Here is a 144,179-nt window from a genome sequence, read left to right on the forward strand (position 1 = left end):
TGTTTTATTTTGCTTGGTGACTTACTTTGTTCTCTCTGTTATTACTTGAAAGCACTTAAATCCTACTTTTTATAGTTTATAAAATCACTTTTGTGAGTAAATTGTTGGGGACACTGGTGCATGGCCGCTAGGTAACTCGAGGGAATGGAAGACCACGAGTGTCAATGAAGCCCCCTCGCACTAGGCCCAAGTGTCCTTGGGCCCCCACCCCCCCTCCTGGAGGCACTTGTAGCAGCTATGCGTACTAGGCCCAAGTGTCCTTGGCCCCCCTGCCTGGAGGCGCTCACAGCAGTTATGCTGAGGATCTGCAACAATATGTCAGAGTCAGACTGCCTGAAACTAAACAAGGCCAAACAGGGCAGATATGGAAGAAAAATGCTGAATAACAGCAGCTTTATGTATACTTTAACAAATGATACAAAAAAGAAGGGAACTAGCTGGTAACTGGATTGGCTAGCTATATGGATACTTAGGGCAGCTTGCTATTGGATAAGTATGCTGAAGAAAGGATGTATAAAAGCCTGTGTAACTTCCTGCTCTGTGTGCAGGATTTGAGATTCTATTCTCCCTGTACCTTGTTTGCAGCTGCAAATAAACTTTTCTGCTTCTCCACCCCGTTGTGATTATTGGGTGACGCACACCAGGTAACGAGCCCCTGCTGTTGTTTTGCCTCTTGGCACTGGGTGCCGGCAACAAAGTGATTAATACCTGGGGGAGCAAACAGCTGTGCATATCTCTCTATCAGTGATATGGAGGTCGAACAATTTACGAATTTACCCTGTATAAGCTTTATACAGAGTAAAACGGATTTATTTGGGGTTTGGATCCTAATGGGGTCTGGGTGCCGGAGACAGGTAACTTGCTGAACTGTTTTTAAAGTCTGCAGCTTTGGAGGCATAGCCCAGAACCTGAGTCTGTGTTGCAGCAGCCTAGCATATCTGGCTCAACAAAGCAGGGTTCTGGAGTCCCAAGCTGGCAGGGAAAATGGGCTCAGAGGTCATTTCAGCACATCAGGTGACAGTCCTAAGGTGATCTCTGTGACCAAACCCGTCACAAGCCCCTAAAAAGGGCTCTGTCAGGTTTCGTTCAAGATTAAGGGATCTAAATGGCTTGATTTGCCCCATTTGTGCCAAAGAATACATTTCCTTCTAACACAACACAACAATACTAATCAGCTGGGGTCACTTGAGATGGATTAGATTACAAAAGGGTAGGATCCCATTCCCATGGCAGGCATTAGTATCCACTGACTCTAAGGATGAAGTGAGCTGTAGCTCACGAAAGCTTATGCTCAAATAAATTGGTTAGTCTCTAAGGTGCCACAAGTCCTCCTTTTCTTTTTGCGAATACAGACTAACACGGCTGTTACTCTGAAATCTAAGGCTACTGTTATGCCATCACCTGCCTGAATCCCTTCTCCACCTGCATCCTTGCTTCTTTCCCCCTCCCACCACAGACGCACAACTAAAACTACAGTTCCCAGCCTGCAGCGCTATTCATTCCCGAGCGGCCCTTGAGTTCCCAGCCTGCAATGCGACACGGGGATCCGTAGTCCAATGGGAGCAGCAGGGGGCGGGTCTATGCAAATATCGCCGGCAGTCGGTCACCTCGCGGGCGGCGCTTCTGTTTCCGCGTTGAGGCGCCGCGGGATTCAGGGACATGGCCAGGCCGGGAATCTGACGTTAACCTGAGCGTCACCTCAGCCACCGGCGCGCGAGAGAAGATGGCGTCCATGCTGCTGAAGAGCTGCAGCCGGCGGGTCTGCTGCCTCCCCAGGCCGCTGCACAGGGAGCCCAAGTGGGGTAAGGCTCGGGCCGGGGCTGGGCAGGCGCCGCAGCGCTGGGCTCCGGCTCGCCAGCGACTGTGGGACTCGAGCCGCCGGCTCCCGAGTCCCCAGCCTGGGCCCTGGTGCGAGGGGCACTGGGGCCGGGCGGGGCCCTGCGGCTGGGGGAGCTGGCTACGGGCCTGACCGTTCAGGGGACAGTGATTACGGGGCGGGCGGGAGCGTGGGGCGAGGCTGCCTCCCTTCCCTGCTTCCCGAGGTCACCGGGTGTCATCTGAGCAGCCCTGCGCTCACGTGGGCGACGCGCGTTGGGCGCCCGCGCTTGGTGGTCTCATCCTGCCTCTCGATCTCCAGCGGCGGGGAGCTCCTGTCGGTGGCCCGGGGCGGCGTCCTCCCTCCACGCGTCTCCTGGGCCCGTGGCTCCTTTATTTCTCTTCGCTGAAGCCTTGGGGTGCTCCTGGGCTGGCAAGTCGTCAGTGCTTTGCTTTATCGCTAGCTCTTGTGGCTGGAACCTCCCAGAAGTTTTTTCCTGTGTATAAACTACTTAGTTCCTGCTGTGCTTTGTCATCCGCTGTATTTGGCCTTTGAGTTAAAGTGCCATGGGCTTTAGTTTTCAAGGCGTTCTTTTTTTCAAATAAAGTGGGTTCTTTGTCTAAGCTACATATCCTGAAAGTAAATAAAAACCTAACTGACTCCTTGCAAGTAGCAAATCAGCCTTAAAATTGAGTACAATGAAATCCGATGTGCTTATTTTGTTCTAAGAATTTGGCGACTGACTGAGGTTTACCAAATGAGGTATCCAAATGTTTGTGAAACAGTCAATAACTTGTGACAGGTTAGTTCAGGGGGGTGGGCAAACTTTTTGGTCCAAGGGCTACATCTGGGTATAAAAATTGTATGGTGGGCCCTGGATGCTCACAGAATTGAAGGTTGGGTGCAGGAGGGGGTGAGGGCTCTGGTTGGGCATGTGGGCTCTGGGGTGGGGCCAGAAATGAGAAGTTCAGGTATGGGAGGGGGCTCCAGGCTGGGACACAGGGGTGTGTGTGAGAGAGCTCCAGCTGGGGATATGGGCTCCGGGTGGGGCTGGGGATGGGCACTTTGGGGTGCAGGAGGGTGCTCCGGGCTGGGACCGAGAGGTTCAGAGGGTGGAAGGGGGCTCTGGGCTGAGGCAGGGAGTTGGGGGTAAGGGGCTCAGGGGTGCAGGCTCCAGGCAGCACTTCAAGCAGCTTCCGGAAGCAGCGGCATGTCCCTCCTACATGGAAGCGTGGTTGCCAATTGCACGCTGCCCCATCTGCAGGTGCCACACCCACAGATCCCAGCAGCAATGGTATGTCACCCTATAGCTCCTACGTGGAGGCGCGACACCAGCCATGCGGCTCTGCATGCTGTCCAATCCGCAGGTGCTGCCTCTGCAGCTCCCATTGGCCGCGGGTCCTGGCCAATGGGAGCTGTGAGGGATGGCGCTTGGGGTGGGGGCAGTGTGCGGAGAGCCCCCTGGCTGCCCCTATGCCTAGGAGCTGGAGGGGGGGGGGGACATGCCACTGCTTCCGGGAGCCATGTGACAATCCCCCGACCCTGCTCCCCGGCTGGAGTGCTGGAGCGGGGCAAGCGCCTGATCCCGCTCCCTGGTGGTAGCTTGAGGGCTGGACTAAAAGGCTTCACAGGTTGGACGCAGCCTGCGAGCCGTAGTTTTCCCACCCATGGGTTAGTTGCTTTTAACTGCAAAAAAGATTTGGTTTAATATTTGTGAAAAGGGCTAGCATCCGATGAAGTGAGCTGTAGCTCACGAAAGCTCATGCTCAAATAAATTGGTTAGTCTCTAAGGTGCCACAAGTACTCCTTTTTGCGAATACAGACTAACACGGCTGTTACTCTGAAACTTGATAGCTGTAGAAGCTTCAGTATTCTAGCCACAGGACATATAACAGTTGTGCAAGATTTGTTGCAATGCTTTACCAATGACCTTCAGTCTTGAGCTGGAGGAATCAGTCACCATGAATGAAGGTTAAATGGCTTTACCAATTCAATTCATGACCTTTGCTGAAGTTGCCAGTAAAGCTGCCACTTGTGATGGACGCTTTCTTTAATGTGGCATACTGGCCAACAACAGCCATCTGATATAGTGATCTCTTATAATTACTGGTCTTTGCTCAGATACTGAAGTAAAGGACGTGATATAAAAACTAAGATAGATTTGGGCTGAATTTGAACTTGTTGACATGGACAAAAGGTTGGATTTTATTACCATTACTTTGTGCCATTCAGTCCTTCCTACAGCATTCTAAATCTTCAGAATACAGGAAATATGTTTAATCTGTAAACTAAATTACAGAAGGGTAAATGGGCATACCACTAGCTTCTGTGGCATAGCAATATTTTCTCACAATGCTAACTGATTAGAATATTTCATGTTGGATGAGTTTTGATGTAAAAATTGCTTTAATAACACAGTTTGGCATAACTTAAAAACTCTTCAGGTATTCTGTAGGTGCCATATACGCTCATAGATTAAGGCCAGGAAGGGGCCACTGTGATCATCTAATCTGACCTCCTATATAACACAGTCCATAGAACGTCCTCAAAATAAATCCTAGGGCAGATCTTTTAGAGAAACATCTGGTCTTAATTTAAAATTTTTAGTGATGGGGAATCTACTATGAGCCTTGGCAAATTGTTCCAATGGTTAATTGCTCTCTCTCTGTTAACAAATTACATCTTATTTCCAGAATGAATATGTTCAGCTTCCAGCCTTTGGGTCATGTTATACCTTGCTCTGCTTGATTGAAGAACCCATTAGTAAATATTTATCCCCCATATAGATGATTATAGACTGTAATCAGGTCACCCCTTTACCTTCTCTTTGTTAAGCTTGAGCTGCCTGAGTTCATCGCTATAACACAGGCTTGCTAATCCTTAATCATTCTCTGAACACTCTCCAATATATCAACCTCTTTCTTGAGTTGTGGGCACCAGCCTTGGACACAGTATTCTGACATCAGTTACATCAGTGCCCATCAAAGGTAAAGTAACCTGCCTACTCCTACTCAATAATTCCTCTATTTATGCATGAAAGGATCTTGTTAGCTCTGTCGGCCACAGCATCACATTGGGAGCTCATGTTCAGCTGATTATCCACCAGGACCCCCAAATCTTTTTCAGAGTCACTGCTTTCCAGTGTAGAGTCCCTCATCTGCATTCTTTGTTCCTAGATATATACATTTCCATTTAGCTGTATTAAAATGCATTCTGTTTGCTTATGCCTAGTTTACCAAGTGATCCAGATCACTCTGAATCAATGACCTGTCCTCTTTATTTACCATTCGCTCATTTTTTTGTGTCATCTGCAAGCTTTCAGTGATGATTTTCTATTCTAGGTCATTGATAAAGGTGTTAAGTAGCATGTGGCCACAAACTGATCCCTGCAGGTTTTAACTGGAAACACACCCACTTGAAGATTACATGTTCACAGTTACATTTTGAGGCCTATTAGTTAGCCAGTTTTTAATCCATTTAATGTGTGCCAGATTAATTTTATATTCTAATTTTTTAATCAAAATGTGTGATGCCAAGTCAAATACCTTACAGACGCCTAAAAGTATATTACATCAACACTGTTACATTTATCAACTAAAATTGTAAATTCATTTAAAAAAATTAGTTTGACAGGATGTGTTTTTTATAAACCCATGTTGAATTGCATTAATTACATTACCCTCCTTTAGTTCTTTATTAATCAAGTCCTGTATCAGCAGCTTGGATTGATGTCAGGCTGACAGGCCTATAATTACTCAGGTCATCCTGTTTACCCTTTTTCAAATCTGGCAGATCATTAACTTTCTTCCCGTCTTCTGGAACTTCTGAAGTGCTCCAAGATTTATTCAAAATCAACAGTCCAGCAAGCTCCTCTGCCAGGTCTTTTAAAACTTAGATGAAAGTTATCTGGACCAGCTGATTTAAAAGGGGAACAGGGACACAGGCAGGCTCTATTCCATGTCCCCCTTCCCAGTTGTGATGCCGCAAACACTCTGTGGTATCACAGCTGGGAACAGAACACTGGGGAACAGACTCTATTGGCACATAGATATAAGCCTGACTGATGCTAAGGGCTATGGAATATGCTTACTTGGAAACTAACCCCAATAAACATTGCATTGTTTGCACTTTGGACTTCTGGTCTTTTGCTGCTTGCTGTCTGCGAGACAAGAACCAGGGAAGTGTGAAGGTGGAGGGAAAGCCCTCTAACACTTAGCTACTGGAGCTGGTCAGTGTTTAGGGAGAGGAGGCTGAGCTGGGACCCAGGATACCCTGTAAAAAGTCATTGGCAAGTGTGCACGCTCCCACAGTTTTTGCTCAAAAAAGGGCCTTTTTCCACTTTAAATGGCAAGTGTAGACATTGCCTAAGCCTTATTAAAGTCAAGATATACCACGTCTACCCTGTCTCCCCCCCACCCACCCCCAAGGCTTGTTACCCTGTCAAAGAAAGTTATCAGGTTGGTTTGACATAATTTGTTCTTGACAAATCCATGCTGTTACTTATCACCTTATCTTCTAGGTGTTTGCAAATTGATTGCTTAATTATTTGTTCCATTATTTCTCCGGGTACTGATGTTAAGCTGACTGGTTTGTAATTCCCCGGTTTGCCCTTATTTCCCTTTTTATGTATTGGCACTATATTTGCCCTTTCGCAGTCCTCTGGAATCTCTCCCGTCTTCCTCAACTTTTTGAAGATAATCGCTAATGGCTCAGTTATCTTCAGTCAGCTTTTTGAGTATTCTAGGAAGTATTTCATCAGACCCTGGTGACTTGAAGACATCTAACTTGTCTAAATAATTTTTAACTACTTCTTTCCCTATTTTAGCCTCCCTTTCTTTTATTTGGTTATATATTAATTTTTTACAGCTGCCTTCACTTTCCCTTTAAACCAGCAGACCCTTCTTCCTCAATTGTGGGGTTATGGCTTCTTGTAAGCTGTTGTTAAATGATTCTTAATTATCAGTCACAGTTTTCTGACTAAATTCTTCCTCCCTGCTGATTTATTTTATTATTGTTTCATGTGCTCCTTCAGCTGGAACATACCTCTGTTGTTAACCCATTGTTTCATGACAGAAATCCATTTATAATAGTTTTGTTTTATCTTCGATCCACTTTAATCTTAGTTCATCTTGTTCATTCAGCAAGTAAGTAGTTTAAGTGCTTCTTAGAATCTTAAGTATTCTTCCAGTAAAGATCAAGGCTTTAAGTACCACAGACTTACACTTTTGGAGTTATTATTTTCATGATAGACATTTTTCAGTTGAATTTTAAAAACAAATACATAGTATGTAAGTTCTTCTGTATCTGAAGCCTTTTTTAGGGTGTGTAAATTTTAAAAGGTTTCATGTCAAGGTTCCTTCCCTGCTCTGAACTCTAGGGTACAGATGAGGGGACCTGCATGAAAAACCCCCTAAGCTTATTTTTACCAGCTTAGGTTAAAACTTCCCCAAGGTACAAACTATTTTACCTTCCCTGAACTTTATTGCTGCCACCACCAAGTGTCTAACAGATATAACCAGGAGGGAGCCCACTTGGAAACGTCTTTCCCCCCCAAAATCCCACCAAGCCCTACACCCCCTTTCCTGGGGAAGGCTTGATAAAAGTCCTCACCAATTTGCATAGGTGAACACAGACTAAGAGACTAAGGTGCCACAAGTACTCCTTTTCTTTTTGTGGATACAGACTAACACAGCTGCTACTCTGAAACTTTTTGTAAATTTTAAAAGTAATCCTATCATTCTTATTACTCGTTTTACAGTAGGGGAAAATTGTTTGTCTACAGCTCTTATCCAAATGGATGCTTTTCTTGCTTCCTAAACAGGTAATCCTGGTTAAGGTTTTCTAAAGGGGCAGTGCGAAGTACTTTAAGCTGCAGATGTTCTCTTCGCAAATATCCCAATTATATTTATATGGGTGGTTTTTAATGCCCTGGCAACGAGGAGCATGAATCTTCTTTTTTCCTTTCTCTTGGCCTAGATTTGGCTAGTTCTCATGCGTTGCACATTGCTCCAGGTCTGAAGTTGCACATGAGAAGGGACTCTTCAGATATAGACACACTTCCAAAAGTTAAAATGAATATAAATTAATAGTGTTGTATAACCTTTTAAACAACCTACATTTTTGGCCTAACGTGCTGTACCTGACGAGAGTCATTTCTAAAGTAACAATTGGCCTTTTAAAATAATTTAGTTCATTATTAACATTATGGGTGAATTGTCTTCCTAAATTTCAATCTGTTTGCAAATTATTTGTTTTGTTGTTGTTGTTTTTTTTCAGGTAACTTGGGAGACCGTGCTTGTCTCAGTTGTGTGTCTCTGAGGTTGATAAACCATACGTAAGTAACTGTAAACATGACAATTATTTTTCTAGTCTTTTAAAACGCTGCCAAGCTATCCTAAAAGCTTTAATACATCATAATGGAACATAGTTACCAGTCTGCTGGACAAGGTACACAATTACTAGCCACAACCCATATTATAGAGCCACAAAGTGAGGCCCAAGAATAGTACCTTAGTCATATGCCTATTATGTTACTTTTGAGAATATGAATATGTGACATAGTTTCTTTTTCTCCCAATCCATCCTCCTTGTCTTATGCCAATGCAATAAACAAGCACTGTTTTTGTGAAAGCAATAAAAAGTGAATTCACTTCTGATGATCAATTGCAAGTGACACCACTGGAAGTGGAAACTCTCCTTCATAACACTGCTGGTCCACACTCCACTATCGCATACACATATGTAAATGTTGGTCTCAGTTGGTTTTGAGCAATAGTTGATAGGGCCCTACCAAATTCACTGCCCTGAAAAACGCGTCACGGACCATGAAATCTGGTCTTTTGTGTGCTTTTACCCTATGCTGTACAGATTTCATGGGGGAGACCAGCATTTCTCAAACTGGGGGTCCTGACCCAAAAGGGAGTTGCAGGGGGGGTCACAAGGTTATTTCAGGGGGGTTGTGATATTGCCACCCTTCCTTCTGCACTGCCTTCAGAGCTGGGTGGCCGGACAGTGGCAGGTGTTGACTGACGGCCAAGCTCTGCAAGCAGCAGCGCAGAAGTGAGGGTGGCAGTACCATACCAGGCCATCTTTACTTGTGTGCTGCTGCTGGTGATGGTTCTGCCTTCAGAGCTGGGCTCCCGGCCAGCAGCTGCCACTCTCCAGCTGCCCAATTCTGAAGGCAGCACTGCCGCTAGCAGCAGCACAGAAGTAAGGGTAGCAGTACTGCAACCCCCCTCCCCCGCCCAAATAACCTTGCGACCCCCTGCCGCCACAAGTCCTCTTTGGGTCAGAACCCCTACACCTACAACACCGTGAAAATTCAGATTTAAATAGATGAAATTATAAAACTTGTGATTTTTAAAATTTTATGACCATGTAATTGACCAAAATGGACTGTGAATTTGGTAGGTCCCTATTGATAGTTAAAGGGCAAGCACAGTTCACTTTAGCCCCACATTCAATAGACCAAGACTATATGTAACCTGTGTTACGGTCTTGGCTGAATCCTTCAAGTGGATGGTCATTATTGCACTCAACCTTTTGGGTCCTGTGCACTTCCCAAGCCTGCTGGTTCTGGGCAGAATCCAGTCACTGTTCATAAATCAGGGCTTCTAAGGTACACGACTAGGTGAAGACCTCTTGTCTTGCGCCCTTCTGTACGATGTGGGACTCCACGGGCCAACTGTCTTAGGCCCAAAAACCAATGCTGAGTTCTCCCAAATCTTCCCAGTCACTTAGGCTCCCCAGAGTTCCACCTCATTGATTTATAGTTTAACCCCTCAGGGATCATGTGATATGTAATGCAAGGAACACAGGCTTTGCACAGGAGTTTCTTAGCCACAATAACTTTTACTCTTAATGCATATAAGAGTTACATATGTTTAGGAAAAACAACAAAGCCTATACACTGTGTCCCCTAAATCTGAGCTCACCCCTTCCTGTGAGTCCTAAGCCTCTGAAAAATGTTGGAGGGTGGGCCCTCTCCTGTAGTCCTTTTGTTGTCTAGTAATGGACAGCCAGTGAGAGTGAAGGAGGCTAGAGCAGTTCTTGCCCTTAGGTAAGATTTCTGCCCCCTCTGTCAAGTAACCCACCAATCAGCTGCAGAACTCCAATCAGGTGGCTGGCTTGGAAATTCCAGCCCCTTGGATCCAAACTAGGAAAATCCAATTCACTCCAGCCCACTCCTATCTGTAGTAAAGCCATTGTCTTGGGGTAAAAAGAAAAGGAGCTACAGCTCACGAAAGCTTATGCTCAAATAAACTGGTTAGTCTCTAAGTTGCCACAAGTCCTCCTTTTCTTTTTGCAAATACAGACTAACACAGCTGCTATTCTGAAACCTGTCTTGGGGTAGACCCCCTTAATTGGAACACAGTCACAGTAAACATGTCTTGTGTTCTGGGAGGTATCAAGAATTAAAAGAAGCTGCCCTGGGTCTGTCCTTGACAACTTTAGAAAGCTGTAATTACATGTTCAAAATGTAGGTCATATTCTTCAGTAAGGTGGCTATCAGTGGAAGGTCACAAATTTTATATTTTTATACATACATACACCAATCTGTCACACCCTCATCCTTCAGTTCCTCTCTATCCATCTGCCCAAGCTGTCATAAAGCCAGTGTCTTCCTGTCTGTCATTTATGTAAATAATTGTAACCAGTTCATAAGTAATGTGTAATATACTCGAGTTTTAATTTTTTTAGGGGTTTTTTTGGGTGTTACCCAAGATGGTAGATCCGTCTAGGAAAAGAAGATTTGAAATGTTCCGAAAAAAAGTACTTGCCTGCAAGGCCTCTCCCAAAAAGGACCAGAAGGATGGAAAGACTTGAGTCTAGTAATGCACCAGTCTAGGAGAGCTTCTGTTTCAAAATAACACTACTCTTCCCAACCATTAGTAAGGCTGCAAGTCTGTCACGGAGGTTGCAGAAGTCATGGATTCCATGACTTTCTGTGACCTTCATGATTTCGGCGGCCAGTGTGGCTGATTCCTGGGCAGCTAGCTTTGGGGACCGCTGGAGCCCCAGAGGCAGTCAGCCACTGCCACTGGAGCAGGGGCCAACTGTCAGCCCCAGGAGCCCCCCAGAGCCGCACCATAGGATCAGCTAAGGTTTAGTCGGGGTATTTATAGTAAAAGTCATGGACAGGTCACTGGCAGTGAATTTTTGTTTAGTGTCTGTGACCTGACCATCACTTTTACTAAAAATACTCTTGACTAAATCTTAATCTTAATCATGAGTAGTGTTGGCACAAAGTCGTCATCTGTGCTAATATCAGATGGTAAATAACCCCTTTCAGTCTGGTTTTTTGTAAATAGTGGCTCTTAAGGAAATACTGAACTGCATTCCACCAATTCACAATATCAGTTTTTTGGATGGTGCCAGTGGTTGACCACACAGTAAGAAAGTGGTACTCTGACAAGGATTACATCAACAGACCTTGGCAGGACACTGACATTGTCCTGGTTTGATTGGTCCTGGGTGCTGGTTTGATTGGTCGATCAAAATTTCCACAAATTTCACCCTTTGAACGGTTTGGTAGAGAGTGTGTTGGGGGATCTTAAAGTCACTGGTGTGAACTCTGATCATCCTCACGATCACTTGGATACAGTCAGGTAAAATTTTCTGCAGTGCAGTTGCTCCCCGTCTCTGGCACTATATGGATGCATCCTATATATTATGGAAACTAGAGCTCTGGATTAAGCTGTACCATCACTGAATCTGTAGGGTTCATAGTTCCTGCTGGTCAGTGGGAGGTCATTATAAGAAACCTGCTAGCAGTGGGGCTCTGAAACAATGTCCTGAAAGAGAAAAAGGAGTTATTTGCAAACAGTAGCTCTTGTTTTTTTGAGTGTATTGTCTCTGCAGTGCCACTCTGATCCTTTCTTCTTCCCTCTGCTTATGCACCAAACTAAATAGGGTTTCCACAAAGAGAGGAGAGTCTGGTATTATATGTTTGGCTTTTTGAATGTAGGGTTTCAGGGAAATTCATGCACCTCCTAACTTCAAAGTGTTCTACAAATGTAATTCTAACATTTAATTTCCTATTGTATGGGAGTCTTTTCCATGCCTCTATTTTCTTGGTCCTTTTTGGAATACAAGACCACTTGTATTCCTGCTATACTTTTTGAGATGAGGTACCCAAAATTGAACATAGTATTTAAGGTGAGGGTTACAATCTAATTAGATAATGGTGTTTAAATTTGCTCACTTTTTTTGACCACTCCTGGGCACTGATCAGATATCTCCACGGAGCTGTCCATAATAACACTAATGTCTGAGTGCTTAATTTAGAATTGGTCAAATGTGGATTAATAGTTCAAATGTTCCTTTAAATGCGTGTTACCTTGCACTTTTCTACATTAAATTTCATCTGCCATCATGTTGCCAAGTTTTATTAGGTCCTTTCTCAGCTTGATTAAATTTAGTCATCAGCATATTTTACTTGCTTGGCTTTTCTATTCCTATACTAGATCATAAATAAATACATTAACATCAGACAGATACATACAACATACAGATCCTTTGAACAACTCACTATAAGCCAGTTTCCACATTGAAAATAGACCACTTAGTTTTACTCTTTTCCTGTATCAACAAATGTATAATCTGTGTTAGAACTACTCCTTGGGAAATTCTGCACCAAAAAATTAAACATTCTACCCATAATATTTTAAAATTCTGCATACGAGTTTCAGTTATTTTGGTAATATATTTCAAAATACCTGTCAAGAAGTATGTCTGTAACAATACAGAATAAAATAAATAAAAAATTATTTATAAAAAAAAAAAAAAAATTCCCACAGGAGTAGAGAGTTAAAGAAACCCCTATGACAGCCCAGTTCCGGTTTCTCTGTTATGCTTTTGTTGGGCGCCTCAATCTGGGTGTGTCACACATGCCAGCTGGAAACATCTTGGGAGAAGACTCTACCCGTCCGGTCTCAGACACCATCACCCCAACTCCACCAGAGCTGAGCTGCGGGACACCCACACCTCCCCCTCCATCCCAAACACCTGTACCTCCTACTCCCCAGGGCCAGTCTGTGGGGCTTCTCCCAGCCCAGACACTTGCACCCACTATCCTCCAGAGCTGAGCTGCAGGATGCCCCCACAGTCTAGACACTTGCACGCTCCCTGAGCCCAATCATGGAAACCCCCTCAACCCAGACACCTGTACCCCCCCCTCCAGAGCCCAGCCGTTTGGTGCCCCCCAGCCCAGGCAGCTGCATCCTCTGAAGAGCTTAGCCATGGGGCGCTCCCCTAGAGCCCAGGCACCTGCATCCCCTACCCTGTAGCCCAGCTAGGGGGTACCCCCCAGAGCCCTGGGATCTAGAGAGACAAACAGCCTGTGATGCTGGGTCCCAGGTTTGTACGGAGTTTCTTGCACACCACCTCCTTCCTTCAGGATGTGCTGGGAACCACATCTGCTTGGAACCCTCCAGCTCTCTTTCCCACCCCCACCAGCAGTGTCCTGTATTTGTGAGCTGGAGAGTCAGGCTCCGCTGGATCCAGTGGCCCCTAGTGGCAGCCAGCATCTCCATAGCACTAATTCTGCAGGGAAAAATAAAATTCTGCACGGAACATTAGTTGTGCAGTGGCACAGAATTCCCCCAGGAGTATAGAATATCTCACTTTGTCGCTGTTTAGTTTCTATCCCTCATTAGACCCACATTTACCTTTTCCATACAGGGACCTGGGGTTCCCATTTAACTAATTCCATAAAAATGCTACCTTGCAAGTGATGCTAGGTAGTTATTTTTGTTTAAAAATTACACAGGATTAATTTATTTAACTTCCCATAATTTTATTTTTTGTATCTTAAATAGCCTTTGACATCTTGTGATTAAGTACTTATCTCTTATCTTCTCTGTAGAAAAGCTGTGCTGAAGAGAGAACTTTCAGTTACAAAGAATAGCACCAAAAGGTTACCATTAACCTCTTTTTCCCACACGCGTTACAAACAAATCTTCAAATGTCACTGTGCATTAGATTTTGGTTAGTTTTAATTATATGGGAAGTTTGAGGGGTTTGTTATTTTGTTACTGAGATCACTAAGGACAAAAGTGTGGTTTGACACAAGTCTTACAGGACCCATTTTAAAAACTAATTTTAACTGGTGAACTAATAGATTTAATTATAAATTTTCAGAAAACTCATTCTGTATTCAGAGTAAGTGGTGCTATCTTTGGGAGGATATGCTTATTCTTCAAGAATAACGCGGTGGCTGAATTTCCTGCTTTAAATTTAAAACTCAACTTAGCCTTAACTGTAGAAAACTGCAAATGACTCTTCCATAATAAAATATTAAATCATAGTGTAGGACAGTGGTTATACTAAACAATTTTGAAAACATTTTCATATGCTAATAATGGGCAGGGGTGGGCTTGAAGAAGTTGTCTTGGGGAGTACTATATCCTGGGCACCATCACAGCATAGATTTGTCATGATCTGTTATCCTGAGCTATGATGGTTATCAACTGCCTTTCGGGGATTCCATCACCAGTATAGTTCATAACATACCAAGTTAAAGTACAGTTCTACACTTCAAAAAAAAAAAAAAAAAAAGCACTACAGGAATCCCTGATTGCATTTAGAGAGTGGTTTTAATTTTGTACATGTAATGAGGACTTTTGGAACAATGCCTTTATGTTCATTTTCAGAATACATTTAATTCCTCTTTCAGAAAGGAATCAAAAGGGGTTAATGAAATAGGAGTCTGTTGTCCTATACAGACCATCGATAAGATTGAGCTTGCAGTTTTAGCAGACCAAATATCTGCTGGAGAAAGAATGTTAGAGGTAAAGAGATGATAAAGGGGTAAATTTTAAGTAGGTTTATCTGATACTAATTTCCTTTCTCCCCCTTAACCCTACCTAGCAGCTTGTACTTTGTCTTTGTGTGCCATCCACAGAGTATAGGAGATATGAAATGCTTTAGATAAGTTACTTCTCACTGATTTCTAGTTTTACGTCTGCACTTAGCTTTCTAACCTAAATTGAAAGCATTCTGGTCACTGTTTTTTCTCACGTTTGAAATTTTGAAACAGTCTTTTTCCTCCCTTGAAAGTAGTTTACAGGAAAAGAACCTATAAGTAAGTTACAACGTTGTGTATATAATCACGGTTTTCAAGTGATAGTGACATACACTTTTTGATCTTCATAAATGTGATTTTAAACATATAGTAGAACTTCCTCCTTTAGCACATATTGTTGGATCTCTTAAATGCCTTTTTCTTTCTTCCTTAAAGGAATGTACACTTCAAATATTGCACTAGTGTCCACCCTGTTTACCTTTACTCCAAGAAAGATCAGTACAGTTGTTTGACTAAAGGACCTGAAAAAATGTACTTTAAAGTTGTGAGCTCTCCTGTCTCATGGACTCCGCTTGCAAGTTTGGGCATTTTGGGGCCCCAATATCTTCCAGTACGATGGTGGCATTCTTCACATCCCCGAAATGATGACTCCATGGTGGAAAAGTCACTGAAGTCTTTAAAGGATAAAAACAAGAAGATGGAAGAAGGAGGCCCTGTATATAGTCCAACAGTAGAGGTTGTTAAAAAATCTCTTGGACAGAAGATTGCGGATGAGGTGAAGCACTATTATCATGGCTTTCGATTGTTATGGATTGACACAAAAATTGCTGCAAGAATGCTCTGGCGAATACTTCATGGCAACGTTTTGTCTCGCCGGGAACGGAGGCAGGTAATGAGTACATGTAGTCTGTTCTATTTACTATTGAGTGATTAGACTCCTTGCCTGGGTTAAATTGAGTGGGTTCCTTGTCTTTTTTTTTTTTTCTTTGTATTTAGAATCAATAAGGTTACCTCTAGCATCCTTAGTTAAGGGAACTTTATCCAGTATCTGATGCAGCCAATTGAAAAAAAGACTGAGGTTTATTCATATCACATAAACAGTATCTATATTTATGTATATGTTAATTTATTTTAGTGAGTCTCCCAAACTTAGGGCTACGGAGCTAAACTGGCGCAGTTGCAATTGATGCAGTGGCACTGATTTAGCGGGTCTAGTGAAGACGCACTCAATTGATGGGAAAAGTACTGTATCATATATCAAAAATGAACATGATACAGAAGCTGTTCTATTCAATAGTTGTCTTGTTATATCAATTTTTTAATGCACTTGTGCAACGTACAGTAAACATTTCTTCTGACAAAAGGGACATCTTTTATTAGTCAGTTGTCAAAATATAATTTTTCAGGTTTTTTTTATGTACAAAAAATAATTATGCAATACTGGGGACCAATTGCTTACCAGAAGTTGTTTGAAAACCAAGCTATTTGAACTATTATAGTAGATGCTTTGAGTGTAAAATGGATAAATGCATATTTTATTTGTTCCTAAACAAAATAGACTAATTTGAAAACACTTAGAACCACTTGTGGGAGCTATGATTCAAACCAGAATAAATCTTAACACAATTTAGAGGTTGATGTTAAGAATGTTTCCCATTTTGCTTGGATTTGAAGGTATGTTCTTGACTCTGAATTTAAACCAGGCTTGTAGCTTTGATTTATTTTCTTAAAACTGTTTTTAGTACAATGACTAAAAATGGACAGGTTCTTGGTATGTAGCCTAAAAGGAGATGATTTAACTAAATTGTAGTTTTTCACCCCAGATGGGACCTGAACCCGCAATCTCTGACTTAGAAAGCCATTGCCTTATCCATCGGGCCCCTGGGGCCCAGTTGTTATGTTGTGTGACTCAGAACATATAGTAGTACATTCTCAGACATACAGAACGTAGAAAACTTTTGTGTCAAATAATACATTGAATGTCCTTAAATGATCTTGTTTTGATTTTCTTCAAAGTAAAAAAGTGCATTAAGTTTTTTTGTTTGTTTTTAAATCAAAGCTGTCTCTTTATGACAATACAGAGCCTACAGGAGGGCAGTGTTATACTATACCTGAACAGGGGAGGCAGGTAGACTGAGAGTGTATTTGGTATAATGTCCTTTTAAATATTTTGTCAGATCAGTGAAGCAGCTAAATAGTCTTGACATCGTGTGCTTCAACTCACTTAAGAAATATCTGAAATAATTTTTTAGGCTGTAGGCACATGTGTAGGTAAGTCACGTATTACAGTACTGGATATGTGTTAGAAATCCAAGAGGAATTCTATCTTTTCAGTTTTTGGCTTCCCATGTACAAATCTATGAAGGTTTATAGGTGTTGTTTTTTGTTTTCAAGAACTTGTGAAAGTTGATCAAAGAAAAACTAATCCTATTTGTAAAGATCATGTGTTCAGTGAGGGGCACTAGTGATTTTGTGAATTACTGGTTGACAATGAGTTGTTTCTTTAGTTTTAAAAAGTTTCCCATAAAACCCTGAACCAAAGATTTATATATTAAATTGACCAAGGGTCTTCAACTTGTACTAAAAGAATACTTAAAAAGTCTTAAAGGGGTGAATTCAGCTTAAAGTCTTGCCTGCTGTTGGCACAAAAAACAGGTAAGATTACTACAACTGGAAGAGATTAGAGAAGAAAAATATTTTAGTTCATTTAGTTACAATACTGGACCCTCGCTAGAACGCACATCTATATAACGTGAATTCAGATATAATGCGGTCACGGCCATGGATCCCAAATCTAAGTACTGTACAGTACAATTTTTTTGAGTAAAGCTGCGATAAATAGACTGCTGAGTGCTCTCCTGTCGACTCTAGTACCCACCAGAACAAGGAGCACAAGCACGGTCGACAGGAGAGCGTCAGCTATTCACATAGCTGAAGTTGCGTATCTTAGATGGACCCCAAGCGGTAGAGTAGACAAGCCCTAAGACGATTGCTGTAGGCCTAGAATGCCATACAAATGTAATGTAATAAAAATTTACAGGTACAGTATTTATCTTTAGAAAGATGTCAAAATGTCTGGGAAAAGGAAGGCTTACTCGGTGCAGGAGAAATTGGATGCTGTTGAATGACTTAAGAATGGCGAAACCCAGGCAAAGATTAGCTGCGATATTGGCATTAACGAGTTCACCTTTCGTGGATGGCTAAAGAATGCTGACAAGCTTGGAACTTACATTCAGAACCTGAATGAAGATCATGGCCTTCAAAGAAAATGAACCCGTTTAGCGAATGATGTCGATCTTGATTCTGCGTGGTACACGTGGTTTGTGCAAGAACAGCAGAAAGGCATTCCAATCTCTGGTCCGCTTATAGCCATGCAAGTGGAAAAATTTGACCGGGAACTTAATGGCGAATTCAGCAATTTTTAAGGCGAGTTCAGGTTGGCTATGGCTATTTCAGAAAAGACACGAAATCTCTCAGATTGCACTTTTGGGAGAAAAACGCTCTGCTGATGCCGACGCTGCGCAATCGTACCCTGCGAAGCTGAGGGAAATTTTATAGGCAGAGGGTTACTCAGAGGAACAGGTTTACAATGCAGACGAAACAGTAATTTATTATAAAATGTTGCCTGATAAAACCTGGCTGTCAGAACAGATGAACGTAAAAAAGAAGGATACAAACAGGCAAAAGATCGCCTTACTTTACTGTTTTGTGTGAATGCAACAGGCAAGCATAAATTAAAACCATTGTGCATTGGAAAGTCTCGCAAGTCTGAGTGCTTTCATCACATAAATGTGAATTGCTTACCGTTTTCATACAAGAACTCCAAATATTCCTGGATGACCAGAGAGAATTTTGAACAATCTTTCTTCACCGAATTTATCCCTTCTGTGCGAAAGCATTTCCGGGCAAAACACTTAGAAGAAAAGGCCATTCTTTTGCTAGACAACTGTCCAGCACATCCTCCGGCCGAAAGACTCGGAACCCTGATGGTAAAATATGGGTTGAATACTTACATAAAAACACGACTTTCAAAATCCAGCCGCTTGATCAAGGTGTTATCACCATTTTTAAGCAGCACTATTGACTGAACTTGGTACAACAAATGATAGAAAACGAGTTGTCTGTCACCGATTTTCTGAAGAAGTTGACTATAAAAGACTTTGTCTACATTGGTTGCAATTCCTGGAATTTATTACACGCTGAAACGATAAACCGCTGTTGGATGGTGGGACTGAGAGTTGTTTGGCCACCCGCTCCTGGAAGAAAATGAAGAAAGCAGATCACAGTCTGATGAGGAATACAACTTTGAGGGATTTACAGAGGAGGAAGTTGGAAGAACAGACATGGAGTGGATGCAGGAGCTGTGCCAGCAACTGTTTGGGCTCGGAGTGACTTTTCTGCCACAAAATATCGAGTCCTGGATAAGAGGCGACAATGAAGCAGAAGAATTTTGTCCCGTTGCTGAAAGTCTAACGGATGACCAAATCCTTCAGGCAGTACGATCAAACAACATTCCGGAAGTTGAAGAATTGGCCTTCGCCGTGGAAGAAGAGGAAGAGGACATCGTTCCAACGTCCACTGCGACCATAGCCAGCTTAGAGACTGCTTTGAGATGGTTTGAGATGCAAGATGTTGAGCCTATAAAAATTATGCAGCTAAGTAGTCTTTTGCAGTTTGCTAAGCGGAAGTGGCACAGCAGCAAAAAGCAAAAGCAACTCACCGACTTTTTTAAGAAAACTAGACTAGTTTATTGTAATGTCTACTTTAAACCTCTAATAAAGCAACACTTTTTTTTTCTCGTTTGTTTCCTTCAAGTAGGGGTTTATTTTCTAAGGTTTTCTATACTTTATGGATGTGACATTTACTGTATACAGTAATTTCATTTTAATGCGGTCCCCGCTATAACGTGGTACTTGGCATGGATCCCAAATCCCTCATTCTAGTGAGGGTCTGGTGTAATAGTACCTAGCTCTTATACAGTGCTTTTCATCCATAGAACTGAAAGCACTTTACAAAGGAATTCAGTATAATTATCCCCACTTTACAGAAGGGGGAACTCAGAAAGGGAGGTGATTTGCCCAAGGTCATCCAGAAAGCTGGGTCAGAACCAGAGATGGAACCCAAGTCTCTTGAGTCCTATTCTACTGCTCTGTCCACTAGGGCACATTGACAATGTTCTGTCATTACTTCCATTGTGTAGTCTAGTTAGTTAGTTAGTTTTCTCTATTTGTATGTGAGTCTTTCCTACAACAAAAAGAGTGAAAGGCATTTTTTTTAAATAGGGAAGTGTAAATCACAAAAATTGGTAGGCAGAAGGGGGCTGCAGCTCCGGGTACCTCTAGTATCTACTACTTTAACTCATTTTTTGAAATCAACTAGGTTGTGGAGATGATGCCTCTGAAGTTTTGTAATTTAAACTGTTATCTAGTTTGCATGTTTTACCACACTGGTGAATTGCATACATTTTTTTTCTTAGAGAGTTAAGGGCACAACTCTGAAGGTGCTCAGTGCTTCTCAAGGTTAGGCCCTTAAATGCCTGATAGAATGAAGTTCACTTTAGTGCAGAGTGCCCGCACAAATGGGGTGGATCCATGCTCCAATTATGCAGCACCTTTAAGGAGCTTTCTGCAAGGTTGTAAGTTTCATCCAGTAATGAATTACTTGCTTTGAAGTAGAACTTTATTTTAAACTTTAACTGTAATTTTCTATTGGTATTTAAGAAAATGTTTAAATGATGGGATGGATGGTCTACAGAGGCAAGAATTAATCACTTGTGATGCTAAATCTTCAAAGAAAATAAATCATACATTTTAATTGAAAGAGCACTTTGAAAACTTCCAAGCTATCATTTTAATTTGAACACTGCTTTTACTTTTCAATCAATAAGTTGGATTTCAATTTATGTTGGTGCTTCTGAATCTTTAGAGAGACGTTTTCCCCAAAAACAAATAGGAGAATATAGAAGGAGGGCTTGCATGGAGGTAAAAATAGAGAATTGTCTTGGTAGCTGGAGTTAGGTGTGAGGAGGAGAAACCACAAAGAACAACAATGGAGAACAAAAGTATTAAAAATACACAAATTGATATACACATTCTACATTGACCGTCTAGGTTATAGAATCTGTCTTATTCCAGCACAAATGATGATTATTTTTATTATTATTTTTAATTTCACATTATATTGAAGGAAATACTAGAATCGTAGATAGAATTCTGGCCTTTTCTGACTTCAGGGCTGACCCCAAGACATTTTATTATAACACTTTGTCGCCCAGTAATGGTCCAGGCAGGTGTCAAGCAAAAATAATGGCACGTTCTGGTTGGTGGGTTATAACGTTTTATACGTAGATAGCTTGTAATTAGTCATTATGTACCATCTTCCTCGTGATTTTTTCCTGTGGAACTAAATTTTTTTTAAAGAGAAATTTATTTTATATCACTTGGCTGCCACAGAGGTCGGCTGGGGTGTCCTTTCTTCTTTTTAGCAGGTGGCAAATAATTGCAATCTGCTCTTTCTCTGGTTGTCTTTCCTCTTTCCCTTTCCCTTTGCAAGTGTGTACATGCCATTACTTCCTATAGGCTCTCATTTTCTTATCTCACCAAGAGTAGCAGAGTTAAAGCACCTCTAGAAAAGTTGTTTCACACGAGTTTTGTATTTATTGCTATACAAAGAAAAAGCAGATTAAAATTTTGGTAGTGATTTTGATTTATGTGATACATTGATGTTTTAACTAAGATTGCAAAATAGAGGTATTAAATTATTAAAAACCATGACGCTCTAGCACTTAATCCAAAAAGTGAAACAAGTCTAGGAATAGGTCTTCTTAACTTTTTACTGGTTCTCACATTGGTGGCATGTGGCTAACGTATAAAAATAATGAACAGAGGAGGAGTGTAGTACTCCTGAAGATGAACTTGGAATGCTCTGCAATCAGGATAGCAGTATATTTTAGATCTTTTATTTAAAAAAAAATAGATCAAATGAAATAAAACGGTCTTGATAGCAGCTTTCAATTCCTGGAAAAAGGAAACCTGTTTATTCAGTGAGAAAATTAAAAACCTTTTTTAAAATTCAGTGCATTAAGATTGTTGGGGAAGAAAGTAGGGCTTTAATTACTTTCACATGCAATGGTTGAGAAGCTGTAAAAACAAAATTAACTCTTTGAGAACTGGCATAATTAAAAGACCCCAGTTGAGTAATGCAGACACATTCTTTAGCACCCCAAGAGTAATCTGCCTAAAGGTACTGATTAACTTGTATTAATTTTCCCTTTATCAGCCTGCATGACAGAATCAGTGAGTGGAACACTTCTTATAGCAGTTCAGTTGACAGCAAGTAGTTGAGGGGTTTTGGGGCGATGCGGGGGCCTTGAGAAAATAGTAATAAGGAATCTTGGGGAAAAAATGAGTTTATTCTTAAAGCAAGAATAAAACACAGCTGGCTATATTCAGAGTCTTCATTGTCTAAACTGCATACACTACCATGATTACATGCATGTTTGGTAATCTTGTGCAAAATATGAAAATAACCTCATTTTCACATGTAGTTGCTGTAATTGCATGCTTTTTTTTTGTAGCTAGTTTTAAAAAAATCAGTAGAGCCCTGCAAATCTGCAGCTATCCACTTAATATCTGCAGACCATGTTTGTGGATCATGGATTGGATGCAGATACAAATTTTGTATCCGTGCAGAGCTCTAAAAATCAGGCTCTTGATGAGGATACTAAAATGTTTTAAATCCATGGTATAATCCATCTTTGCTAGATTAACAAAAATAAATTCTATATTGTGATAGTTTCCATATATGCATAATATTAGTGCGTACTCATTGTTTTTATCTGTACATCTAAAACTATTCACAAAGTTGGGTATTGTCATTACCTCTGTTCAACAGATAGAGGGGAAACTGAGTGACAAAAGTTGTAACTTCAGTTAACGTGGTAGAACTAGAACCCAGCTGTCTTAAATCCTGTATCCTATTCATAGGACCACACTGCTTCTGACATGTTAAAATGTGCAAATCAGGACAGAAAGTTAGAAGCACTGCTGTTGAAAGACTGGTCTTGTCTTTAGGTAGCTTGTACAGGATCTGACTGAGAATATGTTGTTCCTAAGTGCTGTTGTCTAGCCGTGATTGAACTGTGCTGCTTGCAGTGGATTGGTGATCTGGTGCATTGCCATGTTTTTTCCTTGTCTAAGCTTTTATCTAAAGTGTACTTCTCTCACATGAAAGGCCTTGTTTCACACAGGTTTTTGTACTGCTGTAAGTTACATTTTCACACCGACACAGTGTGTTTGTAGTTTACTCCAGGGGGAATTCTGCACCAAAAAAATAAAAAATTCTGCTCACAATATTTTAAAATTCTGCATATTTTTTTGTCAAAATAATGCAATATACTCAAGTTGGTTTAAATAAATTACCAAAATAATTGAAACTCCATACAGTGGATGGAGAAAGGGAGTGGGGAGCATGGGAGAAAATCACCAAACCCTCTCTGTCTAATAGTAATGTAGCTAGTATTGATCCTTTACTTCTAGTTATTAGTCAACAAATATATGCAGGGATATGCTCAGTGTTACATCATAGGCAATTGAAGAGCAAGAGAGGGCTGGGGACTCAAACTCATAATTTCTACTGGCTACTGGCCATCTCCAAAAAGGTCAGTAGCAAACAGCTCATGGAGCACATTTTGATAGGAAATCTTTTCATTCCAAAAATTTAAACCAGTTCTAACCCCTAAAGCACCATAAGCATTTCTAAGGTTATATTGTCCTTTACAGTAAGACTCCTTTACACCACTCTGGCAATGTAAAGGAGCCTTAAAATTTTTATATCTGTTTTGTACTCCTTGGGGAATTCATGAAGAACAATGGGAACAATTCAAGCAGGCAGGCTGCTACATTTGGCTCTGCCTGAGGGAACAGAGCCTGTCCTACACCTACCTCTTCAGAAACACCCCAAAGCCCTTCCCCTCCACACCGAGCGTGCCACAATAGACTGCCCAGTCCCCCTCTCTTCCCCTGCCAGTGGTGATTTACATATCTACCAGCTGCTCTGGGTATCCAAACTGACCTGCCTGAACTGCCGGGGCGGGGGCATGACCGCTCTTGTGGCTTCCCTTTTCTTCCTGGTCAGAAGACATTTTTCTGCGGGGAAGCAAATAAATCTGCAGGGGCTGTGAATTCTGCACATGCACAATGACACAGAATTCCCCCAGGAATAGTAGTTGGATTGCTACACTGGTGTAAAAAACTTCAGTGTAGAAAAGGCCTGATTTACAAAAAGGCACTTTTGCAGTTTTAAAATACAGCTTTGTCTTTTCATTATATGGAGCTAGAGACAGTGAAGGAATGCCAACTAGAAATATGCTTTGTGGTACATTAGATGGTTAGATTACTGCATTTCAGCAAAATACTTAACTTCTGGATGACCAATTATCATAAGATTAGAACCAAGGGACAATCAACTCTTTTCACATACTTTCTTTAAAACTTATTCACCCCTTTTAATGCAGCTTTTCTTATTTCTTTAAAACATTTATCTTAAAATCTAGTGTGATTCTGATTAATATAAAATTTCAGGTTGGTCAAACAGGTTTCAAAATCTCGCTGCCAGATTATACAAAACTCACTGTTGGATTTTTTTTTTTTTTTTAAAGTAAACATTTTATGTAACCTTAAACCTCTTGACAGTCTCTGGTGAAATCTTATCTTCACACCAACTGACAAATTAGTTATATTTCTGCCTCCCCTTTCCTTCCTTTCTGGAAGCAATTATGAACAGATATCCAAGTAACCTGACCACATTAAGAGCAATAGTAACATGGCTAGGGCAATCAAACTATTGCTCGTGTAAAACTGTCAAAATCCTGCTTTTGTAGAAGCTAGTGAACTTAATCATGTGTGGAGATCAGTTGGGCCAAACCACAGTATAATTAGCACAAATTCTCCATTGTTATACTTGGACTTAGGATAGGAGATTTGGATTTCACCTTAAACAAACGTAGATGTATACGTACAAAGAGATTTTAATGAGTTATAAGCATAAATTTTGAGTTTTGCATTCTTTTAAAGAGAATAAAGGAAATAATTCCATATGTACTGTATCTGCATTTTCAATTCTCTCTAAGTATTTTCCTGTACTTACTTAGAACTTCTAAAGCTTTGCAGTGTTCATTAACCTTCCATTTTGGGAATTAATAAGTCACTTTTGATCCTGCAAACAGTAGATCAAAACTTTCAAATTTGGATGTTTAAAATTTTCTGGCTCCTGAATAAAAATGGTCTAACTTTTACGTGTTGCTGAGCACGTGCTGCTTCCAAAAGGATCTCACAGTTGAAATTTCAGTCAGATCTAGGAGAACTTTTGCAAGTATAACTATAATGGTATACTATACCAGCAAAGCGCTCCTAGTGTGGACGCAGATTATACCAGTGTCATAAATATAAAGGGAAGGGTAACCACCTTTCTGTATACAGTGCTATAAAATGCTTTCTGGCCAGAGGCAACATCCTGTTACCTGTAAAGGGGTTAAGAAGCTCAGCTAACCTGGCTGGCACCTGACCCAAAAGACCAATAAGGGGACAAGATACTTTCAAATCTGGGCGGGGGAGGCTTTGTTTGTGCTCTTTGTTTACGTGGTTGTTCTCTCTTGGGACTGAGAGAGGCCAGACAGAAATCCATCTTCTCCAACCCATCCTAATCCAAGTCTCCAATTTTGCAACCAGTATAGGTAAGACAGGCAAGGCGGATTAGTTTATCTTTTGTTTTATGTGAATTTTCCCTGTGTTAAGAGGGAGGTTTATTCCTGTTTTCTGTAACTTTAAGGTTTTGCCCAGAGGGGGATCCTCTGTGTTTTGAATCTGAATACCCTGTAAAGTATTTTCCATCCTGATTTTACAGAGATGATTTTTACCTTTCTTTTTTTTTAAATAAAATCCTTCTTTTAAGAACCTGACTGATTTTTCCATTGTTCCAAGATCCAGTGGTTTGGATTTTTGATTTTTGTAACCAATTGGTTAGGATATTATTCTCAAGCCTCCCTAGGAAAGGGGGTTTGTAGGGCCTGGGGGGATATTTTGGGGGGAAGACGTCTCCAAGTGGTCTCTTTCCCTGTTCTTTGTTTAAAACGCTTGGTGGTGGCAGCATACTGTTCAAGGACAAGGCAAAGTTTGTACCTTGGGGAAGTTTTTAACCTAAGCTGGTAAGAATAAAGTTAGGGGGTCTTTCATGCAGGTCCCCACATCTGTACCCTAGAGTTCAGAATGGGGAAGGAACCCTGACAACCAGCCAAACTGCACTTTAGCTCTATAACTTGTTCCAAGACACCTTGCTCCTCCATCCACAACAAAACAACTGGTATAGGCAATAGCACGGTTTTCCCAGTGTCTGCTCTGGGGACTTTTGCTGGCACAGCTGTTTTGGTCAGAGACCATACCTTGTCATGCTGCTGACAAGCATAGCTGTAGTTATCTATGAAGTCAGTAGTGTAGACCTGGCCTTCAACTTTTAATTGTAGATTTAGAAACTGACCTACATTGCCAAGTACCTGGATTGCTTAGTCAGTTGTTTTTCATTGAGGTATATACTTCCTGTTCAAGGTATAGTTCCAGACTCCAGAGAAATATTTTTCACATTGCGGTAACAATAAGTAAATACAAAGATTTTGCGGATCCTGGTGGTCTGGATTTGGCCCACGGTCCGACTACCCCTGGCTTACATGATAAAACTGGTACAAGCCTATCAACATTAGGGCCAAAGCAAAAGCTTTCACTCCCTAATGTAATTTAAATTAACACGCATGCAGCTAGTGCACAAAGGACTTGTGTGTATGTATACTACGTAATGCTCTGTTAGTTAAAAGTTGGGGGGGACATATTCTTTTCAGGTAGTTCAAGATTCTGGCATGAAGGCATCGGCCTGATTTGGAGAATTACACTTCATTTCCTTCCACTCCAGAAGAGCTATGGTTCATTTACAACAGTTGTGCGCATTACAATGAAATTAAATATATATCACAATTATAATGAGGTGAGGAAAAATGACTTCATTTGTTCTTGGTTACTCAGTCTCCAGTACATCATGCATGTAAGCAGAGGAGCGGAAGCAGAAATAGAAATGAATAAAAAGGGAAATTTAAAGCTGCTTTGAGGACCAGCAATCACCATCTCCTGTGTTCAGGTGCTTTCTAGGGTTTAAGTGAGATATTTAACAATCCTATTGAGACACAGTGAGGCTCATTATGTGCTTTGGAAATACTTTCACCAGTTTTCGGTACTGTAGAAATACTGGCACTGAACTGAAGTGTGTGGTAGCTTACAGAAAAAAGAAACCTATTATTATTTTATTGTGATTGCATTTATATAGATATTTAAGTCAAGCACATTAGTCTAAATGTCTTAACCATTCAGCAGTTGGCAGAAGGGCATTGAGCATGTCCATTGAGCAAGGAGAGTCATGAAGGCCCCACTTATTTGCAACACATTTGATACTGTGTCTGAAGCATTTGAGCTTTGCCCACAGGTGCTGTACTGTTGGATCTTTCACAAGATGTACATTCGCTATATTTGAAGCTTGCTCGTGACCTGGTATACTATCGAGAGGTGACACTGAGGTTGTTTTAAAGGAATTGTTCAAACAGGGTGCCTTGAACTAAGACAGTAGACTGGTGAAATAGACATATCTTTTAACTGGAGTAGTTGCAGCGTATCTTGCACCTTAAGGCTTGTTGCCTGGTGTCAGAAAGGGCAGTGTTGGACAGGACTGGCAGCTAGGTCAAGTTGGTCTCATGGTACCAGTTATTTCACATTGTTAGATCGCTGCGCAGGTACAAAATTTGTATCTGTATCCGATCTGCAAAAATGGTCTACAAATATTTATATCTGTAGATATAAAGTGGATATCGGCAGATTTGCAGGGCTCTATGACCAGCTCCACGGGTCACCATGCATCAGTCCTGCAGGGTTGTACGAAGTGCTCCCTTCCACCCCCAGCTCTCCAGAGACCTCCTGCCCCAGCATATCTCCGTCCTCGCTCCGGGCAAGGAGGCTACAATCCTGGGCCCTCGTGTGCAGCGCTGCCCTCCAAGTGGGGAACTCAAACACACCTGCACAGCCGCCGCAGCTCTAACACACACAGACACAACAAGGACAGACAGTGGTGACAACTACACTCCTCTCAGTGCCTGCCATTGCTGCCCACTAGTTTAAAGTACACCACCACCTCTTTCAAAAAGGCACATTGTTCACTATGCAGGAGCAAACTGTCGTGCTCCTTTATGGGAGTTGTAGTTTACCTCCTCCGTCTGAGCAGTCTGGGGTCTACAATTCCCAGAATGCCAGGCGGCCTGTTGCCATATATTGCAGCCTACTGCTGCATGGTTCAGAGGGCCGAGCTGGAGCTTGTTGGCTGGGTGACAACCGCTCTGTTTGAGTGAGTGTGTACTGCGATCAGAGCTCCATCCCTGCCTCCTCCCTCTCACATCTTTTCACCTCCTGGGACCCTCATATCTGCTGTTGGAGCCAGAGCATTTGTCTTGCCCCCATTCTGTCTGTTACAGTGTCACCCTGATTTCTATGGGGAGATCATTAGAGCCCTGCATGGGCCGTACTTTGGAGCAACTCAACTCATCTCATCATATTTTGTAGTTCCTGAGAATTTGAAATATCTTCATAGAACACACACGTTTGCTGGTTTAAATTGTAATATGTCTGTATTAAGCATTCTTTTGTTTTTAATGTTGCTGTGTAAAATTTTGTTCTTGTCTATTAATGCCTCTCATTTTTCTCCCAGTTCCTTAGGATATGTGCTGATCTCTTTCGCCTGGTTCCTTTCCTAGTCTTCGTCGTCGTCCCGTTCATGGAGTTTCTGCTTCCAGTAGCCCTTAAGCTGTTCCCTAGTATGCTTCCTTCAACGTTTGAGACAAAATCTAAGAAGGTAACCACAGCATAGACTTGGAATCAGTCAAATATTTAACAAGAACTAAACTATACTTGAAATTTTAACTTGCTCCTTGTTGAAACTTCATAAGCGAAAGCCTTGATTTGTTTCTTGATAGCAGGGTGCTAACATTTTCCTGGGTTACAAATTGCTAACTGTTTAACCAAAAAAAAGGAGTACTTGTGGCACCTTAGAGACTAACCAATTTATTTGAGCATAAGCTTTCGTGAGCTAGCATCCGATGAAGTGACCTGTAGCTCACGAAAGCTTATGCTCAAATAAATTGGTTAGTCTCTAAGGTGCCACAAGTACTCCTTTTCTTTTTGCGAATACAGACTAACACAGCTGCTACTCTGAAACCTGTTTAACAAAACAGTTTTAATAGTTTATTCCTGTTTAACCTGGCTGGGATATACGATTCTGGCTAGGAGGATGCTATCAATTTTAAAAGTTCTAACATAGTTCTAATGAAAGTGTGCTCAGTGCTTTAGACATTGGATTCGGTTTTAACAATTTACAAAACTTTCTGTTATGTCAGAAGTTGATAAAATTGTATTCCCAGACAAACCTATTTAAAGATGTAGGTAAGCTTGAGAGTAAATATCAGTAATATAAGGGTGATAATTCTTTTAATGGATAGTTACTTAAAAAAAATAAAATAAAATTGAACTTGTGAGAAAATGCAGCCTTCAACTGTACTGAAATTCATGGTTAAAGGTCACCTCCTCTTCTGCATACCTCCAGGATGCTGAAGAAAAGATGTTGATCTTCCCTTTTTTTTCAGGGTATGGCAGAAAAATCATTTTTTTTAATGGAAAGAGTTGCAACACTAAGGAGTGGTGGCTCTTACCTAAATATCATATGCAGAGGAGAGTAGGTTGGCTTGTTCCACTGAATAAAACCCTTGGTTTATTAAATTCAGACTGAATTACATGGCACTAACATGACATAAAATAGATAGATTTTTAAGGCCAGAAAGGGATCTTTGTGATCTAGTCTGACCTCCTGCATAATCCAGGTCACAGGACTTCCCTGAACTAATTTCTGTTTCATGCCGAACAGCTGTAGTTAAATTAAAGTATATCTTTTAGAAAAAACATCCAATCTTGATTTTAAAATTTCCTGTGATTGAGAATCCACCCCTTGGTAGGTTGTTCCAATGGTTAATTAATCTCACTATTAAATAATAAAAGTAAAATGCCTCTTATTTCTAGCTAGAATGTCTAGCTTCAATTTCTAGCAGTTGGATCTTGCTCTATCTTTTTCTGCTAGACTGAAGACCCCTCTATCAGATTTCTGTTCTCCATTATGATGAAGTCATTTCTTAACCATCTCTTTGATACGCTAAATAGATTGAGCATTGTAAGTCTCTCGCTGTAAGGTATGTCTTCTAGTCCTGTAATCATTTTCATGGCTCTCCTGTGAACCCTGTCCAATTTTCCAACATTCTTCTTGAATTGTGGACACCAGAACTGGACGTAGTGTTCCTGTTCATTAGTGCCAAATACAGAGGTAAAATAACTTCCCTACTCAATTTTCACCAGTTTTTACATGCAAGGTTCACATTAACCCTTTTGGCCACAGCGTTGCAGGGGGAGCTTAGTGTTCAGCTGATTTATCTGCGACCCTCAAGTCTCTTTTAGACACACTGCTTTCCAGCATAGTCTTTTCCGTCCCGTAAATATAACCTGTATTCTGTGTTCATAGATGTTTGACCTTACATTTGGCCATATTAAAATTCTTGTTGATTACTTGCGCTCAGCTACCAAGTTATGCCGGTACGTCTGTCTCAGTGATCTGTCCTCTTTATTATTTACCATTCCCTCAATCTTTGTGTCATCTGCCAACTTTATCAGTAATTTTGTTTTCTTCTAAATCATTGATAAAAATATTAAATATTATAGGGCCAAAAAGATCCCTTGGGATCCCACTTGAAACTCATCTACTCAGTGATTCCCTGTTTACAGTTACATTTGGAGGCCTGTCTGTTAGCCAGTTTTAATCCATTTAATGTGTGCCATGTTAACTTTCTATTGTTCTAGTTTCTTAATCAAAATGTTATGTAGTAGAGTCAAATGCCTTACAGAAGTCTAAGTATATTACATTAACACTACTACCTTTATCAGCCAAACTTGTAGTTTCAAAGAAACATGCCAAGTTAGTTTAATATTCCCATTTTCCATCAACCCATGTTGATTGGTATTATATTCCAGGACTCTTATTAATAAAAAAAATTTAAAAAGTATTAACAATTCCAGTATTTTGCCTGGGGTTGCTGAAAGGCCTATAATTACCAGGCTAATCTCTTTCATCCCTGTAAAAATATTAGCAGAACATCAACTTTTTTTTTTTTTTTTTTTTAAGTTCTCTGGAACTTTTTCATAGATATTAAGGTCAGAAGGGACCATTATGATCATCTAGTCTGACCTCCTGCACAATGCAGGCCACAGAATCTCACCCACCCACTCCTGCGAAAAACCTCTCACCTATATCTGAGCTATTGAAGTCCTCAAATCGTGGTTTAAAGACTTCAAGGAGCAGAGAATCCTCCTGCAAGTGACCCGTGCCCCATGCTACAGAGGAAGGCGAAAAACATCCAGGGCCTCTTCCAATCTGCCCTGGAGGAAAATTCCTTCCCGACCCCAAATATGGTGATCAGCTGAACCCTGAGCACTTCCCCAATTTTCCAAGATTTGTTAAACATCAACTTTAATGGTCCAGAGTGCTCCTTTGATAGCTCTTTTAAAACTCTTGGATGCAAGTTTTATGGACCTGCTTATTTAAAAACACTTTTTAGTGGCTTCTGTTTAACATCCTTCCTTAGTTACTGTTGGAATGGAAAGTATTTACTCTTACAATGATGATATATTATCTGGCCAACTACAGAATAGAAATATTTATTAATCACGTCTGCCTTTTCTGCATCATTACTGGAAAATCGACCGCTTTCATTTAGTAATGAACCAATACAGTTGTTAGGGCTCATTTTTTCTCTGATACACTTAAACATAAACAAAAACCCCACAACAAAGAGCTCCAGGTGGCAGCCCTCTATCCTCCCCCCATCTCCCTTTGGTTGTCCTTAACTCTGTTAGTCATAGATTTATTTGTGGTCTTTTGCTTCCCTTATCTATTTCCTAAATTTTTTATTTTCTCATTTATATTGATTGATATGAACTTTTCCTTTATTCCATTTGTTTTATTTTTATATCTGTATATTGTACTTTTCCCACTTAGCTAAGCTGGGTTTTTTTAATCATTGTAGTCTTCTTTCTCAGTTGGGAGATTGCAGCCTTTGGGGCTTCTAGTAAAAAGTTCTTAAATGGGTATTCCATTATCATTCACATTTTTCTTTTAAAATTTTCTCCTAGTTGATCTGACCATAATTTTCAGCTTTTTGAAATTTTTGCTTTGAAAGTGCTAAGTATACATTTTACTGCTTAAAAGAAAAGGAGTACTTGTGGCACCTTAGAGACTAACCAATTTATTTGAGCATGAGCTTTCGTGAGCTACAGTTAGTCTCTAAGGTGCCACAAGTACTCCTTTTCTTTTTGCGAATACAGACTAACACGGCTGTTACTCTGAAACCTGTCATTTTACTGGTTGGGACTTTACATTTATTATGTGCAAACAGAATAATCAAGTCAGGAGCACTTTTGCCTAAGCAACCACTAACTTTTAGTTCTGTGATCAGTTCCTCTTTAGCTGTCAAGGTGAGATCTAATATAAAATTCAGATTACCCTGTGTTGGATGCAAACCTTTTTGAGTTATAGATAACTTTAAGAAATTTCAAGAACATTTTAGTACTGGCAGCCTGAGACGTCCAGTTTGTCACTCAGATTGAAGATCTCCTGGATCACATAAGTGCTTTAGGAGCTGGTCATACTGTTCGCTCCTGTAATTCGGTGGTCTGTAGCAGACACAAACTAGTACTCCATCTTGTGGTTGTCTGTTAGACCATGGATCCATAGCATTCAAGATAATTTACTTCCTAGTTAGTGACTCCGAAACAGGTAATGCCATTTTTAACAGAGTGCCACTCTCCCTCCTCCCTTTTGCCTAGTCAGTCCTTCCTAAACAAGTTATAGATGGAAAATAAATGGCAACTGATCAAATGCTGTGGTGTAATGACATCTAACATACTCTAGTATTGGAAAAACCTCTGGAGCCTCATCCAGAGAGAGGTTTACAGGTGGGGGGAAGGGAGTCTCGATGGGTAGAATTGTGGAAAGGACATCTTAAAGCAAACATGCTCTTGTTTTTTATAGGAGGAGAGATTGAAGAAAGAATTGAGAGTGAAACTTGAAGTGGCAAAATTTCTTCAAGACACTATTGAGGAGATGGCCTTAAAAAACAAAGTAGCCAAAGGAAATGTTACTAAAGATTTTTCTACCTTCTTTCAAAAGGTAAAAATATAACCTTGTACTCTGTTCACATAAAAAGTGATTAGCTTGATATTTTTATCTTACTAAGCAATAGACGGTGACGAAGAAAACTAAGCTTGTGGCATAATTTGTTGCTACTTATACCATGGTCAGCTGACTTTACTCATTATGTTGGGCTTAAGTGAATTGTGCGTGACTATGCTGAGCAAAAGGTGCGCAGAAGTTTTGTTTTTCCAGTTACAATTTATTGTGCTGAGAGCTCACTTCAGTATCCCAAGTGGCACTTTCACTTAATTCAGTGCATTTCCATTTTAATTCTCAAATGTTGAATGCATAGTAGCTTCCATATTATTGTACACGGTGGCTAGCACAGGGACATGGAATATGAAAAGTGAGAGAAAAATGTAAATTCTGTTCTGGTCAGCTGGTTAGAAATTACTTAATTGTAGCCAGATAAACCTTTAAAGTTTGAGATAGTAGAGAAATCAGTGCAGACCTACTGGCTTTTGCCAGCCTACTTAGTTGTAGTCTATGCTAGAAAAGGTTTGCCAGTATAGCTATATGCTGTCATAAGTGCTTTTGCTAATATAGCTTATGCTGGTTCCCTGAATGAAGTAAGCTATACTAGTGAAAGCTTTTATTTTGCCAGCATAACTGCCTACGTGGGGCTCTTGCTGGTGTAGAAACGTTATAAAAAAACACACCCCTGACTGATATAGTAATTACTGTACAGACAAAAGAATTGGCCTTTAGAGTACACTCTTTTTTTTTTTTTTTTTTAGAGCAAATGGTCTGGTTCTAGACTGCCTGACCCATTGGGTTTACTAATATATGCAGCATTTATTTATTTCTGTTTTGGCAGTGCTCAGAGTCCCCAAGCAGGCATTAGGCCCCCTTTGTGTTTGGCACTCTTCAAACAAATTTTGACAGTCCCTGCCCCCAAAGAGTTCACGAACTAGTTAATATGCAACAGATGAATAAACAGACAAATGACAGGCAGGATAGTGGGATAATAACAGTAGAGACAGCTGTGATTACATACCTTAATAGTCACAGTGGAAAGGAAGGATGATTCAGTATATGTGGTAAAGCCTGGGACTTGGGAGATTGGTGTTCAGTTCCCTGCTCTTCTGACAAAGACTTCCTCTATGACCTTGGACAAGTCATTAAATCTGTCTGCCTCAATTCTCCATGGGTAAAATGATGCTTCCTTACCTCACATGGGTGTCGTGCGGATAAATACATTAGAGATTGTGAGACACTCAAATACTAAGTTGATGGAGCCATCTGAGTACCTTAACTAATGATGTCAGTAGTCACTAACCTAACCGGTGCCAGGCAGTAGTGACTTAGTCTTTTACTCTATAAAACTACTGTACAAGCACTATCATTGCAACACCCATGAGCTAAGAAAGAATTCCTGGTTTGTCTGTCAGGGTGCAGGGGGGATACAAGACTCAGAAAGATTAAGTGACTTGTGAAGGCCCTGCAAAAGATTGAGTGCAGAGCTGCAATTAGAACTCTGGAATTACTGGTTTCCATCCCCGAGCTCCATATGCTAGACCACACTGCCTCCGTGATTTAAGGAAACACATGCACTTTTATCAAACAGATGATATCATTTTCATGTACATAATTGATTTGTAGGAGGATTAATGGGGGGAAGGGGAGCATTATTAAACAGCATTAAAGTAATTTAATGAGGTGCTAGTAAAAGATAAATGCATACCAAAGATATTTTAGATCAGTTCTGTAAATTTTAAACTTAAAAATACTTTTCTCTTCCTGTTGGTATTCCAATTAAAATTAATAACACAATGTCTTGCTCATGTACACACCTCTATACTAATGGAACACTCAGATTGTGATGGGAAGCTGAGGTACGGAACTTGCATTTTTAAGGATAAAACATGCTATATATCTTTTGGCACTACTTGGTTTGTTTATGATGCGCCCCATACTAAAGGGACATTGTCTGATCAAATTTGCCCTGAAATTTAAAGCTTTATAGAACCTAATGTCAGTAGAAATGTTTCTGTGATTTTAAAAAAGGGGGTGGGAACTGTCTTGAATTAACATTCCCCTTTAATGTTTTGCAACGTGCAAGAGACTGCCAGGGACACTGATTAGAAATGGAGTATAAACAAAAGTGAAACTGACTTTTTTTTTCCATTATCCCATCTCGGAGAAATGCAAAAAGTTAAGTATAGGTGGGGTTTTTTTTGTTTTGTGTTATAAAATTCTTTTGGTACTAATGGCCTCTGTAGCCTAGGATGTTTCATCAACTCTTTTCACCTAGTAATGTTTTGAGCCCTGGCTGAAAGAGAGAGACTAAATTTGTAGGTGTGAAAGATGGGGGGCTGGAGGGGAGCTCCCACCAGTGAAGTCTAGGGGCTGCATTCTGAGAAATTTCAGCTCCTCTGTCATGCTAACTTTGGTTGGGGTTATATGTGCATGCAGCAGTTTCTTCTGGGATTCTGTCCCTAGACCAGGGGCACGCGAACTTTTTGGCCTGAAGGCCGTATCAGGTTACTGAAATTGTATGGAGGCATAGCCCGGCCCTTATCCAAATCCCCCACTCCCCCCCTCACCCCCTGAGGGCTCTCCCCCCCACCCCCCCAAGATTCCTGCTGTCAGTCCCCTGACCGCCCCTGGACCCCCCGCCCCTAACTGGCCCCTGCCACCACATCCAACCCCCACCTCCCCTTCCTGACCCCCCTCCCCCATCCAACCCCTCCTCTCCTTCCTGACTGCCCCCCGTAGTTTGCCCACCTCTGCCCTAGACCTTGCTTGGGTGCTCCACAGTCCATAGCCTCTGGGTAGCAGGTTTATGTTAAATTTGTAGATCCTTTAGCTGCAGAAGGGAGGACACTTGCCTTTTTTCCTTGCTTTCGTCAACCAGAGCCTCTTGACTGCTGCAAGGGTGAAAGTCTGATACTCTTTCCTTCTGCCAGAGCATTTTGACTGTCATAAGGTGGGGTGAGGGATCAGGAAGGAAAAAATCAGAGGCAGGACGACCGAGCAGAAGGGCTGCTGCTACTTTGAGTAGTATCCCTATGGATGCTGCACTGTAGGTGTGGCAGCGCCTCCTGTCCTTGGGATTGGAGATCACTGGGCTGCATATGCGCTCCTCCCTGTCTCGTGCTGTGGGCGGCATCTGTATATGTTCTGTCCTGTCCAAGTGCCTTTGGTCTGGGACAGAATCCAGAGCAGAACCTTTCTACCTCAACGTTTAGAGACTCTCCTTAACTTACCTTACATTCGTAGTGATTAGCAGTTTTCTGTTAATCCTCCCCCCAACCCCAAAATAAAATATTTTCGTTACTCTGCCTTCCCGTTACCTTATGCTTTCCCTGTTTCCTGCTCTCCCCCTCGGGACTGTGCTGGGACCTCCCAGGTACAAGAGGTGCCTCTCTTGTCGAGAGGCCTTTCCCATGAGTGACAGTCACTCACAGTGCATCTGCTGCCTCAGTGAGGTCCACATCGCACAGAAGTGCACCCACTGCACCATCTTGACCACCTGGGCCCAAAAGGACCATGGACTCAGACTAAATATTCTCCTCATAGAGCATTCTCTATGGCCAGTTTCAGACCCTCACCCTGCTACCTCTCTGGCATGGATCTCACCCCTGGCTTAGTCATCGTCCAACCCCTGCGTGCTGCAGTCTTCCAAGACAGGAAGACACTCTTAACAGGAAGAAACAGACTACTGCATCGCCTGGTAAGGAACCACCTCAGAGAAGCCATTTCCTGCGAGGTCAGTAGCCTCACTATCTTGGGGTCAGACTTAGCTTCCATGACCATCTAGATACTTCTGGTACTGGAGCTAAACAGAAGTCCAAGGACCCTAAATGGGCAGCACCAGGCGGCAGACATCCTGTCTCTCAGGACCGAGCAGCACAGTGCAAGAGTTTCCGAAATGGTACCGAGTGCCTCATCCAAGACAACTTCATGTGTTTAATCCCTGACAGCTGTTTCAGCACTGACCAAATCCTTGGCATCAGGCAAGATCTTGGTACCAAATAAGCCATCTGTACCATATGTTGGCCACTTGAGGGAATGCATTCTGCCCTTGCCACCAATAGCTCCTTCACTTTCCAAACAACCACCGGTGCTGATGATGCTTGCCTGCTCCACAGCAGTTCAGATATCCAAGGGACCTGATCTTCTTTGATATGCCTGAGTCTCTGCTTCTCAGTAGAGAGCTCCCTATAGCCCACGTTTTCGCTTGAAGTCACAACACTACTCCACTTCACCACTGAGAACTGCACCACTCTTGTGCCTACCTTTAAGATGCTGGGGGGAGGGATAGTTCAGTGGTTTGAGCATTGGCCTGCTAAACCCAGGGTTGTGAGTTCAATCCTTGAGGGGGCCATTTAGGGATCTGGGGCAAAAATTGGGGATTGGTCCTGCTTTGAGCAGGGGTTGGACTAGATGACCTCCTGAGGTCCCTTCCAACCCTGATATTCTATGATTCTATGAATCCACCCTTTCCCAGCAAGGAAGAAGAGGAAGAGAACGAAGAATACTCCGTTCTACCCACATATCCAGAACACACATGCAGACAATCAGCTGCTGGTCTGTGTTATCTGGAACCCAGAACCGAACCAGGGCCCTGGTACAGACGTCCATGGATGCAACCCACATGCCAGTTCTTCCACGTTGGCCCTTCTGGGACCCATGGGCTATGTACAGGGCACAGTTTCCCAAACCGTCCATAAAGCAGAGCCAGAAACGCACTATCAGCATCCTCATCCATCTCTCAACCACCTGATGTCGGCTCAGTAATGATGGAGGAACAGCAGAAGGAAGCTCCACTTCTCCTCCTCTTCCCCTGATGAGGCCATCGTGCTACCACTTCCTATGTCTGCAGGCAATTTCAGACACTTTCAAGAACTATTCCGCAGAATCAGAGCATCTCTCTCGATCCTGCTGGAGAGGTCAAAGAGCAACAACACAAGCTGCTCGATTATCCTACACACCTCCACATGGACAAGGATAGTCCTCCCTATTAATGAGGCCCTCTTGGACACTGCCAAGGTCTGGCAGACCCCAGCATCCATCCCGCCAGCCTGCAGGTGAATGGACAAAAAATACTATGTTCCTGATAAGGACTTAGAATTTTTTTTCCCCCGTTCTACTCCAAACTCCCTGGTCATCAATGCAGTACACCAGAAGGGACACCAATACCACCCCAAGGACTGGAAGCGACTAGACTTGTTCAGTCGCAAAGTATATATTCTGCGACACTCCAGTTCCATGTCGCCAATTACGAAGCTCTTATGGCCAAATACAATCATATGAACTACAGTAGAACTTCAGAGTTACGAACACTTTGGGAATGGAGGTTGTCAGTGCTTTGAAATGTTCATAACTCTGTACAAAGCACAGTTCAGGCTCCAGATCCAGCAGCTGACATTCCAGGCCAGGCTTCAGCAGCAGCTGAGCTCCCTCCTCAGCTCTGGAAGCTTTCTTGCAGGCAGCTTCTTTCCCTTGGTTGGACTGAGTTTTCAAGCTTGTCCCACGCCCGAGGTGGGGTAAAAGTGGCTCCAACCCCAGTGCTGCTTCTGCTCTACTGGCTCTGGCTGCCTTGGGCTGGCAGCCCCAGCATCTTCATATCTTAGCTGTAAGTGACTACCCCACGCATGGGGGTGGGGTGGGGACAGGCAGCCCAGATGTGCCTACCTTTAAGATGCAATACAGGTACAGTACTGTATTTGGTCTTTTTTTATATATTTTTGGTCTCTACTGCTGCATGATTGGTTACTTCTGGTATCACGTGTTGTCCGGTTGACCAGTCAGTCTGTAACTCTGGTGTTTGTATCTTTAAGGTTCTACTGTATTCTAAAATACGGGAATTCTATCAACATTTGCCATATCAGATGAAAAGAAGGAGCAATTCCAGGCACTCATGTCTGAAGGACACCTTCTCACCTACATGGCACTACAAGCCTCCCTGGCTTCTGCAGACACAGCTGCCCACTCCATCGCAACAGCTGTGCTAATGAAACAAGAATCATGGCTTCACCTCTCCGTATTCCCTAAAGAGTTGCAGACCATGGTTGAGGATCTACCCATTGAGGGTTCCAAACTATTTGCTGAGCCCACTGATGAATCCCTACATTCTCCAAAGGACTCTAGAATGACTCCACTCTCTTGGCACATATACACCAGTGCCGATGAGACATCGGGGAAATATCGGTATACCCCAAGATCCCAACCTCCACCTTTCACTCCTCACTGTCATATGGAACGCAACAAAGACGACAGAGATCCCATCCAAAGTGCAGACAGACGCCGCCTTAGTGGGCTACTTCTCGTGCATCTTCATCGAAACAACAATTTTGAAGGTTTGGTTGGCTCCAAGAAGCCTCCGCCCATTCCAGTTGCTGCAGCCATCTTTAACAACTTGCCGGTTTGGTGATCGTTTAGTCCCCTTTTATCCATCATGACGGCAAACCACTTCAGAGAAGTTTCAGAGTAGCAGCTGTGTTAGTCTGTATCCGCAAAAAGAAAAGGAGGACTTGTGGCACCTTGGAGACTAACGAATTTATTTGAGCATAAGCTTTCGTGAGCTACAGCTCACTTCATCGGATGCATGCAGTAGAAAATACAGTGGGGAGATTTTACATACACAGAAAACATGAAACAATGGGTATTACCATACACACTGTAACGAGACTGCTCAGGTAAGGTGAGCTATTACCGGCAGGGGGGAGGGAGAAAAAGGAAAAAGGAAAAAAAACAAAAACAAAAAAAAAAAACCTTTTGTAGTGATGATCAAGGTGGGTTCTGGAAATAATCAATAATCCTATACCTCCCTCCCAGCGCTCTCCACGTCTCTCTTCAGGGACCCCTCTCACAAACACCTTTTATGAGAAGAAATAAATCGCCTTCTGCAACTGGGAGCCATAGAATTGGTCCCATCCCAACACAGAGGGAAAGGTTTTTATTCCCACTATTTTCTGATCCAAAAGAAATCCAGCAGGTGGAGACCAATCTAGACTTGCGAAACCTCCACAAGTTTATCAAACTGCAATTCTTTAAGATGGTCACACTATCAACCATTATCCCAGCACTGGAACAGGGGGACTGGTTCACAGCCCTCGACCTCCAAGATGCGTATTTTCACATCACTATACACCCTGCTCACAGATGATTCCTCAGATTCATCTGGGGACCCATCGTTACCCATACAGGGTACTACTCTTTGGGCTCTCTACAGCCCCTCGAGTATTCTCCAAAGTCTTTGTGGTTGTGGCAGCCTACCTGTGCACACAAGGCATTGTGATATTCCCATACTTAGACTACTGTCTCCTCAAGGCTCCCTCCAAACCCTAGGCAGTTCACGCCATATGAAAGTTGATGCACCTTTTCTCGAACCTCGGCCTTCAAATAAACATACAAAAATCGACATTTACTGGTACAACGTCTGGAGTTTATTGGGGAACATCTGGATGCGATACAGGCCAGAGCCTGCCTTCCAGCTCACAGATTTCTACAATAGTCAACTTCGTATCCACTGTGAGAACCAGGATGTGCTTCCAACTACTTGACCATATGGCAGCAGCCAGGTTTGTGGTAAAACATGCCAGGTTGCGTTACCCAGAGCTGTGGGCTGAAAGAACCCCGGGTAACTTTTACTCTGTGCGAGGTGGTGTCAGGAAATAAATCAGGGGAGACAGGGCTGTCCGACCGATAAATGGCTGGCACAAACAGGACAACGCGAGTGCTTTCACTTAAAGCTAAACTTTACCTAGTCTCAAGCACTTGCACACATCCGCAACAGGTTAGTAAAACACCCCCAACCCTCGATAATTACCGAAGCTGAGTGTGGCTTTCGAGTGGCATGGCGGCTGCCAGTGGGGAACACAAGATGTATCCAGAGGGAGAGTCCAGTCCTGAAGAGTCCCACTACCTCAAACTTTTCCCCCTTATTATACATTAGTAATAGAATGACATGTCCCTTAAAGAAAACTAGTTAAGCAAGCAGTTCCAATGGGCAAGCAAGAGGCTCCTTCTGATTATTGATTAACGTGGTGTGGGTTTTTCCAGAGTTTGCAGCCTTGAGGCCCCAATAGACACTCCTGGGGCACATCCTGCTCTTCTAAAATGCATGTATCAGCAACTTCAACACAATTCTTATCAGGAAGGACGCGGGTCAAGTTGCCCTTTCTGTGGCACTCAAAACCCCCTCCCCTCCTGCCTTGGTCAAGCTGAGTTTGCTACATGGACACTTTACAGCCTGCTGACTTGGCTACTTTTAGCAATAAACCATAGTGGTTTCAGGCACTGTACTGGTTTGCTGACATCTCCCCGTACAGTTGTACATATGCTGTCTGCAGGCGTGACTACACATGGTGTATATACCTCACAGAAACCATCTTCACAAACTCTTATCCATGCCTGTCAAGATCAAGGACTCACTACACTGATGGACACAACCCCAAAACGTCTGTATGGGGTCCCTTTTCTCCAACCAGCACAGTCCCTGATTCTAACAACCAGTGCCTCCCTAAGTGGCTGGGGAGCATGTCTTATGACCCACACAATGCAAGGAATGTAGTCCTCCGCAGAATCCTTCATGCATATCAATCTTGTAGAACTGCGAGCGGTTCACAATGGGTGCCGACATTTCCTACCCCTGATCAGAAATCGGACCATAAAAGTAACGACCAACGATATCACCTGTATGTTCTACATCAACAGACAAGGCGGAACAAGATCCCACTCCCTGTGCTCAGAAGCACTGAAATAGTGGAACTAGTGTATTCAATATGACATCAACATTTCGGCCACATATCTTCCTGGACACCAGAACACCGTGGCAGACTCCCCTAGCAGACGATATCTCAAGACCACGAGTGGGGACTAGAGATAAGAGTCCTTCAGCACATATACAGCCACTGGGAATTTCCCCACATAGATATCTTTTTGCCACAGTAGTGAATGCCAAATGTTCTCACGAGTGGGTCTAGGCCATGGCTCTCTGGGAGATGCTTTCCTTATTATGTGGGATGCCCCACTATTCTACACCTTTTCACTACTTGTTCAAGGTACTTCATATAATACAGGTGGAATGAGCCAGAGTCATCCTCATAGCCCCAACATGGCCACGACAAATTTGGTATCCTTACCTCCTATAAATGACAGTATGTTTTCTGATCACCTTGCAGTTGATTCTGTACCTCCTCTCTCAGGATTGGGCTGGAGGATTCGGCCCACATCTGTCTCCTTCATTTGAAGGCATGGCTCCTTCCTGGTTTTGGGATTCAGAAATGACCTGTTCAGAGACAGCAAAAGAGGTTCTCTTAAATAGTAGACATGACATGACTTGCCATACTTACCTCCAAAAATGGGAAAGATTCAGATCCTGGTGCATATCCAATCATGTCTCAGCAATGAACACCCTGTTACCACTCATTCTAGATTATAGGCCTGACCTTTTAAGATCTAGACTGTCTACAAGCTCCCTTCGTACGTACTTCACTGATCTCCCAGCATTCCAGCCCGAGATAGATGGCTATTCCGTATTCACCCACCCGCTCGTGAAGAGAGTCTTTAAAGGTCTTTTGAACTTTTACCCTCATGTACAGGATTCCAACCTCACCTTGAGCTGTCTCACCAGACCACTGTTTGAGCCCATGGCAATGTGCTCCTACATTATTTCCATGAAAACAGTACTTCTCATAGCATTTCTGCCTGACCAATAGGAGAAATGGGGGCTGTCTTGGCATATCCCCATACACACTTTTTCATAAGGACAGGGTCACATTACGCATGCATCCAAAACACCTACCCAAGGTGCTGTCGTCCTTCCATTTGACCCAACCTGTCCACCTTCCCTGCTTCTTCCCAAAGCCACATACCAACCAACTTGAAGCGACACTACACACCTTGGACGTTAGGTGAGCAGTAGCCTTTTACCTTGATAGAATGAAAATTTCAGATGATTGTCACACTTATTCCTCTCAACTGCCAAACAACTGAAGGGAGTAGCTGTATCCAAACAATGCCTTTTCATGCATCCACCTGGAACTTGAGTGTATTCCACTCGCTCTCTCCACCTCGATTGCCTTTCTCAACCATGTGCTGGTCCTTGACATTTGCAAAGCGACCACCTGCAGTTACCCATGCCGCAGTTTCAGATGCCCTTACTGGATGCCACTCTGAAGCCCCAGCCTTCCTTGTAGGAGCACTGGTCTTACAGTTACCTACCGTGGAGCATCCATAGGGATAGTACTCAAAGAAGAAGAGGTTACTCCTCATGTGCAGTACCTAATGTCTTCAAGATGTGTGTCCCTATTGGTGCTACTTGCCCTCCTCCCCTCTGCTTTGGAGCTGAAAGATAAGCTCTGTGATAGAGAAGGCACTGAAGGCAGTTGGGCCAGACAGCGCAATATATTGATTTCTTCCCCTTCCCCCCACCCAGTGCGAGATGGGGAGGAGCACATATCTGGCCCAATGGGCACTGCTACTGAAGATCTCCGATACCCGGTGCAGGAGGCACTGCTGCACCTACAGTGGAGCACCCATAGGGACCCTACTCGAAGAAGTAGTAGCCCTTCTGCTCTGTCCTCCTGCCATGTTTTTGGTTGGGTTTTTTTTTGTTCTCCTTCCTGCTTCCTCACCCCGTCTTATGAGAGTCAGACTATTCTGACAGAAGAACAGAGTATCAGACTGTCACCCTTGCAGCAGTCAAGAGGCTCTGGTTGAGGAAGGCAAGGGAAAAAAGCAACGCTCCTCCCTTCTTGCAAATAAAGAATCTACAAATTTAACATAAACCTACTACCCAGAGGTTTCAGAGTAACAGCCGTGTTAGTCTGTATTTGCAAAAAGAAAAGGAGTACTTGTGGCACCTTAGAGACTAACCAATTTATTTGAGCATGAGCTTTCGTGAGCTACAGCTCATGCTCAAATAAATTGGTTAGTCTCTAAGGTGCCACAAGTACTCCTTTTCTTTTTACCCAGAAGTTATGAACCATGGCACACCCAAGCAAGGTCTAGGGACAGAATCCTGGAAGAAATGTCAGCATGCACATATACCTCCACATCTTGAAGAACATCAGTTACTGCATATGGTGAGTAACCTTCTCTTCTCATCCTTTAAATTTTTTCCCTTGTAAATAAGTTCAATGTCTTCCTCTGCTCCTGGACATAACTTTTTTGAGTAGCAGGAAATTGGCATGACTTTTGGCAGTTTCCCTGTGCTCCCAAGATTCTGAACAGGAATAATGAAACTGAGTTGCCTAATTTCTTTGGTGCTTCTTGGCAGACTTATGAGCAGCAGAAGAGGTACTGGAACTTTGTCTGCAGATACAGGAAGAATACCACTGCATTGATTCACAGTGGGAAGGTTAACGTTGCAACCATAAAAGCTAGTAGCAATTTAAAATATGGTTAACTTCTTCAGAAATTGACATAGGTCCCCATATTCACTAGGGATATTTTCTTACTTCTCTGTGATGATGGGTAAGAGAATTTTTCAAGGCTTGCCATGTGTGTGTGTTTGCGCTTGCGCACTGTCACACTACAACTTAAATCATTTGCAATATGAGACAAACTTCATATCACATTCACTTTCCTTACATCATACAGTGCAGATACCAAAATAATAAAAGGCTAGACTGCTTTCCTTCTTTTTTTTCTTTTTTTTAATCCAAATATTTTAGGTGTTTCGTTAGTGGTATACTTATCTTTCTCGGAGCCACTGATTAAAGCCCTACGTGATGTGTGATTTGGGAGTTCCCGAATCTTTTAATGCATTTGTGAACTGGGAAAGCTACTTCTGCACCCTCAACAGATTTTGGAAGTGTCAAAAATATCAAGAGAAGGGTAAACACCTTTAAATCCCTCCTGGCCAGAGGAAAAACCCTTTCACCTATAAAGGGTTAACCTCGTTGTCACCTGACCAAAATGACCAATGAGGAGACAAGATACTTTCAAAGCTGGAGGGGGGGGAAACAAAGGGTCTCTTGTCTGTGTGGTGCTTTTGCTGGGACCAGAGCAGGAATGCAGGTTAGAACTCCTGTAAAGGGCTAATAAGCAATCTAGCTAGATATGTGTTAGATTCTGTTTTGTTTAAATGGCTGATAAAATAAGTTGTGCTGAATGGGATGTATATTCCTGTTTTTGTGTCTTTTTGTAACTTAAGGTTTTGCCTAGAGGGATTCTCTGTTTTTAATCTGATTACTCGGTAAGGTATTTACCATCCTGATTTTACAGAGGTGATTCTTTTACTTTTTTTTAATTAAAATTCTCTTTTTAAGAACCTGATTGCTTTTTCATTGTTCGTAAGATCCAAGGGTTTGGGTCTGTGTTCACCTATGCAGATTGGTGAGGATTTTTATCAAGCCTTCCCCAGGAAAGGGGGTGTAGTGCTTGGGGGAATTTTGTGGGGGAGACATTTCCAAGTGGACACTTCCCCTGTTCTTTGTGTAACACTTTGGTGGTGACAGCATTTAACCTAAGCTGGTAAGAATAAGCTTAGGGGGTCTTTCATGTAGGTCCCCACATCAGTACCCTAGAGTTCAGAGTGGGGAAGGAACCTTGACAGGAAGCAACGGACTATAGTTTTTTCTTTGCCTTTGACAGATATGATGATCATAAAAATGGGTGAAATTCAAACTAAAACAGAAGAGAAAATACTATTATAAAGATCCCTTTTGCAGGCTACTGTAGTGGATCAGTGTTCCTAATTTCTGCAGAAGCTAATGTAGCAGAGCAGAAGGGCACTCTTAAATTGTAAAATGCATCTTCTCATTTCACCTCTCTCTCTCCAATTTATAGTCTCTTCAACATAGGGACACTCCTGAGGTTGATGCTTTCATAGCCTTCCTTACCTTCCAAATTTCTGTGTTCTCTGGTTAATAAAAGTTCATCTGATGACTGGAAAACTATCAGCCTCCCAGAGGACGAACAAATTCCCAGATTTCCAGCTAGATGATTCAATGACAAAACTTCATAGTGCAGGTTTTGTTTAGGTGTCTGAATATACATGAGATGCTAGCTCAAATAATATTTGTCAGGCAGAGTAGGATTTCCAATACTCTAGTGAAGACGTAGCCTTAATTAAGTACTATGATGGAATGATCAGGGTTCTAAATAAAACGGAATCATTAACCCGTAAGGTTCTTTGAACTCCATATCACTGGTAGTGTATTAAACGATGGATGATGTATAATTTTTAAATTTTAAAAAAGTGCAACTTATATGAAGATGAATCTTCAGCCATGGCATGTTGTGTTCTTGGGAGCAAGTTTAAAAAAAATTGAGAAATCCTCTTGTTTCTCTAAATAATTATTCCAGTTTCTGAATTAAATTACTTTCAGCTGCCATTAGACGTTATAGTATATAGTTGTAAAGTGATGTTAATCATTTAATAGACAGTGCCTTTTCATCCAGAAGGATTCCAGGTGGTTTTCAAATTAGTGTTAGTACACAGGAATAGTGTCACTTGGAAGTACAGACTCCTCTGCTGTAGAATATGGTAACAGTATATAGCAATATTACAAACTAGGTAATATTGTAGGTAAGGACAGGAAGTGAAATGTAATGTCATATCCGTTTGCAACTGTAAGGAGAATTTAGATAATTACCCAAATTAGCATTTGACGAGGATACCGGAGATGAAAACCTATCAGGTGCAAAAAATGCTGTTGCATCTTTAATAATCATAAATGAGGATTTCTGTTGTACCTCCAACAGCACAGCACTCCTTAACATTCTTTTATAATGGCTCCATACCTAATCAAAGAGAGCAGTTGTTATCACCATTTCCTGTAGCATATGGGTTTTTCCTGCAGATGCCATGTTCAAGTCCTGATTAGGCTTGACTCTGCTTAGCTCATGAGATCTGTGTAGGTCACCACTCAAGATATAGCTACAGTACAACCAGTAAATATGCTTATGTATTCCTAGATAATCAGTGCTGCACTGTATCAGAGCACTTAATTTATTTGTATACCAACCCATTCAGATTACACAATGCAGACTGTTCTGTTGACAACCTTTTATTTGCTGTGAAAGACAAAAGACCCTGTCTCTGAATACACAATGTGAAAACATTATGATTAATCGGAATTGGAACAAAATATTGTAGTTAAGAACTGTACAGTACTTATTGTTAAAAGCGATATTTATCCAGTAAATTTGCTTTGAGAGAATTTTTTTTTTATTTTCTTAGATCCGAGAGACTGGTGAAAGACCTAGTAATGAGGAGATCTTACGGTTCTCTAAACTGTTTGAAGATGAGCTTACACTGGACAATCTTACTAGGCCTCAGCTGGTGGCTCTCTGTAAACTGTTGGAACTTCAGTCAATCGGGACAAATAACTTTCTGCGCTTCCAGCTGATTATGAGGTTGAGGTCCATGAAAGCAGATGACAAAGTAAGTCATTTTAGTCATGCTTTGATTAAAAAAAAAAAAAAAAAAAAAAAGTTTATCTGTTCCAATGCTATAATTAAGCTTGGCAGAATTTAATTTTTATATTTATATTTCTGGTGGATATTATCAATTTTATTTTAAAGCTTTTTAAAATTTTTTGTAGAATTAAAATTTCACAGTTGTGGGAAATTATAGGGGAGGAAGACAGTCATTATTTAGTAACATGTTGAGATTCAAAAAGTAATAACTTTTTATAATCTTTAACATAAAATGTCAACATGTCAAAACATATATAGTAAATATCCTTAATCAAACTTTAATAAGTTTTAAGCAGTATATTTCTTTCTTTGCCTATCTGTACATTTTAAAAATGATTATTGATGGAAATACTGGTTTGTGTGTATGGTGAAATCAGTGTTTACCAACATTTACGGATAAAAATCTAATCTTCTCAAGTGTAGCTGAAACCTAGAAACAAAACATTTGTATATATCTGCTTATTTTTGTTTCTTAGCTTTATTAATACTAATTGTATACTTCAGCAAAAACGCTGAAGCCTTAAAATTAGGTGAGCTTCCTCAATTTAGGAAAGAACTGCTGGCCCTTTAAAAATAAGGCAAAAAAGTATAGCATTGGTACTGGAAACATTCGGTTAGTGCGCTAATCTTAATTGAGAGTGGATTTCAGATTTGGTGTGGTCACAGGAAGATGGATTTGATGGTTTCATTGTGTCTTTCGCTAGCCATTTGTGCTCATTTTCCTCACTACACACTTTACCATGACTGGCAGCCTCTCTGTCCAGGAGGGCTAGAACTGAAATGTTTCATGTTAGTTCTGAATATATTAGGTCTGATTACATTGACAAAACTGTTTTGGAGAAGCTTGCATAATGTATGCCTGCACAAACAATATTGTTAATTGAACACTTTTCATAAGTGCCAAAATCCAGTAGCTTTGATTTGTTCTGAAAAGCCACTCGTGTTTGAAGGAAAACTTACTTTTCAATTATGGAAGTTTTGGGAAGGCAAGTCCTGTTTTATGAAGGACTTCTAGAGACAGATAAATATTAGTCAGTGAAAAATACTACAGTTTTCTGATTAATAAATTCATCAATACGGGCAGTACAGCTCTGAATCATCTCCTATAACTACAGCTCATTAACCCACCTCTCCAGTTCTTAAAATCTGCCAAATAGGGATCCATTGAGGTAAGGGGTAAGCATGGATTTGATAGGACTATCCATTTGGAAAGTTCAGCTATATGTAAATTAACACTAGGTTATTTCCTTTACATTCACAATACCATTTTAATCTTTTGATTTCTGTATGTTCCCCCATTAATCTGTGCTTTTATCTACCATTCATGACAATAGGAGTAGCTCCTTAGAATGAAAGAAAAAATATTTTTATAAGTTTAAACGTCATGTCATAGAAATGATTTAAAATATTTACCAAGAAAACCCAAAAACCCATGCAGCTCTGGAACTTTTAAAACAATTAATTCTGCTTGAAATGTGCAACATAAATGTTGTCTAACTCTCTCTTTCCAAATATTGCGGCTCTCTATTTTTTATTATCACAGCAGCCCCTAGTGGTCATTCTAAACATCTATGTGCTTATTGTTTTCCTGTTAACATTTTTACATGTTCATTACATGTGACGTGTTTATTTTACATCTTGTATAGCTGATTGCGGAGGAAGGAGTTGACAGTCTGACTGTTAAAGAACTGCAGGCAGCATGTAGAGCAAGAGGTATGAGAGCTCTTGGCGTAACAGAAGAACGACTAAAGGAACAACTTAAACAGGTATATGTCCAGTAAGATCACTTCAGTACTTGTTTAATCATAAAATAGTAATACTGTTCTGTGTAGGCATATTATGTAGATGAACAATATGGGTATTGGCCTTTACTGAACCTGTTACTATTTTCTGAGGTATAAAGTAATATACATTAATCAGACTAAAATTATAGAGCTTTCATAAATTGTGAGTTGGGTCTAATCAGATAGTTCTAAAGTTGATGTACACCTGATCCACCTTTTGTCACTTTTTGATCCCATGTATATCTTTTGTTTAAAAGAACGCAGCTCTGGCATTTATTGTACATAGCGGCTTTCATCTAAAGATCTCAGTTCTGTTGGGAATACATTAGTAACGGTAAAAGGTAGAGTATAAAATACACACACACAAAAGTATAAATTATATTTTATCTAGAGAATAAGTAGTAACTTTCAATTTGCTGTGAAATGCCTATTTTTCTGTGTGATAAAATATAACTGTATAGGTATATCTATTGAATTACAGTGGCTAGAGCTGCACCTGGACCAACAAATCCCCACTTCATTGCTTATTTTATCCAGAGCTATGTATCTTCCGGATACACTTTCACCAGCTGATCAGCTCAAAACAACACTTCAGACACTACCAGAGAGTGTGGTATGTATTACTTTATATAACCAGGACACTATCTTTCAACAAAAACTGGTTTCTCTAAAAACTGGCATTCTCTGTATATATACGTACTAATCACGTTATTAGTGTTAAGTGTTAGCTTTGTATTGGCCCTGGGTAAAAAGTGTAGCCACTGTGATGTACTTAAATGAAAAATGTATTCGTTTGCTTAGCTGGATGACTGGCTGACCAAAACCAGCTACAGCATTTGAAAATTTTGTATGCACTACTGCAGGTCAGAGTGACTAGGCAGCAGTTGGAAGACTTTTATTATGCATAGTCATGGGGAAAGCCTAACTGTCCTTAACAGGAGGCTCTGAGCCACCTTGAAAGCACACACAGAAAGTTGGCATGTACTGAAGGGCTGACCAAAGAATGATCCTCAAGTCAAAATGTGTCCTGCTGCACACTCATTTTTAATCCACAGGCATAACAGGCAAAAAACCATAGGTCTAAGCTTGCAGTACTACGTCTTAGTATGAGGTAAAGAACATAGTGAGCAAGACAAAGATCTTAAGGTCTGTAGCTTTTGCAGGCTCCACTGCCATGTTAAAGATGGGTACAGTGAGGGTGGCTGCAGTCTGAGTTATGCAGATTGTGACCCCCTGACTCCTGCAAGCTCCTGTGCAACGCACAGTTGGGCAAAGTATAAATTTCTCTATCTGCAAATTCAAGTTTCTCTGCTGGTCTCCAGTTGAAAATAAATAAGAGGCAGCCTGGCTGTCTATTCTTTCTTCTTCCATTTAAGAGCAACATATTGGGTGAGCCTAACTGAAATATATCTCTGATGTCCAAAATCCTGGAGTAAGCAGGAGAAACTAAAATTTGCCTGCTCTACTGCTTTGTAGAGGGAGAGAGAGTCTGTCCAACTCTTCATTAGTGAAGCATTTTAAGAGCATGCTGTATCTGAAGTCTTGCATTAGAAATTAGTCATGGGAGATCAGCATGATTCTCAAAACACACTAATTCCTCTTTGGAATCATCATTACTTGGCTCAGTTATAATTAAGCTTTCTGACAAGTATCTTGGGAGTAACTTTTTTCTCACAGATTTCTTGAGACACAACGTTTTAATCTTCTCCAGATTTGGAGAATAATCTTATCCCAAATCCCTGAAGGTTGCGTTTGGTTTCATTTTAATTATCTTGCCAATATTTTCTCTTGCTCCCTACTCATGGTGACAATTTGTTCCATAAACAAGACCTTAAAAGTCCCCAGGCTTTGAGATAGATATTTAGTAAAGTCTGATCTACACTACCAAGTTATGTTGACCAGAGTCTTGTTATGAATTTAGTTTTGCATGTATCCACACCTGAATTTGTTTCCCATAGGCACCCCATTACATTGACACAATAATATCACCTCCCCAAATAAAACAGGGCCAAAGTCAACCTACTTTATCACTATAGTGCTAGTGTAGACCTGTGTAAACCTTAACAATCCTTCATCAGCTGTCCTACAGTGCCCCTGTCCCCATTATTGTAGCTGCTCCAGTCACAATTTTGAATTCAGTTGTCTGGGGGGGTCACAGATATTGGAAGCCTGATCTGTCTCATCCGGTCTCTTTCAGTAGAAGGTTCTCATTTGAAAGTACAGGCAGTCCTCGATTTTACGATGTTCGCCTTAAGACGAACGGCACTTACGACCTTTCTGAATTGACACCCTGATTCAACTTACGACTGTTGGTTTCGACTTTATGGTGCTCGGTCCCGTAATGGAGTGGATTGCGGTTCCGAGTTACAACGTTTCAACTTAGGACTCAATTTTCAGGAACCATTTGTGTCATAAGTCCGAGGACTGGCTGTAATGTTAAAGCCATTTCATTTTCAGGGTATGCTGACAGTGGTAGCTATCATTCTGTCAGTTGACCATTACATCTTTAAGGCAGCCACACAGAACCTATTACGTATCTTTCCAAACACAATTACCTAAACACCACATAGTTCTTGTACTGATTCACATTCATCTACCTCTTTTCCCTGATTGATTGGGTTAATTTTATAAAAATTAAGCTATTCAAGGTTTTAAGTCAACTAGTAAAGACTGATACAGTATTTATTAAAGACTACATATTTATTTTTAACAGACTTGTAGGTGCTGTTTCAAAGATGTGATTATAGAAATATTTGTTCAGTTACAGCTTTTACTACATTGTTCCCACTGTGTTAGCAATGCTAGTCTTAACCATCTGTCAGGTTTCAGAGTAACAGCCGTGTTAGTCTGTATTCGCAAAAAGAAAAGGAGTACTTGTGGCACCGTAGAGACTAACCAATTTATTTGAGCATGAGCTTTCGTGAGCTACATCCGATGAAGTGAGCTGTAGCTCACGAAAGCTCATGCTCAAATAAATTGGTTAGTCTCTAAGGTGCCACAAGTACTCCTTTTCTTTTAACCATCTGTGTGTCTCACAACCATCTTTGTGTTGCTTCTGCACTGTCCCCTATTCATGGAACTGCCTGTCTTTAAATCCCTTTTAAAAGACTCCTTTCTTCACAGCTACAGACTAGGGACCGAATGGCTAGGCAGCAGTTCTGCGGAAAAGGACCTAGGGGTGACAGTGGACGAGAAGCTGGATATGAGTCAGCAGTGTGCCCTTGTTGCCAAGAAGGCCAATGGCATTTTGGGATGTATAAGTAGGGGCATAGCGAGCAGATCGAGGGACGTGATCGTCCCCCTCTATTCGACATTGGTGAGGCCTCATCTGGAGTACTGTGTCCAGTTTTGGGCCCCACACTACAAGAAGGATGTGGATAAATTGGAAAGAGTCCAGCGAAGGGCAACAAAAATGATTAGGGGTCTGGAACACATGACTTATGAGGAGAGGCTGAGGGAACTGGGATTGTTTAGTCTGCAGAAGAGAAGAATGAGGGGGGATTTGATAGCTGCTTTCAACTACCTGAGAGGTGGTTCCAGAGAGGATGGTTCTAGACTATTCTCAGTGGTGGAAGAGGACAGGACAAGGAGTAACGGTCTCAAGTTGCAGTGGGGGAGGTTTAGGTTGGATATTAGGAAAAACTTTTTCACTAGGAGGGTGGGGAAACACTGGAATGCGTTGCCTAGGGAGGTGGTGGAATCTCCTTCCTTAGAAGTTTTTAAGGTCAGGCTTGACAAAGCCCGGGCTGGGATGATTTAATTGGGGATGGATCCTGCTTTTGAGCAGGGGGTTGGACTAGATGACCTCCTGAGGTCCCTTCCAACCCTGATATTCTATGATTCCATGATACCACAAGAAATAGGCAAAATTTCAGGACAGCTGGGGGGAGGGGGGGCAGACCAGTGTAGTTAATAGTCAAAATTAGCTTTTATTTATACTCCTATTGTATGTATTTATCTTCCTCACCCTTCTGATGTTGCTTTTGACTTAGATTGTAAGCTCTTCAGTGTAGGGACTGCATCTTCCCATGTGTATGGTCTACCATGTTGGGGGAGATTACTGAGGTAAAAGTTAATCTAAAAATATGCTCTGCCAAACATGTCTTTTCTGAAGGAATGGGTTTTCAAAACTTCTTTACAATTTTGTCCTGAGAAAGATTCATATAGGGGACAGGAGAAAGGAATGACTTGCACAGCTGCTTAGTGATTTGAGAGAATGAAAAACTTTAACAATATCAAAGTAGAAAGGCTCTGTAGGTTTCTCAAAATAAACAGAATTCTCTCTGTGGACTGCACTAGTAGTATAATTTTTATTTGTTTGGCAGTGTGTTCATTGAAGTGTTAAGACCTCTGAATTCAAAATGTAGCAGTTTGTTCATATGTCATCCTTCCAATCTGTTTAGGCCAAAGAGGCTCAAGTCAAAGCAGCAGAAGTTGAGGGTGAAAAAGTAGATAATAAAGCTAAGCTGGAAGCAACCCTTCAGGAAGAAGAAGCCATTAGAAAAGAAAATCAAGAAAAAGAGATGGAAAGAATGTCTGAAGCTGCTGAGAAAGCCAAAGAAATCCTTCAGGTTGCAGCAAGGGTAAGTGCAACTTCCAGCTGTTGAGAATTAAGTGCATCAGTAGCATGAACACTTAGCCCATTGTGGACTCCATTGTGTTTCTTTTGGAATTTATAGTGCCTCTATTCTGGGTTTTGTCTGTAATCAAAAAGACTTCAAAATCCACATTTGGAAGATGTGGGGCATCTTAAAACATAGGAGGCAGAGGAAAAAGAACTATAGAGAACAATCCTGCAATTCAGGGGATTGACTAGATGACCTAAAATGTCATTTCCATCTGTTACGTTTGATTCTGTTACTCAAGGCAACAGGAGATATTTTTGTTTCTTTAAACAGTTTCCAAATTTTTCTAACCTAAAATATTCTTTTCAGTTGGATTTGCTAATATTTAACATTAAAAAAAGTGAATATACTTGCTATAACAGTGTTTGGCTTACTTGTCTATGGAAACTGAATGTTATTGTTGAATCAAGCCGTATCTTAAAAGGCATATTTTTATTAATATTTTCATGAAATGGGCTTACACATTGTAATTGAAATTAGTCAATCTGTAACTGGCAGAGATGTTCAGACTGCTTTTGTAGAGTCATGGAACCTGTATCTAATTAAGGAGATGATTCTGAAAACAAAGAAACATGATGCTGTTCTGTATTAATGAATGTCTTTTTGAATGTGGTTTTGAAATTCAGAAAGAGATGGAGTCTGCAGTGGATCTTGAAGCAGCTGCTGCACATGTAAAGAAAAGCCAGATAGCTGTGGATACTGAACATGAACTGGCTAGTGTGGATTTGACACTGCATTCAGAGACCTTGAAAGATACAGCACCAGTGTTAGAAGGCATTAAGGTAAATTTTGGAATCAAAGACCGGTTTTAAAACCATGTTTGAAAAGTGTAAGCTGATCCAGTATAAAAATATCACTGTCTTTAGAGGCAACTGAATTTCCTCAACACAGTTCAGTGAGTTTGAGGAAAATCTTAGCAGACTTGCTTATTTTAGCTATCTTACCTCCTGAAGAGAAATCTGTCTAGACCCAAACCCTTAGATTGCCTGCATACAAGGCCTAGGACAAAGAGAACTGCTAAGCCTGTCCACAATCTTAAAATGTTTCCATTTTGTGCAGCTGATATTCCTAGTTCTGAGGTTGTTTGCTGTGGCTTTAGAAGTTTTAGACCACTGCACTTCCATTTTTACTGTTTATTGTTTATATAATACCATTGGACAGGAGTATATGTATAGCAGTTTGCAAAACAAGATAAAAATGGGTTTCTTTCCTGAAGAGCATAGTCAGAAGATGGAAGAATTACTAACTTCTAGAATTAGGATGATGGTTTAGGAGACTTCTTTGTTACAGTGATGTATGTATAGCTTCAGGAACTCAATTTTGTTTTTTTCTGTATGTAGACTGGGTAACTGAGAGCAAGAATATGGCCCCTTGTCTCTATCATGGTGTAATTCCTAGTGTTCTAATATTTTGTATTGGAATCTTTTACATGTACAACAAACTCATTAATACAGGAATCAGCTGTGAACTAAGTTTTGACCCAGTCGGGTTTCCTTACAGGCTGCAGGAAGAATAGAGCACTTTAAAATGTTACTAGCTTTACACAGCTGCCAAACAGTATCTTAAGCTAAAAGGAAGAATGCCGGGATCATTATAAACTCACTTCTTTCAGTGGGGCAAGCAGCTTCTGTTGGCAGGATTCAGTGCGATTATTGAACTTACCACCTTTCATTTAGGTGTCGGTCTAGTGATTTAGGGAGCTTGTCCAAATCAACTCTATTGAAATTCACCCAAGGCCAGAGGCTTATTTGAATTTGCCAGAATCTTTTTGAAGTGTCCCTCTCTCCACTCTTAAATCTTGTTCTCTAGCTTGGCTTCTTTTAAATTGCTACTTTGGACTCCATTTGTGGATCCCTTAAGTTTTAAAAATGTCCCTGGGGAACTGAATGTTTTTTTTTTTTTTTTTGTTCCCAGCATTGTTTGACCATACTCGGTATTTTCCTATTTTTATAAGCTTTTCCTTTTTACTTTAACAGCTCAGTTTTCTAAAGAGATGAGTCTCATCATTGCATCCCTTGGCGAAGAATCAATTGTAGCAAAACCTTTTACCTTGAGTAGCTGTGCACTTCTGATACTACTTGTGATCAGGTTTCAGAATAGCAGCCGTGTTAGTCTGTATCCGCAAAAAGAAAAGGAGTACTTGTGGCACCTTGATGCATCCAATGAAGTGAGCTGTAGCTCACGAAAGCTTATGCTCAAATAGATTTGTTAGTCTCTAAGATGTCACAAGTACTCCTTTTCTTTTTACTTGTGATCAGTTCACCTGGATGTGGCAAAGGAATTGTCAAGATGAAGGGAAAACATTCTCAGGGTGTCCATTTTATTGTTTAGCTACTTAACACAAGATTTGAATAGCTAAATTATAGTGTTATAAAATGACGGGTGTGGGGGTTAGATGATGGTTGGTTCACTGTCCCCCAACATGCACAGGCCATAAGCCTAGGCATAAGTGCTTTGCTGGATCTTGGGCCTAATATACATATATTATGTTAAGAGAAGAATTTTACAAGCTTCTGAAAATCCATACTGTTTCGTGGAGGGAACTGAATTCATAAAGAGGAAAATGGAACCTTCTCAATCATGAATAACAATGCTGTATTTTGTTTATTACATTATTATAATCTGAAAATATTGGAAATATACTACCGAGTGGTTTTTGTGGACCCCATCAATGGCACCTGTACTGTGATCTTGAAAACTGACCTGCTAGGACACTGATTCATGCACAGTAGACTAACCTCACTATCATACAACAAAATGGTGAACTCGGCGCTCTCATTTCAGAGAACTCTCTAAAAAGATAACTGTTACAACCCCAAAAACCTAGAATATAATTATAATTTTTTTAAAGGAGTTGTAGGGGGAAAGTTATGAATTGATCAATACACACACAAACAACTAGTTTATCCGTTTTTTTTTATCTTGTTCAGTGGTTGTCAGATTTGCCCTGTGGAAAATCTTGTTTGAAAATGTGACTGTGCTCTTGGCTTCAGGCATTTTGTCACAATTAAGGAAACTTTTCTATAAACTCTTTTCCTAAAAGCAATACAAATGTCACTTTCTAGACTATATATTCTCTATAGTTTGTACTCTTCCTCCTCCCCCCGCCAATACTTGTTGTTTTGAGGAATTCTTCATGAGCAGTTCTCTGAATAGTGTTCTACATTTTCTAGCTTGTCTGATGTTTAACATTTTGAGAAATAAATTATTCACAGTAGTAGTTTTTGTGCATGTTTGTGTGCCTTTTCTAATTCAGTTTAGACTAGCATAGAGCATCTGCTTCATATATTAGTTTGAATGAACACTAACTTAATGCAACAACTTACATTACTAGTTACTATTCTCTTACATGCTGCAAAGTTTGAAAAGTGGCAGTGGTACCTATGTATTAAGGTTAGGAACATGTTTTACATTTCTAATGTTAGAAATTGAATTATTTAGCTGATTAAGGATCTATTAATGCTTTGTGTTTTGCTGTAGAAAATCAAATATTTTATGATGCTCAGTTTGGGTTTTCTACTATTTGTGGAAGTGTTTTCTGGAGTAAAATAACGTATATGGGCTTTTCCCACTTAGTCACGCACCTTAAATTTAACTTCTAGTTGAATTTCTCTTAGTTTTTTTGGTTAATTATTGTAAAATTTACTGTTGTTCAGGAGATGTGATGATCAGATTTCTCTGGACACCAGTGCTCCTACAGATCAACATCACTGCTAACTTTTTAAATGAATATTTTAAATTGCCTTTTTAGGTAATCATCACTGCCTTAGTTAAATGAAAATAAGTAAGGTTGTATTAATAGCAGGATAACTCCAACAAAGAAATTATATAGTCACTTTTTTTGTGGGGCAAAAACTTACTGTTTTAGACGAGTAATGAGTAATTTTAGATACTTTCTGAAACAACTTTCTTTTAAACTGATTGCTTTAACCCATTAAATAGAAGATGCATGGATGAGTTTGTGCTAATTGACTGTCATTTTGTCTTAGCTCTGAGACTTTTCTTTATTATTATGTTATAAATTTTAGAAACTACATTGAAAATGTGTAGGGAGATTGATGCTACCTGTAAATTAAGAGGTTTCAGAGTAGCAGCTGTGTTAGTCTGTATCTGCAAAAAGAAAAGGAGGACTTGTGGCACCTTAGAGACTAACAAATTTATTTGAGCATAAGCTTTCGTGAGCTGCAGCTCACCTCATTGGATGCCTTCATCCGATGAAGTGAGCTGTAGCTCACGAAAGCTTATGCTCAAATAAATTTGTTAGTCTCTAAGGAGCCACAAGTTCTCCTTTTCTTTTTGTAAATTAAGAGAATGCCAGAACCTCAGTTTTGACACGAAGAAGGTTCTCACTGTTTGTGAGCTGATCTCTGGTTATTTGATGTGTGAGTGAGTGAGAGAAAGACGCTCTTTGATATGATTCATGCAGTAAATGAGATATAAAATCAGGTACACAAGCATTGAAAACCCAGTACTGGTTGGTGTCTAAACAATCATAGAATATGAGGACCTCAGGAAGTCATCTAGTCCAACCCCCTGCTCAAAGCAGGACCAATCCGCAATTTTTGCCCCAGATCCCTAAATGTCCCCCTCAAGGATTGAACTCACAACCCTGGGTTTAGCAGGGCAATGCTCAAACCACTGAGCTATCCCTCCCCCCCCAAGTTAGGTGTATGTAGAACTCAGGTCTGCAACTATTACTTATCCTTCCTTACTCTTAGAATCATAGAATATCAGGGTTGGAAGGGACCTCAGGAGGTCATCTAGTCCAACCCGCTGCTCAAAGCAGGACCAATCCCCAATTTTTGCCCCAGATCCCTAAATGTCCCCCTCAAGGATTGAACTCACAAACCTGGGTTTAGCAGGCCAATGCTCAAAGCACTGAGCTGTCCCTCCCCGCAATGTGAATGTACAATGTGAATGTACACTGGTATACTTGATTTGTGGAATACTGAAAGTTCTTTCAAAATCTTGTGCAAACATGACTTTTCCAAAATAAACACACACAGTTAATAAAGAAGCATATTTCACTGTCAGAAATGGAATAAGGTGTTAAATGGACTAGCAAAAGAGACTTTGATATGTTAATGGTTGATGGCTTGCCTACCCCCCCACACACACTCTTTAAGTACCACTTGTTAAGTTGGGAATTGCAGCTATGGTGATCTGACAAAAAAGCAAAGCTTCTAGCCTGATTTTCTTGCAGATTTTTTCAGGAGAAAATGTTGATTCCTCATGCTACTGCTCAGCAAGTACATTCACCAAGAAGGGTCAGAGCTATCATTTAATTATTGGGAGAGTACATTATGATCTGTGCTCAGTGTTCATTTATCAGTGAACTGGGAAAGGATAGGTGATGAAGTGAACAGGCACTTTCCCATGAAGCAATTGGGTGAAATGCTTTTCTCATAAGATGGGCAATTAGAGCTAAATGTCACAAATAATTATAGCACTTTACAGTCTGTGCTACTTTTGTAGGCTAAAATGGTATTTATACAATTTTTTTCTAATGGATTAATGCAAATGTGTTTGCTTATGTCTTTGTCTTTATTTTAATTTCCTGGCTTCAGCTAAAGAGATTACTAGCCTTTCTTAGTTCTGTTTGTTTGTGACGAGCCATTTTTCAAGTCTAGCTTCTGGTGTTCTCATTTTGGGATAGTTGAAGGTTAGGATTTTTTACTTTTAAGTATTCGGTGTTTAAAAAGACACCAGTTTATAAGTCAGACAACTGTCTTGAAATGTGTTATCTGCTAATTTTACAAGTATTACCAAAGATTACTATAAATGTAAAGAGCTTAGAGGAGGAAGGAACTTTTTTTTTCAATTGATATGTGAATTTCAGAACTTTTCATAGTCAGTTTCATTCTTTCTTCTGTCAGTCATTTCCTCTGTTTGTGTTCTTTCACACAGCAACAGGTAGGAGAGAAACACTTTTTAAACAGTGGGGAAATATGGCTGTGAAAATCACAGAAATTGCCTGAGGGGCTAAAAGACAATTATAGTAACAAAAACTATCTTTAATTCACTTTTTAAAAATGAGTAGATTGATTGTTCTAATATACGTAACATCCATGCACCAATCTCAAAATATCAGTCTATGTATTTTACCTGCTCTGAAACCTAAAAGAATATAGACTCTCACTGTGTCAGTTTTTTTCTGAAAGAAACCACAAATGTGTCCTATGCTCATTTGGATACTTCACTTTTTAGGGTGAGGAAATAACCAAGGAGGAGATTGACATGCTGAGTGATGCTTGCACAAAACTGAAGGAAAAGAAGAAATTGTTAACAAAAGAAAAGGAGGAGCTTGAGGAGCTAAAGGATGATGTTCAGGAATATAGTGAGGTAAAGAATGGGGTGTAGAAGGACTATTTATATGCTTGCTCTGTCCATACATATTCTTAGAAAAACTAACCTTAAACGATAACAATTTTTGTGTGCTGAGATAACCCAAATTGGAAATTGTTGGAGAAGCCTACTTGCTCAGTTATTGTGTGGTACACTGTCATGCAGGAATGTCAGATCCTCAGCTTGTGTAAGTTGTTGAAGTTCAGCTGAAGTCAATGGAACTATGACAGTTTACATCAGCTGAGGATCTGGCCTCTGGTCTTAACTCCATGCTCACTGGGCTGACTGTGCTTTAGAGGCAGCTTGATATGAGAGGGGAATGGAGTGCCTCTTAGAATCAATGGAGAACAATTTCTTAAATCTGTAAAGTGGTGTTGGTGCTGGCTGAAAGAAGTCCGGGTCCAGTTGTACGACACTGGAAGGATGTGGGGTTGAAATCCTAGGATGGATGCAAAGGTTTTTAATTGGGAGGAGGGGAACAGTTGAGGATTCTTAGGACTATGTAAGGGACATGTAGAACTAGCCACAATGTTCATTTAATATCTAAAATTAACCTTCATTTTTAATCTCTAAATTTCACTGTTCCCATGTGTCTGATAATAGCAATAACTGCTTCCTCTCCTGATACAACCTTTTCGATTTGCATATGACTCCTGCTTTTCTGTTAGACATTACTGTATTTGTTGTTGCAAATTTATCTTCTCATTAATGCTTTTTTGCTTGAACATCTCCTCTAGGATTTGCAAGAGATAAAGGAGCTATCTAAAACAGGACAAGAGGATGTGGTGGAAGAGTCTAAGGCAAGCAAGAGGTTGACCAAAAGGGTGAACCGAATGATTGGACAGATTGACAAAATTATTAATGAATTAGAGACAGACCAAAAGGTGGTGGATGGACAGTTTGACAGTGGTGCTAGCCCACCTATTGGGTAAGTGAATGATGGCAACACACTTCCTTTTCAAAAAACTCATTCACTGCCATCAATCTGTGTGGTAGGCTGAAACATGAATTCTTGCCTTAGGTTGGTTTGGAAAAAAATTAATTAATACTTTTGTTTCAAAAGTTTGACGTTCAGTTTAATTCTGAAAAGTGACTGCAAAAATAGCATTGTGGGCTTCAATCTCAGTGTCTCGGTGATCTCCATCTCAAATCTGGTTAATATACAAATAAAAAGATGGGTTTCTCCCCAAACTCTGAGTCCTGCAAATTCAGTCTGAGCTTTGAGTCAGGATGGGTTCTTTGGGACCTTGCCTTCTTGTGCTTGACATCGGTAGTAAAGGTTCTGCAGGCCGAATCATGTCCTCAGTTACATTTGTGCAGAATACGTCAACATTTTATCTTGGCGCGCTTTCTGACTTCCAAACAAATTCCATAAAGGTTTTATTATGCAGATGTGCTACAAAATTCAAACCTCAGACACTCATGCAGTTCTGATTTCAGTGGGAGTCTCTCTTCTTGCCCCTCCCCCACCTTCAAAACTAAGGAACACCACAGCTCTCTCAGATTAATGTTGCAGTCAGGCTGCAGAATCAAGTTTCAGGCCTCATTCTGCTGCTTGGTGTAGAAATATAAAAGAGAGTCTGTACCCCAAACAGTTTATAGTCTAAGGATGAGTATTCCCTTTTTTATTAAGTCTTCACTCAGTTCCTAGCTTAATGTAAATTATTTCAAGTGCTATCGTAAGATTAAGACAAACATGATTAAAGGTAGTTGTAGGGAAAAACAGCTGATGACCAGTCTTAGCTGACAAAGAATGGCCTATATATTTTAATCTGGGCTTGCTGAATGTTTGTGGCCTCAAGTTACTTTTACCATTTGAGTCTGGTCACTGCAATGACGTCCATAGCCTCAGGATTGTCATGGCATCGGCAAAAATCCAGGAATTTTTAATGATGGTCCAGGGAAACATCCTCCCCCTTCTGAAAAATCAGTCTGTGGCCAAAAACCTGAGGTTAGGCAGATATGGAGTTAAAACCGTAGTAATAAAAACCACTTATCTTAAAGGATTGTTGATTTCATCATCTTCTGCATCTCTGTGTGACCTCGGTTGGAAGGTGTAAATTAGGGCTGTCAATTAATTGCAGTTAACTCGTGCGATTAACTAAAAAAATTAATCATGATTAATCACAGTTTTAATCGCACTGTTAAACAATAGAATACCAATTTAAATTAAATATTTTGGGATGTTTTCCTACATTTTCAAATATATTGATTTCAGTTACAACACAGAATACTAAGTGCTCACATGTTGTTTTTGATTAAAAATATTTGCACTGTAAAAATGAGAAACAAAAGAGACAGTATTTTTTCAGTTCACCTCGTAAAAGTACCGTAGTGCAATCTCTTATTGTGAAAGTATAACTTGCAAATGTAGATCTTTTGTTTGTTTGTTACATAACTGCACTCAAAAACAAAACAGTGCAAAACTTTAGAGCCTACAATTCCACTCAGTCTTACTTCTTGTTCAGCCAATCGCTAAGACAAACAAGTTTGTTTACTGAGGCAGGGTAGTGCTCCCTGAATGAATAGGACAAAGGTCTTTAGGTGCTGAGGAGCACACACACTTTACCAAACGTATTTCAGTTGTCAGTGGCTTCTTGTATTTGTGCAAATCAGCATGTGGAAACCGTAAGAGTGAATATGTCTGGAGGATAAAGACCTATCTAAAGAACTCTAATAACTGATAAATAATTCACTTCTGCTTTTTTGTTTTCAGTTCTTGATTAGGTTATAAACTTTTTGTTCAATATAAAATACAATTACATGTCCTTTACTATCCTTTCCTCTTCCTTCTTTACTTCTTTGTAGTAACTGTTTGCTGTATACAGGTTGTGTTTCCCCTTTAGGGAGAATCTCATCAGTATCAGCGAGCTTATTAGTGTGATGAAACAAATCCAGAAGTTTCCAGAGAACAAACTGAATAGGATTGCTGAGGCATTAGATGAAAACCAGGACGGCAAGATTGATATAGATGATGTTGCCAAGGTGAGTCTGCAGAGTAGTTTAATAAAATAAAAACAGTATTACACACTTACAGAACTGCTGAGTTAGGCTACATTTTACAATTTTCACTTAATTTCATATTGTTTTCTTTGCCCAGATCTTTATTTTGATCCTGCTGTGATTTAGAATATCTGAAGGATAGATCACTCTTTTGTGTTTGTGTTTTTAATTCATACTACCCACTGCTAAATTAATGGAGACTTTTTACCACTGGTTTGGGGGATGTGTTCATGATTTGCCCCATATCCAGCATTCACCTCTTCATCCTTAAACCAAAAGGTTCACTTTCCTAGTAAAAACCACATCTGTAGCTCTAACCCTCCCCTCCACAGATGAGCATATAATCTGGGATGCCTTTTGGTGGTACTCCCCATCTCTCCTACTATCCAGCCAACTTGACAGCTTGTTTTTTAATTAAAGCATTATGCTAGATATTTATAAATTAACTAAGTTTATGCACAATGCTTTGGCATATGAAAATACAGTTTAAAATAGTATTTGAGGAGGCAATTGGGAAGGGGGTAGCAAGGGAGGAAATATTTGTTCCCTTCTCTTAAGAAAAGTGCTGTGAGATTTTTAATGACTACAAACCATTAAGGCTGGTATTAGCCAAAATTTTTCCCTACTATATCAGAATACTAAACCATACGAACATATGAGAGATGCTTCATTGTGCCCTGCATTTCTTAAGCCTAGGGCACAATGACAGTCGTCCTGAGAAGGGAGCTGTTTGTCTCTGAAGCTCCTCTGCTGTTGAGCTACAGAATCTCTTCAGTTTTGAAACTTTAATCCTGTGGAGTTTAGGAGTTGTGTAGCAACAGAATTTCACAAAAAGGAAAAGGAGGACTTGTGGCACCTGAGAGACTAACAAATTTTTTTGAGCATAAGCTTTCGTGAGCTACAGCTCACTTCATCAGATGCATTCAGTGGAAAATACAGTGGGGAGATTTATATACACAGAGAACATGAAACAATGGGTGTTACCATACACACTGTAACGAGAGTTATCAGGTAAGGTGAGCTATTACCTGCAGGAGAGCAGCGCCGGGAGGGGGGCGCGGGCGACGACCTTTTGTAGTGATAATCAAGGTGGGCCATTTCCAGCAGTTGACAAGAACGTCTGAGGAACAGTAGGGGAGGAAATAGTTTTACTTTGTGTAATGACCCATCCACTCCCAATCTTTATTCAAGCCTAAATTAATTGTATCCAGTTTGCAAATTAATTCTAATTCAGCAGTCTCTCATTGGAGTCTGTTTTTGAAGTTTTTTTTGTTGAAGAATCGCCACTTTTAGGTCTGTAATCAAATGACCAAAGAGACTGAAGTGTAGAATACAGTGGGGTGTATATAAATCTCCCCACTGTATTTTCCACTGAATGCATCCGATGAAGTGAGCTGTAGCTCACGAAAGCTTATGCTCAAAAAAATTTGTTAGTCTCTAAGGTGCCACAAGTACTCCTTTTCTTTTTGCGGATACAGACTAACCGGCTAACAGACTAACAGGCTGCTACTCTGAAACAGAATTTCAGGGACCCCAATAGTCTGAACCCTCCCATGTTTCTTTTAGATGCACATCATGCCCGCTTCCCATTTAGTGCACTTTGGATATTCTGGGTTGTGCTGTAAATACTGTCCATTTCCTCTCCTTCTAGCTGTCGTGTTCCATTTTTTTTTCTCCCTTCCCACAGTTTTCCTGGCCCTCCCCTGTTTTCCTTTCTGTTACTTCAGTGGTGTGGAAGCAGCTCTAGGGATGTACTGAAACCCTTGTTAAACATTTAGATTGGTTCATTTGAAAGTCATTTTTCTGCTTTACACAAGTGATGACTTATAATAGCAGTGAATATAGTAAGAGCAGACTAGAAAATACAATATCTGGTCTGCTGAATCAAATTTTTTCCTTTTTTCCTCTTTAGTAAAAGTCCACTTCTTTTAGGCCTTCAGTTTTTAAAAAAAAATCCTTTCACAGCGGCTCTGAGCTGTTGTTGCATTCAACTACATTTATCAAGTTAAATAAAGACTAAAAGCTGAATCCTTTTCCTGATGTAATTCCATTAACTTCAGAGACTTAGGTGGTTATACGAGAGATGAAGTTATCCTTAAATCTCTGTGGACTGAAATCACCATTGTGGACTTTTATAGTATTTTATACAGGGATAATTAACTTTCTTCCTTTGTCTTCAAAAAGATTGAAAACCCTTTTAATTTTTTTTTAATTAAATGTGATTTTTTGCTCTGCATTTGGTTTACCTGGGCTTTAGGATCGTATGTTTATTCATAGTGTTTATCTATGATAATACTAATTTTTTATATGTCAAATTTTATTTTTAAAAAAGCTACTTCAGAAAAACTACAGATCCTGAAATGAGCTATTTTTCTGTTTTTTAAAAAAATCAAACTAGTGAGGGTTTTTTAAAATGCTATTGTCTCATCATTTTCTCATGCTTTCAGGTGATTAAAACTTTTAATTAGTAATTTATTTTAAAACCTAATATTCTTTTTAACTTGATAATGTTCTTTGATTTTACTCAAGAGGAAGATGATTTTACTCAAGAGGAAGATGTTAAGTGTATTAAAACACATCTGTGACATATATGGTAGTATTTGAGACACCATCATTATTTGAGTCTGTTTGAGACAACTATATTTTAGCTGTTGGTAAATGTTGATTTTACAGTGGTGATCACTCTTGTAGGATACAACCTGCTTTTAAATTTTGGTAAAAGCAAGTCCACATAAAGCAGAAGTGTCACACTCATTTAGCAGACAAAAGCTGAATTTAACTTATGGTCTGTGGGCCAGGGTATAAATTTAGGACTATGTACTATCTTCAGTCCATGGCAGATTTTCCACTTCCTTTCATTTGGAGGTCTGCACTAAGATCAAGTGCAGAAAGTGGCCTTTTTGTACTAATGAATATCGGGTCTGCTTTACCACTGCATTATAGGTTCACACCAGTATAATTCCACTGGTTTACAGCTAATAACACAATAGTAAATCAGGTCCTTAGTTATGAACATTTTGTATTATTTGCTCAGAACTTTATTGTTGCATTGAGCATCATTCAGTGCGGGAAAAAAGTCAGCTTTAGAGAAACCAGTATTTCTGCCCTTCATTTCTCTTCCTGCTTGTTCCTCCTGTTCTTCTATCTTAATTTCTTTTTCTCCAGCAACTTTCAGTTCCCACCCCCCCGTGTCCTTCAGTTCCAGCCACTAAAATGAATAGCAGTGTAATATTTCATGCTGATTTTAAATGTTGTCATTATTGGAATTTGAGCAAATACCTCAATGAGATAATGTGCGATGGAAGAGTTCAAACCTGAATCATCTTTTTAGGCTGCCTGCAGCCTTAGGAAGACACTACTGCATGAGGTTTACACTCAGTTCATGTTTGGAAGGCTTTCTTCACAATCAGTAAGGCCTACTAATATTTTAAAAAATGAAAATTCAGAATCTGAATGTCATGTGGCCTGCCCACATAGTTATACCAAGCAGCCTCGATGCCTAACGCCCCTGCTCTAAGGGTCAGATTCACTCTAGGTTTATTTAGTGTAGAGAATGCAATCTGTTGTAGCTTAAGCACCTTGAGGGACAAGCTTTTGTGCATCTGGTCCTTAATGTCTGCATGCATGTCCATAGCAAAAAGAACTTGACAAGGACAGTTCATTAGGAACTGAGCTTAGATCTCCAACCACTTTACATGAGTCATCAAAAAGCCACTGGATTTTATAATTTTTAAAAATATTGCAAAACTGGATTTTAGTATACGATCACATGCAACCAGTGGAATAACTCTATTTTGCTTAGACCTATGAGAGAGAGCTATTTGTCTACTAATTAGATTTAGGGTGTCAGAATACTTCACCTATGTAAAAATTAATGTTTTTGTGGATTTCCTTTTTTATGTTCATGTAGGTGGTAGAATTAATTGACAAAGAAGACATTGATATCTCTACAAGTCAGGTTGCTGAGATTATGGCACTGCTTCAGAAAGAAGAGAAACTGGAAGAAAAAGAGAAGGCAAAAGAAAAGGTTGAGAAAGAAGCTGTGGAAGTAAATAATTAAACTTCAGAATCTGAAGTAAAGTCCAATTTAACCAATACAGCTTATCTTCCAGTGTACTAAAGCCTGTATATATATCAGTTGAGATTCTGTGATGATGAAAAATGTTAATGCTTTGTCTGTTAAATGAGTTTGCTAGTGGCAAATCAAAGGTATATTTTGTGGAATATGGAATCAAATAATTTCTATTATCAAGCAAGTGATTTTACCATCATTCATAAAGATGAAAACCTTATGATTCTTTAAGAGCATGTTCTTCGCTTTGGAATCGTGTATTTGCAGTCATCACTGTGGTGTAGTGAATCACGAAACTTGATAGTTTCCAAAACATTAGTATAAATAGTGTATCTATCATGGAATAACATGTGTGAATGTCATTTATTTCCTTGCATCATGTAAACATCTGATCAGCAACCGTTAAACAAGGTCCAACATTGTTCTTCCGCTTCCTCCTTGAGCTTTTTGCGTAGTTTAATATAAATTTTTCCTTTCATCAAAATATTTCATTTTCCCTTGACACTACTGAAGGGGCTGTGGCATCAATAGTAAGTGTTTAGATTATTTAATTTTTTTCTGAGCTTCATATCCGTCCGCTAAACTGTTGCTTTACTAATACAGAATGTGGCATACTCTGATCTCTTGTGTTAAATCAGCTGTTTTATCTGTCACTTTTTTTATGAAAGAGAAATTCAGTAGAACTGAAACCTCCAATGAAGAATGATTTTTATGAGTGCCTTAAGCTTATTGTGATTGAAAAGTGGGAGTGGTTACTTCTAAGGCAGTTCTCATAATTCCATATGAATTATTAAAGCATTGGGGAAACAGGAACCTTTAACATACTTTCAGAATGTGTTCTGACACATAAATGGGAGAGTGCATATTTAAATACAGTAGCTAAAGTAATTGGAAGGGGAAAATGCCAATGGTGGTATTTTACATATATTTTTAAAAATTGCAGTTATAACAAAATGTTCGTTCTCATCTACCTGAATCCTGTATACAACATAACAGGCTTTCTTACCTCTTGATTTTTCATCTCAGGTATGAAATCACTAACCACGTGACAGTCAGAAAACATTATATAAATCTGTTCATCTCATGGCTGGCCTTACTGCAATGTTACCAAATATCTGGTATAAACAATGTTTTGAGTACATGGTTTGCTTTCTGGTTAACTGGTTCTTTTATTCAGTTTCTTCTCTAATTAAGTAATAAATTAATATTCGCAACTAGTGGATCTGGATTTACAACTCCATGTCTTTTTTTAAAAACTGAAGATTTAAAGCACAAATATTGACAATTTTAGTGTATTAATTTATTTTCTGATCAGTCTAAATTTCCCCTTGTTTCTTAAATTTCAGATTTAATTTGCCAAGGAATACTAATATTATGACTTTCACCAGTGTTCTTTTCATTTTGCATCCAGTAGGTCATAGTCTCAAATTTTTGTAATTATCATATTTATACATGTTAAACCTGCAACTAGAATGCTGTACATGGAGGAGAATGGAGTCTGTACCTTTTTTTCTATAGTAAAAATTATGTAATATTTCAAAAGTTTTGACTCCCAAACACATTTCAGTGTAATTCTTTATTTTTTTGTGTTAAATCTGAATTAGAATGACAAAAATGTTTATAGAGACATGGGATCGATATGGCTACAACTACACTGTAAACTAAAATGTTTATAGAAACTCCAAGTTAGTGGAAAAGAATATAGTTTGGGCATTCTTACTTGCATGGTGGATCATTATATTTATTGAATTGCTTCTTGTACATTTTGCTGTGGCAATGTACAGTTTGTTAGCTAATCTTAGAAGCAGGGTAAAAATGTTTAGTTCACAGCTGTAGAACATTTTTAAGTCTGTAAACTATGCAGTTTGTAAAGAAAGATGCTTACAGTGGGTAATGTGACTGATTCTCCTGAGAAGCACTGTAATTGCATCTTACTGAGTAAACTGTATTCCACCTGTGGACAGGTTGAAATTACAAAGTATTATGATCTTTGCGATTCTTTTACTGTATTTTTTTTAATGGATGGGCATATCTGCTTTCCTTTAAGTAAGGGTGAGGTATAGATTCCGGCATGAAGTCAGTTTCAAGATGTGTATTTATAATTTGACTATAACCTTTAAGGCTAAAACTTGCCCAGTATTCCATACCGTGGGCTGTACTTACCAAGGCATTGAGACATTTTGTCCCTGGTAAGTTTGGTTGTGTCTTTTGTTCATTTGAAATATTAGGTAGAGTGAATGAGAAAGGCTCTCTAAAGTAGGTGATAGATGTTTTTAAACAACATCCTTATTAAATGCATTCTGATACATTTATGGCTAAACGTTTTTCCTCTTGGACTCACCTGAAAACTGATATATTGAGATACTTGAATCAGTTAATTTAAAAGCACTGATTTCAATAACCAATGTCAGTTTCCCCTGTCATCTAAAGAGTTTTAAATAAATCATGTATAAATCAGCAATAGCTAAATGTGTTAATTTATTTTGAAAAATATTGGACATCCAAGGTACGTGGCTTAGAATTCTTAATGGCGAGCGTTATCTGCCATTTTATATAGTAAGTGGGCAAATCCATGACTAGCTAGACTTACTGCATGTTCTGCAGGTCTCAAAAATGTTGGCACGCTTCAGTTAATCACCAAGGGCCCCAAATGCAAAACCCTTCCTTAGGTAGTTTTATGGAAGTCTTTTAAACTACACAGGTTAATGGGGGTGGGGGTTTGGCAGGACTGGGCTTCAAATCAAGAGCTTTACTGCCTCTTATCTAGACCAAAAGAATAAATAAAATACTTCAGAAGGGATTGATGACTTTTAGATGTACAATAGCTGGTCATAGAACTTGCTCCTCTATGAACTATTTAATCAGGAGGTCTACATATTTTGTTTAAATTTATTGAAAGGTTTTATGATATTTGAATGAGCTTATGAGTTACACAAGCTGATCCTTCAAACTCAGTTAGGCAAGCAGTAAGATCATTGTTATATCTGTTTCAAGTTCAGGTAATGGTCTGATTTGATAAACAATTTAGCGGGGAAATTACATATGAATCTTTATTACTTATGGCTTACCAAAAAATTCCAGTTTGACAACAGAGTTAGTGAAATAGAGCAAAGTAGTATGTCCTTTATCTTCTGCCTATGACATAATTAGGTACTTTTCTAACTTAGTCATATTTCATCAGTTAAACAGTTCTTTCCAGCTCATGTTTTTTTCAAATACCCACTTTCACTCAGCTCTTCATCAGCAATCACATGCAATTGTTAAATCTGTCTGCCAGCTCGGTACCAGAAGGTTAATTTTATGGAGCACTTGTCATCTTTAAAAGATACTAATATTAACTGTTTTTCTGTTTGAGTGCCACATCTAACTTTTAGTGATGGTAATGGGAGTTTTTCCATTGAGTTCAGTAGGAATTGGATCAGACCTGAAAAAGGCAGTTTTTCTTTTTTTTGCCTCATTTGTTTTGATGTGTACATTGCACCCTACCAAAAAGCATTAAAGAAATTCATAAAGCTCTATAAACTTGAACTAATATCTTAAAAGAGTATTTGAAATAATTGGCCGGGGGGGGGGGAGGTTAGAAAGAAAAGCAAGATCTTAAATGCGGACAGGGATACATGAATAACTTTCAATTACAAACCAGTAGTCTGAAAGCTTTTTGATTCCCAAGACCTGAGTTTTTGAGATTCATTGTTTTTCTTGTGAGAATAGATGACCTCATTAATTCCTGAAGTGTGCAGGGAGCTGCATTCATGTAGGAGAAACACAGAACATTAAACTTGGGTCTTGGCAGATAAATGCTTTTCAAATATCTTTGCTTAGAATGTATAGCTAGGGTCTCCGATCCTGCAAAAAGAAATGTGTGGGCAGACCTATGCCTCTGTACAGAGCTGTGTTGATTTCATTGGGGCTGCATGCAGGCATGGATCTCTTTGCCTTAAATGGTAGGCTTTGTGAAAGGGACTGGCTCTTCTGATTTGTGCAGTTTGGAATACTACATGTATAGAATCATAGAATATCAGGGTTGGAAGGGACCCCAGAAGGTCATCTAGTCCAACCCCCTGCTCGAAGCAGGACCAATTCCCAGTTAAATCATCCCAGCCAGGGCTTTGTCAAGCCTGACCTTAAAAACCTCTAAGGAAGGAGATTCTACCACCTCCCTAGGTAACGCATTCCAGTGTTTCACCACCTGAGTTTTTTTTCTTGTAATTTATATATATCTAAACGTGTGCTGCTAGTGACTTAAGCTTTTAGATTTTTTTAGTATATATTTTTTAAAGCATTTGTTTACTTTGAACTTGAGATTTATTTCAAATTATGCAGTATATTTTTAATTTTAAAGAAATCCCATATTTAATTCTACTTTTTTGAGATTTGTTGTTGCAGTTTAAGGAGTTCAGCCCATTTTATAACACTATATAAAGGTAACTTACTCTCTGTGCTCTGAGCATACTGGTCCTAAACTTGCCACAGTACAATATAAATTTTTTGGGGGAAGTTTATTAGAATGTGTAATGTCTTCAGTTTTAATAAACTTGTAATATTTTTACACCAGGGATGTTGCTTCTTTTTATGACTTGACTCTTATTTATTGCTGCTTAGATGAGTTACCAGCCACAGGTTTGATAAATGGCGGATCCAGGATTACAACTACAGGATGACAGAGGGCAGATAAAGTACTAAGGTCTAAAATACTGGTTCTTCAAGTGCTTGTTCATGTCCATTCCATATTAGGTGTGCATGCTCTGCGTGCGCTGTTTCCGGAGATTTTCCCCCCAGTGGTATCCATAGGGCCGGCTATAGCACCCCCTGGAGGCCCACGCTCGTGCGCCGGTATAAGGGGTGCCGCCTACCCTGCGCCTGTCCAGTTCCCTCTTACTCCCATGACGGTTGCTGGAAAAGCCTTCTCTCTTGCTTCAGCAAGCCTTCTACCAGTGGTTTGTTTTGTTGATACATTGCTGTAAAGAGATAATTATAGTTGTTAGTTAGTTCCCTTAAGGGATGTTGCTCCCAAGACGGACTGGAGCATGCCAGGTCTCCAGGTTTCAAGCCATGTGCTGCATGCACTAAACGCATGCCCGTGAGTGATTCTCACTCCAGCTATTTAAAGTTCCTGGGGGAGTCTCGTGTGAAAGATAAGTGCAGGATCTGTCGGAGTTTCAGACCCTGCACTCAAAAAGACAAGGGTATCAGGTTGAAAGCCCGGCTTGCGGAAGACATGCTTACACCGGCCTCCGAGCTAAGTCAATTGGACTCTGCATCGAGCACGTCCCAGTACCAGGATCCTCTCATCACTGATGTACATCTCTGGTACTGGGAAAGTGGCACAAGAAGTGTACCAAAAGAGGGCACTCCTCCATGACCCAAGGAGACCTGGGGAGCAAAATGTGACCTGCTTTGGGCCACTCACCATCCACTTAAGGGTGTATGGCTGCAGAGGCTACCCTGCCCATGGTACCTAGTGGGACCTACCCCATACACCTGGGACTAGAAGAGGCATGGCACATGTGAGAAACCTTCCGTGCCAGAAGCCTTTCAGGCCGCCAGGGATCTAATGGCCCTACCGGTTCCTCCCACACTGAAGGACCACCAGCCTGCCATTGGGGAGCCACCTAAGACAGTGGCACAGTGGTCCCCAGCCTGTCATGGATCTTATTTCCCAGCAGGTTGCTGGCATCAAGATGCTGGTCTCCGGCAGGTTGTCACCAGTTGCCCCAGCAAAGGCACCGCCCCAGGCATCGGTCACCAGAGATCCGACACCAGTTTCCGGCTAGTCAGCACTGGTCCCCTGAGGCCCAGTGCTGGATACCGGAGTCCTGGCACCAGACACCAGCCCCCCGTAGTTGTTCACCAGTACTGAGGCCTCACTCCCCAGCACTGCCCTGGTCTTCATAGAATATCAGGGTTGGAAGGGACCCCAGAAGGTCATCTAGTCCAACCCCCTGCTCGAAGCAGGACCAATTCCCAGTTAAATCATCCCAGCCAGGGCTTTGTCAAGCCTGACCTTAAAAACCTCTAAGGAAGGAGATTCTACCACCTCCCTAGGTAACGCACTCCAGTGTTTCACCACCCTCTTAGTGAAAAAGTTTTTCCTAATATCCAATCTAAACCTCCCCCACTGCAACTTGAGACCATTACTCCTTGTTCTGTCATCTGCTACCATTGAGAACAGTCTAGAGCCATCCTCTTTGGAACCCCCTTTCAGGTAGTTGAAAGCAGCTATCAAATCCCCCCTCATTCTTCTCTTCTGCAGGCTAAACAATCCCAGCTCCCTCAGCCTCTCCATAAGTCATGTGTTCCAGACCCCTAATCATTTTTGTTGCCCTTCGCTGGACTCTCTCCAATTTATCCACATCCTTCTTGTAGTGTGGGGCCCAAAACTGGACACAGTACTCCAGATGAGGCCTCACCAATGTCGAATAGAGGGGAACGATCACGTCCCTCGATCTGCTCGCTATGCCCCTACTTATACATCCCAAAATGCCATTGGCCTTCTTGGCAACAAGGGCACACTGCTGACTCATATCCAGCTTCTCGTCCACTGTCACCCCTAGGTCCTTTTCCGCAGAACTGCTGCCTAGCCATTCGGTCCCTAGTCTGTAGCTGTGCATTGGGTTCTTCCGTCCGAAGTGCAGGACCCTGCACTTATCCTTATTGAACCTCATCAGATTTCTTTTGGCCCAATCCTCCAATTTGTCTAGGTCCTTCTGTATCCTATCCCTCCCCTCCAGCGTATCTGCCACTCCTCCCAGTTTAGTATCATCCGCAAATTTGCTGAGAGTGCAATCCACACCATCCTCCAGATCATTTATGGTCTGGTCTTTGTATGAGGGATCCTCGTGTGACTCTGAGAGGGAGTCAGCGCCCTCATGGAAGAGGTGCCATCACCCCTCATACCAGGCAGACGTTGGTGCCAGTCCATTGACGTGCCCATGGCCTCCAGGGCAGTGGCCAGTCCAGTGGGAACCAATGGGGATTCCCAGCAGTACTGGGACAGTTTTCACGCACCCCATGTGTGGTGACCTCTGAGCGATAGGCTACAACCCTGTCACAGTCGGTACCAGAACCAGCCTCAGATTCAGACCATGGTACAAAAACCCCCGTGGCAGCCACATTTGAGAGGGCCCCAGGGGAGGCTGAGGACCTGGCCCCTTTTCCACCAGTGACATCCTCCTCATCTGCCCCGAGTGGGACGCCCGCGGGTCCAGTTATCCCCATGCCTCCCTTTGAGCCCACCAGGAGCTCCTCAAGAGGGTGGCTGCCAACCTGGGCCTGGAAGGCAGAGGAGCTCAGAGACAACAGACCCCATTTTTGATATTCTGGTGTCTACAACTCCCACCAAGATGGTGCTGCCTATGCATCAGGAGGTACTTAAACTGGTAAAGGTGCTTTGGCAGACTCGCTCATTTCTGCCCCCAACCTCTAAGAGGACAAAAAAGAAGTATTATGTGCCGGCAAAACGGTTTGAATACATGTTCTCCCACCCGCCCCCAAGCTCTCTGGTGGTTGCCACAGCCAACGAGCAGGATAGGCAGGGCCGGGCCAGGCCAGTGCTACTCCCAAAGAATAAAGAGGCAAAGCGCTTACATCTTTTTGGTAGAAATGTTTTTTTCTACTGTAAGCCTCTAACTCCACATCACAAACCAGCAGGTGCTGCTGGGGCAATACGATTTTGGTGCTTGGGACTCCATGGCCTGATTTAAAGACTCCCTGGCCGAAGACACGTGGCAGGAATTCTCAACCATCTTGGAGGAAGGAAAGATGGTGGCCAGAACCTCCCTCCAAGCTGCCTTAAATGCAGCGGACACGGCAGCCAGGTTGATGGCATTGGCAGTCACTATGAGGCGCAGTTCGTGGCTGCAGTCTTCGGGGCTGTTGCAGGAGATGCAGCAGCTGGGGCAGGACCTTCCATTAAAAGGGTCCTCACTGTTCTTGGACCAGATGGATGCAAAGCTGCATGGCCTTAAAGACTCCAGAGCCATGTTGCAGTCCCTGGGCCTCTATACACTGGCGGTCTTGAGAAAACACCTCAGGCCTCAATGCTAGTTTCAGGAGAGCTGTGTTGCAATCGGCGCACCTGTGAATTCCTAGCCCACCACCAAAGACACTGCTTGCGAGTCACCTAATATGGAATGGACATGAGCAAGCACTCAGAAAACTACCTACCTTTCATAACTGTTTTTTGAGATTGTTGCTCATGTCCATTCTATGACCTGCCCTCCTGCTCCACCATCAGAGTTGACAGCAGGAAGGAACTAGAGGGGCGCAGGATCTTCGCATGAGCGCGGGCCTCCAGCGGTTGCTAGAGCCGGTACTACAGATACCACTGGGAGGGGAAATCTCCAGCAACAGAACAGGTGGTGCACGCACACCTAACACGGAGTGGACATGAGCAACACGTCGTGAAGAACAGTTACAAAAGGCAGGTAACCGGTTTTTCCTTACTCATGCAAAAGTCCCATTGATTTTGAGGGGGATTATTTGCCTGAGTAAGGTGAGCAGGATTTAGCCATTCTTTTCCAGCGCCGTTATTCAGTAGTTAAAAGCTAAATGTCTGTCACCAGACACTGATGACTTGACCGTCAAAAATTGTTCCAAGCTGAAATGAGTCTCCTGGCAATGTTAGGTGAGGAGGAAGTAAAAAAGAGAGAGAGCAGAAATATGAAATACGGTGTGTAATCTCTTTAATACTGTTAGTTTAATAATGACTTAGCATGGCAAACTTGTGAAGTCTACAGTATATCCAATAAATAACAAAATAAATGTTTTTTTCTATGAAAGAGCTGTTATGATTTATTGTCAATTTACCTACTCTTCTGGTAGTTTGCAAACATTGAGGCAGGGGGAGGGCAGTTAGGGCCCCAATTCAGAATGGCACTTAAGTACATCCTTAATTCTAAGCATATTAGTAGCCTCATTCAAATCAGTGGGACTTCTTGTATTCCTCTTAACGTATTTGTATTGAAATAGCACATAGGATCTCCACTAATGCACCAGGCCCCCATTTTGGTAGGCATCACTGAATACAACAAAGAGGTGGACCCTGCCCTAAAGATCTTACAATGTAAAAGTATCTTGCCGAACTGGGGCCTCAGTGTCAAAGTATTGCACCAGATAAAGGAGTCTCCAGACAGCAGATCGTTTTAAAATACCTAAATACATAAGATGAGGTGGGTTAAGGATTAACATTTATCTTTAATGAAACAGTTCTTGAGCCAAATTCTCAGTTACACCTTTGGCTTTTATCATAATGTTTCATTTAATTATAGTTTAGTTTGTGGAGGAGGACTTAATTACAACAATGATAGGTGTTTTTAATACTCTCAAAATACATTGAACTCTGGATCCATCATTGTCTTTACTGATAGATATGCATTCATCTGTAGGAAATACAATGTAAATGAGAGAGTACTTTACATTTCTCTTACATCTATAAACTAGATTTGTTTTAAATTCAAAGTGTTTTCTGGACACACCTTGATGTAAGGAAAAACGCAAAGGGATGTAGTTGGCCTAATTTTTGTGTGTGCATTCTATTAGCTCACTTGTGTATATAGTTGGAAAGTAATGCTGGTTCTGAAGTCTCCTGTTAGTTTTTATTGGAGGGGATTTTGTATATTGTGTGTTTAATATACAATAGTGAAACACAAACTAGATTCAGTAGTCAAAAGTAACTCTTTGTGAAGATCCCTCTGCAATTTTACTTCAGGAAGTAAGTTCCTTCTTTCATATAGTCATGATGAGACTGGGCCCGGCTTAACATTAACTAATGATTATGGAGTTCACATAGACAAAGTGCTGAAAACCCTCAAGAAACTAGGAGGCATTGACTGGAAAGGATTTAATAATCCCTAAGTGATTTCAGATGGTGTCTCAAGTCTAATCCTACCGTGTAAGGCATGTTACTGAGAAGTCAAAGTGAAACAAGGACCTTCTACATCTCTTATTACTTAGTCAAATATATTTGGATGAGGGAGGGGAAGAGGTGGTGGTGTTTTTCTTACCTCTCCAGGATATATCACCTGATTAAATGTAGAAACTTTAACATTTCAAAGTCTGAGTTAAACTGCAGGGAAAAGCAGCACAGACGTTCTCTGCCACAACTGGCTGCAATTACTCAGTTCTTATTTCGATATTGAAGTACCAGCAAATCATTTTAAACTATTGTTCTCAAGAGTTGACTTAGCTCCTCACAGAAGGTCTTCTCAAGTCAGATTTTGAGAGATGGGCCTGACTAAGCAACAATCTGAGCAGTAAAAATTAGGACATCTCTTTGAATGCTGCCACACTGGACTTAAGACAAGAGAAAAACCACACATAGCAGAAATCTTTTGTGCCAGCAGGAAGAGAGAAATTAATACTTGAAAACCACGGTAGATTTGGTGCATGTAAACTTTTACATGCTAATTAGCCACAGAAGAATTTTGACCTGTGAAGGATACATAAACTTCAGAGAAACCTTTATATCCAGGAATACACAAAAATGAATGCAGAGTACACAAGGATTAGAAACCTACTACAAACATTCTCCTACTCCACTCAGAGTTTAGAAAAATATTTAAAAACTGAGATCATTCTCACTCGTGTGATATATAGTGTATAGGAAGTGAAAACCAGGATTTCTTAACCATAGAAATCATTAAGTACTGTTCCTTATCCTTTGTATCTCAGTAGGAACTAAAGCCCCAGCCGAAATCACTGAAATGTTGTATGAGGTACAGTACAGACAGAATATCTTCTCTGGAGAGTCTGTAATTCAAGTAGACAAGACAAGACAAAGTATTATCCCCGTTTTACAGATGGGGAGCTGAGGTGCAGAGAAATTAAGTCAATTCCTTGAATTGTGAGCACCAGTCCTGGGCACAATATTCCAGCAGCAGTTGCACCAGTGCCAAATACTGTATTATCTTCATTATTTACCACTCCCCCAATTTGTGTCATCTGCAAACTTTATCAGTGGTGATTTTATGTTTTCTCCCAGACATTGATGATGAGGTTAAATTGCATAGGGCCAAGAACCGATCCTTGTGGGACTGCACTGGAAATGCAACTTCTTGACAATGATTCCCCGTTTACAGTTACATTTTGAGGCCTATCAGCTAGCTGGTTTTTAATCCATTTAATCCAAGCTCTACGATACAACCGCATTTGCTCCAACCCCTCAGACAGAGACAAACACCCACAAGATCTCTATCAAGCATTCTTACAACTACAATACCCACCTGCGGAAGTGAAGAAACAGATTGATAGAGCCAGAAGAGTTCCCAGAAGTCACCTACTACAGGACAGGCCTAACAAAGAAAATAACAGAATGCCACTAGCCATCACCTTCAGCCCCCAACTAAAACCCCTCCAACGCATTATCAAGGATCCACAACCTATCCTGAAGGATGACCCAACACTCTCACAAATCTTGGGAGACAGGCCAGTCCTTGCCTACAGACAGCCCCCCAACCTGAAGCAAATACTCACCAGCAACAACATACCACACAACAGAACCACTAACCAAGGAACCTATCCTTGCAACAAAGCCCGTTGCCAACTGTGCCCACATATCTATTCAGGGGACACCATTACAGGGCCTAATAACATCAGCCACACTATCAGAGGCTCGTTCAACTGCACATCCACCAATGTGATATGTGCCAGCAATGCCCCCCTGCCATGTACATTGGTCAAATTGGACAGTTTCTACGTAAAAGAATAAATGGACACAAATCAGATGTCAAGAATTATAACATTCATAAACCGGTCGGAGAACACTTCAATCTCTCTGGTCACGCGATTACAGACATGAAAGTTGCAATATTACAACAGAAAAACTTCAAATCCAGACTCCAGCGAGAGACTGCTGAATTGGAATTCGTTTGCAAATTGGATACAATTAACTTAGGTTACCTTGCATAATGACTTAGCCACTCCCAGTCTCTATTCAAGCCTATTTCCCCTTGTTTTCCTAACCCCCCCCCCCCGACGTTCTTGTTAAACCCTGGATTTGTGCTGGAAATGGCCCACCTTGATTATCATACACATTGTAAGGAGAGTGATCACTTTACATTAGTTATTACCAGCAGGAGAGTGGGGTGGGGGGAGAGAAAACCTTTTGTAGTGATAAACATCCATTTTTTCATGATTTGTGTGTATAAAAACAAACATCTTCTGTATTTTCCACAGTATGCATCCGATGAAGTGAGCTGTAGCTCACGAAAGCTTATGCTCAAATGAATTGGTTAGTCTCTAAGGTGCCACAAGTATTCCAATCCATTTAATGTGTGCCATGTTAATTTAAAAATTGATCTAGTTTTTTAATCAAAATGTCACATGATATCAAGTCAAATGCCTTAAATAATTCTAAGTGTATTGTGTCAATACTATTACCTTTTTTGATAAGATTTAGTTTGGTTGAGAAAGGTATCAAGTAAATATATTCACTGCCTACATAAGATATAGGCAGATAATTAACTGGATACCAATGTAGTATGGAGGAGTAGGTTTACACTTGCTGTTGAAACACACAACCGTTGCATTTTCGTACCCCCCAATGACATTTAACAATAGTAAAGAAAAGGGATTGTGTTCAGCTGTAAACATACTTCTGAATCTGAATGTACATGCCAGGGGCAGTTCAGACTGGCCCCTGAAATACTTCATTCCTAACCTCGCTCCAACTTGATGTGATTCTGTCTGTCCAAAGTAATGGAAGGGAGTCAGCATTCATAGCTGAGAATAGAACTCAAGAGCTTCTGGCTCCCACCTGTATGTTTAGATCACTGCACTACACCCAAAACAAAGGTAAGGCACAATGAAATATTGGGAGGGAATCTGTTCTTTGTCCTCCTAGACAGTAAATAGAGATTTACTCTTTCTGGAGAAAGGGAGAATTTTTCTAAGATCCCTATTTTATTTTTGTTGGGTTTTTTGCTCTCCTTATTTTGATACATCTTCCCACTATTCTCAAAGGCTGAATGGGGCTGGATCCTCTTGCCTGCAGAATATGTTTCAATGCTTCTCTGTTCATTAGCCAAAGGGGGAGAAGCATACTGCTGCCTTGTAATCGGTTTCAGCCTCTGGGCCTGAACTCTGAGTACATCTACACTAGAAACACTGCAGGTGTACCACTGTAGTGTAGACACATACTACAGCTATGGAAGGGGTTCTTCCTTCGCTGTAATAAATCCACCTCTCTGAGAGGTGATGGAAGAATTTTTTTGTCGACCTAACGCTGTCTACGCTGGGGCTTAGGTTGGCTTCACTATGCATTTCAGGGGCATATACTGGCCTGGAGAGCCTGAAATTCAGGACCTTTGCTTGGTCAGGCTTGTATTGTCAGTAAATAGCCAGGGAGCAAGATAATTCTCTTCATTTTCTTACTGATCAGAAGTTTTTGGTAGTGGGTCTGTGTGCTCCCTGGCCTTTTTGTCCTGACTTAGTTACCAGCTCCAATCCCACCAGCAAAGACTGTGTTGCAGTAAATGCCTCGGGAGTGGTTTCCTCAGAACCCCATCAAAACTATATTCCATCTCGTGCCAGGAGCTCAGCATGCTGACTGCACAGTGCTTTCAAGGTTGACTCCATTGGGGTTGTAAGACGCACAGCTCTATTGAAGTGGGACCCCAGCCGAGGAAGCTAAGGATGAGCGCTCAACCTAAACTCTGGCCCCAGTAGATGGAACAAAACCACAGAAAACATTTTGTTTCAAAGATTGCCTGGGCACAGCAGCTGTTGGATTCATGCTGGAGAAGCCTAAAGAAATCAGAGAGCTTTGCATTTTTGATGTAAGAAAACAAGGAATGGGTTCTGTGTTATAATTGATGTAAATGGTGGGGCCCAATATCAAAGATCAGTGTAATACCAAGTGACATTTGTTACACAAATCAAGAATTTGAATGGGATTATACTTACTATTTGAGTAAAACTTTCATGAGTGCTAAATGACTTAGGCTTCTAAGTCCTAAGGGCCTAAGTCCCATAGCTTTCTACATGCTTAAATTCCATTGACTTTCAATGAGATGTTGACTCCTAAGTCACTTAGGTGCTTTTGAAAATGTTACCCCAAATTTTGTAACTCCAACAGGAGTGTTTTTGAAGGCCAGGATTTTTAACAAGTATCTAGTGACGTGGTGCTTAATTTGGGGTGCTTAGCTTGAGACACCTTTAAAGGCGCCTGATTTCTTTCCAGCAAGTGCAAAGGACCCAATCTGTAAATCAGACCCTTTAAGATGTCTCAGTTTAGGTACCCAAAAATGGAGGCATCCCCAAGCTCACTTGTCAGTTTTAAAAATCATGACCTAAATCTCTTGTCAAGGGTGGCTAGAGCGCTGGCTGAATGCTCTGCAGTAGGAACTTCTTATTTTGGCATGAAATCTAAATAAATAATCTGAGCACTTCTCCTACATTAATCCTCACACCTCCCTGTGACCTAGGCTAGTATAGTCCCCATTGTATAGATGGGGAACTGATGCCCAGAGGTTGAATGGTCCATGGTCAGAAGGAATCCAGGGCAGAGACAGGAGAGCTGGGTTTTGTCCTTGAGTCCTAGGTCAGTGGCTTTACCACATGACCAGCTTTCCTTCCCTAATTTGACTTTATATTGCATAGTACTTTAATCAAAGTACTATGCTGCTTGTTAGTTCTCTTTGTATACACAAAACAATATTGAGGAAGGTAAATGAATCCAGCATGTTTTATCAGAAGCTTGATCCTGTTCCCATTGCAGTCAATAGTGAAAGTCCCTTTGACTTCAGTAGAGTAGGATCAAGCCCTTAAAGCCTTTTTAAAGCAATCGGTTAACAGAGCTTTCCCCGCAGGCAGGTGAGAGTCATTTTCCACCTTTTATAGAAGAATAAGACAAGGTGAAGTGACCCATCCTGGCTTACACAGTGAGTCTGAGCAGAGCCAGGAATGGAATCTCACTCCCCTTCCCTAAATGCTCGTCCATATTATGAAAATGAAGGACTGCCAATGCTGTATAAATCCATGTATGCAAGGGTGCATGTTGTGCTGTCAGTTCTTAAGCAGAACTCATTCGTGTCACGAGGGAATCTGCTTAAAAACCCATGACCAGGTGTGACTCAAGAATGCTCAGAAAAATCGCTCTTTGTCTTTCTGTCTAGATTTAACATAGATTCTGTGTCCTGTCCTCTACAAGTACCACCCTCTAGTGAGTCTGTAAAGCCAGATAAAATGTTTGTTTTCACTAGATGGCGCTCCATGACCACTTAGTAGTAGTTGCCTATTTGTGCTCTCGTGCCTGGAGCTTAACACAAATAAAGTGTAAGTGGGCATAACATCACATTACTCCAGTGAAACTAGACTGGGGGGAGGGATAGCTCAGTGGTTTGAGCATTGGCCTGCTAAACCCAGGGTTGTGAGTTCAATCCTTGAGGGGGCTGTTTAGGGATCTGGGGCAAAAATTGGGGATTGGTCCTGCTTTGGGCAGGGGGTTGGACTTAGATGACCTCCTGAGGTCCCTTCCAACCCTGATATTCTATGATTCTATGACTCTCAGAATAGGCACTGCAAAGAATAAAGACACCAAGAAGTTAAATGTGTTCAAAGCACAAAAGCCCTAGGTTGCTACTACACTTTGATGTTTATTACCCTCCTGCTATTTCTTCCTCCCAAAATCTGATCCTTCAGACCTGTTTAGCTGCCCAACTACTTGTCCAGGCCCTTTCCAGTGCTTGGCTTCATTATTGCTACCTCATGCTCTCTAAACATCCTCTTTAATTGTATTTGCCATCCTTCAGTCTACCTAAAACACAGCTGCTGAAATCATCTTCCCCATCTGCCCCGTTGGAGTATGTTCCCCTCCCTTGTTTGATGCCACTCCTATCTCTCCCTCACCACATGTATCCAGTTCAAACATATAGCTTTGTGTTCAGTGTCCCATGCCTCCCTGGCTCCTATCATGTTTCCTATCTCCCTTTCTGTTACATCAAGGATGCTACTGGCTCAATGCCCCATTGGTTTCCTTCTCCCATTTCGGTGCCTCTTTTTCCATATTTCCCCCCTGTGTTGAATTCCCTCCCATTCCCTGCTCACCAACCTGATTCTTCCTAAGATCTACTTCCCTGCAGAGTGCCCGTGAGAAGTGTTAACTTACTGTTTAATGTGGCCATCAAGAGCTACACTATCCCATCTGATCTTAGTAGAGTAACCCAGCTTCACTTTAAGCTCCTCCCTTCTGTCTGTTGCATCTTATATACTCTTCAGAACAGGGTTCATGCCAAGATTTTCAAAAGTGACTAGTGATTTTTGGATGCCTCAATTTTAATCACCCAATTTGACCCACCTAAAAGGGTTCTGATTTTCAGTGGGTGGGTGCTCAGCCCTTTCTGAAAAATCAGGCCCCTACAAGGTTGCTTAAATTAGATACCTACAAATTATTAAACACTTGTGAAAATCTTAGGCCATGTCTTTCCAGTCTCTGCAGTGCCTACCACATGTTGATTGCAGTGTAAATAATACTTGAGCTGACTGTGCTCAGCCCTGCATAAATTGGAAATAGGGATGCTGAAAAGGCCGAAATGGTCAATAGATATGTCTGTTCTGTATGTGGAATGGAGCAGGGTGATCTATCCTTCTCCCATGTGGGTGGAACAGAAAGTTTGCCATCTGTAACAAAGGCGAATGTGAGGCAGCATCTGCTCAAATTAAACATTTTCAAATCCACAGGCCTGGAGAATTTACACGTAAGAGTCATAAAGGAGCTAGCAGAGGAGGTCTCCAAACCACTGTTAATTTTAGCAAATCTGGAAAAATGGGGGAAATTCCAAAGGACTGGCAGAATGCCAATGTAGTTCCCATATTTAAAAAGGAACCTGTTAGCCTGATGTTGATTGTGGGAAAAATAATGAAACAGTTAGTTTGGGATTTTATTAACAAAGAAAGACTAAAAATATAGTTAAAGCCGCTCAGCATAGTTTCACGGTTGGTAGGTCTCGTCAAACAAACCTGTTTTGGGTATTTTTAGCACGATTATTTCTCTAGTTGCTAAAGCCAACTATGTACATTAGTATATTTGGATTTCTCCAAGGCATTTGACTTAGTACCACAGGACATTTTGATTTAAAAACTTGCATTACATAGAATTAACAAGGCACACATTAGATGGGCTAAAAACTGGCTCACTAACTGATCTTTACATGTAGTTATTAATGGGGGATAAAAATGAGTGGGGCTGTATCTGATGGGGTCCCCAAGAGATTGGGTCTTGGTCCAGTGTTTAACATTTTTATCAATGATGATATAAAATCTTTGCTGGGAAAGGTTGCAGATGAGATTGATTGGCAAGGCAGTAAATAATGAGGAGTGTGGCTTCCTGTTAGAGCAATATGAATCACCTGGTTAAATAGTCACAGTCCAACAAAATGCATTTTAATACAGCCTACACAAGGTAATACACCCGGGAACCAAGAATGCAGGCTATATCAGCAGGATGAGAGGCTGCCTTGGAAAAGCAGTGACTCATAGAAGAACTTGGGTCTTTACAGATAACTATTTGAGCTCTCAGTGTGGTGCTGTGGCAAAAGAGGTTGATGTGATCCTTGGTTGTACAGAAAGGGGAATATCAAGTAGAAGTGTTCATTCCCATGTTCATTCCTTTTCCTCCTGGGTTGTGGCAAGCACAGGAAGTTCTGCATTGCTATCAACATGCTCCTAACACTTGCAGCTCTGCATTAAGACAATGACTATAACCAAATCTCATACTTCAGGGCTTGCCTGCAGGGTCAGGAAGGATTTCGCAACTGACCAGATGTATTCTGGCTTTTGTATTTCTTTTTTCCATCCAGGATTGGCCAGAGCTGGAAATGGCACACTGGACAGGGTGGACCAGTCATCTGAGGCACAGAGAATACTTTCTCTTAGATGTGCAGCTGATGTGTCCTGCTCACATGCTTGGGATCTAATGGATTGCCAGATTTGGGGTGGCATGGGAATTTCCCCCCAAGTTGGTTTGGCTGGGATCTTGGGGGAGGAGCGCAGGTTACTTTACTCTGTAGTATGGAGTGTAGATTGCCTGTTAGGATCATCTCAGCATATCCCACCTAATCATTTCCCTGCCATCATGGCAATCTCCAGCACTGGTGGCACCTTGGTTGCTCTGGTTCTTTTCCTGTGGCTCACAGTTTAGTCTCTTAAGAACTGAAATGCTTTAGTCCAACCCAAGCTATTGGGCTCTACGTAGGGGTAACAGGGTGAAATTGTGTCCTGGTAGACAGGTGGTCAAACTAGGTGATCCACTGATCCCTTCTGGCCTTAAACAGAGGAAGATATAGAGTTTATATAGAGTCCTAGCCTTAGGGCGTTTACAAATGGATCACTCATTTAGGACCGGATCCTCAAAGGATCTGGATTTCAATGAGAGTTAGGACCTTAAATAACTTTGAGGATCAGAGTCTGACTACTTGGTATAGTGTTCATGACTGTACTTCTCTTGGCAGTATTTTCAGGATTGGACCCTTTATCTGACTCTAGGGGTCCAGTCAAACATATGATTCACTGGACCTTTAAGTGATTCATGTATATTTTTAAAATTTAGTCTGGTGGTGGAGGTGAAAGGGCTTGCAGAGGAAGTATGTTACGGAAGGATTTAAATGATAAGAAGGAGGTCACTTGGCTAAAACAAAATGTACAGCAATAAACCTAGTATGTCTATTCTCAAAGGCTATTTAAGGGCAAAACCGATTTAACTATTGCTATGGAACTGATGACAACTTATGCTGTTATTGTATAGCAAACAGAAAATACCAAGTACCATTGAGGAAGGCTTTAAAAAAAAATTAATAGCCGGTTGGGTCAAATGTGAAGGTGCTAAACTAATTGACTAGAATGTAATCTAAAAATAGAGAATTGAACCTCACGACAAAAAAGTAATGCTTCCCTTAGGAAGACTTAATCAAGTCCAAACAGAATGTTTTCTGACTGATGACCAATTACAATTGTATTTTTAAATGCTGCAATTGACTCTGTTCTCATTACATTTGTGGGGGCAGTTCACTTTCTTTTTTCGAGCAATTATGCTCATTCTGGTGCTATGATTAATGGAATAATGAAATTCATATCAGAATGAAAGCACTATGAATTGACAAAGTTATTTGATTTACATAGATTGTATGGCCTTTGGGCTAAGAAATGCTATATAATTATACATGCCTGTGGTTGGTCATGATTTGTATTGCAGTAGTGCAATCATGGGATTGGCCAGAATCATGGGATTAGCCCCATTGGGCTAGTCATGGTATAAACACTGAACACACAAATGGCGCCTGCCCTGAAGTGCTTACAATCTAAAAGAAAAGATGATGGGTGGATGCAGGAAACAGACAAGGGAGCTCGAGGTAACAATGAGACAATACTCGTCACCATGAGAATCCATCATCCCCGCATACCCGCTGACTAACCAGTGTTGTATAATATCATGGGTTTCCCTGGATGATGCCACCTCCTTCCCTGCCATCTGCTCATGCTCCAGTAAGCCAAAACTGCTGTTTCTTTGCCCTTTGGCAGCATAGCGCCCCCACTCCCCAGATCAGCAGCCATGTGAAAGGGTCTGCCCCAGCCCTGGTTTGAGGGTGATCAGGGTGGAGAGCTGGCCCTAGAGCTCAAGGGAGGAAATCCCACCACAACTCCCTGCTGCCAGCGTGCTCCCTATTGCAGGGGAAGGATGCTACTCCAGAACAGAAGCTCAGATCTGCCCAGGTGGGGATAGGAATTATTCTGGCCCAATCAGCTGACATAGGGTGGGGCTGGAGAGGGGATGCACGTATACTCAGGCCTTACTGATGTAGTAGCTGCTGCCGCTGAAGGTAGCTAAGGGACTGGCCTGGGGACTCGGGTCAGGGGCATAGCTCTGGCCAGGCTGAAGGAGCAATCCAGATTCTGCACAGGAGTGCTGACCTTCCTGGTGACGACAGATGGCAGGTGATACAGTAGAGATTGGGACTTGGCCGTCTCTGCTCACGCTGCCCCAGCACTAGTGTCCTGTGCATGGGACACAGAAGGTACTTTTGGTTGGGTTGGAGGGTGTAACCTGTGTATCTAGGTGTTGGTTGCACTATTGCGGAAGGGAGAGGAAGTTGTGTGACATCCAAACGATACCCTCAGTTATTACAAGGGATGTCTTCCCCCAGATAAGTACTGGTTTATAGCCGCATGCAGTTTCTATTTTGGGGGTAAATTCCTGCCTCCTCAACAGCTGTATGAGGGAAATGAAGGGTTTGGGCCTAGAGGGAGATAAATGTGATTCTCTCAGGCGGGTGGTTTGGGATCCACTTAATGAACTTGGGATGTTTACACTACAGAAGTAAGAGAGGGCAGAAGCAGGCTTGGAATTCAACATACCAGGTGGAGAACTGTGATCTCAAGGGAACAATACATGGTTTAATTTTTATGTTCTTCCCTACTTGTGTAGCTGCTATTCTAGGTTCACAAACACAGTCCCTCATTAATATGGACACTGATCTAGATTAGAGTGACTACAACTGGTGGTGAATCTACCGCATGGGGTCATATAATGAAAGGAAATATAATTATATTGTCCATATCCAAACTCCTTAGGCTTCCAGTCCATGAAGGCCTTGATTATGGAGTGTTACTTTGGGTATATCTGCCAAACTTTAGAGTACAGAGTCTCTGAATTACATTGCAGTTCATTCTCAGTTGCTCATTTATAGAATAAGCTCCTGGAATGTATATGTAAAATGCAATGAAGAAAATGGAAATGAAGGGTGACTAACCACTGGGACAAACTACCAATGGAAGTAGTAGATTTTTCCATCTTTTGAGCTCAGTGGTTTGAGCATTGGCCTGCTAAACCCAGGGTTGTGAGTTCAATCCTTGAGGGGGCCATTTAGGGATCTGGGGCAAAAATTGGGGATTGGTCCTGCTTCAAGCAGGGGGTTGGACTAGATGACCTCCTGAGGTCCCTTCCAACCCTAGCCTTCTATGATTCTATGTCTTCAGATCAAAACTAGATGCCTCTCTGGAAGTTTATGCTTTAGCCAGACATAAGCTAATAGGTTCAGTACAGGGTTAACTAGGTGAAATTTAATGGCCTGTGATCTATACATCAGACTAGATGAGCTGATGACTCCTTCTGGCCCTACACTCTCTCAATCTGAGAATGATCTTACATGTGCATAGAACATTTCTCTCTGTAATGTCCCTAAGAGCCGCACAACCTTTACAAACTTATGTACAATCTACACCCAGAGTTCACTTCATCTACCAGTGAACAGCAGAACCTCTGGGGTTAAACATAATAGCTCTTCAGCAGCCTATAGTAACACTGGGCAGTAGCCACAGGTAGGAACCGAAGAGTACCTTTTTAAAATTGAAACTGCAAAGGAAACTTGGGTCAACATAGTGAAAGGTCTCCAGGGTCCTCCCCAAACTACAACCTGAGTAAATATCCCTACTCTTAATATTTATTACTTGTGTTCTGTTCATGCCCAGAGGTCCCAGCCAACCAAGATTGAAGCCTATACACAGACAAAGTAGAGAAAGGTATAACAGACCCATCTTACTCAGGTCCGTGTGTGAGGCAAACGGAGAGGCAATGACTTGCCTGAGGTCACAGAGGAAGTTTGGGGCAAGGCCAGGAACTGAAACCAGCCCCCAAGTCCGAATCCTGCACTGTAACCACTTCCACCTCCACTTAAGCAAGGTGTTAAACTCTCACAGGAGATCAGCACCACTGTTTTATACCATCTCAAAAGATGAAGGTCCAGCAACACAGAGGGCTGCCTTCCCCAGCGAAACAGCAGGTCAGGACACTACCTCATTTATGACTTGGAGGGAATAGAGCTGCTGTCTCAGTCACTTGACAGCATTTCCTATAGCATGCAGAGGGAGACTTCGAAGAAACGTCTAGGTACTGAAGGAAATGAGCATTGGTGATCAGTAGTAAACCAATGTCCCAGACTAATATTACAGGACAGGGTGGTGCTGTAGATACCATTTTTTGGTCATTAGTTTTGTGGCACATTCTGCAAGATCAAAGGAATTAAAGCACCAGTGTTTTGGCCAAGTTCTAACTTTGGTAATTGCATTCTGCCAACCTGATTATTCTGCACTTTAACTGAATACAGTATTCTTCCCTTTCTCTCACTAGCTGTCTTGTGTAGAGTTGCTGTGTGCTATTAGAAAGCTGCTCTCTCACCCTAGAGACAGGCGCATTTATGTGGAGGAGGAAATGATCCATATATATAGCTTGTGTGTATCAGTTTAAGCTTGTAAAGCACTTTGGAATCCTTTGGGATGAAAGGCACTATAAAAATGGAAGTTGTTTGTTGTTATGATTGCTAAAATAAAACTTTAAACCCCTTAATGTAGAGTTCATTGAAGGGTTTACAGTTTGGGGTGTTTTATGAGGGGAGGAAAAAGGAGAGTTCAAGTGTATTATAGACCTAGTGCAGATATATATTTTTTTCCTTTTTAAAATAAATTGCTTCTTAGTATCAAATGGGGAGGAAAAACCTCCCTTACTCCATCAGCCATAATGGCATTCTCTTTCTGTTGGGAAACCACTAAAAAGATGTATTGTAGTGGCTGGGACCCAGATAGAATTTGAATGTCACCCTTTTCAATGAATAATACATAAGCATTATGCTTTTCAAATGCCAAGCCTGGGAGGAAGTAATCTCTCCTTCCTAAACTGAAAAGTGACATTGTGGATTAGAATTCCCGAGTTCCAAGGGACACAAGCTTAAGGGATCCTCTAACGATCTGCCTTCCAGGTGTTAGCAGTGTACCAGGTGGCACTACCCGTGATTAGAGCCCAGTGAATAAGATGCAGCAAAGAACAGATCTGATGAATTTAGCCTCTTGTTCTGAGAATTCTCCATGACCAGTTTATTCTTTTTTTTCTTCAACTTACTGGCTAGTTATTTTTTTGTGAATGATGCTTGGTCTCTAGACTGTTTGTGAGTAGCCTGTTGTGAGTACTTGCTATCTGAAATTTGACCTAAGTCAGAGGTTTGGTTCTGTTTCTTTGGGGAGTGAGGTGGAGAGGGATGTAATGCTAAATCCCTATCTACATTAGGAGGGTTTACTGGTATGGCTATCCCTGAAAAACCCTGTAGTGTAGACGTGGCTATAGATCACTGTAAAAGTGCTTATACCCATGTATCTTATTCTGGTTCCCATAACCCCCGTACAAGCACAGTTATAGTTGTATCCACACTAGCTCTTTTTACTGGCATAGCTATGTAAGTAAGAGCTGCCCCCTTTCCCCCCAAATCAACATGGTTATGCTGGTTAAACTTTTAAGTGTCGACCAGGCCTTAAAATCAGGCTCCTGGGGCAAATACTTGTACTCTCTGTTCACCCTGAATACAGAGATTCATTCAGAACAGCTCCCAGCAGATGACGTCAGTCTGTCTGTGATATGTCCCCATCCCCTTGCTATGTGAGCACCTTACACTTATTTAATGTATCTATCCTCCGAGCGCCTCTGTGAGGTAACAAAGTGCTATCTCCATTGTGCAGGAACTGAGGCCTGCTCTAAGCTTTTACAGGCAGAACTATGTCAGTTAGGGGTGTGATATTTTTCAACTTATTTTTAACCTACTTAGCTATGCTAGTCAAAGCCATAGTGTGCACGCAGGTAGAAGTGCGTTTATACAGTTACAGCAGTAAAGCCACAGGGGCGTGACCACGGTACAGGCTAGCAACGCAGGTATGTAACCAGAGTTCGGGATGGGCTTGTGTCCCCTGCAGTGCTGTGGTTTTAGCCATGCTAGCTGCTGTGGGTGCGCCTACCTGAACTACAATCGAACCCCTCATCGCAGTGTAAACATACATTCCGACACTAAGAGCGTTAGCCAGAAGATGGGGAGAAACCCCATATCATCTCTCTGTGAGACACGGCTGTCCAAACCTTTGGAAGGCTTTTGTTTCAACAAGTGGGCCTACATGATGCAAAGGAGGACTAAATCTGGAGCTGGCTGACCATTGTTTTTTCCACAGGAAACTTTCTGAAAAACTTCTCATTTTCCCCTACGTTTCCTCCCCAAATTATTCCCCCACCTCCCCTACCCCCAACCAAACTAAAAGCTTTAAACAAACAAAAATCAAAAACTTTTACCACAAAATGGTTTTTGGTTTATAAAAAAGCCCAACCCGAACAGTAAATCTGGACCAAAGTGAAAATGTTCAGTTAGGTTTTTTTTAAAAAAAGAAGCCATTTTCAAGGAGAATCTTTTCAGCCAGCTCTACCCACATCCTCGTTCGACTGAAATAAAAGGCAAAATTCCCGTTGACTTAATTGGGACCAGGAATTGGTGGCTCAGCAATTTTCAGCTGTGATAGTTAGCAGACCTACTGGATTGGCTCACCCAATGGACCAAGAGTGTCCTGGTTTAAGAACGTGTCTACATAGGGAAACTGACTGGATTAGCTATACTGGAATAGCTCCCTGCTATGAACACTCTATTCCAGAATCAAAGTAACTTTGCTCAAGAATAATGTGCCTCTTTAGAAGTGCCTGAAAATTTCCAGAATAAAGTGACTTTTTGTTTTGGAATAGAGTTCCAACGCAGGGCGCTATACTGGAATAGGCACCATGGAATAACATCTCCTGCAATTGCTATATCAGTCAAGCCTTAAACCTCTGCGGCTGGCACATGTCGGGGCACACCCAGCCCATACCACCACTGGCATGATCAAGTGGTTTTCTGTGCTAGTATGTGGCCTTGTTCCAATAATGCTATTATTGGGTTTGTGTCTGAGTGAGACAGAATGGGAATCACCTCAGGGCTTCTCTTAACTTTACTGCCATCTAGCATTCTCCTTTCCATTGTGTCCACCCTCTTGGATTATTTCCTCCAGGTATATTATATTAGGTTGCATTTTTTCCCAAAACAAATCATATTTTTTCACCAATGTTTCTAATCTCTTCAAATCCTTTGGGATTATTTTTCTGTAGCAACTGGTGTCTGCAACTCCGTTCCCTTTAGCCTCCTCTGTGAATTTCATTAAAGCTGGCTTTGGTCCCTCTTCCAGATCACCAATGAAGAAGTTAAATAAAAACAGACTGAATCCAGATCCTTGCGGTATCCCACTAGGCAATTTCCTCAGTGAGACACGTTACCATTTATCTTTACCCTGTCTTCCGGGGGCAATTTTCAATCTGCCTGACAGTGTTTCCTACCCAAACCAAACTGAATTATTCTTGAGCCTAAGATTTCAGAAGATCGTATCAAATCCTGTACTAAATTCCAAATATATGACATCTGCTGTGTATGCCACTCACCCCACAACTTTGTAATTCTGTAATCCCACTCCCATCCCTGCCCCAAGCTATCTAATTTGTCTGGCAGGATTTGTTCTCTACAAAATCGTGCTACTAACTAGTAATGTAGGAATTGCCATGCTGGATCGGACTAGTGGTCCAACTAGTCTAATAGTTTGACAGTCACCAGTACCAAATATTTCAGAGGAAGGTGCAAGAAACCTGGCAGTGATGAAATAACCTGCTTGTAGGGACAGCTTCTTCCTAAACCTGCCCCCCCCACCTACCCCCCCCCCCCCGATGTTGGCTTACATCCTGAAGCAGGAAGGTTTATATCCCTTCTGAAAGATTTAAAATTTTTAAAGTCACTCTAGTAGTGACTTAGGGGCCTACATCACTTAACCACTTCTGGAAATGTTTCCTTTGATTTTTATTTTTTCCTTCCCCAATCCTTACTAGTTCTGGATGTTCTCATTACCTTCATAAATGTCTGATCCTTTTAACCTCAATAATATTCCGTGGCAATGAGTTACACAAACTAAATATGCACTTTGTGGAAAATATTGTGGATTTCTTTTATTAGTTTAAAATGTATTTGTGATAGGGGTGTCCACCCCCCACAAGCTTGAGCAAGTTAAAAGGGATCAATTAACCTAGGCTGCAGCTGGAGGAGAGTCAATGCTGATCAATCTAATTGATGATACCCAGCTAGGCAGAGGCAGGCTATGCTTGTATCAAGGTAGCAAGGTGAGAGCAAGAGGGGGCTACAGGCAGTAGCTCAGCAGTCACTCTCTGGAGAAAAAAGGAGTTTAGATTGGGATAAGGAGGCATTCTAGGGGGAAGAGTAGGTCCTGGGATCCTGCCCTGGTCTACAAGAGTCTGGTAAGAGGCCGAGAGGAGTGAAGTAGCTTCTGAGAGCGGAGGAGGCTCTGGCTGGTAAAGTTAGAAGTGTGCCAGGAGATAGAGATGTGGGGAAGGAAGGAGCCCAGGGAAATAGCAACATGGTATTAGATTGAGTGGACTGTGGTTACTAGGCAGTTCCCTGAGCTGGAACTCAAGAGTAGTGGGCGGGCCTGGGTTCCCCTGCCAGTCAAGTGACTACCTTACAGACAACTGCCTGATACAACATGGGACAGCTTGCCCAGGGGGACTCTGAACCCCCGGGAGGGGAGGACTGAATAGTGACCTGGCTGGAGGCGTGAAGAGGGAACACCTTGAGTCCCAGAGTGAGAGAGGGGCCACAGTGCGAGGAACCGACAGAAGGGGGTGCCAGACCAGGCGAGAGCTAATCCCCAGGCCCCAGCGGTGAGTGAAACCTGTCAGTGTTGCTTTTCAGCTTCATTGAATGCTATGTTGCTCCAGGTTCTGCTACCTTCTATCTGTCAAGTGTTTTACTAGGCCACATAGAGACGGGAAACTATATTTTTTTATATCTGTAATTTTCCAGTCTTTTAGTATTCTGATTTCATGGATTTTTTTTTTAAAGTGGTACAGTGTTTGTTAGCTAATGCCCTTAATAACCTGGGGAAATATAATCTGAACAACTCCAGAAAAGGGGGAAATTCTTTTTTCCTACCCAAACCAAATTTTCCCTTTGATTTTTATATTTTTCCTTCCCCAATCCTTACGAGTTCTGGATGTTCTCATTGCCTTCATAAATGTCTGGCCCTTTTAACCTGAATGATGCTCTGTGGCAATGAGTTACACAAACTAAATGTGCACTTTGTGGAAAATGTTGTGGATTTCTTTTATTAGTTTTAAGTGTGTTTGTGTTAGGGGTGTCCACCCCCCACAAAGCCTGCGCAGGTTCTAAAGGGTCAATTAACCTTCTAGGCTGCAGCTGGAGGAGAGTCAGGGCTGATAGATCTAATTAATGATGGCTGGCTGGCTGCATTGCCCTTCCCTGCTAAAATGAACAGTGGTCTGAGAGTGAAAAAGCATGGTCAAGGGAACCCCAAATACTGTGGAGCTATTGCAGTGATCACTGCTGGCTCACCTGCATGGAATAGCTGGCAGGGTTGGAGCCTATGTGAAGTGCACACCGCCAGGGGCTGGTAACTGAGACACAGGAAGGGGTAGGGAAAGGAGAGGTAAGGGTTAAAACAAGTTAAGTGTGAGTCCTATCACAGAGTAAAAGAATCTTATGGAAAAGGCCTCAGTTGATCAAGCTACTTAAGCACGTGCAGGTGAGGAGTCTACTGACTCCAGCACTTAGCTACTCGTTGCTCAGCTACCTTCCTGAATCAGGGCTAAGATGAGGGTGGTCTGTCAGAATAAAGGACACTGGAGAAACTGACAACTTAAGCTCTTACAAGTTTTAGTTTTCTCCATCATAGGAACGTGCAACAGAGAAGAGATTTCCTCTCTGGCTAAGTTGCAGTAAAGATGTAACAAAAGTCAGGAGTGCTGTTCACACTCCTGTTGGGAAATGTTGTATTTGCTATCGTTTCTGCAGAGCTGGGCCAACCCCTGGGTTAATACTTTAGCCTCACACGCACTGCTTTGCTGATCTCAGGATTTTCCCAGTATAGCCTGTATCAAAATATTGGGGGGAGGAATCAAAGATAATATAAACCCATAGAAACCAACACATCTTGCAAAAATTCCCAGAAATTGCATTTATTCTGCTATCTTCCCAACCCTCAACATCTCATTTAAACTTGTTTGGCTGCTCACATCTCTTCTTAGACTTTTTTCACCCTCTCCTATTTGCTGTCAGATACAGCCAGCAACCAAAACTTCATGGAACTCAACTTTTTACAATGGATCTCCTGTTTATAAGTTGGCTTTCCACCACCAGTCCATAGTTTTAAAAGTAACTGATTCCTGCTCATTAGCATGCATACATAATATTTTCTAATAAAGAGTAGTTTTGATGCCATTTTTAATACATTGAAGTATATGATCTCTTTGGGTCTCTAGAATGCGTTTTTAAAGACTCCTGCAATTTTTTTATACAAAGGTACTATAAATATATTTGAACAGTGGGAGACAGGAAGGTCTTATGGTTAAGGCTTAGAATGGGGGATTCTAGTTCTGACACTAACTTGCTGTGTGACTTTAGACAAACCATTTAATTCAATGGGTCTTGTGTGCTTAGCTCTTAGCTCCTTTGAATATTCCAACCTTAAGCTGTCTCGCTTTTCCTAGCTGTGAAATGTGGATAATCTCATACAAAGTAAACTAAATTTAGAGCCAGATTATCAACTGGTGTAAACCAGCATAGCTCCACTGAAGTCTGTAAAATTGCACCATCTGAGGATCTGTCCCACAAGTAATTGTAAGACCCTGCTGGTACCTCTTGTTCTTCCTCTGCTCATTGCCTCCCTATTGTGTTACACCCACGTACGGTGTCACATCTAAAATTACACGGTTACCTCTTGGTAGCAGGGTCCTTGTTCTAGTATTTGTACTGCAGAACACCTGGCATGCTGGTGTGTGCTGTAAAGAGAATTAATAGGGCAAAATGAAAGCAACAGTTCAGTTTCAGGGTCCCTCCCTCTCCTCTTGCCTCAGTACAAATTCTAATTCAAAACTGTTGCCCCACGTAGTTAATGCTTAAGATAGAAGTTCATGATTTATGCTGATTCCAGATTTAATAAATTATGCAGTGCATTAATGCAGAAAAATACTTACTGCTATTTTTATTTGGTTGGTATTACCCCTTGTATTTAGGGTTTACAGTTGACTGCTTTATCCACTCTATTTAAAATAGAGCATGCATGTTCTGGACCTAGGATACGTTCCTAAAACAGTAAATCTGGGGTTTTTTAGACCTACAGAGCAAAAATTTAATGGATTTTTATTTGTATTTTCCTCTTTTGTTGCTCTTACTTTAGTATTTTTACTAACTGGAGTGAATGGTATTTCTCTTTGGCTCTCTGTTTTACCAACAATTTGTTTACTAAACAATCAGGTTTAGTTTGATGTTTATTTGGTCTAATATTTCTATTGTCTTCCTCTGTGAATGAATACTATGCAGTTGTAGAAGAACCTTTCCTCAAAATTTCAGCACGTTATAAACGTTCCATTATCCTCTAGATTAGGGCTTCTTGAGCTCTTTCATACTGTGGACTATACCATAATAGAGATAAAATATTGCACATTATGTATCTTCCCCTTGCCTGGACCATCTCCTCCCTCCCCACCCCCCCTGCCCACACATTTGCAATTGTTTACTATTGCTTTAGCAACTACAGCAATCGCTTACAAGGTATAGTCATTTCATGAAGATATTTAAATAGCTTTTGCTTTCTCTAACGCAATAAGTCTTTTTTATCCTTTTGGAAAGTGGCTTATCACACTTGCTCCTTTTTTTCTTTGTTCTCTTCCTTCCTCTTGTCTGTGCTGCTTCTCTCAGCTGGAAACCAGAAGGGGAGCCAGCACTATGTACCTGGTCAGTTCTCCCTGGAGTGCCTGAGTCCCAGGCCAGTGCCTTCTCCTTTGAGAGGAGGGTGGTTTGTGATTAAGATACTGGACTAGAATTCAGGATACTTTCATAAAACCCTATGACTGACTTCAGTTTTAAGGATTTTCTATTAGGTACATTGGTGACTCATGAATGAATTTTAATGATTTCATTATTAAGCTATTATGTAACAAAACTAAAAATTAATGATAGCTTATGTACAAGTAATCATAACTTTTTCATATTTATAATGTGCAAAGAGAATAAAGTCCAGACCTGGAATGTAATATAATTTTATATATATATACACACACACACACACACACACACACACACATATACACTGTGGTTTAATAGGGCCAGGTTCACAAAGCTGAAAACAATTAAGACAAATCAGATGGGAGAAAGAATTTGATCAGAAAACTGGAAATGATGATTGGCAATTGTTTCAAGAACAGTTGACTACTGTCCCAAAAGCCACAATCAAAGTTCATACTGGTTTAAAAAAACCAACCAGGCTTAGAGGGAAGTGAGGGCAGCTATAAAAAATAAATATTAACTAATGGAAAAAGGGGAAGTTTATAATGAATATAAATTGAAAAATAGGAATAGAAAATTGGTAAGGAAAGTAAAGGGATACAAGGAAAAATATATATGGCCAGCAGAGTTAAGGACAACAAGAGAGTTAAAGTATATTAGGAACAAAATAATTCTACCAAAGGTATTAGTCCATTATTAGATGGGAATGGTAGAATTATCCATAATAATGTGAAAAGGGAGAAGTGTTCAATAAACATTTCTGTTCTATATGTGAGGAAATTACAGATGATCTATTCTCATCATATGGTGATGAGAACACACTTTCAATTTCATTAGTATCTCAGGTAAAACAGCAACTACCAAAGCTAGACATTTTAAAATCAGCAGGTCCAGATAACTTGTATCCAAGAGTGTTAAAAGAGTTGGCAGAGGTGCTCACCTGATCATTAATGTTGATTTTCAGTAAGTCTTGTAACACTGGTGACGTTCCAGAACACTGGAAGATAGCTAATGTGTTAATATTTCAAAAGGGTAAACAGGATGACCTGGGTAATTACAGGCCTGCCAGTCTGACCCTGATTCCAGATGAGATAATGGAGCAGCTGATTTGGGACTAAATTAATACATAATCAAAGAAAGGTAATATATAATTAATGCCAATCACCATGGGTTTATATCAAATGCATCCTGTCAAACTAACCTGACATCTTATTTTTGACAAGAGTTTAAAAAAAGTTTGTTTGCTAAAGATAATAGTGTTGACGTGATATACATAGATTTCTATAAGGCATTTGAGTTCGTACCTCACAACATTTTGATTTAAAAAAAAAAATGTGAACGCTATAAAATTAACATGACACACATGAAATGGATTTAAAGCTGGTTAACTGATATATCTCAAAATGTAATTGTAAACAGGGAATCATCAGTTAGTGAGTTAATCTCTAGTGGGGTCCTGCAGGGATGGATTCTTGGTTCTACGCTATTTAATATTTTTATCTATGACCTGGAAGAAAACAACATAATCACTGATAAAGTTTTTGAATGACACAAATTGAGGGAGTGGTGAATAATAAAGAGGACAGGTCACTGCTTTACCAAGTGACTCAGGTCGCTCTGAACTGGGTGAAAGTAAGCAATATGTGTATGTAGATGTATACATGTAGGCCATCCTTACAGAATAATCAGCTGAACATAAACTCCCAGTGCGATGTTACTCTCTTACTATATGAAAGTACAACACCTAGCACAATTGACATTTGTCTTGGGTGGGGCCTCTAAGCTTTACTGTAATCTCTCCCCGCCTCCCCCTCCACCCCCCCCCAAAAAAAAAGCCCCAGCAAGTTCTTCAGACCATGGCTGGGCAACCATTGTGCTACATATGTAGTCATCCCCTTCTCTTCCCCCTTCCGGCCCCCACCCCGCACCGCAACCTTAGTATTTGTTCCGTTATTTTACTAATGACTGAAGTTGTTACTGTACGATATCTTCCAAGAACACTCTGCTTTCCTTAGTTAAAAATTGGAACCCTGTGGGCCTTTCTAACTTGCTCTGTTCTCCCCAACTTTTCAAAAAAATTGTTGGTGCTTCTGTATATGTTCTGGCTAATCCTCTTAATTCAACAAATCTAGCCTCTCTTAATTGTTCTAAAATTAAATCTTCCTAGTAAGTAAATTAAAAAAAAATAAAAATAAATGGAATTGTGTGGGAAAGGAACTGTGAAGGTGCCTGCAAGCTATGGGGGTAAGCACCCTTGAAATGACTCTAAATAAAATTAGTGAAGGTTGAAAAGGCAACCAGGAAATTCATACTACCGCTGAGTTTGTCCTTAACTCACCTGTTATGTCCAGTAAGATTTAGAAACAATGTATAACGTGAAGTACAGTCTGTCCTCCAACACTTAACTGCACAAGCGATGGTCTAAATGAAATAACGTTAAACTTCCTTGTTGGTTTATATCCTGACTTCAGTGTTTCATAGTTTTTTGTTTGTGCAACAGACACTCTTATCCCCACACATAAGTAAAAGGTCATGAATAATTTTACTCTCATAGGAAGGACTATTGGCTTCAATGGTGACCAGAGATACTCAGATGCTTAAATGTTTGCAGTAGATGATAGCCTTCAATACATCCATTCCTACAACAATGCACATGTTATTAGAGGAAACTTTATTTTCAGAGGGCATTTATACTCTTGAAATCTGTCTGAAAGGTCATCCTAACTCAAAATTTACATTCAGTGAAGTGTATTATCTTCATGGAAAACTGTATCTTTAAATGGGTGCTCCAAAATACCTGTCTCCTAAAGGCAGGAAGTGGGAAGGAAACAGTCTGTATTTTATCTTTCCACTGAAGAAATGGAGGAAAAAGTTAAAGGAAATGCCTATGGTATGAACAAACACTTAAACTATTAACAAAATTAACATTTCCATATTTTTTCCCTTTGATCTGAAAGTTGGAGTTGAAACCACAAAGCTGTATTCTCTACTCAGTGAAAACTGGCTCTAAGTCCAGGTGGGAAATGTGAGGCCTAGACCAATGTGCTGAAATTCATGGGAACAGTCTTGATTTTCATCTTTCTGCGAAGTGGTTATAGACTCATGTTCATTTCAGACAATACTAGGTCTTTTTATTATTATTAAAGAATGGCATTAGCGATATTTGGGAATGTATCTGAGCAAGAAATTATTTAAAATACTCAAACTTTCCCCAAACTTAGATCCTGACCTGAATTTTTATATTTTGGGCTTGTATCTAGTGGCGGTGCAACATCATCCTGCATTGACTTTACATTGCAATGCGATAGTGTTAAATCATCGATTTAGTTGGGGATTGGTCCTGCTTTGAGCAGAGGGTTGGACTAGATGACCTCCTGAGGTCCCTTCCAACCCTGATATTCTATGATTCTATGATCGTGGTAGAATTTTGACCTGTAGAACAAGAAGTTGGGGGGTAAGGAGGCTGGAGGACCTTTGGTTGGAAGTTAAAACTTATTAAGAATTAAATATATGGGAGCTAGCACTTGTAGGAAAAAAATCTTCTTCCAAGAAGACCATTGCCACAAACTGCTACAGGACAGTTCAGTAGCCTGTTGAGTTTTAGAGATTCACAAGAGAAAAGGTGGGACTCAGCTATGATCAAACACCCATAGAGAGGGTGCCAGACGAGGGGTCTATCAATTCCAGTATCCTATCATTAGTAGTGGTCAGTACCAGATGATAGAGGGAGAGGGGTGACACTCTGCCCCCTAACACACTTGTGGAATTATCTAGCTATCCAGGAATTTTCTTCTTAACTCCAAGCAGTCCGTGGTTGGCTTAGGCCCTGAAATCTTTACGTCCCGTATATATTTATCCTGGCTTGTATAACTGCAGCTGCCCTTATTATTCAGAAAGAGGTCAAGTTCTTGTTCTGACATTCATGAAATATCAAAACAATCACTGCATTTTTTTTTTGGCCATAAAAAGCTGGTGAAGATAGTAAAATGTTGTTATCAGCTGGTACATTCTTCTCAGCAGGACTGAGAACATCAATTTTGGCATGTAAATACATGCACCCAAACATTTTCAGTAGGGCTGCCAGAAAACATTCTGTTGGAAGCTGGCTTTCGGTGGAGAATCTGTGTTTTTGACTAAATGAAAACTTTTCCAGAAAATGTCTGCTTTCGGTGGAAACTCTTGACTTTGTATCAAAAACCCTAAACAACTGGCTGAAAACTCCAGTTTTCTCACCTAAAAGTGAAAATTTTCTGGGGGGAAACCTTGTCCAGACAACTCTACTTCACGCTTTTACTCCCAGTCTTAATATACTTGCTGAAAATGTCTTCTGATTAAAAATCAGAACAAAATTGGAATTTAATTACTGTTGTTCATTACTCCTTGGGCCAAGAGTGAGCTAGACCCATCGCAGAGCCAAATAAAGATACAGGGCATGACATTTCCATGTGGTTACACAGACTGTATGCCTGTGTAACTCTATTGAATTTAATGTGTAGCAGAATCAATGGAGTGACACTGGGAAAAGAATAAAAAATTGGCCTATAATCCCTGCCTCAGTGTTTACAATTAAGACTCTGCTACAGGCAATTATAAACAAGCTTAACTTTGTGCACGAGTCACTTGAACTACTGCTGTGCTTGAACTTAAATTCAAGTGTAATTTTTTGAGGGATCAGGGCCTAAGGGTATGATCCTGCAAGCACTTATTACTCCTTTATAGAATGTAGAATCTGATTTTGCAAATAGTTTACTAGCAAGCATCAGCTCACATCTTCATCCATGACGCAGGTGAGGGTTATGACCATATGTGGGGGAGAAATGGGAAGGGTTATAATAATATTGCAGAGTAACTCAGACTACATCTGAGTTAACCACTTTTATGTTTAATTTTATCCTGATGCAAATTAAAACAGTGGCATTATAAAGGTGACTGAAAATCATGCTTACTATTGGTATCTATATTCTATGCTCTTTGAGTCAGATATTTTGGATAGTAGAGGAGGCACCTAGGCCAGGCTTTGAGCTAGGTTGGTAGGAAATGATCTTAATGACTGTTTGAATGGAGCAATAAGAAAAGAAGATATGGAAACAATTCAGATTTGCTCCGTTTTTAACTCCAGCTATAGGCAAGTGTATGCCAGAACTTCTCTCTCCAGGAAGCTGGACCCTGAAGTTCACAGGTTTAGTTTGCAAGCTCACTGATAGCTGCTAAGCTCCCCAAGTTGAGCATGCTGAACATACGTACCAGCAAGCCTGCAATTCAAAGGGCTTCTAGCACAGGTGCTAATGCAGGTACAAGGTAACTACCACCATGAGATGGGTGCATCGGAATCTCCGGGCAAGTGAACCGGGAACTATGAGAGAAAACAGACTCGAATCTGAGTCACAAGGAAGGAAAGCAGCAGGGAAAACAGGAGCTAAGCCAAACAACTTTTATTTGCAGTTTATTCATTTACGCACAATACTATAACTGAGGCATTTAGTGCACAACACTTTCAGTATATAAATATCCAAATACCTTTACCAACTGCCTCACAGGACAAAGAGCTCCTTCCGCTGCAGGAATGGCTGGGTGAAGATCTGTGGCCTTGGTTGGAGCTCAGACTAGATGAATGCACTAGTCAATAGATTTTTAATATCAAGATTTGTTGTTACATCACTAAACACAAATCCCCAAACTGTCTCTCACACAGCACGAGGTCAGGCTGGTTGCAGACTTTTAATGGGGCTTCCATTTGTGGGAGACTGTCCTGGCACCTTGTGCTTCTCACTGCATGGCTGTCTGCCTGATGCTTTTCACCGGCATTGTCCTCTTCTTGAATTTCTCCTGTGGTTACTCACTGTTTTCCTAGGGGCTAAAGGTGGGACTGGGCACAAACCCAAGTGAAGACGTAGTCTCCACTGACGAACATATCATCTAACTTAGACTTGGCACAACAAACGAGGGTCATAAAATAGGGGGAGGGTGATGTTAATAAGCTCATCTAGTAACTCAAATGCATCTCTGTGATTACAGCAAGATCATTGACCCTGATCTTGTCTGGTGTAAATCAGCATAGCTCCATTAACATCAGTGAGTTCTTGCTGACAGTGGACAAGATAGGTTAATTGATATTAATGTCCATTTACACCAGCTGAGTATCTGGCTCAGAGTTTTTCCCTTCCCTTCCACCCCATTCTAAACGGTGAGATTTTTAAGAGGGATTTTAATGAAGCAAGAGTGGCTTGGCTCCTAGTCCAAAGCCTGTTCAGCAATGGAGAGTCCCTTTTTGCTTCAGTGGATGCTGGATGGGGCACTTTGTGAACAGGTTTGGCCAGTGCATTCCAGGGATAAGAGGCAGCCTGGCAGAAGGCTAGTTACACCCCTTGTACTGCTTTACCTGAGCCCTCCCTGCCTTAGGGATTACGCTCAGCTAGTGTTTGTAGAGCAGTAACTTGTGGTTGCTGCTTAGCCAGGTTATCCTTCATTACCTCGCTGCAGTTTCTTTTGACAGGATGTCAAGCCCTCCAGCCTCTTTGCATTTCATAGATTCATAGATATTAAGGTCAGAAGGGACAATTATGATCATCTAGTCTAACCTGCACAATGCAGGCCACCGAATCTCACCCACCCACTCCTGCAATAAACCTCTCATTTATGTCTGAGCTATTGAAGTCCTCAAATCATGGTTTAAAGGCTTCAAGGTGCAGAGAATCCTCCAGCAAGTGACCCGTGCCCCATGCTGCAGAAGAAGGCAAAAAAAACCCCCCAGGGCCTCTTCCAATCTGCCCTGGAGGAAAATTCCTTCCTGACCCCAAGTACGGTGATCAACTGAACCCTGAGCATGTGGGCAAGATTCACCAGCCAGATACCCAGGAAAGAATTCTCTGTAGTAACTCAGATCCCACCCCATTTAACATCCCATCACAGGCCATTGGGCCTATTTACCATGTATAGTTAAAGTTCAATTAATTACCAAAATCATGTTATCCGATCATACCATCTCCTCCATAAATTTATCGAGTTTAATCTTGAAGCCAGATAGGTCTTTTGCCCCCACTGCTTCCCTTGGAAGGCTGTTCCAGAACTTCACTCCTCTGATGGTTAGAAACCTTCGTCTAATTTCAAGTCTAAACTTCCTGATGGCCAGTTTATATCCATTTGTTCTTGTGTCCACGTTGGTACTGAGCTTAAATAATTCCTCTCCCTCTCTGGTATTTATCCCTCTGATATATTTATAGAGAGCAATCATATCTCCCCTCAGCCTTCTTTTGGTTAGGCTAAACAAGCCAAGCTCCTTGAGTCTCCTTTCATAAGACAGGTTTTCCATTCCTCGGATCATCCTAGTAGCCCTTCTCTGTACCTGTTCCAGTTTGAATTCATCCTTCTTAAACATGGGAGACCAGAACTGCACACAGTATTCCAGGTGAGGTCTCACCAGTGCCTTGTATAACAGTACTAACACCTTCTTATCTCTACTGGAAATACCTTGCCTGATGCATCCCAAGACCTCATTAGCTTTTTTCAGGGCCATATCACATTGGCGGCTCATAGTCATCCTGTAGTCAACAAATACTCCAAGGTCCTTTTCCTCCTCCGTTACTTCCAATTGATGCGTCCCCAGTTTATAACTAAAATTCTTGTTGTTAATCCCTAAATTCATGACCTTACACTTCTCACTATTAAATTTCATCCTGTTACTATTACTCCAGTTTACAAGGTCATCCAGATCCTCCTGTAGGATATCCGAGTCCTTCTCTAAATTGGCAATACCTCCCAGCGTTGTATCATTTAGTTTCCATTCAAACTAAATATTTAGTGTGTTGAGGGGACAGCACTGTTAACTGGTGGGAGTGCTGGGGAATAGGGTAGATGGATAGGAGCTTCCAAAGAGCCCGTGGAGGGACAGAAAGGTTTCCAGTGCTACTCTAGCACTGCAGCCCTGTGGCAGAACAGCTGTTTCCAATGTGCTGCTATATTAGTATCTTGGGAAGAGAGTTAATTAGGGTTTTATGAACTCCCTGCAACTTGCTCATTGTTTACTTTAATGAAGTGTCCCAAACTGAGTGCTGCTTTCTGGGTGTGGTTCCACCGGCATCAGACTGGGCCCATGTAGTTGTCCAACGCTGAGGAGACAGAGCGGTGTCCTAGGAAGAATCTCCAAGTCCTGGATAGTGCCACCCCATATAGGTGTGCTCTTTGCGTGGCCCCTCCACACCCTTCTCTTGCCCATGTATTTGGCTGCCAGGTAAGTCTCCTGCTGTGGGGCTGGATTTGCCATGTAGTGAGGGCTTATTCCATGACCTGATGCTCCTGCATATTTTTGTTTCCTCTTTCCTCCCCTTGGCTCAGAGTTATGCTGACTTTAAAAACTGCATCACGTTTTTCCTTTGCTGCCAAATTCTGTTACTTACACACACACACACACGCACCCCTGCAGGCTGCATGGGGTGTAAGACTGAGAATCAGGCCACCCACAAAGTAAATACTAACAACTGATAGGGAGAAGAGTGTTTGACTCCATGTTTATACTCAGTGTGGCCCATCACCACATAAGGTGCACTAAGTATCCTTATTTTAGTGGGAGCTGGCTTGTCTTTAGCAGTTGCCATCTTGGCTGGCACCATGGAGTAAATGGGGGTCCTTGAGACAGCAAGCAGCCCTAGCTGTTTTGCTAGCGAGCACAAAAACTGTTTTTGCCCACCACCGCCCCTCCCAGCAGCTGGACACAAAAAAACCCCAAACACCCCCTTCCCCCACAAAACCACAGCTGCCCAATCAGTGAAGAAGAGTAAAAATAACTGATAATCAGTGTAGAGGAAAAAAGCTTTCTCTGGAAGTTGCTGAACAGGATGGTGTGGTGTTTAGTTGTTGCTTGTAATTATTAGAATTGGGAGCACTGGCTGTTGGGAGTCTGAAAGGACAGGAAGGAGGAGGGAGGAGTTGAAAAGGCTGAGGTGCAGTAGCAGCTCGGAAAAGAGGTTTCCACTTTAAAAAATAAAGTCCTGCTGAAGTTTAGTACCTTGCCTGGCTACTACAACATTTTGGTGATGAGGATGGATCTTCTGCCTCTGAACCCATGTGCACCCTTTCTACAAAGCCCAGGTGAGCCTCCAATTGCTTTTACTGCCTGGATCCATATGTTTGAGACTTATCTGCTTGCTATCAGTGCTACAGAGATTTCTGAAGTAAGAAAGCATGCTCTGCTAATCCACTGCCTTGGAGCAGAAGTGCAGTGTATATTTTACACTTTCCCCCTTGCAGACGATAAATATGAGACTGCACTCACTGAATTAAAGAACTTTTTTGTACCAAGAGTGAGCATAGTAGCTAATCGCTACAGATTTCGCCAGCGTGAGCAGAAACCAGGGGAGACTATAATGCAGTATATTGCTTCCCTGAGGAATCTGATTGTAACTTATGAGTTTGGGAATATGGCAGGTGAGATGATTAGAGACCAGCTCATTGAGAAAACAACCATACTTCATGTAAGAGAACGTTTACTTCTAGGACCACAACTTACACTAGAAAAAGCAATACCCATTGCTCTTCAGATTGAGTCTGCTACAGCTGAAGCCAAAATAATGAGCATGGATACAGGAGGCACAGTCCAGGCTGTGACTCCTTTTCAGAAAAGTTCACTATCACTGCAGACAAACAATTACAAGAGGAAAACTAATGAAAAAAACACCAAATCATCAAATTCAAAATACAAATCCCCCCAACACCTTGCAAGTGTGGAAGTATAACATTGTATAAGTATAACGTTGTTTAAGGGGACATGCTGGATACGTTGTATATGAGAGGGCATGCCAAAACATGTTACAAAGTATCTGAGGGAGCACACGTAGGGACAGTTAGCTTTTGAATGGAGAAGCAATTAAGATAGAGCCAGCACGTCTAAGAAGCAGGCCTCAGAATGGAAGGTGTGAAGGGCAATTAGTTAAGTTAACTGGAAGCTGTTAAAGGAGATTGTTAAGGGTGGCAGGTAATTGAAGATACGTGACTGGTCTCCGGGATCTCGAAGGGTGGTGACTAAAATCTTTTTCTTCTTTTGTCTGTAACTTCTCTGTAACTTGTTCTCCAAAAACTGTATAAATTAAAAGACACAAGCCCCACTCGGGGGGGGGCTCACTTCTAAATGTATTAGCAGAGCAGCTTTGCTAATAAAACAGAGTGGTCTGATAAATTGTGAGTCTGAGTCAAACTTTGACAATTTGGAGGTCCCACCGAGATGGCAAGCGGCTTCACTGGGGCTGTGTGATCCCTGACTGCCTTGCAGGACGATCATGGCAGCCGGCGCCTGGACACTTAGTCCAAGCGATCCTCCACAAGACAGAAAGGTACACAGCAGCAGCGCAGTCTACACCATTGAACTTGTTGGTTCCCACTCTGTTCGGGTAGGGGTCTTTGGATCCAGCTTCTGGAATCAGACGTCTCAGGTAATTATTATTTTTGTGCTTTAACCGGTTTGAGGACTGTCTTGTCTTTGTGTCTATCCATCTTCCCCGTGGTGTGTGTGTGAATCTGGGAGCCATCTCTGTCCGGAGACTGGCTGACCAAGGGGTCCCCATCCCCACGGTCTGAATAAGTGGAATCTGCACAGTGCAGCCGCACCACGCCTTGGGTATAACCCCTGGTGTGAAAGCAAGGGCAGTTGAGGCAGTAGCCTGTGGGCTCCTTTCTGTGTGTTGCACCGGGTACCGCTCTGCTGAGCCCGAATTTCCTTCTTGTGTGAGTGCTGTGTGAAGTCCTCCTGGATGGGTAATCAGAAGTCTAAGGTAGAACAGTTCTCTAAGGGAACTCCAGCTTAGAGAGGCAAATCGTAGATGGACTGAGTCAAAACTCACCTCTCTTAAAAATTCTATCAAAAAACTAACAGTTCAATTGGATGCAGTCTCTCCCACCACTAGTCCGAGTGCTCCCCTTTGCCCAGTCCTGTGCAATGATCTAGATCAAACCCAACCCCCACCATACTCCTGCGCAAATAAGAAATCAGAAAAGGAAAAATCTTCAGTGACTACAGATAATGAAAGTGAAGAAGATACCCTCATTGGCCTCGCAGCTCTGCAAAATATTATGAAGAAGAAATCCAAAGCAGACTGCAAAGATTCTCTTGACATCTCTTCTTGGAAAAGAGAACCTGATGGGAGGTTAATGAGAAACTCTGATCAAACTGTTGTGGCACCCTTACGAGTCCTTAAAATGGGAGAAAGTGAGTCCATATGGGATTATAAGCCCTGGACTCGTACGGAACTTTTATCTATAGTTAAAAGTTTTCCCAAACCACAGGAAAACTCTGTCAAATTTGCTGAGGAGTTTCTGTTAATCTGTGAAACCTATGAACCCTCTGAGACAGATCTCCTCCAACTGTGTAAATTGTTAGCTCCTGCCAGTTATTATGGAAAATGGTTGGCTGCCACAGACTGGCCAGCTGAGGCACGCCACTCAACCATAAAAAGTACTGGCCCAGATTCAGCATACAGAGACCGGTGTATGGCTCTTTGGAAGCGCCTGCATCAAGCCATTCCCAAAGTGTGGTCTCCTAAAACAAACTGGACAGCAATACGTTGCTGTAAGCAAGGGCAAGGAGAAAGCCCAGGTGACTATAGGTCCCGGCTAACTGATATTTTCCTACAACGTTCAGGAATACAAGAGCCCGATGTAAATGGGCAGGGGGCCTTGGCACATGCATTTGTTGATGGTCTTCTCCCTGCCACAGGCAGCATGTTGAAATGAATTAGTGTGGGATGGGAGACTGAAACCATGGACAAATTGCTGGCAGTAGCAGAGCATTGCCACCGCACTTTAAAAGGAAAGGAGGAACAGTCCTCCCAAAAGTTAATGGCTCTGCAGATACAGCATTATTCAGGACTAAGCAGACCGCACCGGGGACAGGGACGGGGTTGCGGAAGGGGGCGGGGGGCTGGATTAACTGGGGTTTGTAACTACTGTAAACAGCCTGGACACTGGAAAAAAGAGTGTCCAAGACGACCTAATAATTGTATGGGAAATCAAGTGAACCCCTCGCTGGTTCCTCCAGCTGATCCCCAACCCTATTTTTCATCCCAACAATGACAGGATGCTGGGGAACCTCACAAAGTTTTAGCTCCCTTATTACCTCTGTCCCCTACAGTCCTGACTGTAAATGATCTCTCTCTCCCTTTCCTTCTTGATACTGGAGCTTCTCTTTCTACAGTCCTCACCACTGACTTGCCTGAGGTTCCCTGATCTGGAAAATCTGTGTCTGCTGTTGGCATTACAGGGATCCCTACCTCTTTTCCCCTCTCAAAACCTTTGTCTGTTCAGGTCAGTCCCCTCTCTGAGGAGCACGCATTCCTCCTCTCTGATTCCACCCCTGCAAACCTTCTGGGACGTGACTTGCTATGCAAACTTGGCTGTTCTATTTACTGCTCCCCAGATGGTGTCTATCTGCAAATCCCTCAGTCTTCCTTATGTGATTCTGTAGCCTCCCTGCTGTCTGAAACTTCCCTCTCCACTCTGGTCCCTTGCTGTCCCTTAACTCAGTCCCTAGAGCACCTAATCTCTCAGGTTCCTTCCTCCCTCTGGCCATCGCACCCATCTGAAGTGGGCCGATTAAATACTGACCCAGTTCGGATTCGTGTAGACAATGCCAAACCTCTGCCTCGCCTGTCTCAGTATCCTTTTGAATACTGAGGCAGAGGCTGGGATTGCTCCAGTTATATCTGCATTAAAAGAACAAGGAATTATTGTCCCTTGTTCCAGCCCCTGTAACACCCCTATCCTCCCAGTTCAAAAGGCTGATGGCAAATCGTGGCGATTTGTTCAAGACCTTCGAGCTATTAATCGTATTGTCATACCTTCTTTTCCAGTGGTTCCTAACCCTGCTACAATACTAGCGTCTATTCCTCCAAATGCAACCCACTTTACTGTTGTAGTTTTGTGCTCCGCTTTCTTCTCTGTCCCAGGTCACTCTGAATCCCAGTATCTCTTTGCCTTCTCCTACAAGGGTCAGCAATATACATGGACTACCCTTCCCCAGGGGTATACAGAGAGTCCATCCTATTTTTCTCAAGCCCTAGCCAGGGATCTCGCTGATCTGGTTTTCCCATCAGGATCCACACTGATCCAATATGTGGACGACTTACTCCTGTGCTCCCCCTCTCTGTCTGCCTCAGAAACTGATTCACTAACACTTCTCACAGCTTTAGCAAACAAGGGTCATAAGGCTTCTCGCACAAAATTGCAGCTCTGCCAAACCTCTGTCACATACCTAGGCTTCCTTCTCTCTCAAGGCTCCCGTACACTCTCTCCAGCCCGGGTACAAGCCATCCTTAGCTTTCCCCAGCCTTGCTCTCCACGCCAGGTCAGAAAATTCTTAGGCATGACAGGGTTCTGTAGGCAATGGATTCCCCAATATGCTTCTCTGGCTAAACCACTCCAAGAACTCACTCGATCCTCTGTACCTAACCCCATGCCATGGCCACTTGAAGCAAATGCTGCTTTCATCTCCCTTAAGCAGAATTTAGCCTCTGCCCCTGCCTTAGGGTTACCTAACTATGACAAGCCTTTTACCCTTTTCTGTCACGAACAATCTGCTTGTGCCCTCAGGGTTCTTACTCAGGAGCACAGTGACAGAAATCGCCCGGTGGCTTATTTTTCTGCAACCTTGGACCCTGTAGCCCAGGGTTTACCCCCTTGCCTACGCACTGTAGCTGCTGCAGCGTGCCTGGTCGAGATGTCTGAGTCCCTTGTCCTCCGCTCTCCTCTCACTCTCATGGTTCCCCATTCTGTGGAAACTCTCCTTCTGCAACGCAACACTGCTCACCTCTCCTCTGCTCGCCTCACTAGGTATGAACTTTTGCTGCTTTCAGCCTCACATATCACTATTAAGCGCTGCTCCCAGTTAAACCCTGCTACCCTCCTTCCTTTACCTAGTGATGGTGAACCCCATGACTGCCTTGCAACTGTCTCCGCTATCCCTGTCCCGCGCCCCGACCTTTCAGATGTACCTCTCCCTAACTCTGACCTGGTATTATTCACTGATGGGTCCTGTTATAGAAATGACCAAGGCCACCTTCTTGCAGGGTACGCTGTGGTCTCTCTCTCTGAGACCATAGAAGCTGCGCCCTTCCCCTCTGTGACCTCTGCCCAGGTGGCTGAACTGATTGCTCTAACCCGTGCCTGCTTTCTAGCCGAGGGGCTCTCTGCCACTATTTTTACTGATTCTCGGTATGCCTTTGGGGTTGTGCATGACTTTGGCACCCTCTGGCAGGCTCGAGGTTTTCTTACCTCTACTGGTACCCCTATCAAGAATGGCCCCTACATTGCCGCCCTCCTGTATGCAGTTTTACTACCGTCTGCCTTGGCAATTAAGTGTACTGGCCACTCAGTGGCAGACACCGAGGTGGCAAAAGGTAATGCACTTGCTGATGCTGCTGCAAAACATGCCGCCGCTATAAAACCTTCACCAGAAGCGTTTCTTGGTCCCCTCTCTGTCTCTGTAACGCCACCATCCCTGTCTCATCTCGCTCAGCTCCAGGATTCTGCCCCAGAAACAGAGAGAGACTCCTGGAGTGCTTTGGGTTGCTCTTTGCATTCTGATTCCCTTTGGCGATCACCCACCGGTACCTTTGTAGCCCCCCTCTCACTCTACCCATCTCTAGCTGCCCTGCTACATGGTGTTTCGCATGTCGGCAAGGAGGGGATGGTCTCTGCTATGAGTAAGGCGGGGTGGTGGGCTCCCCATTTCAGCTCCTTTGCAACCCGCCACTGTGCTGCTTGTGTTACTTGTCAAAGCCACAATGTAGGCAAATCTGTAAAAGTAACACAAGGGTTCCGGGGTTTGCCTCAAGCACCTTTCCTACACTGGCAACTTGATTTTGTACAAATGCCAAAGTGTCAGAAATATGAATTCATTTTAGTTATAATATGTCTGTTTTCGGGTTGGATTGAAGCCTTTCCCTGTCGCAAAGCTGATTCATTGTCCGTTGCAAAATGTCTGTTAAACCACATTATCCCTACCAAGGGTATTCCTGCCACTTTGTCTAGTGATCAGGGAACACATTTTACTGGAAAAATTGTTCAACATCTAAACCAGGTATTACATGTCACCCACCTCTTGCACTGCCCTTACCATCCACAGAGTGCAGGGGCAGTTGAAAGGCGAAATGGAGTGCTTAAAAATAAGCTGGCAAAAATCTGTAGTTCCATAGGGTTAAACTGGCCAGCTGCTTTACCACTGGCCCTCATGGAAATTCGGTCATCCCCATCCCAGAGAGACAAATTGAGTCCATTTGAAATCATCATGGGACGCCCTATGCAAACAATGGCTACTATTACCCCAGCCCCAGACCTAAACCTAACTCACAGCACGCTCCTCCAGTACTGCAAAGGGTTAATGCAAGCTGTGAGCTCCTTCCATTCGCAGGTGCGAGCAGCTTGGCCGATGGAACCCACCTCTGCTGCCTGTCACACTCTTGAGCCTGGTGATTGGGTCTACCTGCGGCACCACCTTCGGAAGCACGCCTTGGAACCCCGGTGGAAGGGTCCATACCAGGTACTGCTCACCACCCAGACAGCAGTGAAATTATCCGGCATCGCTGCATGGATCCACGCCTCACAGTGTAAGCCAGCACCACCTCAAGGGGACCAAGCACCTCTGCAAGACCACGCAGAACCAGCTTCAACCCCAGAAGACAAAGAGGAACAGCCTGCAATACCTTACAATCTGCGCTCTCGTAAGAGTTGCCAGAAGCAGAGGGTAAGCAGACAGCAGGACCCAACAAACAAGAAGCAGTAGTGAGCCTAGCGCCTGCTGCCTGGTGGACGTAAAACCGTGACTGCAGTTCCCTCGAAAGGGGTTGTCAGAACCAGAAAGGGTCCTGCTTCCAACATGTGTCCTTTGAGAAGCTTAATCCTCAGCTACTGTGTCCTGAGGGTCTGGGGAATCCAGAGTGACAGTGACAATTCTTTCATCCAACAACAGGTGCAGATAGTCCAGATCCTGAATATTTCTAATTGCTGGGTCTGCAGCCACATCCTAGCTCACTCACAAGCTAGTATCCCCACCATGGCAATCCCTTTGAATTCCTCAGAGCTTGCTGGAGAACCCTATCCACTTAAAAGGACATGGAAGGAAAATGACACTTGGGGGCTGGGAAAAACATATGTTCTTAAACTTATAAGTGTGGTGAAAGGAAAGGGCCACTGGTGCTGGGTGTGTAATGGGACAGGGCTGAATCTAGGGAGGAGCAGCTGTCTCCAATACATCGTGTCCCATGGTGTATGGGACTATTCAAACAAGGTTGGAGAATGGCGAACCGGGTATGGAAAGATAAACTTCCTCTCAACCTGGGATCAAACCAAAGATTCAATCTCTTGCTCCTCCTACAGCCTCCCTGAGAAAAACAGCACCATCTATAAATGTCATGTGAATGCTACCTCTTCTCCCAGTGAAAATCATCCTGTGCTCTTTGGGGGATACTATTCCTCCTTCGTAAATTCTTACATGTCAAAGGGTTGCAGTCAACCCTTCCCAGCTTTAATGGGACATCATTGGGTTTGTGGGGAAAATGCTTACACTGTGTTACCAGAAAATTGGTCAGGTATCTGTTATCCTGCTCAGCTTTTCCCACAATTCCGGCTGCTTCAATCCCTCCCACGAAATCGCCTCCGTAATTTCAGGCAAAAAAGGAGGGACTTGCCAGATGCTAAATGATATGTGGATAACATAAGCCCCCTAACTTGGGAAGAAGCTGTTGGCATTTCTTTAGTCCCAGTAGGGGGGGTAATCCACCATGCAAAAAGGCTTTTAAGGTTACAAGCGGTGGTTGAGATCATGGCCAATGAAACAGGAGAGAGCTTAAAGCTCTAGCCAAAGAAGCAGGAGTGGTGCCCTCCAAAACCGTCGGGCATTAGATATAATACTGGCAGCCAAAGGAGGGACCTGTGCTCTAATTGGAACAGAATGCTGTGTATACATACCTGATAATACTAATGAGGTAATAAATCGTGCTAGCCATCTGGAGCAAATTGCGTACCTTCCCCACGAAGAACCAAGATCCTTGTGGAAATGGATAAGTAACTTATTTAATTTCTCTAGTCTGGGAAACTGGTTGTTTCAAGGAATCCTGACTATCCTATTTGGAATTCTAATAATCTTTGTGTGTTTTCAGTTGATTTCTTGTTGTATCCAAAACTGCACAAGACACACCGTCCATCAGGTTACCCCTAACCAGAGTGCTAATCTAATGTTGTTAAATGTCACCAGTGAAAGTAATGAAAAAGAACGATTGATGTATGGAATCCAGTAAGTCATTGGTCATGGGCGTAGCCTTGACCAAAAGGGGGGATTGTGGAAGTATAACATTGTATAAGTATAACGTTGTATAAGGGGACATGCTAGATACATTGTATATGAGAGGGCATGCCAAAACATGTTACAAAGTATCTGAGGGAGCACACGTAGGGACAGTTAGCTTTTGAATGGAGAAGCAATTAAGATAGAGCCAGCACGTCTAAGAAGCAGGCCTCAGAATGGAAGGTGTGAAGGGCAATTAGTTAAGTTAACTGGAAGCTGTTAAAGGAGATTGTTAAGGGTGGCAGGTAATTGAAGATACGTGACTGGTCTCCGGGATCTCGAAGGGTGGTGACTAAAATCTTTTTCTTCTTTTGTCTGTAACTTCTCTGTAACTTGTTCTCCAAAAAACTGTATAAATTAAAAGACACAAGCCCCACTCGGGGGGGGGGGGGGCTCACTTCTAAATGTATTAGCAGAGCAGCTTTGCTAATAAAACAGAGTGGTCTGATAAATTGTGAGTCTGAGTCAAACTTTGACACAAGCTACACAGGAAGTCCAGCGAACGTAGCTCAGTGCAATCTTGTAAAAAGATTGGGCATTTTGCTAAAGTATGTCACAGCAGCTAGTTCAATCAACAGGTGAATGCAGTCACAATACCAGGTGTTACTGTGCTGAGCGTGGACAAAATCACTGCTGCACATATTCCAGAATGAATAAAGTGCATGGTAAACGTTTCTGCTATACCCTCAGGCAAATCACACTCTATTCAGCTAATGTTGGACACTGGCTCAGCAGTATCTATACTACCTGATTCCATCTATTTGCATTACTTTAAAGATGTGCCTCTTACTGAACCCAGGCTTCACTTGGTGTGCTATTTGAAAAACCATATTCCAGTATATGGCTGCCTGCCAGCAATAGTTACTTTTGGTGATTGCTGTGTAACTGCAGAGTTCTACATTGTCCACAATGGCACTCCTATTCTTGGCAGAGATTTATTGGCTTCTTTAAATCTCAGGGTAGTTAATGGACAAATTGATCTTCCTCAGCAAAGCACTCTTGTGGTACACACACCAGTTTCTGCTGGGACCCAACATCAGGTTGAGGAGAAACTTGGCTTTGCTTATGGGTTTCTGCATAAAGTTAAAATGCCGAATAATGTGATGCCTGTATGACAGAAATTACAGCGCTTACCATTTTCAGTCAGGGAAGCTGTTTCAGAGGAACTTAAAAAACTTGTTCAAGAGGACATTATCGAAGAGATTAACTCCTTGGAATGGGTTTCACCTATAGTAGTGACGCAGAAGAAGGGTGGAGGCCTTCGCCTTTGTGTGGACTTAAGGGAGCCAAAGAAAGCTATTGTGATTGACAGCCATCCTCTTCCTTACATAGAAGAAGTATTTGCAGAAATCCATGGAGCAAAGATGTTTTCTGCTCTTGATTTGCAGAGCGCATACCACCAGGTTATGTTGCATGAAGATAGCAGAGAACTCACAATATTTATTACACATGAGGGACTATTTCGTTTTAAATGTGTTCCATATGGTCTTGCATCAGTCCCAAGTGCCTTCCAAAAAATGTCATTGATTTTGAAGAATCAGCATGGAGTTCAGTGCTATTTTGATGATATTATCATGTTTGGAAATACTTCGGAGGAGCATGACAATAACCTGAAGTCTGTACTAAACTGCATCAGCAAAGCAGGCCTCAAGTTCAATAGGTCCAAATGCAAATTTAGACAAACTGAACTCTCTCCTTTCTGGGGCATACAATTTCACAGGCTGGACTAAAACCTGATCCGGCTCATATCCTGGCAATTTCAAATGCTCCTCCTCCAACAGATTTGCAAACCTTGCGTTCCTTCTTGGGTCTTACCTCCTGGTATGCAAAATTCATTCCCAATTATGCTTCTGTCATTGAACCGTTACGAGAATTACTACAGGGGAGTTCAACCTTAGTGTGAACAATGGATGCACAAGCTAGTTTTTAAATGGTGAAAGACTTGATTGTACATAGTCCAGTACTTGCAGTGCAGGACTGAATAGTGCCCACAATTGTAACTACTGATGCTTCTGATTATGGACTTGGGGCTGTCCTCACACAACTTCATGAGGACACAGAGAGAGGACTGTTGCATTTGCTTCAAGGACACTAAGTAATGGTGAGAGAAAATATTCTACAGTCGAAAAAGAAGCACTTGCTTGTGTCTGGGCTACTGAAAAATGGAGAACTTACCTGTGGGATCACACGTTCAAGTTGCACACAGACCACAGCCCTTTGGTGACGTTGCTCACCACAAAAGGACTGGGAAGAGCAGGATGTCTTATTGCTAGATGGTCTACAAGACCACTCTCTTTCAATTATGAACTGGAATATAAGCCTGGAAACCAAAATGTGGTCGCTGATTGCCTTTCTTGCCTGCCTTTGCCTTCACCAGATGGTGGATGAGGATGTAGTAGTTGCGCTTATTACAAGCACTCTTACTGCAGTTACAAGAGAACAATTTCAAGCTGCTTGTTCAGCGTGTCCAATTCAACAAAAACTATGGGAATTTCTGACAAAAAGATGGCCCGGTAACACTAAAAATCTTGACCCAGTTTTGCTGCCTTATTTTAGAGTTTGGGATGAACTTTCTTTGCTCGATGGCTGTGTGCTACAAGGTACACCCCGGCTACTTGTGCCAGAAGAATTACAGTCAAAACTCATACACCTGGCACACGATACTCATCAAGGAATTGTCAACCAAACAATGACTACAGGATCTGTATTGGTGGCCAGGGATGGACTCTCTCAAACTGAAGCACTCATAAAATCCTGTGTCACTTGCCAAATGCATGATAAGACAGCAGTGACATGTACCCCTCCATTACAGCCTGTTCCTCTTCCTGAATCTGCATTGGGGAAAAGTGGCGATTGACATTGTAGGATCCTTTTGATACTGCTCCAATTGACTGTCATTATGCCATCACCTTCATAGACTATTTCAGTAAATGGCCTGAGGTAGCGTTTACATTGCAAATCTCTTCTCTTGTCATCACAAACAGTAATTAAGTTCCTCTCTTCAGCTTTTAGCAGGGAAGGTAACCCCAAAGAACTGGTTTCAGATAATAGTAGTCAATTTACTTCCCTGGAGTTTGAAACTTTTCTAGCAGAGAGGAACATTTTACACAGAAGGTCATCCCTATACTACCCTCAAGCCAATGGGGAAATCGAATGGTTTAACAGAAATTTGAAAGAGTTTGCAAACGGCTAAACTGGAAGGGTGATTGTGGATAACCTTCACTACTGATTTCTTGCAAGGATACCTTGCTACACGACATGCCACAACACAAAGATCACCTGCAGAGTTACTGCATGGGAAACAGATGAATACTAAACTGAACATTGCTGGATTGTTAAAGGCACAACCTGAGGCCCCAACCGAGGATGACATGAGAAAAACAGCTGAACAGAACCAAGCAAAGTATAAGGCTTCCACAGACAAGCAGCGGGGTGCTAAGGAACCAAAGTTTCAGTGTGGTTCCTTCGAAATACAAAAACCTGGAATTTTACGCAAAGGGACCATAAATTCACAGCTCCTCTTAAAATCATAGAGAAGAAGGGACCTTACACCTATCGACTTTCTGATGGGCGGGTATGGAATGCTTCTTATCTTGCACCTGCCTATGCACCAAGAGGAGATTATGTCAACACCCAGTCTGCATTGGATGACTTCACCATAGTATCAACACAACACGACATTGCACTGGAACTGGGGCTTGAGAGATGGCCTGTCAGACCCAGACGACCACTTGTCTGGACTAAAGACTATTATGTAGTATCTATAGTGTTTTTATTACAGTAAAATCTGTCAACAGTCTAGTGCCTTGTTTCCTATTTGTTCCTGTGGTTAGAACAACAATGTTTATTGTAGTTGGGAGAGTTTCTTCTTGAGAGGAAGGAATGTGGTGTTTAGATGTTGCTTGTAATTATTAGAATTGGGAGCACTGGCTGTTGGGAGTCTGAAAGGACAGGAAACAGGAAGGAGGGGGGAGGAGTTGAAGAGGCTGAGGGAGAGCTACTGAGGGTGCAGTAGCAGCTTGAAAAAGGGGTTTCCACTTTATTTTTTAAAGTCCTGTTGAAGTTTGTTAGTACCTTGCCTGGCTACTACAACAGGTGAGTGCCCTACTTGCTTGCCCCTAGAACTGGCCCTGCTTTCAGAAACAAGAGCAGGAGTGCTTGCAGCTTCAGCTAAAGAGGCACCTCTCATATTGAGAGATGTAACAGACCCTCATTCTCTGTGGATTGGGCAGAGGTGGGATAATGGGGTTCACTCACTGCAGGAGCACCACCTCCTTGTGGCCAGGTGTGGTATAGTAGCTATCTCCCCATATGGCATCTCCTACCGACAGTCACTCCATCACTGTGTTGGTCTCTCTCCCTGTAGCTTGGCCCTCCAGCCAAGTTATGTTCTAGTCCAAGCAATGACATTTTGTAAGGGTATCAGAATCCAATGACCTTACTATAGGTTTCCATCTGTCTCTCGGCTCTGTGGTCCTTACCCCCCTTTTCTCAGGTGGTTTTCACACCACCTTTCTTAATGGCTGGTAGAAGAAACCAGACCCTCCCTCTACTCTGGGTTCCAGCCCAGGGACCCTGTAGCTGGCAGCCAAGGTCTGCTCCCTCAGACCCCTTGCTGCCTACCTGGATTACTTCCTGCCTCTTCTAGCTTCTAGAGTGACTGCAAACTTTCTACCTGCAGCCCTTTTCTGGCCCCACCCCAGCTGGGCTTCATCATCAGTTAAACCTGGTTTTCTCTTGCACGCTCTCTCTTAGGTGCTGCCATGTATGTTAATTGGCCTCTCAGGTCCACATTAACCCCTTCAGCGAGGACATGTAACATTTGTGTCCCATAATAGATGGCTGTAGTTAAATCTATGTATTTATTCCAGTGTTTAACATGGGCAGCTCCCGTTTTTGGTTGGAGCTAAATTCAGTTCATGGCAGTGTGGACATGTTCCCTTTCTGCTTGTAGCTAGACTGGTGCAAGTTGTCCTCCCACTGCTGTTCCCCACTGCATTGGCTGCTGTGGAATTGACTGGTTTGTTTACCTTTCTGCACTTGCGAAAGTCCACAAGTGCCTGTCAGATCAAAATGTTTCAATGGGCTAGTCCAGTGGTTCTCAACCTATTTTATGCAGCCCACAATGTTTTACCTGGGCTGCATGTTAAGAACCACAATGTACCCCCCAACTCCTTCCCCACAGACCCCTATGCCCACCGCCTTCCACCCAGAGATCCCTCCACAAAGTGGGGCCAGAAGTGGAGCCCTGGGTAGGGGGCCATGCAGCAGGGCCCCCAGACTCTGGACCTGGCCACAGGGCAGCCATGTGGCAGTCCAGACCCCAACCCAACGGGGCCAGCCAGCAGCCCTGACACCAAACCCAGCCCTGTGGGGCCAGGTGATGACCCCAGACTCCCGATGCAGAGTGGGTCCAGGAGCGGAGCCCTGGGCAGGGGGCTGTGCAGCCGTGTGGCAGTCCGGACGCCAACCCCACGAGGTCGGCTGGCAGTCCCGATGCCAACCCCAAACCCTGCAAGGCCAGGTGGCGACCTGAGACCCCTGCCATACCATGCGGCTGGGCAGCTGGGAACCCGGACCCCACCTTGTGGCCTTTAGCACGCAGCTGGGCTGCAAACCACTGGGCTAGTCTAAAGATGAGAAATGGTGCCAGAGCAAGGGAAGAGAGCTCAGGGAGATGCACTGGCCTGGGGAGGACAGTAAGACCAGCTCTGATCGAGCTCCTCAGACCTATCACTACCACAGACAATTCTCAGCTGCTGTTGAAAAGCCAGCCTTTATGAGGGTCACTTAGGCTTCTGAACTGCAATATCCAATCAGTTTGATCACTTAAGACTGTGAAGCACGTTACTTCTCATAAATAAGCCAATGCTGTGAGAACAGCGGGGAAGAGTCAGGTCCCCTGGTTTTTGCAATAACCAATAAGGTGCCTCAAATATGTGTGTAAGTGGCTAACATGAGGAACTCCTGTTGAAAGTGGAGACTTTCATGTTCTGGCTTGAGGCTCATTAAGTTGGCAGTTTTCTAAGAACTTTACCCCCCCCCCCCCGCGTCATACGACTGATGTCCATTCTGGGTCTATGTTTATGAAGTTCCTCGTTGTTTAAGGTTTGCATTAAAGGGCATTTCCCCCAATTCTAAATGTACAAGACCGTTGTCAGCTATTACTCATGTAATTAGCCAAAACTTCTCAGGAAGCAGGGGTAACAGTCACCATGTAGTAAAAATAAACTGAGTAATTTTTTTGTTTCTCTAAATTTATTGCAAATATTACAGGTCCAGGCTGTAGCTTAGTGTAAATCTAGCTTGTGTTCTGTTACCTTTCATAAGGTCAGTCTCACTCTATAGATAGACTTAACTTGGCTGACTAATGACAGAGAGACTTTTATAAGGCCCTCATATCATTCATCTTTACATGTCAGTCTCATAAATCACTAATTAAACCAATAACATTCTGAATAACTGGGAAATATTTTCATAGCTGAAATCAAACGAGCCCACGTGCTTTAACAATCTGCAATGAAAATGTTTGTCACTGGTTTTGCTAGGGGTACAACTCAAGTTTTTAATCTGAAAGGACTCTTTAGGACTAAGGAAACTGATGGAAAACTTGCTGTCTTATTAGCTTAGCAAACTACCTTTCATTCCTGTCTTTTTTTCTTCTTCTATGCTGCAATATATATGGCTTTTCCAAAAAGTTACTATAAATAATAGTAGGGAAAGCCTTTTTTGTTTGCTTCTACTGTAACTTGCAGGATGTGTGGTCGACAGAATGTCAATAGGGTTTTGAAACCCAAAGCCTTTACGCTTATGTACCGTGGTATCTTTTGTAAGTGTAGTTAGCTATTGATTTATCATCTTTCACTGGATATATTATGTTCAAAATTGTTTTCTGTATTCTAAAGGGGGAGAGGGGATAAAAGCCAGGAATTGCGGGAAAAGAGAAGCTGTGTTTTAAGGACTCTGCTTGTCTTGTGACAACACAAGTGTAGCTGCCTGTTTGTGCCCATTTGTGATATAAAAAATCTGTAGCTCCATACAGACCATCGCAGTTGAAACTGCCTGTCTGTTGCCTGTAGATTCAAGACCCTGGGCTCCAAAGCACAGGCCCTTGCTGAACTAAAGAAGAATCTCCATTAGCTTTCGTATGAGGGTTTATACGTGTTCATCTTTACAATTTTGCTGTGGATAGACAGTTCTTATCTCAAGCTTTGGGTACAGTAATTATAAGTAACACAATGGCCATAGCTTTTAAAAGTGCACTCATAGTTTCAGTAAAGCAACCCAAGTATGGCAGTGGAATATAGTTATGGGATTCCATCTTTGCACGTAGTTGAGGATAAACACGTGTGAGCAAAGTTTATTCACTTCAGTTAAGGAATATGGACGTTATATGAGTTTACCCTTTTTTGGGGGGGGAGGGGGGGTTTGGCCATGATGCAATACCGACTATAGTCTCTAGGGCGACCTAGGGTGGTGGAGCAGGGTGAGGCCCTAAGTGGGTTAATAGAATGAATTGTCTTAAAAAATCCTCCCAAAAACCAAAGGCCAAAACAACCACTCCTTATTTTTTGTCTTTCTAATTTTCCGAACGCTAATTTTCTTGAAGCATCAACGCCCTTCCCTCAGGCGGGGAGATGGGTGTGTTTGCTATAGTATCTCATGGTGTAGGATTTCTTTATGTCAGCTGACTGCTGCTTCTAGAATTTAAATTACTTTGATTCAGGCGTGGAATGTTCCAAAGGCTAGCACCCCGAGCCACTGCTCGGCCTTATGTGTTGGCCAATGGAAAGAAAAAAGACGGTTATTCTGCTCTGAAAACCACATTATGCGTTTCCTAGCTGCAGTGCAGATCACTTACACTGAAAACTCTGCACCAGATTCCTGCAACAGGTCCCATGGATGACCGAGTCAGAATTAGAATATTTGTTGATCGTAAGCTTTTGGGGGCAGAAGCCACGTGCTTGTACAACTGCGGCCACAATAGGTCACCAATCCTGGTTTTGGGACTTCTGTGTGCTACATGAATGTAATGATTAAATACTATTACTTCTCTCCCCCGGTTCCTGCTACAATATACAGGCCCTGAATAGCTGGAAGTTTCTGCTAGAAGTTCAAGAGTAAACTGATCCTACGTAATGGCATCGCTTAGCTTCAGAACCTTACTGCAACTAACGGGAGGAGTTCATACCTCTCTTTGGTTCTGGGCCACATTCATCCATCTTCTGGAGTCAGTGCTGATGCCCCCAGGATGAAATGGTCCCATGGGCTCTGCCTGTACACTCTCTCATGCAGCACCGCATTGGCTTTTGCATAGAACGCTCTCTCTGGAGCCAGCAGAATGAAACCTCTGTGGGGCCTTTTCCTCCAGTGAAGCTTCAATTGTGCACATAGCAGTGAAGCCACCCAAAAAAGGACAGCATTGATTCAATCCCGCCTGTGCGCTGTTGAGCATAGCGCACCACGACTCTACATCGAGATGCTCTGCGAGCTTCAAGGGCCAGATTGTGCATACGGTTGGAGTGAGAGATGGGCACATGAAGCCTTTACTCCCCCACCACTGCAGCTAGTCCTCTGAAAAGGAATGGGGTAAAACCATGGCCCTGCCTCCCCTCTACCCACTGTGGGAATTGACTTCAAGCCATGACCTTTCCCTAACAATAGGGCTAAAGAGTCTGATCCAGTGTGCACTGTAGTCAATGGAAAGACTCTTATTGATTTCCATGGGCTTTTGAGCAGGTCTGAAGTGCAGAATACACCACAGAAATGCTATCTATCATACTTATACCACTAATGGGGGCTGCATATCTGAGCACTTCACAGTCTTGAATATATTTATTTTTGACCATCTCTGTGTGGGAGAGAAGTATTATTATTATCCCCATTTTACGGGTGGTGAACTTAGGTACAGACTCAGTATCTTGCCTATGGTCACACAGGAAGTCCTGGGCTGGCACCCCAACCACTGGACCATGCTTCCTCAGTAGAGCGTAGATCCAAAAGCAAAAAATTCCCCAGTAGGGAAAAAATGTTTTTGTTCCTGTTCTCTGTAGCAGGTAGTCACTCCCTCAAAATGTTACACAATCTCATAATGTGCTGCCCAAGCAAATGTAAAGCATAGCTGAAGGGATGCATTACTTTCTATGCCAAAAGTTACATGATATAAACATAATTAAAGGGGTGGCTTTGTTTTGAATCTCTCATTCTAACCAATTATTATGTCAGATAACTTAGCATTACATGATATTTACACTATTATCTAATATGTTTTAATGAGAGAGATACAAGTTAAATTATTTTTCCAGGTGATAGGTAATTTCTGGTCCTATGTATTATAGTTTTTTATTATGGAGAAGCTGTTAATTAAAGGACCTGTGCATTAGTCTCACTATAAAACTGGTTTCAAATCTCTTTTCCCAAACGCACATGAGTGTGGTTCCCAGAACTGCACAGAAATGACACCAGGGGTGGGAATCTGGTGTGATTATGGTGGTGCTGATCTGGGCATGGAGTTTGGGAAAGGGGGCGTTGAAAGACTGGCATCCTCATCTGGGCATAATTAAGGTTGTAGTTATAGAATCATAGAAACGTAGGGCTGGAAGGGACCGCAGGAGGTCCTCTAGTCCAGCCCCTTATGTTGAGGCAAGACCAAGTCTATCTAGACCATAGCTGATGGTTGTTTGTCTAACCTGCTCTTAAAAACCTCTAGTGACAGGGATTCCATGATCTCCCTTAGAAGCCTACTCCAGTGCTTAACTATCCTTAGTGTAGAAAGCTTTTCCTCATATCTAACCTAAATCTCCCTTGTTTCTGATTAAGCAGATGACATCTTGTCCTGTCTTCAGTGGACACAGAGAACCATTTGTCACCATCCTCTTTCTAACGGCCTTCAATGCATTTGAAGACTATAATCAGGTTCCTGCTCATTCGTCTTTCCTCAAGACTAAACATGCCCATTTTCTTTAACCTTTCCTCATAGGTCAGGTTTTCTAAGGCTTTTATCATTTTTGTAGATATCCTCTTAACTCTCTCCAGTTTGTTCATATCTTTCTTAAAGTGTGGTGCCCAGAACTGGAAACAGTTCTCCAGCTGAGGCCTCACCAGTGCTCATTAGAGTGGGACAATTACCTTCTCTGTCTTACATATGACATTTCTGTTAATGTATGCCAGAATATTTGCCTTTTGTTTGCAACCACATCACATTGACTCATATCCAATTTGTGATCCACTGTAACCCCTAGATCATTTTCTGCAGTACATACCACCTAGCCAGTTATTCCCCATTTTGTAGTTGTGAATTTGATTTTTCTTTCCTAAGTGAAGTATTTTGCACTTATCTTTACTGAATTTTATCTTGTTGATTTCAGGTCGATTCTCCAATTTATCAAAGTCATTTTGAATTCTAATCCTGTCCTCCAAAGTGCTTGCAACCCCTCCCAGCTTGGTGTCATCTTCAGATTTTTTATTCCTCACTTCACTATCTAAGTCATTAATGAAAATATCAAATTGTACGGGACCCAGGACTTCCCCTTGCAGGACCCCACTAGATACCTCCTCCCAGTTTGACAGTGAGCCATTGATAACTACTCTTTGAGTGTGATTTTCCAACCACGTGTACACCTACTGTATAGTAATGTCATCTAGGTCTTATTTCACTAGTTTGCTTATTAGAATGCATATGGGACTGTCATAAATCATTACTAAAATTGAGGTATATCACATCTACTACTTCCTCTCTGTGTAACTCTGTCAAGGAAGGACATTTGGTTAGTTTGGCATAATGTGTTCTTGACACGTCCATGTTGGCTATTGCTTTTCAGGTCTGTTGTACACTGGGTGCTTATGAACTGATTTATTGATAATTTATCTTTCTAGATAATGAAGTTAGGCTGACTGGTCTGGTCTATAATTTTCTGGGACTTCCTAGTTTCCTTTTTAAAGATAGGTACTATGTTTGCCCGTCTCCAGTCCTCTGGGACTTTGCCAGAAGCTAGGAATGGGTGACACGGGATGGGATGGATGGATCACCTGTCCTCCCTGAGTTCTCGAAGCTAATTGCTAACAGTTCCAAGATTGCTTCAGCTAGTTCATTATGTAAATTTAATCAGGCCCTGATGACTTGAATCCGTTTAACTTATCTAAATAGTCTTTTAACCTGCTATTTCCTTATCCTGGCTTGTGTTCCTTTCCCCCTGTTAATATGGATTGTGTTAGGTATCTGGTCACAATTAAACTTTTTAGTAAGACTGAAACAAAATAGGAATTAAGCACCTCCGCCTTCATTCCTAGCACTTCTTGCCCGCTTAGAACCAGACCTCCCTTTTCCTTAGTTTTTCTCTTGCTCCTAATGTATCTGTAGAAACTCTTCTTGCCTTGTAAATCCCTTGCTCTATGTCAGGCCTGCACAGCATGCAGCCCCCCGTGGGTTCACTGTGCGGCCCACAGGGGGTGTAGGCAAGCGGTGGGGTGGGGCAAGCCATGGCTGGCTGGCAGGTGGGCGGGGTGGCGAAGAGGCTTGTGGTGGTGGGGGGGCGGCAAGTGAGCTGGGGGTGGGGGCTGAGGAGGCGAGCCAGCGGCGGGAGGCAAGTAGGAGAGCTGGGGGGCGTGTGGGGATGGTGAGCCGGGCGGGCGGCCAGTGGAGGCAATATTGGGTTTACCATGGTGCCACTGGGGCCGGGCCCACGGGTCCAAAGGGGCCCTGGCCCGGCCCGGCCCGCTCTTCTCCGTTCCCCTGCTCTCTCCTATGGGGGAAGAAGCTTGATGCTGCCAGCAGCTGGGGCTCCTCCCCTGCCTCTTCCCCCAGCGTCCTACGTTCCCTCCCCTCCTGCTCTCCCTGCAGCCGCTTGCCGGTAGGAGGGAAGGGGAAGAGCGGAGCCTCAGCACGCTCGCTGCTCCGGGGAGGAGGAGAAGAGGAGGGAGCATGGCCTTGGGGAAGGGGCTGGAATCAGGGCATACTCCCTCCAGCCCCTACCGTGAGCACCCCCAGCCCCCTGTCCACCCTGACTCCTGCACCCGCCTCACACACCCCCAGTCCCCTGCCCTGACTCCTGCACCTCCCCAAATCCCCACCCCAATCCTGAGCATCAAACAGGAGCTTCCCTAGGTAAGCGCTCCACACCCAGCCGGCGGGCAGGCAGGGTGGGGAAGAGGCCAGTGGCTGGGGGGCAGGTGAGCTGGCGTCGGGGGAGGAGGCGAGCGGCAAGTCGGTGGCTGGAGGGGGGCATCCATTTTCGCTGTTAATTTTTGTTACTGTGTTGTGTTTAAAGTACTGTACAGGATCTTTTCAGGGGGAATAAGGCAAAACGCCACATTTATTAGTGCTACATGTAATAATCAGCACTATCACATGCATATGATATATATCACACTCATGCACTCACACACAAACACACTCCATCTTGCTGCTGTTACCAACGAGTTGCTCCCCTTAACTTCACTGGCCAGGTGAGTTAGATGGGGGAGGGGTGGAGCCGAGCTTCTGCCGATCCGGATCGATGCTCCGATGTTGACAAGATGAAACCCAGGGTTCTCTGTAAGACACCTTACTTTTATAGCAGCTTCCCTCTTATGCAAATTTCCCAGATTCAAAATCTGGGACTGTGTCCGTTGGTCCTTTTTTCTGCTTTTCTCTGGGCTGGGGGTTGTCCCAATGCTGCAAAGAGGGTGTTCTCATAGGAAGGTGCTTGCTTCTAACCCCCAAGGCCATCGGTATGTCTGCTCTTCTCAAGTGGGCTGACTAGAGATGTTTGATTGTCCTTGGTCTGGCTCCCATCACCGCTCCAAGGGTTACAGCTGTCTGGAGGCGCCTGCCTTCCACGCGTTCCTCATTCACACCTCATTCATTCAACAGGGCAATTGATTATAAAGTGGGGGGAAGATCTTATTCTACTTCTAGCAAAAAGACATTTTTCTTTTACCTTAAGTCTACTACCTTAGGGGCCTGCTAGAACATATTACCAAGGTTCAATACAAAGTCATATAAAAGTTATACAAAAATGCATATATGCAGAGATTTATCTACAAGTGCATTGATTGACGGCTCTGTGCAGTAATATAGTGACCCCTGGGTCTTTGAATGAGGCTTTATACTTGGGGGGGCGAGGGGCGAGTCGGGGGCGAGTGGGTGGGCAAGCGGCGGGTGGGCAAAGAGGGAAGCAGTGAGCCAGCAGGAGTTCTAGGGGCAGGCATGTGGGTTTCTGGCAGGGGAGGGAGGAGGTGAAAGGAGGCAAGTGGTGGGTGTGGGACTGACTAGGAGGGACGCAGCAAGCCAGCAGGGGGTTAGGAGGTGAAGAGGGGTGTGATGGTGGGGCCGAGCGGGAAGGGGGCAGGTCCTATTTTACTGCTGTGATCTGGTCACCTTATGCACGCTGTTTCTTTCCCCCTCTACAGGCTTCAACACACCATCAGTGCCTTGTTAGTATGCCATGCGCCGTGAGATATCTCTTCTCTTTGTGTGTGACTGTGAGTGTTTCCCTTGTGTTTGAATTTATTCAATACAGCCTTGAGCTTCATAATGGATACCATGAGTAAAGAGAAAAATAGAATCAAAGCACAGAGTTTTCAACACTCAATGGACGAATAAATTCTTATGTACTGTTCCAAAGGCAAAATACTGTGCCTCGTGTGTCGCGAAACGTTAGCCGTTCCAAAAGAATACAACCTTCGGCGGCACTTTGAAACTAAACATCCCAATCTCACCAAATTGAACCCAAATGAAAAAATAATTTTGAGACTTTCTTGAAGGGATAGACGCCGAGTGCAGTGACTAAATCTACCATACGGAAGTGAGGTGGTTGAGTCGAGGAAGAGTGCTCCAGTCTTTTGTTGCTTTGTAAGAGGAGGTAGCAAAATTCCTTGAAAATGGGCCAATAAAATTCCCAGAGCTTGAAAATGAGTCCTGGAATCAAGATCTCTTTTTCTTTTGTGATATTACAGCACACCTGAATGATCTCAACATTCAACTTCAGGGGAAAAAAATCAACGTATATTTAAATGTGTGCAGCAGTGAAAGCTTTCAAAATGAAATTGAAACTTTTCAGAAGTCAGCTGTCAAAAGGCGAAATGTGTCACTTTCCCACTTGTGCACAGCATATTCCTCAGCACAAACACGCCGAGTTAGAAGAAAAATACGCAAAGCACATGAATCTTTTGATTGAAGAATTTGACGGAAGACTTACTTTGTCTAAAGAAGAAGATGTCCAGTTGAAGCTGATTGAAGATCCCTTTTCTGTGGATCCAGAGGAAGTGCCACTAGATTTGCAGTTGGAGGTTATCGAACTTCAGTGTTCAGTAGTTTACTGAAATAAGCACAGAGAAAGCAGCCTGCGGGACTTCTACAAAAGTCTGGACAATGAAAAATACAAGAATCTTATCGAAGTTGCGCTGAAAACGTTCAGCATTTTTGGAAGCACTTACATATGTGAACAAACATTTTGCATCATGAACACAAATAAAAACAGGCAACGTTCTTATCTGACTGACGACCATTTGGAAGACATTATGAAAACATCCACTTCAAATATGACCCCCAAATACGACAAGCTTGTTGCTGAAAAGAGATGTACTATCTCTCATTAAATTTGCAAGGTAACTATGAAAAGTACAAATGTTTTCTTTCAACGGAACAGGTGTTTCATTTTTCCATGATTCATAAAAAAAATTAAAATTAAAAAAAAAGTTTGCTTTAATTGAAAAATTCTTAATAAAGTATCACCCCCCCCAACCTTCCTTTTTGGCCCTCAGCTGTTTTGGTGGGGCAGCACTGGGGAAGGAGGGTTTGTTTCCGTGGGGCGGGCGGCGCGGGGGGCAGGGGCATTGTTTCTGCGGGGCTGGGCTGCGCTGGGAGCTGGGGGGTTCGGCGGGGCCGGGGGGTTTCGGCCCTCAGCTGGTGGGTGGTTTTTGGGGTTTTTTGAGTAATGTGGCCCTCGCTGCTTTACGAGTTGTGCAGGCCTGCTCTATGTAATTCTTTTTGTACCTGAGCCTTTCATTTATTTTTTTCCTGCATGCCTGTGCTGTTCCCTGCCATGTGTTTGGTGCACGATGGCTGTACCAGTGGCAAGGTTTGTGAGTTTTGGTTTAAAAAAAAAATTTTTTTTTTAAAACTACTTTGATCACATTTCTGATAATGTGTTTGATTAAAAAAAAATTACCAAAAAAATGAAATTTTTCACAAAAGTTCATTTCAGAGAAGGACTTTCATTTAATGAAAACGCTTATTTGAAAAATTTAAACCAGCTGTAACAGTAACTTTAGAAATTTGCATTTATATGTTGCACTTTATTGAAGATTTCAGAACACTTTACTAAGGTAGATATTTTCCTCATTTTACAGATGGGGAATGAAGGCATACAGTGATTAAGAGACTTACCCAAGCTTGTAGAGGGCTTGATCCTATAAGTGCGTAGTACCATAGGTAGTCCCAGTGATGTCAATAGGACAACTCTCTGTAGTACCCACTATGCCTAGCAGCATGTATTTGTACAACTGGGCAGAAGTGTCATTGGAACCCAAGCTACCTTATTTCCAGTCCTGTGCTACAACCACTAAGTTAATGGAAGAATTCCAAACCCTCCCAAGTGATAAAAGACAAATTGGTAGAAGGGGAAAAATATTTCAAGGCTTTTTTTAAAACCAGGATCACAACAGAGGGGGTGTGTGTGTGTGTACGTACACACACACACACACACACACACACAATATACTCTAACCGTGTCCTCCTAATTGTACATGGGATCAGATGTGCAGACTCTTCACTCAGATGTGAAATTAGTAAAGAACTAAAGATAGGCAGCTCCAGGTTTTATCTTAAGTCCTAGACTTTAGATTTCAAATATCTGGGTGTGTTTGTGAATGAGCAGATGCAATTATCCTCTTGAAATCTTCTGTTCTCAGGATATGCTGTGTATAAAGTTACCTTTTCTTGGCTGCTAGGCTGACCCTTGAATAAATGCACTGAGCCATAACGTGCTGTTTGTTCGACTCTCCTGGACAGTGAGTATGCACATGGAGTTCAGTTTCTGTCATGCATTTATCATTCATATAGCATAAAGCCGCCTGTTTCATATTGAGTCCTTGCTGTTGGATGTCAGGATGACCCAAGCGTAGTATAGGTTAGAAAAACGTGATGTGAAAGCGAGAAGCAGAAATATATTCACAGGTTCGCCATTTCATTTTAAACTCTGAAATCTTTTTCTCAAATTAATTTCACTGATCCGTGGATCCAGAACCCCAAATTAGATCTGAGTTTGTAGGTGAGCCCATTTTAACAGTGGCTTGAATCTGAACAGCAAACATCAGCCCTCTGAATCTTGGGAAATCTTGAATCTAAACTTTGAAACCCCACATTCGGACATGTTCTGTCCAGCTAATCTAGTTATTGGGCTCAGTGCAGAAATTACTGGATGTTCGATGGTCAGGGTCGTGCAGGAAGGGAGACTAGATGATCGCAACTGCCCTTGCAATAATTTAGAAAAATAGATTAATAGATTGTAAATATAATCTATCTAAATTGAATCTGGGTATTTCTGCCAAACTCATAACTGTGGTAGCTACTGGCTGAGCTTGGGTTTTGGTTTAGGCCCATCTTTATCCAGAACGTTACTTTAATCGCTCGAGGGAGTTTATTTCCATACTTTCCTTCTAGCGTGTAGAGTATGTAATTAAAAAAAAATACTCTGGCAAAGACAGTAATGCTTTGAGTTCTGGAAAATATTTTCTTCATGTGTATGGAAGAAGCTGTTTTGCTTGGCTTTGCTTCTGAAATACATGGCACAACATGTATGAAATATTTGAGGCCGTTATGAGAAATGAACTTTTTTTTAAATTTGATTTACCTTTTGCCTGTAGACACCCACAGACTCCAGGCTTGTGGGGGAGTGAGGAAGAGGATTTGATTTACCAGAAGCCCCCAGAACAGTTACATGCAAACTCTTTTCATTTAAAAAACAAACAATCTCCAACACCTAAAACTAAGGAGAAATTTCTGTTGGAATTTCCCCTTAGTTTAATGCCTCTTAAAACTATGTTCTATAGAAACCTAATAACCCTCAGGCACGACCATAAGAAACATTATTATTAATAATAATAATAATAATAATTAATAATAGCCTTTGAAAAACCTACAGATGAGATTCAGCTTACTCTCCCACCTGAATGCAGAGAGGAAGTGGCGTTAAGGGCCCATTTGCTTTCTGGTGTGGGCTACTCATTTGGTGGAGTGTATCAGCCTTTGGGGGCAGAGTAGCCTCTACTCTCCTTCCTGTGGAGGCAGGTGGATGATAATGAATGGAGCCTTTACTCCTCCCATCACCTTTGCCCCAATGCGCCAGCCAGGGGGAAGTAATCTGAGATCCAAGGGGGAGGGCAAAAGGGACTAACTGCTGCCCAATCCTCAGTTCAGTCCCTGGTATAAATTAGAGCAGCCTCCACTGGTAGATGTGCTGCTGGTAACCCTTAAATGTCATTATGCAACCTGGGATCACCAAAATTGAGTTGAGTTCCAGGAATGCCTCTGACGTGCCCCCTATTTTCATTCACAGAAAGGTGCAAAGGGGCTATCGATTAGTGGTTTTCGAACTTTTTTTTTCTGGCAACCCAGTTGAAGAAAATTGTTGATGCCCATGACACAACGGAGCTGGTGATGAGGGGTTTGGGGTGCAGGAAGGGGCTCCAGATTTTGGGGCGGGGCTCAGGGCAGGGAATTGGGGCGTGGGCTTACCTCGGGCATCTCCCAGTCAGCGGCACAGCAGGGGTGGAGAGGCAGGCTTCCTGCCTGTCCTAGCACTGCACTGCGCCCTGGAAGCGGTCAGGAGCAGGTCCGGCTCCTAGGCAGAGGCGTGCAAGCGGCTCCCCATGGCTCTCGCCTGCAGGCAACGCTTCCCCAACTCCCATTGGCTGGGAACCAGACCTGCTGCTGGCCACTTCTGGGGTGCAATGGGGTGCCAGAACAGGTAGGGACTAGTCTGCCTTACCCGGGCAGCACCGCTGATGGGACTTTTAATGGCCTGGTCAGCAGTGCTGACCAGAGCCGCTGTGATCCGTTCCATGACCAAGTTCTGGATCTCAACCCACAGTTTAAAAACCACTGTCCTAGGACAATGTCTACACTGCAATTTTATAGCCCTGCAGCCTAAGCCTCCTGAGCCTGAGTCAGCAGACATGGGCCAGCTGCGGGTGTCTTATTGTAGTGTAGACGTAACCCATGTGACCTGCAGAGCCAGTAGAGCATTGACAGTGGGACAACAAGCTCCCCAACGCTATCCCACCAATGCGACTCAGCCCTGAGCTGTCGGTATTGCCTGGGCAGTTTGGTCACCAGGCCTGACTGCTCAAATTGATAACAGAGGTACCACTGAATACCAGTGTTTGGGTTTTTAGGATTCATAGATTAAGTTCAGAAGGGACCATTAGATCCTCTAACGTGACCACATGTGTAACACAGATCAAAGAACCTTACTTGTTAATTTCCTCATCAAGCCCATTAAGTCGGTAGGAGCCATAGCATATCTCTTAGACAGCAAGTGATGAAGGATCCACTGTGCCCCTACATCAGTTGCTCCAATGGCTCGGTGCCCTTTGCTATTAAAAATTTGCACCTGAATTTCTCTAGCTAGGGAAATAGACACCTGTCTGGTAGGAGCCAGATTGAGGCCACCAAACATTGATCAGACGATAATCCCTGACAGTTACAAGACATCTGGGCTGCATCAAACCAGTGGCCTAGACATATAAAATCCCTCTATTCCATTACCAATCCCCTGAGCTATCCAGTTCCCTAAATTCAACAGGCGTCATGGGCTGTTAGCTACTTGAATTTTCATAGTAACTGACAAGAAAACATTGCCTTTGAATAGAGGATATGTTCTTCCCATTAGTCTCCATAAATAGAAGCAGGTCTTACGTGTCACTGGCACGTATCATGTAGGAGTGGTTAACAGTGTTTAACTTGGCTGTAGTAGCATCTCTCTAAGGCAGTCCGGGCAAGCACTGACATGTGCATGCATACACGCGCTCTCTCTCTCTCTCAAACCCTATTGCAGAATTTGCTACGCTCCAGAATGTTAGTAAGATTCAGGGGGAAGCAGGGAAACCATCCCAAAGGATTGATGACTTGGCACTGCCTGGTTAGGATGATTTAAATAATCCATTAAAAGGTGAGTGGTTGGAAAAGCAGGCATCTCTCATTCTTCCCCCGCAAGTGCTATTCATTCCCATTATCCAATGAGGGGCTCCATCTCGGATTGGCACACTGAAGCTGCAGGATGCAGAGGAAGAGCTGCTCAAGGGAAATTCATCTCCTCTCAAAAGGATGTTTCTGCTTGGGGAAGGGAAACCATCTGGCAGCTAAGGTGATTCCAGCTGGTCTCAATAACCGTAGTTGGAAGGAAAGGTTAAGGAAGCTGGTTTTATTCTCAGTGGGCAAGAGGAGACTTCAAGGAGAGGGAAACCCCATTTCAAACCCATAAAAGGGATTGTGATATGTGGTTCAAGGTAAAACAGAATGATGCATACTATCTCCAGGCCTGATCCAACTCTCACTGAAGTTAAGGAGTCTTTCTGTTGCCTTCCGTGGGAGCTGGGTTGGGCAGTAAGTGTGTGTGTGTGTGTGTAAATGGTATATTATGGGGACACCAAAAGATCAAACCAGCTGCTGTAGTTGTGGGAGTCATTATAATTTCACACGGTTTGGGGGTGTCCACAACGAAACACTAACCCAGTGGTTAGTCTGCCTGTCCACCCACTCAATGTGTCATTGTTGCTCTGGAGAAAATACTTTAGGGACACTTAAAGGTTGAAGTTCAGCATGTTTCCAGGGATTTGTCTCATCTTTGGTGCCAGAGGTGATGCACCCAAGTGAAGGTGAGACATTCATATGGAGAGGATACCATGCCCGACATGATTAAACTGTATAATTAACTTGTGCACTCATCTCATTTGTTTCCTCAAATCTCTGTCCCCGCAGGCAGTAGACTCTAGACACTAATGAAACCAGAGCCATTCACAAAATGGGAAATGCTGTTAACTATGATGCTCCCTAGAATAACTACTGAATGAACAGCATTGCAACGGACTATGGACTACACCATGACTACAGGATTCTCATCTTTTAAATTCCTCCTCAAAACATAATTTACCGGTTTCCACTGCCACGTTCTGCTCAGGTAAAGGCCATTTCCACATCCAGCGCGGGGGAGAATGCTCTCTCCTGTGCACATCTTTCTGCTCCATGGTTTAGTGTTCCTTTCCTGGTACATCGTCCATGTTTTTGTCCCACTCCCGTACTGTCGCTCTAGCTCCTCAGGGAGGAGCTTCTTATATGTTTTGAAAAACATGCATACAGCAGTATGTGAATAACAAATAAAAAGTTATTTGAGAATCTTATTTACCTGACATGAAGGCATGAGGTACAGATTGCTGCTAATAGTGTAGCTGCGATTTCCCTGATCCTTCAGTATCAACCTGGAAGTGCAAAGTTAAGCAAAAATGAATCCAGATGTTTCAGAATTGCCAGATGGCTTAATTCTAATATTACTGGGCATTTATTTTACGCAGAGCAGTTCTGCTTATTTTCATACTTGAAAGTATCTGGGAGGGGACTTTGATTTCCACGTTTATGAATCTAGTAAGAAGTAACGTGCCCGTAACATTTTAATCCTGAGTATTATCTCATCCCAAAACTTCAGGGATGCTAGTGTACACCTCCTGTATTGCATATGGGTAGACAATTAACAACCAAAATTTCTGTTACGTTTATTCTCATACATGCCTGTCTTTTAAGCAATCACATTTTCCACAGAAGATGAACATGTTTAGATACCACTGGTTCTTGGGCATTCTGTGTTGCAAAATACTTTGCATCTGTCTTATTTTTCTTCATGAACAAACAGGTAGTTAGCATACAGATTTGCCATTAAGTAAACTTCCGGGACACACATTACAGCTGGTTTACATGCAACTTAATCTGGTCATCCATATTCTTTAGAGGCTTGGATTGAGTTTTCATGAAATATTCATAAGGATGTGCAAAAATGTGCAGAATTGGAAGGCAGGAGGTCCTACTGGACAGGGCCCTGGATTGGGAGTCAACTCTGGGTTCCATACCTGGCTCTGTCACTCACTTGCTGTGTGAAGCGAGCCAGCTACTTCACCATCCTGGGCCTCCATTTCTAACTCTGTCTGTCTGACCTCTGTTCAGGTTGTAAGCTCTTTGGGGTAAGGAGTGTATCTCGCTATGTTTTTTTGAAGAGTGCTTAGAATAATGGGTCATTGGTCTTTAGTAGGCACCTCTAAGTGTCTTCGTAATTCAATAAGGAGTCTGGTGGCACCTTAAAGACTAACAGATTTATTTGGGCATAAGCTTTCATGGATAAAAGACCACTTCTTCAGATGTAATTCAATTAACGTCAAATTCTTATTTTTGCCTTTTGTAACAAAAATGTCCATTTTCACAACAGAATTTTGCTAAATTACAGTATAAGTGAATGATTATTGGTTCTGTGTTTCAAGAGAATATGTTTTTTGCACTGAAACCACATTCAAGTCATGCTTTTGTTTATATTTAATGGGAAGATAGCAATTTTGTTGAATGAAATGAAATTTGGGAGGTGGCCCACTGCCTGGAAACAAACTGACAACAGGGTTTCATTCAACGCTGCGGTGGTGCCAAGTTTCATGATTTTATCATTAATGCCATCCTATTTGATGGGTGTTTTCTTTGAAGCCCTAGCTCTTGGGAAAAGTCTGATTACATGAGAATCTCAGCTTTCATTCTAAAAAGATAAATTTTTAGCCTATAGCATGGAGGAGAAAAGCATGGACCCTGAAGGCTCAGAAAACCAGAAGACACATAAAGAACCTAAGGGTTAGTTATTTTAAACTTGCACAATTTTTTGGGCCTGACTCCTAGTTTTTTGAAAGGGTGAATGGCATAAAGTTCAGACCAGGGCTTAAATTCTCATAGTATTTCCTGGAACCCCCATGGGAGGTGTCAGGGCTTGGGGCTTTTATCCCTTAGGTTTGAAAATATTTACTGGAGCTGTGCTCCGGACAGCTCTGGCTGAATTTAAGCCCTGGTTCAGAAAGCTCTCAGACTTGTCTGGGGAGCAATTATGAGTTGGCAGCACTGCATCTGATTGTGACAAGCTTATGTTTGCTCAGGATACTGCTGCCCTAACACTGGGGCTATCTTCGATAAATTGCAACATCCAGTCATCTTACCCTAGAGAATTATATGAAGACCTCAGAAACTTGGGCCAATATAGAGGAAACTTCAGGACAGTTGGAAATTCAGTGCATGCAGTAGATTCTAGTAATGACTATAATAGAATGTTACCTTTGGTTGACTTTATTTGATGCTTTTTACCTTTTCCTGCGAGGAAGTAAAGTTCCCTTGGCCTGTGACACAGATCAGCTTATTAATATTTAAATTCTCAAGTGCTAGCTTGTTTCCCAAAATGGGGATCCTGAAATATAGGGGTTTTTCATAGTGTCCTAATGCTGCAAAATGGCACACAGACCCAAAGGACAGAATTTCTCCCTCTTATCTTCACTGAAGATTGATAGTATATTGAAGAAAAAAAACTAGTGGAGGTATAAACCCTGATGGTTCTGGGAGTAACCCAACCTCTAAAGGACTGGGGTTAGGAAGAAACTTCCCCTATAGACAAATTGTCCATTAAAGGATTTCTTGCACCTTCCTCTGAGGATTTGGATACTGGCTGCTGCCCAAGACAGGAAACTGGCCTAAATGGACCACAGGACCTGCCATGTCTGATCGGAGCACTGTTTCTACTGCACATTCTACAATGATGTTGTGGGTGATGTTTGTTGCACCTCCAGGGTGTGGAATGAAGTCCAAATATGTAACAGAGACCTGGGGCAAAATTGTACTTGCAGTACTAATGAAATAATTCCAAAGTACATTCAATGCCATTAATGGGTTGCTCTTAGTTATACCAGGGTAAATCCAGAGTAAGAGTTTAGCTTCTGCAGTGTGGATCAGAAAGCAGACTTTTGTCTAGTATGAGGGACAGAAGGAAAAGGATACAAACAGGGATATGATATGATATGTGATCAATTTCTTAAACAGAAATACCATATTGTGTAGCATCAATTCAGCATTTCCGATGAAAATCATTTGCAAAAATAAAACAGAATTCTAGATTTGTGTGGGGCAAATGTGGTTAGTTAACTAATGAAAGCCCTTAACGTTATAAAAGGCTATTCATAGACTGTGTGTGAGTCCCACTCCCCATCAGATGACGCGTAAATAAATTATTAAAAAGGAAAGGCAGATCTGTCTCTGGTAGATCCTTAAAAATGTAAAGCTTTCCCACAAGGTCAAGCAACTTCTCTAATTCAGTTCCTTTCTTGTGCTCCATGACAGTTGGTCATGTATAAATTAAAGACTAACAAGTAATGTCATTCCCAGGTTGGGTTTGGAGTCCCTATTTTATTTAATAGAGTTCAAATTCGGGTGTGCAACAAATCCTTGGCAGTTATGGGGAATCATGGAGAGCAGCTGTCTTTGTGTAAGTACAGCAGAATTAGTTTTGTGAATAAATCAATACAAATTCCCAGGATTATTGTGATTACAACCTGTTTATATCATATTACATAATGGGTTACAGAACCATACAGTTCTTCCTCTCTCCCCATTACATGAGCAGCTGTACCCTGTCGGAAGTCTTAAATGCCTAACATTCCTAGGAAGAGCAAGAGAATATGACGTCTTGCCTATAAAGAGATGTTTTTCATGCCACTAGAAACCCAGTAAAGGTTTGATAGGAACATATACACACTACCTGTACTGTGGTGTGTGGAGTGCTTTGCAAACTCTGACTTCCCTCTTGTGTTAAAAATCTTTCACCGGGATTGGAAGGACGTGCTTTGCTCTGTGATTTACTCTCAGAATTAGAGATGTAAATGCATGGCACGCTGCAAGGGCTGTTTCCTTCGGCCAACATTCCTGAGTCCCACTAAAACAATACGTGTCAGTCCATAAGGATAACATAAAGATTTATCTGACAATCCTGGTGCCTCTAATCTCTCTATTCACTGTGGATCAGCCTTTCTTATAACTAAAATTTATGAACTCTGTCCAAAACTTGGGTAATGGTTGAACAGAATGTTTATGATCAGACCAGATTAGATCATTGCTACTGATGTGCATAGTGCTTATGGTTGGCGGCTTAGGTGCTTCACAGCCAGGTGAGAAGATGAGATCTTTACCTTCCTAGGCTTGCAGTCGGAGGCCTGCTTCTCCCAACACTTAACCTCCAGGCAAAGCACTTACTACTTTGGGCACCCCTATTCACTACAGTGAAACTACTCATGGTAGTAAGTGCTACCCAGGCCTAAGTGTTTGCAGGATGATGTTGTAGATAGATGGGATAGTACTATACATGCTTGTGGTAAATATGGGAGGACGCAAAGTCTAAAAAAGATATCCCAGTGGATATCTGAGATTCTGTATCTTCCACAGAGAGTACAATTTTAAATCATGTTCTTGTATATATGCTCCGCTTCTCCAGCTGCACAGGGAAATGGGAGCCAGCAAGAACACGTTTCAGCATCTTTCCCGATGTTATAGAAATAACAGTATAAATTCTGATGGGACAAACCATAGGAGATGGACCTAGCTACCTAGAATGTGAGCGAGCTCTCTGATGCAGGGACTGTCTTTGTGCATGCATTTGTACAGTGCCTTGCGCAAGGGGGGGGTCTAATCCTTACTTGGTGTCCCTAGCTGCTGCCACAATAGAAATAAATACTTAGCTTGTCTTTCACCTTCTGGAAGGTCAACCTGCTTTTCAGAAGTTCAGTATCTCCAGAAATCTACTTTAATAGAGATCCTTCTCCATCCTGGCCTGAAATCCACTAACTCTGTAACTCCCAAGCAGTCAGCTGTGCAGGGTCCAATGCATGCCTCTCTAGCAACTTTAAACCATAGTTGACAAAGTTTTCCATAAATAACAATGATGGGACAAAATAAAGGTGGGTGTGAGGGGGGAAAAATAGGAGTCATCCAAAATTTGGGACTTTTTCTTTTCTAAGGGATATTTGCTGTTACTAGCACCTATGGAAGTGGGTAAATCTGCGTTCCGGGCTTGGTTGGTCTTCTTGTGGGGTTTATAGAGTTGCACTCCCTAATTAAGAGAGGCAGAGGGGTAGCCACAAGGGAGACAATTGCAAACTATTGTTTCACAGTGATGATGAGTTCCAGGGATTTTGCAGGGAATCTGCATTACAAGTCAATATTTCCTGGTACAAAACATACAGAAAACAACCTGTCAGCTGTTGCCACATCAGCCCTCTAGAATTGCCTATAGGGCTTGTACTGTCCAGTGCTAAGGGTCTTGGGTTTGATCCCTGCCAATGATCATGGTACAGACTTTTTAAAGCTATGGTGGTGTATCACCAAATGGCAGCCCAGAAGGGACATGAACTCCTGTGTACCTTATGTGCTTGGTGCAAGCTTGTCTAGTGGGAGAGTGTGTAATTCACTAGATTAACGCATATCATCATGACTCCCTTCAATAGTGAATTATGCATTTTAAAAAAAAAAACTCGATAAGCATAATAATGTGCTTGTGTGTACTATGTGGGCAGTGTAAGATTTATGATGTCCTTAGCTATTCATTTCCTGGCTTTTAAGTGCTTGGGATTAGTAAATGATGTACTAGGTAAGGACGCTGCTGTCACTTAGCAATACTAATTTTTAAAATTAAGCTAATTGTTTTTGGAATAAACAGAATAGTTCTCTCTCCAGGGCTGTCAGTCTTGTCCATTTCAGCAACACTAAATTCACTTATAAATGTAAATCACTTGCTACCTCTGGGGCCCACTGTACTATTCCTGTTTCATGCTGGTGTAACTCCAGTGCTGTTAGGGCAGTGGTGAATCAGGACCTAAACATGTGAATAAAATCTTGTAAAGGAGTCTTTTTTTTTTTTTTAAATGACCTCTAACAGATCTTCTCAGGGATGCCTGCACTATAGTGATTTTGCTCCTGAGACGTGGCACCCACTGATAGAAATGACTAGCTACCTTCAGTGTTCATACAAAGAAAAGGAGGACTTGTGGCACCTTAGAGACTAACCAATTTCCTTTTCTTTTTGCGAGTACAGACTAACACGGCTGTTACTCTGAAAAGTGTTCATACAGTAATCATCTAGCTGGCCCCTGGCAACTGCTTCAGGATCACAGGAATGAAGCTTGTACTGAGACAACTTGTGGGGTGGAGACCACACAAAGAGAAGAAGAGGGTTATGCTAGAGTTTAAGAGCCATCTGCCAGTGACACATACACAGTGTGCAATATGATTTATACTGTAACCCTCAGTAGATGACACAGGAAGGAATGATGCAGAGCCAGCGCCAGATTAAGTTTCATGGGGTCTGGGGTTGTTATAAGTTTGGGGGCATCAAACTGAGATAGTGAGGATGAACTTAATCAAGAAACCACAGGACAAGAAGAACAATTCTTGAATTGCCTATACACCAAGGCTGGGAGCCTGGGTAACAAACAAGCGGAATTAGAATGTAGGCTTATAAATTGTCAATTCCATCTAGTTGGTGTTACTGAAACCTGATGGGATGATTCACAGGATCAGAATGTTCGAATCCATGGTTATAACCTAGTTCGGAAGCAGTGAGTGGGGAAGGGGAGTGGCACTCTGTCAAAAACAGCTCAGAAGAAAATGATCTTGAATGCTCCTGGATCAATGTCTGAACAGATAAAGTGCAAGATGGGATATTAGTTATGTCTGCTATAGACCACCAAATCACAATGGGGAACAGGGTGACTCCCTCCTTATGTACCTATTTATAATGCTTAGGGAAAAAAGACTGTGTGTTCATGGGGGACTTCAACTGAGTAACACATGATGGAGGTCTCATGTTACCGGCACTAAAACATCTTTGGAATTGCTAAATATTATAGGTGACAATTTCCTAAATCAAAAAGTGTTGCAACCAGCATGGAATAATTCTTTATCAAACTTTGTCCTAACAGAGAGAGAGAGGAACTGATTACAGGAATAAAAATTAATGGTAGCTTAGATACTTGATCACATCTATAAGCAGAATAAAGTTCAGACCAGTAATATATAAACAAACACACACACACGATGGTTTAATAGGGCCAATTCACAAAGCTGAAAACAATTGAGACAAATCACCTGGGAGGAAGAATTTAATCAGAAAAATGTGAATGATGATTGAGAATTACTTAACACCTTACTAGATGTCCAGCAAGCCACAATTGAGGAAAAAGGCTAACCAGGTTTAGAGTGTAAGTGAAGGCAGCTATAAAAATAATATAGAACAACGGGGAAGTTGATAGTAATGAATATAAATCAGAAGTTAGGAATTGTAGAGAAGGCAGAAATGGTCAATAAGTATTTCTGTTCTGTATTTGGGGGAAAAAAACAGATAATAGAGTCTCATCATATGGGAATGAGAAAACTCTTTCCATTCCACTAGTCATCTCTGGAGGACGTTATTAGATACTTTTAAATCAGCAGGTCCACATATCTTGCATCTAAGAGTGTTAAAAGACCTCACTGAACTGTTAATACTGATTTTCAGTAAATCTTAGAGCACTGGGAAAATGTGAGAAGACTGTAAGAAAGCTAATGTGCCAATTTTTAAATAGGGTAACACGATAACCCAGGTAATTATAGTCCTGTTAGTCTAATATCGATCTTGGGCAAGATAATGTAAATGCTAATACAGAACTTGATAAAGAATTAAATGAGGGTAATGTAATTAATAGAAATCAGTTAGGGCTGTCAATTAATAGCAGTTAACTCACGCGATTAACTCAAAAAAATTAATTGTGATTAATTGCACTGTTAAACAATAGAATACCAGCTTAAATTTATAAAATATTGTGGGATGTTTTTCTACATTTTCAAATATATTGATTTCTATTACAACACAGAATACTAAGTGTATAGTACTCACTTAATATTATTTATTACAAATATTTTCACTGTAAAAATGATAAAAATAGTATTTTTCAATTCACCTTATATAAGTACTGTAGAGCAATCTCTTTATGGTGAAAGTAACTTACAAATGTAGATTTTGTTTTGTGTGTTACATAACTGCACTCAAAAATAAAACGTAAAACTTTAGACTACAAGTCCACTCGATCCTACTTCTTGATCAGTCGGTTACTAAGACAAATAAGTTTGTTTACATTTACAGGAGATACTGCTGTCTGCTTCTTATTTATAATGTCACCAGAAAGTGAGAACAGGCATTCGCATGGCACTTGTGTAGCTGGCGTTGCAAGCTATTTACATGCCAGATATGCTAAACATTCATATGCCTTTTCATGCTTCTGCCACCATTCCAGAGGACATTTTACCTCTGTATTTGGCCCTGCTGCGACCACTGCCAGAATCCTGTGTCCAATTCTGGTGCCCACAATTCAAGAAAGAGGTTGATAAATTGGAAAGGGTTTAGAGAAGAATGACAAGAATTATTAAAGGATTAGAAAATGTACCTTTTAGTGACAGACTCCGAGAGCTCCATCTATTTAGCTCTAACAAATAAATGGCTAAGGGGTGATTAATTACAGCCTATAAGTATTTACATGGGGTACAAATATTTAATAATGGGCTCTTCAAGGTAGCAGAGAAAGGTATAACACAATCTAATGGCTGGAAGTTGGAGCTAGACAAATTCAGACAATATAAGGTAACATTTTTGACAATGAGAGTAATTAACCATTGGAACAATTTACCAAGGGTCATGGTAGATTTTACATCACTGACCATGTTTAAATCAAGATTGGATGTATTTCTAAAAGCTATGCTCTAGGGCAGTGGTTCTCAGCCGGGGTACATGTATGCATGTGGGTATGCAGAGGTGATACATCAGCTGATCTAGATATTTTCCTAGTTTTATAACTGGCTACATAAAAAGCACTAGCAAAGTCAATACAAACTAAAATTTCACCTTGACAATAACTTGTTTATACTCTATATAGTATACACTGAAATGTAAGTACAATAGTTATATTCCAATTGATTTATTATGGTAAAAATGAGAAAGTAAACATTTTTTCAGTAATAACCTGCTGTGACACTTTTGTATTGTTATGTCTGATTTTGTAAGCAAATAGTTTAAGTGAGGTGTAACTTGGGGTACACAAGACAAATCTGACTCCTGAAAGGGGTACAGGAGTCAGGAAAGGGTGAGAGCCACGGCTCTAGGAACTATTCTGGGGAAGTTCTATGGCCTGTGTTATACAAGAGGTCAGAGTAGATGATCACAATGGCCCCTTCTGGTCTTGGAATCTATGAACCTGGCATGTGCCTGGAGCGGAGTCTACAATAATTGGAAAAGTACTTTGCAATGTGCAACTGACTATTTCAGAAAGTACTTTATGCCCCATTAAAAAAAATGTTTCCGCAAATATTTGAAGATGCAAAGGCATGTCCATATTTTTTTAATATGTTAATCAAGGAAAGGATCAAACTGACTCAACAATTCCAAGTTTCCCAACTAAATGTTGTTATAAAGAGAGATGACAGTTTCATTTTCTCCTTTAAACAGAAGACCATGATCAGCAAGAAACTTTACTACTGCAACAACCAGTCTAAGCAATATATCAGCTCATTTTCATATTGTTTTTTTCAGTTCACAGTCTACCTGGCCTTTGGTTTCTATCTGGGAAGTCCACGTAAGTATTGTTTTGATGAGAAACACTGCTTTCATGCTCTACAATGGGAACTGTAGTATGTGGACAGTCATTAAATCCAGAGTCACTAAATACAGTTGCATGAGAGACATCTCCAAGTAACAAGCATACAAAACAGAACAGCAACCCATGCGATCGTGCATAAAGAGGCACAGAGTCTCCATTTTTCAGACAGCAGGTGAACAGGGTTTTTGATAAACATGACTTCTGGTTTTTGGAATTTTTTTTAGTTGCTTAAAAATTGCAATTTTTATTTTGACAT

General features: G+C 41.9%; 1 protein-coding gene across 3 annotated transcripts; it reads left to right on the forward strand.

Moving 5' to 3' along the window:
* The first annotated feature begins 1,571 nt into the window (after positions 1-1,571).
* On the forward strand, positions 1,572-67,434 carry LETM1 (leucine zipper and EF-hand containing transmembrane protein 1). 3 transcript variants are annotated; one of them, XM_073342750.2, is made up of 14 exons: positions 1,572-1,802; positions 8,093-8,150; positions 15,057-15,510; positions 28,413-28,556; positions 32,829-32,966; positions 47,131-47,334; positions 49,016-49,135; positions 49,635-49,766; positions 53,557-53,736; positions 54,405-54,560; positions 59,986-60,120; positions 60,861-61,051; positions 62,970-63,108; positions 67,037-67,434. In XM_073342750.2, exons 1-14 carry the CDS (start codon positions 1,724-1,726, stop codon positions 67,184-67,186), a joined length of 2,280 nt encoding a protein of 759 aa, XP_073198851.1. In that variant the 5' UTR covers positions 1,572-1,723; the 3' UTR covers positions 67,187-67,434. The 3 variants fall into 3 exon arrangements, with proteins under 3 accessions (XP_073198851.1, XP_073198850.1, XP_073198852.1); XM_073342749.2 differs by having other exon boundaries at positions 1,595-1,802; positions 62,952-63,108; XM_073342751.1 differs by lacking the exons at positions 1,572-1,802; positions 8,093-8,150 and adding an exon at positions 14,882-14,900 and having other exon boundaries at positions 62,952-63,108.
* Positions 67,435-144,179: the final 76,745 nt, after the last annotated feature.

This window comes from Lepidochelys kempii, chromosome 4, assembly GCF_965140285.1.
Source record: "Lepidochelys kempii isolate rLepKem1 chromosome 4, rLepKem1.hap1, whole genome shotgun sequence".
Classification (NCBI taxonomy): Eukaryota; Metazoa; Chordata; order Testudines; family Cheloniidae; genus Lepidochelys; species Lepidochelys kempii.

Excerpts from the sequence above, each read along its gene's own strand:
- LETM1 (XM_073342749.2), top strand. The coding sequence starts at position 1,724 with ATGGCGTCCATGCTGCTGAAGAGCTGCAGCCGGCGGGTCTGCTGCCTC. Across the intron at positions 15,511-28,412 it reads CTCGCCGGGAACGGAGGCAG|TTCCTTAGGATATGTGCTGA; the intron begins GTAATGAGTACA and ends TTTTTCTCCCAG. Across the intron at positions 60,121-60,860 it reads ATGTTCAGGAATATAGTGAG|GATTTGCAAGAGATAAAGGA; the intron begins GTAAAGAATGGG and ends CATCTCCTCTAG.